The sequence below is a fragment of the Dermacentor variabilis genome, chromosome 4 (genome assembly GCF_050947875.1).
Source record: "Dermacentor variabilis isolate Ectoservices chromosome 4, ASM5094787v1, whole genome shotgun sequence".
Taxonomy (NCBI): Eukaryota; Metazoa; Arthropoda; class Arachnida; order Ixodida; family Ixodidae; genus Dermacentor; species Dermacentor variabilis.
The window spans coordinates 49398778-49523328 of record NC_134571.1 but is presented as its reverse complement, the minus strand read 5'-3'; the positions used below and the strand labels follow the sequence as shown (position 1 = coordinate 49523328).

General features: G+C 45.5%; 2 protein-coding genes and 1 pseudogene across 5 annotated transcripts; all 3 read right to left on the bottom strand.

Moving 5' to 3' along the window:
- Positions 1–4325: 4325 nt before the first annotated feature.
- On the bottom strand, positions 4326–51274 carry LOC142579100 (cytochrome P450 3A14-like). Of its 3 annotated transcripts, none has more exons than XM_075688968.1 (14): positions 51214–51274; positions 44027–44123; positions 41449–41501; positions 38021–38117; positions 35853–35978; positions 34635–34872; positions 31176–31306; positions 29176–29266; positions 28348–28417; positions 27088–27196; positions 26341–26432; positions 22830–22970; positions 7462–7624; positions 4326–4493 (listed from the first exon to the last, which is right to left on the bottom strand). In XM_075688968.1, exons 1-14 carry the CDS (start codon positions 51270–51272, stop codon positions 4395–4397), a joined length of 1566 nt encoding a protein of 521 aa, XP_075545083.1. In that variant the 5' UTR covers positions 51273–51274; the 3' UTR covers positions 4326–4394. The 3 variants fall into 3 exon arrangements, with proteins under 3 accessions (XP_075545083.1, XP_075545084.1, XP_075545085.1); XM_075688969.1 differs by having other exon boundaries at positions 22866–22970; XM_075688970.1 differs by lacking the exon at positions 22830–22970.
- A 20937-nt stretch (positions 51275–72211) lies between these two features.
- LOC142579098 (cytochrome P450 3A14-like) lies at positions 72212–117343 on the bottom strand. Of its 2 annotated transcripts, none has more exons than XM_075688967.1 (14): positions 117279–117343; positions 93172–93268; positions 92608–92660; positions 92369–92465; positions 91531–91656; positions 89793–90030; positions 89215–89345; positions 87958–88045; positions 82605–82674; positions 81127–81235; positions 78519–78610; positions 76822–76962; positions 74607–74769; positions 72212–72491 (listed from the first exon to the last, which is right to left on the bottom strand). In XM_075688967.1, the coding sequence occupies exons 1-14, from the start codon at positions 117335–117337 to the stop codon at positions 72393–72395; spliced, it is 1563 nt and encodes a 520-aa protein (XP_075545082.1). In that variant the 5' UTR covers positions 117338–117343; the 3' UTR covers positions 72212–72392. The 2 variants fall into 2 exon arrangements, with proteins under 2 accessions (XP_075545082.1, XP_075545081.1); XM_075688966.1 differs by lacking the exon at positions 117279–117343 and adding an exon at positions 99723–99798.
- On the bottom strand, positions 75916–76093 carry LOC142580599 (U2 spliceosomal RNA; annotated as a pseudogene).
- Positions 117344–124551: the final 7208 nt, after the last annotated feature.

Sequence of the window (124551 nt, the reverse complement as noted above, 5' to 3'; positions counted from 1 at the left end):
CGCATCCTTTTTCCTCATCGTCACCACTTTCTCTTTCTCTCCCCTTCAGCAGCCTGGAATATTTTGCCACAAGCCAACATCTTTTCTGTTTGTTCAATACATTTCCTCTCGCTCTCTCTCTTTCTTGACTTCTTTCATGGACTCTGAATGATAATTTATGGAATTTCGTTGCTTCATAAATACCACGAGTATATATGAAATGAATATTTCCTGATCTATTGAAAGCCTTTAACGAAGCAGCATATCGTAAAGTACTGATCAAGGTTGAATAAATTTTTAGGTCTCGAAGCACTTGATAAAAGCTAACCTTTCCTCTCAACACCAATTTTTTGAAATGGAACACCAACAATCCAACTGGATTGAGGTTTCATAGTGAGTACCACAAGAAACAGTCTTAGCAACAGTCACCTTTTCATAATACATATTATCCAGACATGGGGAGGGCAGGAGATAGAAATTCAAGACGATGAGCAAAACGAAAAGTAGGTGAAAGCAGGAGCCAACGTTTCCACAAGTGGACTTCTCTTCTTCAAGACGACATAGGCTTTCCTCGCCACAGTATACATACCATGATAGCCCACGACCACCAGCGAAACAGGTCATAGAGGGCTGCCGTCACGTCGTTGACACGCTGGCTGACACACGGCCGTTGACACGTGATTGACAGACGGTCATGTCACTGGCCTTGTGCACAGCACTCCTCTTTTCTCAATTCTACACCGTCGCCGCTAACACGCCTTCACTCGTTGCCGCACCCACCAGCCTTACGCCTTCTCCCCTTTAAAAGAATTCCACCTATATATACTGTGGCGAGGAAAGCATATGTCGCTTTGAAGAAGACAAGTCCACTTGTCGAAACGTCGGCTCCTGCTTTCACCTTGCTCTCCTTTTGCTCATCGTCTTATCCATACATGGCAGGTAATATAAAAACTATGTTACGCTTCTTTGCAGATTATTTCCTTAGATTGATAGGGACCCCTACTTACCTAATACACCGACGCCGCCTTCTTTTGCCGAAGTTTCCTGCCCTTCGAGCACCTGCGACAACGTTACATGAATCGATCGGCATGAGCTCGAGGCGGGGTACCCAGCTATCTTCGAAAACAGCTCCAACTAGCCTGCAGTCCCGATTTCCTTCATTCAAGCAGCCAGGAACGCAGCCAGTATTTATTTTACCATAGTCATCCGTTATACCATCGTCATCATTTTAAACTTTTCTTGTCGTTGTCATGCCGATGTCGTCATACCGCCGTTGCCATTCAACAGACGGCATTCAATCTTCGTTTTTTGGTTTTCGGCCCTTCGTCGTCGTCACACAGGCATTATCACACCTTCATGTTCATTGGCGACTTTGGCAAGAGAGTGCCAAACTTATGTGGGTTGATACCGGCGACAGTGTATATCGTATATAGGAAGCAAGGAAAGTCTCAGGATTCCCATTACAGATACTAAATAAACATGACTTCCCCAGCTTTGCGTGTCCGGTTGTCTGCATGACTTAATTGCTGCCAAATCCCGGAGACAGTTTACTGGAATATAGGCCGGTTTCAGAGACACTGTAATCAGGGAAGAAATAAAGTTGTTGCAATACTAGCAACAAAGTTGCAGCAATGTGTCGTTACGCTGCGTGATTGCTAATCGCATTACTATTGACAGTCTTCGTGACATAGGTTATGCAGTATCTTTTTCGCCTTCTAGATCTCTCACTTTCCTTTTAGTCTGGGGACATGTGCCTTTCTGAAATATTTTACGTAAAATTCAAAGGCGGGCTGCACAGGGTTAAAGTTACCCTTGGCAGCGTGCCTCGGTAGGACAAGTTGCAAGATCGGTGCACTGTTGATCGGTGCCAGGCGGTTTGCAAAGCGGCACTCGTAGGCACTCAGATCATCGATTTGGGGAATGAACTTGGCTCGCCTGCAGTACTCCCCCCCTGAACGGGTAGGAAAATGGACCCGACATTTCTGTTTGCCGACCGTGCACCCATGGCAATTCACTGTTGACTCGAACTTGGTCGTTTTGCGTGGCTTCAAAACGAAATTGCCTCGCTTCTATCGAGGGAGAAAGATACCGCGATAATGATGCTATGCACTCTTACCAGATAGCCGCGAAGACTTATGCGATCATATCGTTCAAGGGGTGCACGGTAGCGCGATTAAACGGCAGGACAAAACAAGACACAAAGGGTCAGAAACGGCGCTGTTTGTGTCCCTTTGTGTCTTCTTTTGTCCCGTCTTTTAATCGCGCTACCGTACACCCCTTGAAGATGAATTACCAACAAGTCCACATTCCGACCCTCGTGAACACCACATTGTTCAATTGTCTGCCTATGACAAAATGTTGGGGAAATTCTTTGATAGCAAGCGGATGCGTACCTCTTGCGGAAGAAAAATAAATGCATAACTGCTTGTATACTTGCGTTCCTCTTTCACTTGTGAAAATCCACCAGGAGATTCATTTCGGTGTGGCGGAGAATGGAGCATAGCGCCACCTTAAATACGCACGTGCAGGCAGTCTTTCGGCAGGGGTTCGCCAAAATGGGTTTCTACTCCGTGCGCTGGTAGCACCACCTTGGGTCCCGCATGCATACTTGATTTATTGCAATATCGTGTGCACTCGAGAGTAGTGTAATATTGGGCTTCCGTCTCGTTAAACGATCTATTTCCAACCAGGTTTTCGCAAGCCATCTTCCAGGAAACTTGAAATTGGTCGCCATGGGTCGCCCCGTATCGCCACATTCCTAATGGTATGGCTCTCACAGAGAGAACCTGTATCGTTCTCAGAAATTGAGAGCAACTGACTCGCGGATATCGGATCTATCTGCCCATACTTACGTGGCTGGTGAAACAGGCCACAAATGTTATTGGACGACTCTAAAGCAAACAACAAATTTCATTTCGTCCACGCTATTAATGGCATTTTTTTTATTTTTATTGTATAATGACATATTCTTGATTCACCAGTTCTTGAAACATCCCCTTCTTGATTTCCACGCGGAAACGTGTACGTCGGTACGGCTCAATTTATTTATTTATTTATTTATTTATTTATTTATTTATTTATTTATTTATTTATTTATTTATTTATTTATACTGCACGCCCTCGTGAGGTCCATGTAGCAGGTGCCATACTAGCATCAAGCAACACAAATGTAGATTCAAACTATTTTGTTCCATTCAGACCGTTATGGCGCCGAAAGACTTCTCAAACGTTGATTTGCTAGATGGAGTCTCTTTTACACAAATAGACACAAATATCCATGACGCTACTGTGGCCCAGCACTGTAGAGAGTTTTGAGTGGGAGACGCAAGCGGCCTGCGTACGCAAGTACTAGGTTCCACAGTATTGCCCATCCGCAGACGCAGGCGTAAGGTTCTGCGCATGCGCAGTACTGTGGCCCCTAGTACTTGCGCACGCAGGCTGCTTGCGTTCCCTAATCTAAAGCTCTCTGGTATACTTAAAGGGGTATTGCTACTCATATTTCGTTTCTGTGCCTATTTTCATCAAACCTCCTATCACGGCAAGAGCTTCACTGCAGCACAAAAATTTTGTGTCAGTAATAGTTCAATTGTCAAAGACTTAGTATGTAGCCTCGGCGGCCGCATTTCGATGGGGCCGAAATGCGAAAACACCCGTGTACTTAGATTTAGGTGCACGTTAAAGAACCCCAGGTGGTCGAAATTTGCGGAGCCCCCCACTACGGCTTGCCTCATAATCAGAAAGTGGTTTTGGCACGTAAAACCCCATAATTTAATTTAATTTAGTATTTAGCAGTAAATATGTTAGAATAGCAACTTGCGCTTGTGGGTTTTTCATCCTGGTGTTAACAGCGCAAAGCTTAGAATGGGCATGAGACGAAAGGATGACACCACAAGCGCCGACTTTCAACGACAAAGCTTGTGCCGCAGAATTCAGACGCTTTGAAGTGCTGAAACGACACAGTGGCCAGCTAGTTCGGGAGATTACTGAGGCAGGCGAGACTGCCAGACTTCGTGAGCAATGTGTTAACGCGCTGTCCTTATCGGTAGCCAAAAAAAGAACTTGAGCTTTTGCAAGTGCAATCATTTTCTTGAGTGCGAAAAAGTACATGTTTCACATATGATATGCAATGACATGCTTGTGACACTTGTGGGTAAATGTATAAGAAACTGTGTTTCTTTCGAACAAACTTTGTTAAAAGTCAACGTTTGTGGCATCGTCTTCTGGTCTCGTTATCCCTTCTACATTTTGCGCTGTTAACACCAGGCAGTATATCTAGAAGTACCATCCAGAAATTCCCAATGAAAGATCAGATCGACTACTTTTCGTTCGTGATATATTGTTGCATGATCATTCGACTCGCAAATAATTTTCTGTGCGAACTTTATTTTGGCTATTTACATGGTTCGCTTCGAAGTTTAGCTTGCGAGTTTCTCATTCGTCAAACTGTGCAGCAAGATCCAAGGACCATTAGCAGGTGTCGACACCATGGCGTACTGCCCAATCTCCATGGTTCCCTGTAGAATATTCAAAAGAAGGAACTTCGTTACTATCTTCCAGATCAGTAACCCAAATTACCACGTTGCCTACGGAAGGCTTTGTCTTAGCGTGACATCCTAATTCTGTTGTTTGGCGTCGGTTGACTCGCGCTCGTCCTCTCGATCGCCAGACGAAAACCCGTTAGTGACTTTACAATTGCTAGCAAGTACAGCGGTGCGGGGCATTTCCAGAGGCGCCAGACGTTTGTGCGCATGTGCGAGTAACAGTGCTTGCGAGAGAGAAAATATGGGGGCTTTTGGTCCTTGAATATCAGGCTCTGCCTAGGCACGGAGGAAAAGTTTCATTGCTCGTGTTGTATGCGTTTGTCCGTAGGCGCACCGACACTGCGTAGCGGGTTCGAGTTTGTTTACAATTGTGCGCTAGCTGCCGGCGTGGTGAAACAGGTGACGCAGTGGGCATTCACGCCCCATTTGGTGATCGCAGTGTCAGATTATCTCGCGCCTGCGGCACTTGTGCTGGGTTTTTCCGGTCAGATTATACCTTTCTCGCACCTTACGGCTCGCTACCTGCAGAATAACATCACTGATTTTCCCCTGGGAGGAGCAGTAGGGACCGCAGTAGTGGCCGTGCCGCATATATGGAAAGTCAAGAAGGCACAGCGCCTCAGCAACCCTGGTTGAACGCAACAAGCTGAAAGGCCGCCGGCGACGCTCGACGCCCTTGCAACCGTTGTAAGAGCACGCCGCGCCAACCTTGCGGCTTTTACGCTAACCTAACGTAACATAACGTAACCTCACCTAAACCTAAACTAACCTATCCTACGGAGAAGGAAGTATTTGAAGAATCTGGTAGGACGCGACAACGTGCTCGGGCGGCGCGTTAAGTCATGGTCGGGCGTGGGGAAAATGCAGTTTACGCCATAGCACGACAGATGATGCGTCCGGCGCGTTGCCATCGTTTACATGTTCTTCTATGGACGCGACGCACGAAAATCGCGATATCGTTTCATACATAGTAAATTTTCCCAGATTTCATTCTGTAACGTCAATGAATAGAAGTGATGAACATTTTACCAGCAGCTATTAATGAATACTGTCCTTATTACACGCCGTACTGCACTTGAAACAAGCTACTAGTAGTAATCACGGAGCAGACGACGTCTGCCGACGCCGCCACAGTTCGCACGCTCCCATGTCGTGTGAGCGCATGCGCAGGTGACCGTGGAAGGAAAAGCTCCCAGTTTAGACATGCAAGGTGTCATGTTCATTCGCGATCGCGGGCGGTACCTGCTTAACGGACTTTGCGCACGCTTTCCACGTTGCAACAAAGGCGACCGCTTTCTATCTGTGCTTTTTCTAGGATGGGGTGGAAATGTGTCGTGCCGAACTGCAGCAGCGGCTACACATCTGCAGGGAAAAGGTAATTACCTTCAAATTTCCTAGTGACCCGGTAAGATTGAAACAGTGCGCTCGTGCAATTCTTAGCATGGAACAAGGACTTCCTAATGGAATCTGTGAAGCAGTTGCCAACACGCGTAGCAATAGGTTGGTCGCGGAATGTTAGACTTCGACCGGCAGGGTAGTATGTGAGGAACGAGGACGCTCCGGACAAAATCGCTGCCTTCTCGCAGTGTATATAATTAGATAGCCGCAGAACAGAAAACGAATCATTATGCTTGAAAATTCACCCACATGATATAGAAGTAGGCATAGTACATTCCGCGCACTTTGCTTTTTTGCCAGCATCCTACGGATCGTCAAACACCTGAAGCCATTTTATCACAGGAGTTAGCGGTTCCAAGCGTTGTCACTAACGATGCTTTTAACGATCTAAGGCACGGCGGGGAAGTAGTTAGAAGAAGAATCTTAATATGAACTAATGCTATTGATGGTTAGTACTGTCATTTGCTGGAACAAATCATACCTAACTTGTCAATATTGCGTTTAAACAACATATATTATGGATTTGGCGTTTTAAACAAGTAAATCACGCAGGTAATTGCTGCGTAAGTGACGCATTGTTTTCGTTAATTTTTCAAGGCGTCCTAGAGGACCCTAATAAAGTTTTTTCATCCATCCATCCGTCCCTCTGGAGCCGGTGAAGCGGCGCAGGAAACACACCCAATTCATGCGTAAAGCGCTAGTGGAGAATTGGCACCGAACGGCTTTGAACCGGCGTGGGTACGCTCTCGGAAATCCAAGAGGGAAAAAAAGAGAGAGAGAAACAACTTTATTGGCCCATAGTGGATTGGAGCGCGTTAAGCGTCTCATGGAGTGGCTCCCTCTTCACGGGCTCCATATGCTTCCAGGGCCGCCTGGCCCCTGTGGATCAGTCGGAGCTGGTCTTGCAGGGTGGGGCTGAATAGCATGATCTCCCGTAGGGGGGTTAGTTATGGGTATAGGTGGGGGCTGGTGTTTGGAAAAACGGCACTCTCCTATAACGTGCCGAAAGGTGCCCATATATAGAGCATTGCAGTGAGGACATATGTTCTTGTGTATTTCTGGGTATTTCTTGTGTATTTCTGTATTTCTGGGCTCGGGGACGCTGAATGCCCCATCAAGCACGTACCGCATGCGCTCGCCGGCCTCGAGTCTTAAAGAAAGTAACCCTACAGATTTTCTTTTTCTTACAGGTGGTAACTTGGGCGTTCGAGGAGCAGTTCAGTCAGTAAATAGCTACTATAAGAGAATGATAATAGAAATAAATGTCATATGTTTCAAGGCACAGGAGCCTTGTAATCCCCAAATATAATGTAAACTCACCGATGAATGTACCATAACATAAGGCAAGATCATATAACGTTTTCTCACGGCCGTAATTAGCTGGAGATCACGTTGATAAGTAAGAAAAATATCTCGTACTCTATAGCCATGCACAGTGACAGCATATCATTTTGAAGACAGGAGTTGTAACGAATGAGTTGATGACTTCTAACTAGGGCCGTAGATTTTTGCCCGTAGATATGTTGCTTTATTTATTTCTTACCTTCTGAGAAGGGCCCAGTTCCAAGCGGTACTTCTGCAGTATCTTGCCCGCAACACATCGCATTTCCAGCAATGCCAGCCTTGTCCCCAAGCATTGCCGAGGCCCAACGCCGAAGGCTGTGTATGCCGTTTGCTTTAGGGCTGCTTCGTTATCCGATAGGTACCTGCGATGTCGTCGTCGCCATAAATCAAGCGCCGACGAAAAAACGATTCCTAGATTTGCAGAAACATTTAGCAAACTTATCAACTCAGACTGCGAACAGCGTCATCCTTTTTCATTTCTTGTATGGTGTCTTGACGTCGTTAAAGGGGCCATGGCATGGTCGTCTGACTATTCTCAGCTGATTATTCTATCCGAGAGTAGACGAGCCAATGTGTTTGTACAGAAGATAAAAAAACTGAGCTCTTATCACACATCTTAAGTCGAAATTTCAAATTGAAATTGTTACCTTTAATCCCTTCCACCGACAGTGATCACTGTTTTGACACGGATTGCGTGACGTCAGAAAATTCGGCGCCATCCTTGTTCCATTTGCTTTGAAGCAGTTCGAAAGTCGCAACCACATCGGACGCCTTTCTCCGCACGCTCTGTCCCTCAACGGCGCAGCGAAGTCGCCACTATTGTTTTGTGCCCAAAATTCTTTCACTCACGCAATGAAAGCTGCTGGAAACCAACCTCGCACTGACGACCATGACCGATACATGCGAAAAGAAAACAACGCATAGCGACCAAAACGTATTTCTGGCTCCTACAATAGCCTCCTATGCTTGCAGTACACAAAATAATGGCATTCGAGATTGGCTGCCGTTACTTCGAGGGAACCGTTGCTGGGCGTTCAATTTTGCTTTCTCATTACTAGTGTTAATTAATAGATAAAACTAAATACGCGACAGAGATAGATAGAGAGACAGAGAGAGAGAGAGAGAAAGCAGGAACAGAAAATACAAGGAGGTTAACCAGGTGAGCGTCCGGTTTGCCACCCTACAGTGGGCTTCTTCGATTTTCCACTTCTGGCTACCCGCGGGCTGCCAGAGCCAGCCAGAGCGCCTTCGGTTTTCTCGGGTTGCTCCGCCCACCGCGCTACGCACTTCCGCCTGGCGTTCGTTTTGCTCACGCTGGACGGTTCTGGCTACCTGCGGGCTGCCAGAACCTGCCAGGACGATTTTGGTCTGGCTGCTCTCTGGAAGTTCTCTGGCTAGCAGACGACTAAAAGAGGCGATGGGCGCTCGCCGCCATCTTTACGGGGACTTCACGGATTGCAACGCGGGTGCTTGAGGACTTAAATTTACCTCGCTCAGCCAACCGTCTACGGTCATCTTCGGATTTCCTTACTTCTAGCGTTTTTTAGGTGCTAACGCACCGTTCCGCATCGCGAAGCGGTGTGATACGAGCCGTGGTGAACCGTTTGAAGCTTTTGTGTGCGTGTCCCCAGCTGATTGCTTCTTCGCGGCGGTGAACAGCGCGCCGCGCTCTCATGCGTGCATGTTATCTGCATCGTGTTCCACGCAAGTTGTAGACGCTCACTCACACATTGCGGTACATTTTGGGTTCGTATTTCTCTGGTGGCGTTCCTTTTCACATATCTCGCGTATGTATATCTCCTTTCTCTGCAGTTAGCGAAGGCCTTGCAGCTAGCCCGTGTTTGCTCCGTCTCTCCGTCGTATGCTGTGGCAGCTCGAAACCGATATGTGCTCGAAGTGCAGGCCGTTGATCTAAGAATACACTGATTGCACTCGGTACATTTAGACACACGTACATTGGCTTATTGCTCTCATGATTGCGACCAATGTTGTTTTTCGTGTGAAACGTTTCGCTCGTCACAGGCGACGTGCATTTTCATGCGCCAGCTGCGTCCCCAGCTCCTTAAATGAGAAGCACCATCAGCCACAACAAACTTTACGAAATCGAAGCCCAAGCAGGTCGACGCGAAATTTTATGCGCATGAGCTAGACGTACCCGATAGCCTGCTTTTTCATGTCTTGTGATGACACAACGCCAACTCATCAAATGTCGCCGGTAGTCGACGTGATCGCTGCGAGCAGGGATCCTTCAGCTATCGCTTTCGAGTATACAATCACGATTTCGCATCTTCTCATCCGCCGCGTCGGAGGCCATCTGTTGCGCTGCGCAAGCGAGATTGGCTGAGTACGCGTCCTGCGCCGAGTCGCGCGAAATCGCGCGAAAGTGATCGTATCCCTGTATGCAACAATATATTTTCAAGCTGGCAACGCATAAATGGGCCGACTACGCCGAGCGCGCGCCGGCCTCGACGGGCGCTGCCATGCTGGTAGCATGTTTACATTTGGCCAGCTGTACCGGCGTTCGATTTTGCAAACTTCGGGCAGGTTCGGGTTGTCTTGGGGTCCCAGCTCATGTGACTTCCTGTCAGAACCGGAACTAACTGGCTGCTATCTAGCTGCCAGCGGGTTGCCAGAACTCCGAAAATCGAAGAGGCCCAGTGTGGGTGAAAGAAAGCAAGAATAGAAGGAGGAAGAGAGTGAGCACTGAGTGCACGTGAAAGCATGCCCAGGAGCGCTATAAGAGGTCCATCAAACCGGTGTACTTCAAGAACTGTACTAGTGCACGAATAAATTTTTGTGCTAACGACGGACGTGGGCACTGTCTGAGTATCTTAGGCCTAGAGTACGGTCTCGGGTTCAGTCGGTTTAAAGTGGCGGAGAGAGTGCCGTTGGACGTCGTAGCGAGGACAGACACACAGTGTAGGTACTCAGTGGTTACCTTACGCCTGCAGGAGTCGCACGTCGGGCTATCGGCCATTCCCATACGATAGGAGTAGGCATTCGTAAACGCCACTCCCAGCCACAAGCAGCAAAGCAAGGTTGCTTCACCGCAGGAAAGGCTAGTTGTTAGTATAAGTGGTATGGCCTATGCAGTCGGCAAAAGAAATGACTTGAACTTCGGAAAGCTTGTATCTTTTTGCGTGCAAGCAGAAGAAGTTCCCTGGCAGCGTCCGTCCTCGCCAAAGCTATTCAACGCGTCTGGGTGTCTTCCCGGGCAGACCGGGCAGCTCTGTCAGCAAAGTCGTTGCCGGCGATGCCACCGTGAGCGGGAGGAGGAGGAGGGCACACAGGGTGTGTGTGTGTGTGTGCGCGCACACACGCACACACACAACGCACGCACGCACAAACACACACACACGCACACACACGCACATGATATAGCATGATATTGTGTTGCAGTAGTAGCAACGTCATTTGCTTCAGAGCTGGAAACGGATGATTGGCGTTCTTGTAATTCCGGGAATAGAAATGTTCACTTGAAGTTGTCCCAGACACCACAAGGGAGATGGGGGCTTCTGCGTAGGTGTATAAGATGACGATATATGCGCGCTAATGACCCTTAAAAAGGTCGCTTGAGGTCTCTAGACTGGTAGGGAAGATAAGTGATAATCGGAATTCTTGACCGATGGTGAACATGCGCTCCCTAAGAGTCGACGACTACGTGTGTCTTGAACTTATTGTCTATCGCGATGACAACTTGCCTTCTTCACCGCGCGACGGCACATGCGCCCAGCCCTGGCGGATTAGTCGCGAAACGCTTTGGAAGGGACGCGCACGCGGCTGTGCGTTGTGATATCGGGGGAAGGTCCCCCAAAAAAGAAAGAGTGCACGGACGCCTACTGCAGCAAACACTCATGGTATTTAGTGCGTTGGGATTCCACTGGGGTATAGCTCTATGTCGGTGCGTTGCCAAAAACGTGCGTAGCGTAAGACTACAACTCCACTCTAAGCCAGAAAGCATCCAGAGTTTCAACAGGAATGCACCGGAAAACACGTAAAGCCGCCTTGCATTGATGGCTAGTAAATTTGTCGATAAACCTCTGCATTACACTTGGGCGACAATTCAACAACATCACATTTCTGACAAAGTCTTCTTGCAGTGTCGTCCCTCTCTTGCTGGTGGTGGCAGCGTGTTCCGGACCTCGCGCACTCGTTAAGGCGTGGTAATACTGTGTTCAAGCGAAACCGACAAGACGCCGGCGCCAACGATTGGCCGACTAAGCACAGTGTGTCGCTGAAGGTATTTTATCATAAGAGGCCGACAACGACGCAACTGACGGGCGCGAGTCATCGTACCGAGACGGGCTTTCTTGCCGACGGCACCGACAAATTGAGTGTGCCAACCATGATCGTTCGACCGAACCCCACGCGATCAGTTGTCGAGCCGACAAAGCAATAGCCGCTGCGCCTTCTATTATGTATAGAACTAATTGCGCTCGAAATAACTTGCAACATGCCTTCGAAGATGGAATGCACAAACTTCAGCCCTCTGAAGCCGTGCACATGAAGTCTGAGTCAATGTAGATCCTGTTTAGCGAAGGTTGGGTTAGGTTAGGGCTCGCTCCGTCGAGTTCATGCACCCGCTATTAATGGAGATGAAATTTAAGATAAGCAGTTACGACGTAGGAAACTTCTCTTATATTTTGGTTGTGGTCCTATAGTTATTTGATATCAAGTACTGTTTACTTCGCTCAGCGCGTACACAATACGCGGCATGCGGCGGCATAGCGCTGTGCCAACATCTGTACGTCACCGTTCCCGCAGGCTGCCAGTCGCATTCTCTACGTAAGTGGGTGGGTCTGTGCGTGTCGTTATGCTGACGCATCTTTTAATTCCCTACAAGCACTGTTTACCACTTCGTCCAACGGGAAACAAGAGACAGTGCATTCGGTACAGAAGCATAAACAACCACCTCATTCACCTATAGAACGGTGTCAGAGATGGCATCCGCGTTTCCGCGAGAGAACTACACAGCCTACAAGTGAGCGCTTATGCCAAGCACAGTTTTCTATAATAATACTTTATGGCACGCGCAAGCTGTAATTATGACGAAGTTAAAGAAAAGCAAGAATCAGTAAACACAGCCCGTAATATGTGTGCCGGGATCACATGTTGCGATTGTTCAAGTGTCTCGGCCGCTCATATTCACTTGTCTCGGGGCGAAACAACGCAGCTGATATGCACAGATGTGTATGTTTTGCTACATTTTGACATTATTTCATATCAACGATGAGCCAGTTTGACAATATTTGCAACTAACAACGATCAGTGGCTGTAGATGTCGATGTAAACCAATGCGCCACTTTGACAAATACGACGCGGAAGGCTGCGCTCAAAGACTTCCTGAATATGCAAAATGTCTAATGAATGTGTAAAAGGAACACAAAAAGGGAGGTGCAAGAGTAGACATCAGTGACGACAAACTCCAAGGCAGCCGCGTCGGTAGACAGATCTCAGTGTGCCTTTGCCGGCCGCACTGTTAGCGTAACAGCGCACTGAGGCCTGCTCACACAGTAATCGGTGAGGGCTACATGACTTCCAGGAACGGCATGCTGTCCCGGAGAAGGCATATTAATTAATCGGGATCCACGAAACACACAGTCGACGCACACTCAACATGGGCGCAGGTACACAAACCAAAAGGCGAAAGCGCTGGTACCCTTCCAGAACGTTTCCAGCGGCGTGCGGCAGTGGCGAGCACAGGAACATGAAAAAGGCGGATTGTTCCTAGTAGGGTGCACCGAGGCACCCCTGAATCCGTACATATGGCTTGACCTTGACTGCTCTCCAGAGCTCGAATATTGGTCTTGCATGTATTAGAGAGAACTGGTAGAGTGTATAACGCAAGACTCCCATCCCTCGTCCAGCTGAAGCATAGAATGGATTCGTGTACCCGAAGTTTTCCAGCAAAGAAATGTGAAAACCTTAGCAATGGCAGATAAATTCTACTTCAGATCGACGCAGTAAGGACTCCACGAGATGTTGCGGTCAACGATTACGCCCAGAAAGCGATCCGTCTTCGCATAGGGTACAGTTTGACCATTGATTGAAACGAGACATGCCATTTGCTTGCACGTAGACTAACGTGCACTTTCCGGTAGACACACAGAGGCCGTGTTCGCGGTGACAAGAAGCCGTCATGGTTGCCGCCCACTACAGCCTGGCCCACACCTGAGGGCGTGTCACCGCAGAGGCCTAGATGCAAATGTCGTTAGTATATATTCAGACATGAACTGTCTGCGATAAGTATTCAGCGAGTCCTACAAGGACGAGGTTGAACAATATCAGGCTCAACACCCCACCCCACAACACGCCACGACAGATGTAATGTTCCAATGTTGGGCCGTTTTCGCTCTGTAATTAAAAGCACCTTTGAATGAAATATTTCCAAATCCATAGATACATCTTGTCACTAACTTCCGCAGTCTCAAGTGAGTTTAGTATGGCCCCATGAGCGACGTTGTTGTACATTCCTTTGGCGTCGAAGAAGTACAATAGATAAGCGCTTGAGGTTTCTTTCTGTTTTGTTTTTGGACGCATGTAACGAGGTCAAAACGTTGTCTGTAAATGAGTGGCCTCGACGAAATCCCGCCATGACGCCCGAATATATGTAGAATCGCTTGTGGTACCATTCCAATCGGGCAAGAAGCATTATTTCAATCACTTTCCCGACGCAGCTCGAAAGTGCAGTCGGACGACATGATGACAAATCTAGTGGATACTTCCCAGGTTTCTGAACGTGGGTCAGCCGGCTCGATTTTCATTGTATAGGAACGACGTCATGGTGTCACGACTCAAGGTTGTACTTTAGCAGCTCACCACTTCCATCATGTCCAAGGTGGCATAGGGCAGCATACGGGGTGACATCTGGTCCCGCTGACCAAGAACATTTGCAGGTCACCAAGGCAGCGTCGAGCTCTTCGTATAAAAATGACACGCTAATTTCTGGTACACGTACCTCAGTACGTCACTCAGTGCTGTGTGCCTAGTTATGACCATGGACCTAGCAACCCGCGCACAGAACTCTTCAGCCACTTGAAGCTGCGAGCGGCGTTGGTAGAGGGCCAGAGCTGCGAAGGACTTCTTTTGATGCGGACAGTTGTTATCCATATGTGCGAAGGTGGTCTTCGTAGATCAAGTGACTGACAGGAAGGTTTTCATCGCTTGTCTTCCAATTGATCCAAACAATGCTGAACTTTCTTTTGTGTGCGTAGTGGAGCTCTCATCAGATCTCGAACGAACTTCGTGGGCCGATACGTTCTTTCCGCCTGTCAGCGTGCAGCACGCAGCCTCTCGAATTCTATATCGAAGTCTGTTCGTCTTACTGACCTTTTAAGCGAGCAGATGGAAGCGTTCATTGCTTCCGTAATTATATCTTCTATGCTGTGTGAAAGGCCTGCCCAACATGCGTCACCCATATGCTCCTTAAAACTTGACCACTCAACTGTACGAAAAATCGAGGATTGCTCAACTCCCCTTATCTTTATGTGTGTCGGAATATGGTTGATTTCGTGTGCCTCTATGTCCGTAAGCCATTGAAAGCTCGAGGAGAAGCGCCGCAACGCCAAAGTGAAGTCCAAGCAGCTACTATAGGGGATGCTCCGCAGATGTGTAGGGCTGCCATAATTCACAAAGCACATATCCTGGTCGTCTGCAAAGGAGGGAAGATTCCTGCCTTTGGAGCCAATGTGCTTCCCCTTAGTTGGTGATGCGCGTTGAATTCACCTGTCGTAACACAGGGGCCATTAGTCATTAGCAGAATTTCTTTAAGCCTCTTTGTCAAAGTGGCCCGCTGGGGACATGTAGGGTCCAATAAGTGTAACCGATAAAGCCTTCCCTTTCACATATTGATTGTCGTCATGAGGCTATACCACGTGGGCGACATATTGTCACTTGGTAGTGACTGTGAAGAAAGGAGCCAAACTGAGAAAGGCGAAACTAGCGGTTTATTGGGCGAACTTGTACCCTCAAAAACAGGCTACACTCAAAGAACGGTGACAGCGGCGAACACAGTCGGCGATCGTCGAAAATCTGATCAGCGGGTCAAGCGCGTCGGCTTTTATACATCAGTCGTCGAATGTTCCAGAGTAATCGCTGGGACCCGCGTGCCTTTCACGAAGTTTTACATTATTGGCGTCGGGCACACATGCAATGAGATTACACAAGGTTCGGTAAGAGACAGCGGATGGAACCATCGATAACATTCCAGAAACTTCCTATACATGCAGGCGCGTCCTGCGCTGCGTGATAACATTTGTTAAGCGGTGAAACGTGGTCACCCGAGAAAGGTAAACATGTACACGTGTCAATACCCCCCTCATAAAAAGCATCTACCCGATGCTGCAAACAAACCAAAGTAATAAAGAAAAGCACTTGTTGCAAAGAAGACAAAAAAATAAGGAAGGAAGTTCGTCAGCGTCCGTAAAAGGGTTTAAGACGCACCACATGGACCACTTCAGATCGTGCGCGGCGCCGCTGTGAATGCGAAATGCCGTCTTGCACGACCTCATAGTCCAGAGCGCCCATACGGAGGATTACCTTGTAGGGTCCGGAACAGCGTCGCAATAGCTTCTCACTCAGTCCTCGTCGGCGTATCGGGGTCCAAACCCAAACACGGTCGCCGGGCTGGTACTCGATGAAGCGTCGTCGGCGGTTGTAGTGTCTGCTGTCGGTACGCTGCTGGTTCTTGATCCGTAGGTGGACGAGCTGTCGCGCTTCTTCGGCACGCTGGAGATAGGTAGTGACGTCAAGATTCTCCTCGTCAGTGACGTGCGGCAACATGGCGTCGAGCGTCGTCTTCGGGTTCTTGCCGTAAACCAGCTTTAACGCCATGATCTGTGTTGTTTCTTGCACCGTCCTGTTGTAAGCGAATGTTACCTCCGGCAGGACGGCATCCCAGGTCTTGTGTTCGACGTCGACGTACATTGCTAGCATGCCGGCGAGGGTCTTATTCAGCCGCTCCGTAAGACCATTCGTCTGCGGGTGGTAGGCAGTTGTCCTCCTGTGCTTTGTCTGACTGTATTGCAGAATGGCTTGGGTGAGCTGCGCTGTAAAAGCCGTTCCTCTGTGAGTGATGAGGTCTTCTGGGGCGCCATGTCGCAGCAGGATGTGTTCGACAAAGAATTTCGCCACTTCAGCTGTGCTACCTTTTGGCAGTGCTTTAGTTTCAGCGAAACGGGTGAGGTAGTCCGTCGCCACGATGATCCACTTATGCCCCGGTTGTTGACGTCGGAAAGGGTCCCAACAAGTCCATTCCGATGTGCTGGAATGGTCGGCAAGGAGGCTCGATTGGCTGTAGTAATCCGGCTGGCTTTGTCGGTGGTGTCTTGCGTCGCTGACAGTCTCGGCATGTTCTGACATAACGGGTGACGTCGGCGGTCAGGTGCGGCCAATAATACCTTTTCCGTATCCTGAATAGTGTCCGAGAAAATCCAAGGTGTCCAGCCGTCGGATCATCTTGTAGGGCGTGCAATACTTCTGGACACAGTCCTGACGAGACAATAAGAAGGTAGTTGGGGCACACTGGTGAGAAGTTCTTTACGAGTAGGTTGTTTTGAAACGAGAGCGAAGACAACCCTCGCTTAAATGCCCTAGGGAGAACTTTGGTGTGTCCTTCCAAATACTCGACGAGGTTTTCCAAATCCGGGTATGCTCGCTGCTGTTCAGCGAAGTCTTCCGCGCTTAAAATGCCAAGGAAGGCGTCGTAATCTTCGTCATCTTGCGGCGGCGGTTCAGTGGGGACGTGTGATAGGCAATCGGCGTCTGAGTGTTTTCGTCCAGACTTTTATGATACACTGATGTCATATTCTTGTAGTCTGAGGCTCCACCATGCCAGCCGTCCTGAAGGGTCCTTTAAATGGGCTAGCCAACAGAAGGCGTGATGGTCGCTGACGACTTTGAATGGCCTGCCATAGGTAAGGGCGAAATTTGGCTGTAGCCCAAACGATGGGGAGGCATTCCTTCTCGATTGTAGAATAATTGCCTTCGACTTTTGACAACGACCGGCTAGCGTAAGCTATCACGTGTTCATATCCGTCTTTACTCTGGAATAGGACGGCACCGAGGCCTAGGCTACTGGCGTCAGTGTGGATTTCGGTATCGGCGTGCTCGTCGAAGTGCGCAAGTACGGGCGGCAACTGCATGCGTCGTTTGAGTTCTTGAAATGCGTCGGCTTGCGGCAGTTCCCACTTGAACTCGACGTCACATTTAGTTAGCTGTGTCAGCGGCTCAGCGATGCGTGAAAGGTCCTTGACAAATCGCCTGTAGTAGGCACACATGCCAAGGAATCTACGCACTGCCTTCTTGTCGACGGGCAGCGGGAACTTTGCAATGACAGCTGTCTTCTGCGGGTCGTGGCGGACTCCAGACTTGCTCATGACGTGGCCTAGGAACAGAAGCTCATCGTAAGCGAAGCGGCACTATTCTGGCTTTAGACTGAGCCCTGATGACTTCATGGCCTCTAGTACTGTCGCAAGCCGCCTAAGGATCGTCCAAATTTCCGGCGAAAACAACGACGTCATCCAAGTAAACAAGACACGTCTGCCACTTCACTCCTGCTAACACGGTGTCCATCACGCGCTGGAACGTTGCAGGCGCCGAGCACAGCCCGAATGGCATGACTTTGAACTCGTAGAGGCCTTCTGGCGTGATGGAGGCGGTTTTTTCGCGATCTCTCTCATCGACTTCGATTTGCCAGTAGCCGGACTTGAGGTCCATCGACGAGAAGTATTTAGCGTTGCAGAGCCGATGCAATGCGTCGTCTATCCGTGGTTGGGGACACATACTTCTTTACGATTTTGTACAGTCGACGGTAATCGACGCAGAAACGTAAGGTTCCGTCCTTTTTCTTCACCAAGACAACAGGGGATGCCCACAGGCTTTTCGACGGTTGGATGATGTCGTCTCGCAGCATTTCGTTGGCTTGTTCCCTTATAGCTTCACGTTCTCGCGGCGAAACTCGGTACGGGCTCTGGCGGAGTGGTCGAGCGCACTCCTCGGTGATCATGCGATGCTTGGTGACTGGTGTTTGTGGAATCCTCGATGACGTCGAAAAGCAGCCTTTGTATCGTCGCAGCAGACTTCTGAGCTGCTGTTGCTTAATCACGGGGAAACTTGTATTAATGTCGTAGTCTGTTTCGGGAACCATGGTCGTCGGGGTAGATGCGGCGGAATCTGAGAGGACAAACGCATTACTGGTTTCCAGAATTTCCTCGATGTACGTGATCGTCGTGCCCTTGTTGATGTGCTTGAACTCCTGGCTGAAGTTTGTCAGCAACACTTCAGTTTTCTCTTCATGCATTCGAGCGATCCCTCTTGCGACGCAAATTTCACGGTCTAGCAGTAGACGTTGGTCACCGTCGATGACGCCTTCCACCTCGGCAGGTGTTTTGGTGCCAACGGAAATGACAATGCTGGAGCGACGCGGGATGCTGACTTGAGTTTCGAGCACGCTTAAGGCATGGTGACTACGAGAGCACTCCGGCGGTATCGCTCCATCTTCCGACAGCGTTATCGATTTCGACTACAGGTCGATAGTTGCGCCGTGTTGGTTCAGGATGTCCATGCCGAGAATGACGTCTCGTGAACACTGTTGGAGGATAACGAAGGTGGCAGGGTAAGTCCGTTCATGAACGGTAATTCTTGCCGTGCAAATTGCAGTCGGCGTGATGAGGTGTCCTCCAGCGGTCCGAATTTGAGGGCCTTCCTATGCAGTTTTAACTTTATTCAACTGGGCGGCGATGTGTCCATCATTACGGAGTAATTGGCCCCTGTGTCCACTAAGGCGGTCACTGCGTGGCCGTCAAGAAACACGTCGAGGTGGGTGGTTCTTTGTCTGGCGTTACAGTTAGGTCTTGGCATCGGATTACGGCTGCGTCGTGTTGAACTGAAGCTGGAACGTCGCGTCGTCAAGTCGTCTTTCGTCGGGGTAATCCTGGCTTCCTGACTTCGTCGGGATGGCGGCGTGTCGTTATTATGTCGTTGAGATGGTCTCTTCGGCGTCTTCGTCGGCGGCGGAGGATCTTCGTCAGTTCGACGAACAGCAACCGCACCTCCATCGGTTGCTGCTTTTAGTTTTTCGGATATGGGCTCGCAGACCGGCCCCGGGCTGGGCCAGTGTATGGTAGGCGCTGCGGTGACAGGTAGCGGCCTGGTGACGGCGAATGGGACGGTCGTTGAGCGCTCCACTGAATGGCGGCGAGGTAGTCGGCGATATCGCGAGGTCGTTCTCCAGGCTGTGGTCGCGGCGCGTTAACGGCGAACCCTCGCAGTCCCATTTCCCGGTGTGGGCATCGGCGGTAGACGTGACCCGCTTCTCCGCAGTGGTAGCAGAGTGGGCGGTGGTCAGGAGCGCACCAAATGTCCGTCTTCCTCGCGTATCGGTGCTGGGCGACGGGCGGGCATGCTGGCGGCGGCGGTGGCGGACGACGGAATTGTGGCGTTAAAGGTCCCCGGTGAGGTCGTGCAGGGCAGCCTTGGCGGCGGGCGACGGCGGCGTAGGTCAACGCTTCCAGCTGGATCTGCGATGATTCTGGTTGCACCTCAGGATCTCCAAGGGATCACTCGAACTCATTTTTGACGACTTCGGCGATTGAGGCTACTTGAGGCTGCGACCTAGGGTACAACTTCTGCAGCTCTTCCCGTACGACTGCTCTGATAGTCTCGCCCAGATCGCCGGTGGCCAGCAATTGAATTCCTGTGTAGGTGGTAGAGTTCGTGCGGCGGTTGAATTGCCGGTTCCGAATTTGGAGTGTCTTCTCGATGCTGGTGGCCTCGCGAAGAAACTTTTCTACAGTCTTCGGTGGACTTCGTATCATTGCGCCAAAAAAGTGCGCAGGAAGCCGCTACGGAACAGGTTCCACGTTGTCATGGTTGACTCCCAGTTCTCAAACCATGTTCTGGCGGCGTCTTCTAAGGCGAAGTATACATGCCACAGCTTGTCATCGGAGTCCCAGTTGTTGAAAGTCGCGATTCGTTCGTAAGTCTCCAGCCAGGATTCCGGGTCTTCAGTAGCTGCACCGTGGAAGGTCGGTGGGTCCCGAGGTTGTTGCACGATAACGGGGGACGCTGGGCAGCCATTGGGCTTGTCTTGGCCACGATATTCTTTGTCATCTGAGGTAGAAGTTCGTGCTCAGGGGGCAGTCCTTGCAGTCTGCAGCTAGCACGCTGGTCTTGGGCGATGTCGGTTTTGTCCTCGGGCTTCGTGCTTGGATCGTGGCTTTGCGGGGGCGTTCAATACATGAACGCACAAGCACCTCCGCCATATGTGACGTGGTAGCGACTGGGAAGAAAGCAGCCAAACTGAGAAAGACGAAACTAGCGTTTTATTGGGCGAACTTGTGCCCTCAAAAACAGGCTACACTCAAAGAACGGTGACAGCGGCGAACACAGTCGGCGATCGTCGAAAATCTGATCAGCGGGTCAAGCGCGTCGGCTTTTATACATCAGTCGTCAGATGTTCCAGAGTAATCGCTGGTACCCGCGTGCCTTCCATGAAGTTCTACATTATTGGCGTCGCGCACACATGCAATCAGATCACACAAGGTTTGGTGACAGACAGCGGATGGAATCATCGATAACATTCCAGAAACTTCCTATACATGCAGGCGCGTCCTGCGCTGCGTGATAACATTTGTTAAGCGGTGAAACGTGGTCACCCGAGAAAGATAAACATGTACACGTGTCAATATGCAAAATACTTGCGAATATAGATAAATTCTTTGCTGCGCGCACCGCATGTGGACGAGACGAAATATTCGTAAGATGATTCGGGAGGTGATTGATCTCACGCCATCTTTTTCAGGATGGTCATTTCTTTATTTATATGTGGGCAGTTTGTCGATTAAATCGCATGAGACCCCCTGCAGTTTCGAGTAACATCAGTCTATTCGAGTACATCAGATATGACATCATTATTTGCTTGCTTAACAAGAATTCGGCAATTCGTTATTAAGGCTGGCCACGTCTACGTCGCAGATAACGCCAGTGACTGCATCAGGTCTCAGAGCGATGTAGGAGTGCACCTGAGTGCCATCAAGGTCTGTAACACTGCGTAGAGTGGTCAGAGCAGCCGCATGCTGGACACCAACCACCAGTATATTTTTTTCGGGTGTTCACTCGAATGTCCGATATTTCATTTGGCATCGGGGCTTCCAGTGACATCGACACAGATTGCCTGTTAAGTAACTTCATGTTGGCGGTAGGAAGCATGCAATGGGGACTGGCCCTAGTGTACGTGTCCTGCACTGTGTATGTTGTGCTTAATTCTTTGAGATCTGTAATCTTACTCTTTCTGTCCACTTTCCTCCCCATCTTCCTATCTTCGATTTCTATAATTCTGTCGCCTCCTTTTTCAAGAGTGGGCAGGCGTTGTGGCCCTTCCTGTGGCAGTTGCCAGCGTGCTCCTCGCTTTCCCTTCCCTGTGTAGCGGCAATATGTTCTAAAAAAATAATAACAATAATGTGGTGGTGTTGCCATCCGGCCTCTGTGCGTATTTTGCTATTCGTGCACAATTTTCCAGCGCACCGAGTGCGCTCAAATTTTCGTAGCTTGCTGTGGCACGCGTGCGGTTCGACATGTAATGTACATTCAAGGTAGAAAATACAGTATCATGGCTGATCTAAGTGGTTCATTACATGGTATTGCTAACGTTGTCCAACGACTTTCTGAACTTGTTGCTGGGTGATTAGGTTGGGATCTTATTTTCCTTTTTGGCGCAACAATGTATTCATTAGACTATCGGAACGTGAGTTGCAGGAAATGAATTCATACCATAAACATACAAGATAGGCCAAAACCTATGGCAAATGTAGTTCTAAGCGTTTCAATATTTGCCAATACAGAGGTAAATGAACCAAACAAATGATAGAAACATGGTAGTACGTACAGGAGTGGTACGCGTAGCTAAAGTCAAACTTCCAAGAATATACAACAGCCTAGGTGAATGTGACTAATAAAAAACTGCTCGTAGTCGTTTTGCGTTACTGATAATGTGTCTGTGGCGGCTTCAGTGATTTAGTTCTGCTTTCCAGGTGAAATTTCCATTACTCTTATTATAGAGCTTCAGTTTCAATATGGCAACGAAGGATAAATTAGTTCTTCATGATACAGTAGCTTTTACGTAAAAAGTTTTGAGCTTTAGCATCAGTTTCTTTCACCATGAATCGCACGTTATAAGGGATTTCATGGACATTCAAACACTGATAACCTAAACGAACGTGCCGCTTCGGTGAACAGCCACAATACCACCCATGTGACACTTCGAGTGTGTGCTGGGTGCATAGCGGCGAAAGTTGTTTGAGAAAATCTGAGTTGTTGTTCACCTCTTCATCTTCTCTTCTGCAATCAGTCGTGTGATTAAATCAAAATGTGCACGCTTGCCTTACAGCTCAAGAAATAAAATCGCGATACGTTTGTGCAAGATTACCGCAACAACGAACCTCAGCCCCGTACCCTTTTTTTTTTCATTTCACCTGCTTCCGTGCATGCTTTGGGCAGTTCCTTCAAACGCGCTGAGAACACGTGCATCCGCATAGCTGCTCGGATATTATGAGCAAGAACATTTCTCACCTTTCGGGTTTAAATTCCAATGGATTGGGCCAATACCGCGGGTCTCTCTGTACTTGGTACTGCGGCACCATGAAACACGTTCCCGCCTTAAACTGCATGCCGTTGTATACGTAATCTTCCTTGGCTTGCCGCGTAACAAACCTGAAAAATGGAAATTGTTCAGTCAAGATTCTGTATATGTAATGTCGTACATTATCCTCCAGTGATAACGGCAGCTTTCACAGCTCAACACCTTTAGGGTAATACAGCCCATAAAGTAAATGTATTTGATTTACCCAGTTACTAAGTTTCATGCACAGGCAATAAATACCGGTTATGAGAAATCATAGCTTACGCTGCCAAATTTTACAGGCGCCTCGTTGTATGGCTTTGATAATAGCAACAAATGAAGTTGACCACGTTCTAACAGACCTTTATTAGGAGGAAGCTTTAGCTCGAGCACAAACTCTGACGCGGCCTATATAAATACAAGTAAATTGCAAGAAAGTTTTTCTGAAATAGCCCCTGGACCGATTTTATTGAAATTTGTCGTATTTGAGAGAAAAAGCTGAATTATAGTGACGGTTGGCAGAGGAATTTCGATTTAGGGCTTGAATTTTGTTAAAAACTTCTTCCAAAATTCGCAAGTTTGAAAATAATAGAAACACGAAGTTTACAAATTAATAGCTCTGCATCAAGAACAAATATGGCGGTTCTGTAAACGGCAGCCATTAGATCGTTGAAAGCGAAAAAATTGATTGAGTAATTTTATATCTTACGTGAATTTGTTACGTCGTGTACAAGGGTTCTGCAAAAGCTGTTTTTCCATATTACTGATTTTTTGAGATTCCTGTGTGCCATATCCATTTTGTCCGCTTTAGATGTACTATGAAATTGTGAAATTGTGATATCGTTTTTAATTACCGAGTTACGGAGTTGCAAACTTGATAGATTCGTTCTGTGAAAATTTTCGATTATCGCCAATTTTTAATAAAGAAATGGGCGACATAAATCAAAAATTCGATACCAACAGTCACTAGATTTTCAGACTTCCTCTTAAACGCTACAAACCTCGTCAAATTTGGTGCAGTGGTTGCCGAGAAAAACTAATTCTCCTTTTACATGTATTTAGATAGGAGCACCCGAGCTAAAGCTTCCTCTTAATGCTTGATTTTATGCAACTGAAAAGAAAGAAGCCGTTTAAAATAAGAACTGGTTTGCTGTACGAAAGAGAGGCTTATTTAGTCGCGCATTTATGCCGTGGCTTGGACAAGGCTGCGCACGTTTGCACTGGAAATCGACCTCTAGCGTCTGTGCATGAGCCTTTCTTGCACTACTCAGTAAACTGCCTCCTGACCAGCAAACGAAGCTTCCAAAGTGGGGCTGTTGGAACAGCAAAATATTCGATTAAGAATCGAGAAGAAATGTTTCAACAAAGCAACGTTCGAATATCAAATATAATCATGAATGCTTTCAGTTTCTAAACAAAATTAAAATGTATGTAATGTTTGCGTATAGCTTATTTACTACACGTATTTTTAAGGCGCAAAAAACAAGGCACAGCACACAAGATAGGACAACGCGACAGAGCGCCACACCCTCAAACTGACCCTCGCGTTCTTGTGAGGCATAGTTTTTTGACGCGCGGATTTTGGCCAGAAGCAAAAAATGCGAAAGCTAAAGAATTAATGGAAGCGGTTTATATCAGTAAGGAATTAAGGTAGCTTGTGGGTTAGTAAAACGTCCTTATCATTGCATAAGTCAGAGAAAAATTTGTTGAAAGGGCCTTATCTTGCCGTACTTGATGCTTGAGTGTGTTTGTTGCGCAGACGCTGACTGAGGATATATATGTACGCGTCTTCTTAAGTAGTTGTGAGTGGCGCTCTGTCCGGTTGTCCTCTCTTGTATACTGTTTGTTGTCGCTTTTCTTGGCGCCTTAAAGATAGGTTTAATGAATCAATACCAAGTTGCTCAGCAAGAAGTTCTCTTAAGGCCCGACACTCATGGAGCGATTTTCTTGCGAAAAACTGGCGAACGGCGGCTGTTTGCTGTCGATCAAAGCGCGCTAGATATTTTCGCAGCTGGCCAACCACTCGCCGGAAGCGGCGAATGAAGGCTGTCAGCGCGTGGCCGCGTCCGACTTCCTGCCGCCGCATTTGACTCGGCTAGCCAACCAAGTAGCCTATAGATTGAACATGGCGACAAAAGCTGCGCACATCGGGTACAATGATCGACTGATCAGAGCCGTCCAGGCGCGACCAATATTATGGGATTGTAGCCACCCTAAATACAAGAACTCTCTGGAAAATACCTTCGTGTGACAGGAAATTGACGCGGAGATTGGTAGCGACCCTGAAGGTAAGCCAACAATAATCACTACTACTTGTTGACACGCGCTTTTAGCGCGACAGCGTTAAGGAGCTCGTGTCGCAGAAAAGCCGGTGTAGTCGGCGTCGGCCGTGAGCGAAAAATCCCGGAAGGCGATTCATAAATAAAAAACAACTTGCAAGATGGGCTGGGTGGGAATCGAACCAGGGTCTCCGGATTGTGAGAAGGATACGTTACCACTCGGCCACGAGTTTTTTCTTTCATGGCATTTATTACAGTAGCAACAACCCGATATTCACCAGTTGTGCGATAGTTCAAAGCCGGACAAAAGCGCCTCTAGTGAATGCGGTGTTGCCTTAGAACCGTGCCGTAGAAAGTTATACTGCGGTGTATATTGGTAATTATGAGCATGTAAATTACAGAATTCGCAGTTACACGAGTAACGAAGTACGTTCTGGCTACATTTCTTCTGCGCTCTGCACACGCGCAGAGCCATCTTGCGGCAAACACAGAAGACCCCCTCCTCGCAATGTACAGCGCTGCCCCGACACGTGGCGCGCCATTCGCCCCATGATCGCGTCCGTCTTCATGGCACGTCGCGGCCCCGCCTGTCCATGCCGATCACGACGTTTGGCTCGCGTAGATCATTTTGCGTGGGCGGTGCAAACGGGGTGCGATAACGCTATCACGTTCTACTCTTGAAGGCGAAGCTTAAGCATCCTCCAATTTATTTGTTTGTATCACCGCGGGCACTTCCGATTCATTGTTTCATTGGTTGTTCAAAACAAAAAGGCGCAAACAAGCGTTTTTATAATTTGTTTTCGTTTGCTTGAGGCTGTCTGTCTCTCTCCCCCCTGCAGAACTCACAACACTTACCGCAGCACCTCGTACAACACCGCGGATACCACGGTTGAACCCGGTCACGATCACGATTGCCACTGCACAGCGTGGCCAGCACCAACGAGCCCCGAAGCCAGGACGTGGCTCACGGCCAGTGCGTTGTTTTGGTATTTTAGACCCCGTGTACTAATATCGCGAATGCATCGTTATTTTGCGACCACCTTTGCCTTTTGCCTACAAGCATATTTGAGTTTTTATACGCTAGTGGAAATTTAAAACAGAGCTATTCCTCAGTTCTCGGGTGTACTTCTGATGAAAGACTGCTGTTAAGGAAACCTTGATGCTACCTTTTCAGCACACTTACGATAGTCCCGGTGGATACAGGCGCAGTGTTTCGTCCACCACTAACCCCGTGTACTTCAGCTTCTTCGTGATGGTCTCGTAGTCCAGCTCTCCCTGGTGAAAACATTGAAGTACATTTTGCTGTTGCAGAATGCACAAGTAGGGGGAAAACTCAGCGTGACAGGCTATATGGGGCTGCCGTCGAAATGTGGCTCGGTCACATTTATCTCAGACATATACCACATTGAGTGACTGCCAAGAAACGCTTCGATATTTGAAGGAACCCTCTCCGCGCCGAGATTTTTTTTCGTATACTTCAACTGCGTTATAGACAACACCAAGGTTCACCTCAATTTTACACTCAGCTCAGTTTCACTGGAACAAGGTAATGTATTTCGACGCTGTATCATTAGCTAGCAATGTGGTTTTCACTGAAACTGACATTTTACGATATTGTCCTTCAAAAGTATGCATATTTCTTTATACATAGGTAGAGGAATAAGCGCAATTGAAAATTTCAATACGCTGTTATCAGATTATATCGGGCACCGCCATTGCTTAGTAGTCCACGATGTAACGCGTGTTTCCAAAATGTTCCACTGATGTCATAAATGACGTCCATCTAATTCCGTTTGAGCCTAATAATTGGGCGCAGCACGCTATTGCATTAGTTCAAGTTCAAGTTTATTCATCAACGATGTCAGTTTTACAAAGAATTCTATGCAAAATTAGCACTACACAGGGACTTCGCGCCTTTTTCGTTACTTACGTTGGTGCCGACGGCGTCAATCACTTCCCTGCGAGCCTTTTCTTGTACATCCTGATGCTTTGCAAGGGCGTATATCATGAAACTCAGAGCTGTTGCCGTTGTTTCGAAACTGTATTCATGTCAGAGTGGTGGAATTAAATATTCACATACACATGCACAGATATAATAGTTGCAAACATTTTGCACACAGAACAAACCCTCCCAACAGCTTGTTTTTGCTGATCAATTTCAAACACGTGAGTATGAAAAGACGTTACAATTACTTTTATACTACATGTCAAATGATATTCAGTGTGCGATAACACATTCTGGTTGCAAATGGGAGGCGTGAAATTATCTCAAGTTGCAAAAATCATTAAATCCTTTGGCTAACGCATTCTGAAGTCTAACGCAACAGATAAAGTCTCTATAGAACTGATTCGAAAAATGGTCAGAGCTTTTATTCACATATCTTACATAAGTGCCGTTCCACAGCCGGCAGCTCGTCACCGCACCGGCCCCTGTCTTGATTGGCCGGCATCCGAACGCTGGCCAATCAGAAGCAGATCTTACGCAAAGGTTTTGTATGCAATGTTGTAGTGTTCGCGCCCCCTACATTAATAAAAAAACTCTTTTTTTTTGTTCCTCATTCGTTCCTGCAGTGTGTAAATTTCATGCAATTTCTCTATTTTCACTTGTCCACATAATTCAATTTATTGGACAAGTGAAAATTTATTATTTATTTCTCTTTTACTTAGTTTTGATCAATCTTGAAATAATTACTAAAGGCTGCTGTCAATGCTCGTGCAATTTGCCGTCATTTTGTTTAAGCATGACATATTTAAAGAAAATCACAACGGTTATAATTGAATATGTTATGGCCCTTCTCGCTAATCGAAGTGTTTTCTAAATTGGGGTTCGCAAGTCTTCTTCGAAGAGGTGGTTTGCAGGAGCGACACACACGAGAAAGGCCATGGTCAGCCAAGTCCCTTTGCATCAGCAGTGAGCTGCACAACAATTAACACCCTGAAAAGCTTGTCACGCCATAATATCGTTTGTATTACCACCTGGTCTTAAAGCAATACAATCCGCTGCTTTGCGCCTGCTTCAATTTACATGATAGAAAAATTTGGCTAGCGGCAAGATGCACTACTTTACGACGACATCCTAAGGTCCCATAGCTAAAAATCTCTACTCCCTGATTGGTACGTGTCCAGTATGTTGTATGTAGCATATTTGCTAAATAATTTGGCTTCACATAAAGATACCTCCAGTTCTTACCCAGCTATAAATAGTGATGAAGCAGTGATTAACACTTCCTCATTGGTCAGCGCCCTAGACTTGACGATACCTGTTGAAAAAACAAAAACAAAACGGGCTTCCAAATAGCTGTACACGTGGAATTCCGAGCGAGAAAGCGAATACTGAAGTAAACAAGTTGATTTGACTAGCAATAAATATGTACTACCATTCGTCGGTAACCTAAAGGGCATGTGCAATCAAAAGCCGACAAAGGCGTCCATTGACGGCGGACATCTCATGCAACAGCGCGTATGAGCGGATTGAGTTGCATGCGCTTAGTCTGCACAGTATACAGCGTGTCCATTACAGCATTTTTTGGCCACGTTTCACATTTTACTGCGATGAATCGTCTTTGGGTAGCGGGAGCGGCCGCAGTAGGGAAAGCTGTGCGTATCTGGAGCCAGTAGCCGCCATCCTATCCCGCGTCCACACCTATTCACCCTATATCATCACCGGCGTCACACGACCGCTTCCCCTGACGTCACCGCAGTTTTGATACGCGCATCACAGGATCGCAGACGTCATGAACAGTATGTCGATGGCTGCCATTGTCGCTCATTTTGCTTATTTATATGGCACTGTTATAGCGTAGGATCGTACAAACTGGCTTAGAGCGGCAGCGTCCTATTCAGCAGTAATATACCAAGACGCTCCATTCGCCGTCTCAGATGTCAGTTACTGAAAAGTTGACAATGATGTTTCTGATTTTCTTTGCTAGGCTATTGTGCGTACAACTGAGGTCGCGAAACCCGCGTCTCATTAGAGAATTTAAATGATATGTTAGGTCAAAGCTTGGATAGGCATTACCTTCGGCCTTTTTGTCCCCAGCGTCTTCATTTTCATTCTCTTCAACATACTCGACGTCAAGAAGGTTCTGCAAGATGTCGGGCCTACGAAGCTGTTGTGAAAGACATATAAAAAAAGCATCCATACTTTATTGTAAGAATAGGTTCAAAGTTATAATTTGCAGGGTGCAGACACATGGACGGGTCCTTACTGCAGTTAGGCGCTCGCTTTTGCTTTCTGTGCATCTGTGACTTCTTAATTTTGCTCTGGGCATGCGGTATCCTTAGTGTTACGGGTGCCTTAATATTTATTCACCCAGCTGTTATCCTTTAGCAAAAATTTAGTCGTGTTTGCATATGCTAGATATTAAATCAAATGAAACCCGCGCGCAAGCAAACGTCTCGTCATGGCTACGAAATTACGTCGACTTCGTAATAGACAGTTTCCTCTGGAACAATTTAGCTGTGAAAATATCCTCGATCACATCACTCGCCTACAAATAGCGCCGTTAAATATATCACATGCCTTGTTTTGTTTCAGTGAATATATCGCTACTCTATTGCGAATTGGTTAGGAGCCATTTAAGGCCCCTCACCAGTATTTTCCATTGAAAACGAACAAGCCCGACGCTTAGATCGCACGTTTACGATCGTGTCTGCAAGACAGTACACCTATGAACACCGCGAAAACAACTGAATATTCAAAAGAAAGTGCGCGCGGTATTAATCTATACAAGGCAGCCAGTTTCCCTGCAAACAATATTCTTGCTATGCGTCTGATCCACCGCGTCACAGGCTCTGGCTGTAACTTCAGAGAACGGCATGTGGTACAGCGTACAATAAGCCTGCAGCACTGGAAAACAGGGATTAACGCGAAACGCAACGCGCTTGCGGTAATTTTTGCCGTAAATGCTTCTTTGGCGGCTGTTTAATGCTCATTTCACAAAACAGAAATTTCCGGTGGAGCGGGATGAGCGTTCCGCTAGGACGATATCAGCAAATTGTCTTTCAGCGTTTTATTTCGAGATATCTATAGCCATGCAGAAAGCATACGGGATGACATTACAATCGACTGCTACGTGATCCCATTTGGGGCATTGGAGGAAATATTGACGTGAATTTTCGAGTCTTACTGGAAGACTAGCCCGGTTAAGCACGTAAACTTTTTCAGCTGCAGGATTGAATCAGTGCACGCGCAAGTTTCACTACTCACAATCAATGTTATCCCCATCATTACAAAAAAAAAAGGATTAACAAACTTTAAAAAGTCGGAGTTTCGCCCGCAAGGTGAAGTACCGATTGCGATAGCAAATTAGCAGACAGCTAATTTGCTATCGAAATAAGAATGATATGCAAAGTAAGGATAGGATAAATTTTTAAACATTCATTTACTAACTAAATTAGCAAGCATGGTATCAAGCACGCACAAGCAAACATGAACGCATCTCGCTCGATGACCGCGTAAATGCGCTGTCAAAACGCTAGCGTGAGGAAGCGCGGCAGCAGCAGCGAGCGAATTGACCTACGTGCTGCCTCTTGCTTCAACGTGAACTAAGCGGCAGAAACAAAGCGCACACGAAGCTATCAGCACTCGGCGAATTCTGTCCCCATCGCAGATCGCTTTCAAGAGAAGGCCCGCGCGGCCGCGCCATGCGCAACAGCCACCTCAGTAAAACGTCCCCCCGCCCTCCTTCTCTCTACCCGGTGTCTTGCGCGCGACGCAGAAGGGCGCGCTTCATCACTGCTTTCTAAACTTTTTTTCTCCGTTGTGCGCGCGAAATTAGGGCGCCATCGTCGGCTCACCCTCGCACGCTTTCACTTGCCCATAGAACATACGGCGTGCAGCGACGATGTTATCGCCCTTCGACTTCATACGGAACAGCACGGCGACGGCAGAAGTGCGCCCAGAGTTTCCATCTAATTGCCATCGCAATAAAACAAAGAAGAGCCCTTTTTCGGGTACACGGTTGCGTCTTTTGTTCGACCCGTGCCGAATGCAGAAGGCAGATAATTCAGACTTACTGAAGGATTATTCTTTCTCAAGTTGATCACCGCCATGGTCTGGGCATTGAGGGGATCGAACGAATAATCCCCGATAATCAAGGATAGCCAATATAGCGGTTTCATCACAGCTCCGAATCTTGTTGTACATTCTAGAAGGGAAAGAAAAGAGAAAAAGCAATTTAGTACGTGGAACAAGGCGCGCTGGCATTGGTGAAGCTCCCTGCATTTGTGACGCCTCCTTCGCATGCATGCAAGAAACGAGTTAGCTATTTCGCGACATCATCAGTCACTGTATAGTCAAGGTCTCGGCCTACAAAGGAAGCACAGTTTCGCTGATCCCACTACACACTTCATTTCTATACAGTTCACGCAATATTATTGTCACTCTTTCTCTCATTCTCACCATCCCAGGGAGAACAACACGTCTGCACATCGTCTAGAAATGCGTGGAAAACGTGGCCACCACTGCTTAATCGCATTTGCAGCAGAGATCGGAATTTGTAACGATGCTTGTCCTAGTGCCGGAGTGGACACCTAATTTCCAGGCTGTTACGTTTCTCGTTGTTACTACAACACCGCTTATCAGGCAGGCACCATCACCATCCTGAGATGGCAGTTCACTAGTGGCGCAGACGAGCATTCAAAATCGTATGTTTCTTTACGTTAGAATCACGTAACTGTTATGATAGTGCCCATATATGTTATTGTCTTATAGCTTAGACTTACGTAACATTATCCCCGAGCTTTATTTTTTTCCGGGGCATATTTGGTGGACGCATTTCTCGTAAGGCAATTAAGAGAACATTCTGTCCATGTTTGGTTTTCATAACCAATGGCACGGAAGAAAACATAACCTAAACTGTACAGAGTCACGTTTACGGTCATCCTGCTTATATTCATTGCAGGACGATGACCTCTCCTGACGCTTTACGTCTAGTACAGCTGTAGACCATCGGTTATCTGCTCCACGCATAATATATTCTGCCCGAAGTCCACTGCTTATCGTGGTAACGATTACATATACAGACACTCCAGGCGCGTGTGCACCATCGGCGCCACCGCCGCCGGGCTGTCCCGGTATCGATGGCGCACGTGCGGCCAGCGCATGGCGGTTAGAAGGTGTCCATGCCTGGTTTTTCTGGTCACGTAGACCGCCAGCAAGACGACGATACCGGTTACACAAAAACGGAAGCTCCGCACGTGTGAGCGCGTGGCTGTGGCTGTGCTGCCACAAAACTTTGTCGGGTATAGTATTCCTGCTGTAGAGCTGGGGGCACACCGCATCTAGGCGCATACAGTGACTCCCGCAAAAGCAATGGCGACGCTCCTGGTCTCCTCGTCGCGCCAGCGTTGTGAGACACCACTAGCTACCAGGTCGCTGTTTCTGCTGCCGAAGAGCAGCAGTTTCTTTGGGTGCCGTGTCGCGCCAGAATCTCGCCCTCGCGTATTCTCATAGAGCACCGTCTGAGGAGCTTCAGCGCAGTGCTTTGCCGCCTCTATTGAAGGAGCGTGCTGTGTAACTGTACCTGTAAATAAATGGGCACCTTCATCGGAGGGGCTTACTTCCGATAAAGGTTCCCGTTGCATTTTTTTTTTGTTCGTTTAATCTATTTCAGCTACAATTACAGCTACGTGCCTTCGCTGTCAGTCTTTACATTTTCTTTTTTTTCATGTAGATTTCTGCGCGCACAATCAACAGAGTCACAGATAGGAACGGGCACACGGTCAAAATGGCTGACTGGCTACTAATTCTTACTGACATGTTCCTCTCTATAAAAAAGCGCATTTGCAGGAAATTATTGGACAGCGTAAAAAATACTCAGCTTGATGTATGGCGACATTCGAGTGGCCGATTTCAAGCGCTCTAATGTGCTTTCGCGGTGTGATTTACATTCGGCTTTAGCACTCGATACACGTTTGCCTGGTTTACGTATTCATAGCGCCGCGCTCTATATCAGAGCGCTCGGAGGAGCTCCTATATCTTCAATCTGGGAGCGCAGCCAAGATGCAACATAAACTTGATCGTGTGGATACTCCGATTACCCTGGGAGGCGCTAGCACGTTCGCTTGCGGCACGCTTTCTCTGGGTCGAATCTCGAGAGGGCTCAGCATCACTGCAAATTGAGTTGCAGAACGATAGGAACCTGTCGAATGCATCTATAATGCATAGTTAATGATCAGCCTCCCTGCAATACATCCCGTTCTAAGTGCGAAAGAATGAGGCACAACGAGCTATCAACATATTGTACGTTTTTGATACCTTAACTCGGAAAAAAGAATAGAAACGGCAGCATTAACACTTGCCGGAAATGACGGCGCCACGCCTTGGCACGCCTTCGAGATTCGGCATGCCCGCACAAGATCAATATCTCGGAGGCCATGGCGTGGGATCTAGTTCGTAAACAGTAATCAAAAGGTGCGACGTCCTCAGCAAAGGTGCTATTCATGGGCTGTTAATAGAAAGATTCCGCAAATAGGAGCCCTGCGCTTTGCTGAGATAGCTTTGATAGTAGGTGCTATACCCGTTTATAATCAATTTAGTCAAGTGGAATGTTCACTTGATTTAGTTGATGATATTGGGTATGTTGGCAACTTTCGTGGCCGATATTTTTATAACGGCTGATTGTCCACTGAGCACACGGAAACGACCTCAATAGGTGAGCATCTAAGAATGAGACACACCAATAAACACAGTGAAGATGAGTTGCTATCGTTATCGCGCTTGAATTAATTAGCAATGTAGCGCGCACTCACAACCTTTCCACGCTTAAGGGTGTGAACAGCTTGTCGTCGTACGCATACACACTCTTACAAAAGTTTATACCCTGTAGGGCTTGTATTCTACTACTACAATAATATTGTTCCATCTTACGCGCATTTCCTTTCTTTAACACTGCGAGCCCAGAACTTCCAGGTAACGAACAGCACCGACGGTATCAGGGTGACATAGCGTTCTCGACAGAAAAGTAGCGAGCGCAGCATTTTCAGGAAAGGAAACGCAAGTAAGGCAGATGACGATTATTGTTGTGGGACAAAGCTAGGCCACAAAGAGTGCACAATTTTTAAGGCTTCACTTATGGTACCACGAAAACACCGAACAGGGGGAAGAGGGCTGCGGGCGCATCATTTTGTAAAGGTGCGCACGGTTTAAACACGGCGGGGCATTCTTTGCCCACCTAATACTACGCGTGCTGCCTCATACGCCATTATGTTTGGTTACACTATTGCGCCTCCACGAAAAGTGGGCAAGGGTACATTAATCTCGATCGCCTGTAGGGCAGTTCACGCGTAAATGTCATGGATCAGTCCCACATGACAGAAATACCTTGTTAAGTTGTTTTTTTCATAAAAGATCTTATGTGTCATAAGGGGTCAGCTGTGTGCATGTGCATTCATCACATAGCACTCGACAAGGCGTTTGTTCACGTTACCGCTCCACAGTCTAGCAGCGGAGCCAAGTATTGACGCATAACTTACGTCCGATATAGTAGAATGGACCTGTCATGATATTCCTGGCTACTGCCTTGGACGTGGTTATGAACGGGTGGTCAGGCTTTCCCACGAAGCGCTCGTTGATGCCGAACGTACCTCGTGCCGTCAAGTCCATGGAGAGTTCCTCAAACTTGTGAAGCATCTGCACCTCTTTACCCGTGTCGGCGTACTGCTTCATCGTTTGGACGAATGTGCCCACGTTCTCTTGGATGTGCGGCATCATCTGGGCACATCACAGCAACACGAATTACACGCGTTCGCGATTTATTTCGTCTCCAAATACTTTCTGGTAATAAATGTGTTCCTGTAGGAGACGTTGGCATTTTCAATCAGACATGCAAGAAGCAGAAAACATACGCCGGCTCTACGAATAATAAAATTAACAAGCTGAGACATTAAACATAAAATGTATATGTGACAATGGAAACATTATTCTAATTGTTAAGAGAAAGCTCGTACAATCAGTGTAAAAATTAGAATTTAACTACAATGAAGAAGGACTCCGCCCGTAGTGTCCTTATTTATTCTTACTTATTTATACACATACCTAAAAGAGAAGAAAGATTACAACGCGTTCAGCCGCAGTTCATGCATACACAGTTCAAGTGCGCACTGTACACATCTTGGTATGTACTATCTTCAGCAAAAGTTTGGATACCATGGCAACGACGTGAACTACTATTACTAAATGGAGTGGTAACACGGGCACACGGGTAAGCGGTCGATTTGAGTGCACTATCGCGGTGTGCATGCTTGTTGCTTTCTACAAATGAGAGTTGCGATCGCTGAGCACACACGTCGAATTAGGCGCACGTAGTAACAAACAAGCCTTATATAGCGTATAACACGGCAACATGGCCGCTCAGCGTCGGTTTGGCGTCTCTGAATAAAAAAAATAAGAAAAACGAGAGCATGCGATATTGCCAGGCACAAATATACAAACTGTCGGCATGCAACCCACATGAAACACTATTTCGAGTGCTCCATGCAGTTCATCCAGAGAGCCTGCTGAAGCAGCTGCAGACTTTGTGTGGCAGCTTCGTGCGCGCTCTAGCAGTGACAGTGCCGTTGTAATAATAAACGCGTACCGGCAATTGCTCTTTCTTTGTTTCTGTCGCTCTTTCTGTCTTTATATATAGATATATTCATTTCTTTCTTTTTTATATCAAGGTATGGGGTTTATGGGGGTAACTGCCTACTTACCATCTTCAGCTTTTTGGAAGTCAGACTGAGAGACGCAGACGCGCGAATATTCTTCCATTTGTAGCCGCCGACGTGCAGAATCGACTGTCCCATAATTGGATGCATTTGGTCTGTCATCATTGTGATCTAGAAAGGAGACACGGCGCTGATCAGCTCTTTGTGCAGTCGAAACAGTTACCGATGGTATGGGGTTTTTAAGCAACAGAGCTGTGTAGAAAACTGCTTTCTTCGTAATATTTTTTTTTCTCATCATCTTTTGAGCTCTTACCCCGGGCCCCCTTGAAGATTAGCCAACCGGAAAATATATCTGGTTAACCTCTGTGCCTTTCACAGCTTATTTACCCTCTCTGCCTCTCTCTATAGATTGCTACCAGACGCTGCAGGAGCGAACGATGATGAGAAGACGGAAGGATATATATATATATATATATATATATATATATATATATATATATATATATATATATATATATATATATATATATAGGGCTTTGTAAGGAACCCCGTTTAACACAGTGCACATAGTATGTAAAGACCTGCCTCTGCCTGCGGGGAAGGTATTGAGACTGAAATACTAGTGGATACTCACCAAAAGCTTGCCCAATACATACACTTTCTTGATAACGAAACTCCAGAGAAGAAAGTGGCGGAGCCCATCTAACTAAAGTGACTCTCGATGGTAATGCCTCCAGCATTGAATCACTATGACGACACAACATATTGCCACCGTCTAAAGGAGTTATGTATGAGGCATGTACTGCAGCGAGATTCCTTTTTCTCGCTTCTCTAAGAACGCTCTGCGCCATCTAGCGCCACCGCCGCAACGCCTGCGTGTGTAGAACGACAGAAAGCTGAGCAGGCTGGTAAGGATTCATTATGCCTCGAAAATTTTTGGGTGACCGTGCGTGACGCCCGGCGCATCGGTGCCTGAAAACGCTGGAAATCGTTCTCTCGTTTGCGGCGCACTCAGTGGCGGATACTCAGTGACCCACGTTGGTGAAAGGTTCGCTGAAGAGCGGCACATATTACCCATTGAATTCGTGGCCCAGTTCGCTAAAGTACTGGCGTGAAAGGCATTCATTTAAAAGCGCCACACACACCAAGTGCACTTGTGGCGCAGCCAGCTAATGCATCGGGTTGCTGTCGTTGAGGAACTCTTGTTACGTGGGCTCGATTCCGCCCAGTGTCGGAGAAACTTAAGGGATCTTTTCCGTCATTGCAGAGCGGCGCATTTCCAGGGACACATAGCCGGCTACCAAAGTTGCGTCAGATATACGCTCATTGAAATGCGCCACACACTAACTGGCACATACCCAGTGACCAAAGTTGGCATTGAACTGGTTCACTGAAGACCAGCGCAGACCGAGTGGCACATACCCATTCCTCCAAGTCGGCGCCAAAAAGTTTTTCGAACGGCTGTACTTTGCCCAGTACAGCATCTACAGTGACTCTACAATGATCCTTTTGTCATTAAAGGTTATCTCTCTCTCTCTCACGCTTTACGCATGAACTGCAGCGACAATATGCTAGCATGATTTCGTGGTTTTCGAAGTGAAGTCGCAAGTTTGGGCTGTTGAGGATAAGTTCTCAAAACGCACTTGTTTGAGTCCTCTGTTTTTGTTTTACGTCCCCTTAAACGAATGTTAATGTTTGCTTATTTATAAACAATTGTCTAGACGCGAGCATAATCCCTCCAGGTGTTCTGATGCCACGAAGAGTTAGCTGAACTTGAAGCCCTTCGTTCGTTTTCAACTCTTGTTATTTCCACGGCTTGGTCTACTCACGATAACACAGAAGTTTGTGCTATTCCAGAAGTCTAATATACCAGTCTAGCTCAACTTAACTTTCCTCTTTAATTAGCTATCTTTAAGCCACAAAGGATGGTTAGCCCCTTTTGGCTTTCTTGTGCTTTCTTTTTGTGAATGACTAAATATAGTTCTGTAATGTAACCGATGTAGGAATTCGCATTATTAAGCCTTTTAAATTTTAAATTGTTCGCAGACGCTTTCGTTCACGTAATAGACAGAATTGAATCCCTACAATTTTGTTCAGTCCTCGGCGAAGCTGTTCACAGCAATTTTACATCGCTTGTGAATCCGCAATATCTCCGTGTAAGCCGAAGGTGAACCCAAAGTTTCAACAAAACAGACAAATGAATCCTTCCTCACTCCTCGGTTCACGAAGTTCTGGAAGTTGCGCACGAACACGTCTTCTATAAAGTCGAGGTCTCTTATCACAACAAAGGGCACATCTCCATTGAAGAACCTGCGCAGTGAGGTTGTTAATACTTGTTAGTACTGTAACTAGAGAAACGCGCTCGTACAATGTCGAGTGCACAATAAAGACGGCAGACATGGGGCGATAAGCTAGTGCTAAATTAGTTCGGCGATCATAGCGGAAAATATTTACTGCCTTACTGTTAGCTACACATAAAAGTACAAATGAAATCATGTTTCAATAATTCTGTGACGAAGTCATGTGACCAGAAAGTGGAAGCCAGTTTCAGAGATCAGGCCAAGCTCCTGGCAGATTCTGGTTACCCGATGCGTGTGCTCACCTCTGTCGCGGATGGCTTAAGCAGGAAGCGTAAAAACGCATCGAATGGAAGCAGTGCCATTGCTAGAGCAAAGAAAGTTGCTGTGGTATCATACATTCATTGCATTTCACTTAATCTCAGAAGAATAGCGGCAAAATCGGGGGTGGACGTGGTTTTCTCTGCCCCTGAGCGTCTACAGAAGCTATGCAAACAGGTTAATACACAGAACAACAAAAGCCCCGGATGTCCTACTCAACATCGCAAACAATTTGTAACCTGCACTAATAACGTTGTCTATGCCCTTCCGCTTTCGTGCGGAAGAACGTATGTTGGTCAAACCGGCAGATGCAACAATGAGAGATTAAAGTAGCATCGATATAACTTCACTAGGGTAATCTCGGGTCATTTGGGTATTCATTGCCGAGATTGTTCCTGCAAACCCATGTTTGAAAGCACTTCCATTCTGTATAGGGCTCATACCGGGATGACAAGAGAGATTGGGGAGGTCTACGAAATTGCAAAATTAGAGGAAAGGTGCATGAGCAAGCCATCGGTGTCGCTATCTGAAAAGGAGATACGATTCCCCGGTTTATTTTTGTAATCATGCAGTATATGTTTTCACCATGCCTTGCACACGTGTACGGTTCATCGACATGCACCACGGTATGTTCTTTTTTGCTGTCACGTTTGTTTCCGCTCGTGCGGTATATATATACTGATGCGTGCGACAATAAAATTTATAGTTGAAAGTGAAAAAAAAGGAAGCGCTGTCTCTGTGTATCTGTTTCTTTCTATGTCCTCGTTCAGTCGCGCTTATACACTCTATCAAAGAGGAAAAATGTTTCACCATAATTCAGGTGTACTGCGAACTGCAACAGTACAGCGAACCAACGCTTATTATGCAATGAATATCGCTTGCATATGACACAGAGCTACCTGCAGATAAACATTTCTTATGTGTAAACTTACACATCCGTTGTATCATACAGTAATTTCTTTCCAATGCAAGTGGTTCAAATGTATTGAATGTATTACTGGATATGTGTTACCTTTACCGGCGTTCTCTATCGTGCACTTGCAAATATTTCTATAAAAATGGCGGTAAATTAGGAGAACGATGAATAAACGTATTATAGTAAAAACCAGTTTTTTGTGATGCAAGGCGTTCTTACGACGTAAGGCTCACTTCAGTCATGCCTTGTGAGCCAATAAACTGAGTTTAAGAGAGAGACACAACTTAATTAAATGTCCTTGCTGGGGTAAAAGGAGGCGGGGTCCAGGTGATTAGCACAAACGGAGCTCCTCTTCCTCAGGCGGTAGCCAGACCTTGAGTCTTGGTGTTGTCATCGGCGGGCCGGACTGCCCAGAGTTGGTCTTCTGGGCATACGTTGAGCAGCACAGCATGCCACTGCTCAGGCGTGGTGATTTTAAATGTAGGGTTGGTACTATGTTTAATGGTGTTTCTCGCTGCGGAACACGCCCAGGTAATGTGTGCGAGGCCGGCTCGAGCCGCCCCGCATGCTTTGCATGGTGGTGTGTAAACATCTGAATGGATGCAACTATACAGCGAGGGTGTGGGAATGTACGCGTCTGTAATAATCGCCATGTTGTTGACTGGCACTTATGGAGTGACTTGTCAGGAGCTGCATGGTTACTTCATTCTTGCCTTACGGGGATGCATGAGGATTGCGCCATACGTGACCATTCCGTCTTCTGCGTGGCTGCGCCAGGAGACGCAACCTCGTCTTCAGCCTACTGGGCTATGGGTCGCAGAGGGGGAGCGGAGGGGGGGGGCGCTGCTTCGATGACGGGGGACGCTCCCGGCAAGCGATTTCTCGGGCAGCATCGTGGGTGGCTTCGTCCTCGGCAAGGCTGGAATGGTACGGGGTGCAGATTGACTGAACGCTGCGGCGACGGGATTGGGATGGTCTTGATAGTATGCGGTTTGCTTGCGGTAAGATGAGTCCTCTGGTGAAGTTGCGGATAGCAGTCTTGGAGTCCCTAATGATGCAAGAGGCCGTAGTCGTTGCATAGGCTAAAGCGATTGAAGCTTCTTCGCCCTCATTGTTCCTTGTGCGGCGTAAAAAGCTGGTGGTGGTACTGGTATGGTCCGGCGCCGTGACCCCAGCTAGGGCCATGGTCGATAGTTGCGGGCACTCCGCTGCGTCGGCGTAAGCCATATGTGTGGTCTCCTCGTAATGTTTGTTAAGTTAAGGTCGGCGCGCCGCTCTGCATGGTAGGCAGCGTGCATATTGCGTGGTATTGGAGGGATGAGGAACGTGTCTCGGTTGTCCGGGGGCCTGAGGACCTTGGCTCCGGTCTGCCTAAGGTATTGGATGTCCATACGGTGAGTCGGATATGGCGCCCGGTCTTTGTTTGTGAGAGCGGCTTGTAGTGCGCACTGCATTGGGCCTAAATTAATTCATCAATGTTGTTATGTTAGCTTGTGATTCGCCGTCGACTGAGGAATGTGCAGGGCATGCTTGTATTCCCTCTTTATATTGATGTTAATCGTCAGTTTCTCGGCATTGGAGAAGCATAGGAAAAATGTTGCGTGCGCGGCGCGACTGATAATAAATGCTTGTGAAAGTCGCATCAAGTTGTCCTCTTTCATTTCTGTGTTTTCGGTGGCAATGCGAGAGATGGAGCCTTCCTATTTGAGTTGCTTGGTTTCTTGGACGTTGGATATTATGTGTTTTTTACGGTGTTCTTGTATACGCGCGCCTTGCGCCTGCAAATTTCCTAATTTTATCATCCCATCTAATTTTCTGTCATTCTCGACTGGGCCTTGTACTCACTTAAAGCCTGTGATTCCTAAAGTGAGTGTAAGGCCCAATCGAGAACGACGGACGATTATGTGGGATCACGAAATTAGGAAATTTGCAGGTGCAATCTGGAATCAGCTAGCGCAAAGCAAGGGTAATTGGAGATTGGTGAGTGAAGCCTTCGTCCTGCAGTGGACCTACAAATATGATGAGGATCATGATGATGATTATGAATGTGATGATGAGGATGATGGAGAAGGCCCACACTGATATCGGTCGCTGGAGGCAGCCTTACCCAAACACGTCGCCGTACTTGTCGAGCCACTTTCCTATAACCTTGTAAATTTCCTGCCAAAGATAAAAAGCGATAACAAATGTTCAGAGGGAATCGCGCTCTTGAGGCGAATTGAAATGGGCAGTGAAGAAATAATATAAGCAAATAAAAACACACTTTAAACTCCTATTACGCGAGCCACTTTATGGGATGTTGAAGAAGGTTAGTTGAAATAGTGCCGTTATTTTCTGTTCCTTAATCACTATCAGTTGTCTTTTAATTTATATTAGTTTCACTACACAAAGAAAAACACTATACGACAAATAAATACTGCCATACTCCGAGGAATATTTGATTCCCTTCACTCAATGATTGCGACTATCAATTATGAGATCACCTGGACCCCTAGATACGCTTAGGGAATTCCAGGTGATCTTGAGTATCCTTCATAGCCCCTGGAAGATTTTGAGCTTACTCTACTGTGGCAGGAAGAAAGCCCCTAAACTTACGAACAATGCTGACGAGCTCCCCCGCCGCAGTCTAAGTGAGACGAAGGCTGCCTGTCCGCAGCGCCATCCATTTGCAAGGTGGGACGGCTTGCACGAACATTTAATAAGAAAAGTAATAACAAATTTAAGAACACGTTCTTGTGCGGGCTAGGTGTTGTCTAGGAATAATTTAAGACCGTGTTCTTAAATTCGTTATTATTTTCGTTAATAAATGTTCGTTCAAGCCGCCCCAGGACACCAAGTACAACGTCCCGCTTAATGAGCTCTCTACAGGGTAACCTTTTCTGAGCTCAGCACTCTTATAGCTTCCTTTGTGTGTTTTTTTTCTTTTATGCATTCCCTTCACAAATCCGATAATCTAGCAGAAACGACTCTCAGCAGCGCAATATGAACTCCCTCCAATAGCGCTTCGTTCGAGCAAATGAAGAGCGTGGCGTCGACGTCATAGACACCGATTGTCGATTAACACCTCGCACCACCGGACTCTGGCATGGTTCTGGGTACAGAGCATTTGAGACAATAGAGGGAGGAGAAAATTTATTCGAGAAGGCCAGAGAAGCCTGGCTGAGGTACCCTCCTCTTTGGTCTTCGGACTGCAGTACGTATTGACTAAAATAAAAGAATAACTCGTCTAACCTGCTATTCTCAACCGGCATAAAGGGAAGGTTGTGGTGCTCGGCCCTGCATTGTTAAACGCTGCACTCATTAGCCTCTCTAGCGGGCTTCCTGGTACTCCACACAACATTGCGTACCAGAACATCTGTATCTGGGCTAGTGGTGCTACGCTTCCGAAATTGCGTGCAGGACTGTACAACGAACTGTGCATTTTAGTGCATGAGATGAGCCCATCGCAAGACCCTTGGTGCTTGTGGGCACGCAATTCAAGTATTATCTGTTCGCTTGCCTTAAAGCGGCTCTGGCGTAGAGGGATTAACTGAATAGCCTTAAAAAGTGAGAACGTTGGTCCGATCGCAGGTCAGATAACTTCGTTTACGGCCCACCGTGCAGCGTCTGAGTCAAGTAGTCACTAAGGAAGGAACTCAAATCGGCGCATTTCCTAGATTGTAACGGCTGTTCGCAATAAAGGGAAAGTTTTCGGGTCGACAGAACTACAGTTCATCAACAGTCGCATAGTTTGGAAGGTAAGGAAACGTCTATGAATTAATTAAACATCACTGTTACAATACAAACATGTTATCTTCATGATTCTGGTTCTTCTTAATGGTTATGGTCTCATTAATTTCGATTTGTTTTCTTGTCCGCGTGAAGAGCGTTATACTATGTACTTAAATAACAAGGCTTAAGTTTACTTATGTATACTTATTGCTGTTTCGTTTATTTTTTAGCGATTCCTTGGTGTACTTCTCTATGTTTCTAAAATTGTACAAGTTCCAGTACTGCATCTCTGCTGAACATTAGGTTTGTAGAGTCGTTCAGCTGCCCTGACGTAGCATTTTTCTGGAAGCCCTCCCTCTCTATTGTAGGACGCGAAAGTAAAATTGAATTGAGTTTACCCAAACCTACACATGCGCAAGCATCACGTATTCAGCACTGAAATGTATTACTTTATGAGAATCTTGCCAGGACGACAATCGACTATAGAATTAGTGCAAGTTGGCCGCGTCGCAATGAACTTACTGTAACTAATGCGCAAAGGGGACGAGGACACAGACAGAAAATTAGCGACAAGGACGCAGCGCTACATCATTGTCGTTATTTCTCTGCTTGTGTCCTCGTCTGCTGTCGAATTATTTACAATGAACAGTCGACTAATTTCCAGCCGAGGAATAGATCGGTGCCTTGTTTCATCGCAGATGCCGTAAATTAGGTTTGTGTTGTATTTGTAGGCTGTTTTTCGAGGTCGAAAAAAAATGAACTTAATACAGTGAGCAACGACAAGCAAAGTAACTCAGCAGTTCCTGAATAACTGTCAGATAACTATGAGTTAAAGTGTGCCATGAACACTCTCGACACAAGCGTACGTAGCAGCACCCTCAAACAGACGTATCCGTCTTTACAGACTTGATATTAAAGTCGACTGAAATATAAAACAAAAAATGATGACATATAAACGTGATCCCAGAACTTACCATGGAATGGTATTCTCTGATGTTTCCCCAGATCAAGTTTGGCTTCGGTCCCGGAATGCCCAACTCATTGAAGTAGTTAAAGTGCTGCCACCGCCAGCTTTAAGGAGAGAAGGTGAGCTCTGTTTATTCACAGGAGCGCTTTGTGATGCAATAAAAATGTGCCTTTAGTGCCTATAATCCCGAGCTTGAAGCTTCGAATCCAAGGATTTGTAGCTCAGCTCAGCACCCTGATTCTAGACGACAAAAGTTATTGTCTCTTCTGTATACATTTCATATTGTTATATTGATACGGCAGATGCGACAGTTTATTAGGCCAAGAAACAACGGTCGTAGAAACCAGCATAGAGTGTGACGTGTGTAGATGATGGGGGAGCAGTCTTGCTTATGTATGGTTCATATGCGTACACTTATATGTGCTAGTGAACTGCAACTAATGCACATATCAGCTACACTGATTTTGTAACACGCATGAACACGCAATGAAGATTGTAGTGTGTGTCACTGCGATATTCTTCACGGAGTGTTTGCAGTTACATAACATTACTTTTACAGGTCTGCCACCTGACAGGTTTGCTATCTCTCTCTCTCTCTCTCTCTCTCTCTCTCTCTCTCTATATATATATATATATATATATATATATATATATATATATATATATATATATATATATATATATATATATATATATATATATATATATATATACAGTTGAATGCCAGGGAGGTTAGCCAGAGGCTTTCTCCCGTTGGCTACTCTGCACTGGGGAAGGGGCAAAGTGTAATGAGAAATGAAAGGAGGATAGAGAAAAAAATTCGTGGAACGCGCAAGCGCGTGGTCGTCGTTCAATTAATCCCGAACGGTAACATATGGGCTATTGCATTTCAAGAAGTGCAGCAAAGATTTTGTAGCTTTGTGCATCCTAGGTGCACGAGACCACGCCAAAATATACTCCCGTGTGAAAGGTGCATTAGAATCCCCAAAGCGGAGCGTAGAACAGTCCTGCATAAATATTACGAAGGGTGTACTCGCAAACGAGGTGCTTCAAGTTTTTTTCTGAACCACATGTGTTGCACCTGAAAGAAACAAAGAAAAGGCAACACCTTTGCCCTGGCTACGCATTTAAGATTGGCTCACGTCGAGTAAGAACGGCTGAAGGTTGACATTTTATGTATGGCCGCATCGCGTGTACAGCCTCCCGCATTTTTAGCTATATCGCGCGAGCGTCCATCACGCGTCATTTTAGGGCCTTAAAACGGCGACGATCAGTGAGACCGGCAGAATAACACTCAGGCGCACTAAGAGCTCGCCTGTGCATGGGTAGTCTAATACGATATTCCCTTTAGGATGACGCACGAGAATATTGAAATGCTCTTGCGTCATATAGCTAAGAATGCGGAACCCTGTACATGCGCCGGTTTGTGAAATCTGTTTGCGCTCACTTTGACATGCGGACAGTGCGGACAGTGCAGGCGTCTAGGCGCAACGAGGGCCGACAGCTTCGTGTGCGCTATAGCAATCACACGATTGCGAGTCAACCGAGTTCATGAAGGGAAACGTCACTATAACTTTTTTGCGACAGTTAACAGCTGCTCAGGACAAGCGCCTCTGCCGCGCGGACTTTCGAATAAACAGGGTACCCGGTTCGCTCATCATGTTAGGCTGAGTCATACTATTGTTGCTCTTAAAGTTGAGAACGAGCATTCGCGGGCGCAGGGCCCCAAATCGTCTACATCCTGTCGTAGAAGAGGTCAACGCACTCATGGCTTGCGATCTTATGCTGAAAGGTCTCTGTACAGACCTGTCACGGCTATATTTATGCTACGTCGCCCCAGCTATATTTATCCAAGACTACAAAAAATATGGCGCTACACTGTACCAGACGCGACTAACGACTTGTAGGCCATTTATGGATAAAGTCACTATTATTGAAGCAAAGTTTGCTTCGCCTATCTCATCATGGTTTCGCTCCATTGGTTGGTCGGCCGGTCGGTTGGTGGGTCGGTCAGTCAATATCTTGAAGGGTATATTATACATATGATATTACACTTTCACGCGATAAAAGCACCAGCAAACCGGCTTATACAAGGTGTCCAACGTAACGTCAGCCAAGAATTTAAGAATGAAAGGCGCGTCAGAAGCGAACTGAACCGAACGCGTGCTATTCGCAATGGCCTATAGTAACTCTGACAATGTTTTGTTTTCCCCATAACTCACTAATTAATCAAGTTTATTTGCTCAACATTTCTATTATTGGATGAGGACCCCAAGTATGGTAGGTAAACTTGTAGAGCACCTTCAGAAACCACCGATCGAGTTGTTTCCTTTACGATGCGTCTCACGTGGTCCTTTTTTCCTGGCTGCAAAAGAAAGCCCGCGAAAAATGAAAAAAAAAATGCTACATGATGGAGCGCTTGCGCAGCGCTATCGTGCTGCTCTCAAACGTGTGTTCCGTGAACAAGGTCGGCTCCCGTCGAATGATGGCGCAAATGCGTGCTGCTGGCCGAGCGCTGCCGATGAGATACAGAACGCCCTGCCGCTTCCTCGTCGCCAATCACAATGGACTACTTGGACTATTCCATCGTAGGAAACCGACCATGGAGCAAGTTCACGACGCACATTTATATAATTGCAAGCTAACCAACTGATTTACTAACGAAACAAATAGGTCATTACTAAACTAATTACCCGACTAATAAATAACTTGCTCACTCGTCTAACAACTACGTTAAGTAACGTAACAAACTACAGTAACAAAAGCAAACCAACCAATCAACTAATTATATAATAATAAGTAAGTAACGCACCAATAAACTAGCTAAATTAATAAAGTAGCTAACTAAACTAATTAACTAATCAAAGTAAGAAAGCTAACCAACTGATTAACAAAGTTATCTAACTGCAATAACAAAATTATTCGCTATGAACATACCTAACTACAATAACTAAGCAAATATAGCTAACTTACTAACTAATTAACTAATAAATAACTAACACACTAAACTAGCTAACTAAATATATCCGACTTGTCTAACTAGGCAAAGCGAGAGACAACCAAACGAACCACTTTGTGCAAGGAAGGCTATTAGGGGGGTGAGGGGCGGCGTCAATCATAAAAGGGTGTCTTGTGTACCTTAAACAAAAATGCACCGCACATTAAATGATTTTTTTCAAGAGTCCCTGCTGCATGTTCAATCTGTAAACATGCTGAAATAAACGTGCGAGAGGCGCCTATCCTCGTGTAAGATTTGCATGATCGCGCACCGCGGCCATCTGGCGCGGCAGATTGCTCATCTTCTTCGCGCCGCTGTGCGCCGCTGGTGCCACGCCTGTCCCTATACAAAACTTTCGGAAACGTTTCATGACCATATGAAAGATATTGAATGACCCTGGTACTACGGCTGAGGAAGCGCCGCCCAAAGTTCCATCCAAACATGATCGTGGCGGTCGATACAAAGTCTGTATTGGCGAAGCGTCAGTTTATTGTCGTCAGTGGTTGGCTCATGTCCACTGGGGCGCGCGTAACATAACTTCGCGGTGCTGAACCAGTGGAATGGTCATCAGCGACGGAAGGAGTACCTGCCATATGTGCACTGCATGTGTATACGCCGCCAACCATGGACAAGAACCTCACTATAATCTGCAAATGCATATTTAACACTAAAACGAACTCGCCGTAACTATTACATAGTCATTATTAATTAGTCTGCGGAGGCTAGAGCGTCCGCTATACCTAAGCCCCTATCACCATGCTTCACGTTGAATTGCTTCGCTACCCTTTGCAGAAGCCCTATGTGTCGGTGAAGAATAGAAAAAGAGCATCTACTGCAGAAGGCAAGGAGGGCAATAATGAAATAATGCAGATGATTTTAAAGCAAAGTAAAAGAAACATTAGGTAGAACAAAAATGGTTGATTGAACACGCGATTCGAACAGATGACCTCCATGTCGCGACGGCAATGCTTTGGCATGGGGCCACAAGATACGAACGGAGAGCAAGCTTATTTTGAAGTATTTATTCGCGGTTAAATAGTCCAGGTAGGCTAGGGACAAACGGAGCCAAGCGTATTCTCCTTCATTGTGCTGTAGTATCCAGGAAAAGGCAAATTTCGACAAAGAAGGTCCCATGCAAATCTCTGTTCACGTAGCAGGGCATGCTCAGAAGGAACTACGTCACTCCAGCTTCTTCTGGTAGGCGGCGCTAACGGTCTCGGATGCGTATACCGCTCCAGCACTCTTACCAGCCATGACGCGGACTATACGTCTAATAACGTGAAAGCGTGTCATGTGGTTGCCACATTAGTTGAAGCCACGAAGCCGTGTCATCACGAAAGAACGCTAAAAAGCAAAGAATGCGGTAGCTTGGCGGAGTTGATAGCTGTTTACTTCTATAGTGTTCACAGCGCCTACATACCTGAAAGGAAATAAGGGACAGGCAATGAGCGAGAGTCCTGACTTAAACAAAATTGTGCCATCGACGACGATTGCCTATGTAAATAACGTTACATTACACGTTACGTACATTGCCAATGTATGTAAAGAACGAACGAACGAACGAACGAACGAACGAACGAACGAACGAACGAACGAAGAAACTCCCTGACGAGTGAGCAAGGTGAATGAACGAATAAACGAATGAACGGATGAGCTAGCCAACGAACAAGCAAGTGAAAGAACGAACGAACTAGCGAAAGCTTATGGCGCGATAACCCCCCTCCCTTCGCACCCATCTTTCGCCCTTAACCGCAACTTGGTTGCGCCAAAATTCGCGTCCTTCCTATCGGTGCCTGCGCATGGCAAGTCCGACCTCCGACCACTCCAGCAACCACGAAACCGGTCGTAAGAGGCAAAGAAAGCTATTCGCTTTAAGTATTCTTGAGTTTTACAGGTCAAAACCACTATCTGTTTATGAGGCACGCCATTGTGGGGGACTCCAAATACATTTTGACCTCCTAGGGATCTTTTACGTGAGCCTAAATCTAACTAGACGAGCCCCTTTTACTTCCTTTTTCCTTCATATTTCGGAGTGGGGGGGGGGGGGGGGGGGTCGGCGGGTGCTGTTTGTTTTTTAAATCATTTTGCAGCCATTAAATTAAGACCGCCGCGGCTGGGAATGAACCTGCGATCTCGAGCAAGAGCGCTGACTTTCATGTGATTTTATTAAGGCGAAAGCCTTTCTAGGCTCATGCTGAAGTTCGTGTCAGCAGACCTGACGGCTGGATCGTCCTCCGAAGCGTCATCACGCCATATGCAGACAGATGAAAGACAGATTAAAGAAAGAAAAATGAGCGCTAGTGACAGTTAGTGAATGGTAACGTTATTATAGAGATTGGTAGAGGTTAATAATGATTCATAATGACTAATAATGAATACTAATGACTCCGTAATGACCAATATGTCTAACGACGACTTTTAATGACCGCAGTTGATTAGAAATGACTAAAAATGTCTAGTAATGAGTAGTAATTACTAAAAGGACCACTAATGACTTGTAATAGCTACTAATTGCTACGAAATGACCAAGCAGTCTAACAAAAAATTGTAACGACTGCAAGTCATTAGAAATCACAAAAAATGCTTAGTAATGACCAGTAATGACTAATAATGACTGAATGACTTGTAATGACTACTCATGACTATGATATGACAACAAGTCTAGCGACGGCTCGTAATGACCACAATTGATTACAAATGACTAGATATGCTTAGTAGTGAGCAGTAATGATTATTAATGACTGAAATGATTCGTAATAACTAGTAATGACTACAAAATGAACAATATGTCTAACGAGAACTTGTAATGACTACAAATAATTAGAAATGACTAAAATGCTTAGTAATGACCAGTAATGTCTAATAATGACTGAAATGACTTGCAATGGCTACTAATGGCTAGGATTTGACCAACATGTCTAACGACGGCGTGTAATGACCACAATTGATTTCAAATGACTAAAAATGCTTAGTAGTGAGCAGTAATAATAAATAGCAGTGAGTAATAAATAAAAGAAAGAAGAGAAAGAGGAGAGGCAAACAGAAAGAGGCGAATGATAAGAGGAAAAAGAGTGGGCTTTCGCCGTTCACCTTTTAGGGGAGATATTAAGGGACCCTGTAAGTTTTTGCCGGAAGAGCTGAATTTATTGTCGTGTGATCAAGTGGGCATTAAAGTCCAACTCCGCGAGAGCATTTTTGTTTGCGACAGCGACGAGCGACGGCTTCGAGCGACGAAACCGGCCGACGCCCGAACAGATCGCTCGTTTTCGTTTCGCGATCGCTCGGCTTTAAAAATCTAGCATTCGTCGCTCGTTGCGCGAAAGTGCTATGCGTGACACACCAATCGCGCGAAGCCCGAGCAGAATGTATGTACATCAGTGATATACCACCGGCTCTCGCACGGAACGAGCGGACGACCGAATTTTGATGCGTGCAAGGGTAAAAAAACCTAGTGTAAGACAATCAGAAATACTTTATGCAGTTCTGTAGAGCAAAAGAAAGCTACTTAAATTATTATTAGCGGCCCTCATAAAGGCAACACCAGGGAAACGTCGCACAAAGTCGTCCTTCATGTGGGGTTCGACTTCTAGGCGACGACCGGACGCGACAGCCATCTCGATCGCGTCGCTTGTAGCAATCGCGCGCAACGTAGCTTGCATGGGGTTTATACTTGAATAGACACTGGTGGAAAGAAAAAAAAACAGAAAGAAAGTAGCCTAAGGTGCTCTCTTCCTCTCCGTTATTTCGTTAAGTCTATGTGCGCATTGAACATCAGCTACATCATAAACGCGGATGACTAACTCATTCTTTATGCAATGTCTCTGTATACATTACGCCCACAACGCGCTTTCATCTCTTTCGCCTGCCCCGCCGTTGTGGGTCATTGGCTATGGCGCCCTGCTTCTGAGTACAAAGTCGCAAGTTTTTCTGTGGACAGTGGCGACAGCATCTCGACGGGGTGGAAGAGCACAGAGTAGACGCGCACGCGTATCGTTCTTTCGGTACATATTAAAGAGGTCTATACAGATGGTATCACTCACTCACTCACTCACTCACTCACTCAGATGGTATCAATCAATCAATCAATCAATCAATCAATCAATCAATCAATCAATCAATCAATCAATCAATCAATCAATCAATCAATCAATTCTGCTTCCCTAGGTATTGTGCGCAACAGTCGACTGCGTACTCACATGAGCAGTGCTGTGAGCAACGAGGCGGCGCAAATCAGCAAGGGCACCGTGACAAACATTGCGAGCGCTTTACCATCTCGAGGCCCCGTGCACGGGCCTTTATATTACTCTCAAGGTGAGGAGGAAACGAGCACGTTTGTGCCATCGCGTCCGCCTCATTTTCCACCGTCAAGGTACGTGAATTTAGTGAGCCGACGTGACAGATGGCATAGCTCGTTTAGTTTTGTAGAGCAACGCACGGGTGGGTCGAAAACACCTGCAGCCTCTTCTGTATACACCGCACAGTAATGCAATGCTTACGGCAACAAGAGGCATATGAAATGTACGATGTAGGGCTCCAGCGGCCACCTGCTATGCTAGAGTGGCAACTAGTAATGAGCGAATGCGCAAACGAAACGTATTTCCTTAGGCAGATATTACAAGGTGTCCCAACTATCATGCACCAAGATTCAAATATATGCAAATGCCACGTAGCTGGACAAAACCACGGTAATGTTGTTTGCTGTCACTTGGAGATACTCATATTATTTGTTGCATCCCGCCTAATGACTTAATTAGTCTCAATTAAGTATTCTACTCCTCAAGTATTATAATTAGATGAAGATTTTCAATTAGAAAATTGTAGAGCAACATGAAACAACTCAGTGCCCTTCCACTCTGTGAAGAAGGATGACCAACAAAGCTGCGTATGTGGGCCCCGATATCGCTGGTCGGCCCGGTATCGCACTATCTTCGGGATTGGCCCACGTAAGGAGAGTGTTTAACACCTGCTTCACTTCCGCCGCGGGTCGGCCCGGCATTGGGGATTTTTTTTCTACATGGGGACACGATGATGTGGAAAGTAGCCCTTAACAGCTTCGCTGCAAAACCCCCAATACAGCTTTCTGTTGCTCAATATGTGCTACATAGATGCGTCTTTCCGAGCGTGAAAGAAGCCCGCAACTACACGCAAGGTGCCTAGAGCGGCCAGTCGCACGGTAATTTTGCGTTCACTTTAGGTGCACGCCCCTACTGCAGAGCGCCTCATAGCCAGGTCGTGGTTTCGGCACGTAAAACTCCATAAACGTTTTTTTTTTCTTTTTTTCCACCTTTTCGGTGGTTTGTACCATGTGAATCGTGCATGTCAAGAGGGGTCATGATGATGATGATGATGATGGTGGTGGTGGTGGTGGTGGTTTCTTGGCATTCCCTCTGAAACGCAGCGGCGAGTAATAGTCACCAAACCTTCTTGACCTTACTAGGTGATCTATAGCTGGGCGTTGCGTATATGTTTCGTTCAAGTGATTGGCGTTGAATAAGAAAAATAAAAGATCCTCTGCCTCTGCGCTCCGGTAATTATTTCTGCCGCGGCGATGATTTGGAAAATAATAGAAAGCGAGATATTCTCAATGCCGCTTCATACAAAGGCAAAGCGCAGCTGTGCAACAGAGCGCGAGTTATTTTTCTTGTGCTGTTATATGTACGGGCGGCGTTCAGGGTGCAGGCCTGCTCGTGGCCTTGGCGCGAGTATCGTTCCAACACATTCTAATTCTCGGGCCAACGATGATTGAAGTATTCAGTAAATCGTGCACAGGTGAACAAAGGTCAACGTTATTTGACAAAAACAGAACTACTTGCTGCTCAGCATATATATTTGCTGCAGGAGTTAGGGAAAGCTGTACGATCCAAAAAATAAATTTTAAAGAAAATTCTCACTATTTGCTCAAAATACCTTCGTCAAATGGACTATCTATATCTATCTATCTATCTATCTATCTATCTATCTATCTATCTATCTATCTATCTATCTATCTATCTATCTATCTATCTATCTATCTATCTATCTATCTATCTATCTATCTATCTGTATGTATGTATCTGCATGCATGTTCATACATACATACATACATACATACATACATACATACATACATACATACATACATACATACATACATACATACATACATACATACATACATACATACATACATACATACATACATCCATCCTTACTGAAGGATGTACTGAAGGGACTTAAATCCCTTCAGTACGTCACTGAGACGGTTCGATGTTGCTGCTACCTCGGGTGCAAGAATGCGCAGTCACTCGCTATTTTTCATTATTCATGGGCTTTCACTATACTTGCCGGTAAAAGTAAATACGCGTTGTGTCCCCTTGCTCGAAACACCCTATTTTGACGCGCCTTACGTTTCTGTGCAATCGCCTAATTGACATCTTGACAATTAGAACAACAATAAAAAATTTGGGTGATTACTTCTAATTAAAAAATTGGATTTAAGGGACTGAACGATTTCTGGCGTTTTCCCAACAACACTCTCAACGACATTCACTTGGTCTGATTCGTGTATAGAGGGTCGCGTTCCGTTCATTTTTTTTTTTTAGCTCGGTGCATGATATCTGGGACAACCTGTATACACATACACCAAGGTGTGGTATGGACATAGTGGCCCAATAGGATTGCGGCAGTGTGCAGGCACAACACTCATACCAGCCGCGAGATACAGAACGCTTTCCTGGCTTCGTTGCAGAGAGGATTGATCGTAGCTAACTGTGCATTCAGCTAGCTTCTGCTTTCTTTCTTTCTTTTCTATTTTTGCTGACAAACGCACAGCGCGTCTCCGGAGTCATTCTAACCTTCCACGCACTGTTTGCGCATGCGCCGCCAATACCGTGAAAACACAACGGCGGCGACACTAACGGCGTGAACGCGCCGCGAGTGTTCGTGTAACTGCTGTCGCAATATTATAAAATCTGGAAATTTTCTTGACCATGATAACACATAACACGGTTAGTTTCCGAGCGCTCCTAAAGCTCGGCAAATAATTGTGTAAGACCCTAACGGACCTTAAGAGTACGCATGAGAGCACTGTGGTGGCGATAAGAAAGCCCGATTATTACTACCGGAACCACCTATTCTCGCAATGCAGTTTTAAAGCTTTCTTTCAAAAGTTTCTTTAGTGCGGCCATATCACTCTGGAATAAGTGGAATGTCCTGTCCGTACTCATTTCGCTGTGTCATCAGAAGTCATAAATAGACATGCAAAAGGCTTTAAGTAGGCACCACCTCATGGAAAGGAACTTGAATTTCAGCCCTTTGTATTCATTTTTACAAATCCTTGTTTCAGTTTATTTCGAGCAGCGGAGTGTATCCCCACAGAAAAGAAAAATAAGGGCCATAACTTTCATATTAATCAAGGCGATGAGCAAAACGTGAACAAGGTGAAAGCCGGAGCCAACGTTTCGGCAAGTGGACTTGTCTTTTTCAAGGTCACATATCAAATGAAATATGTGGCCTTGAAAAATACAAGTACATTTGTCGAAACGTTGATATCGGCTTTCACCTTGTTCCCCTTTTGCTCATCGTCTTGAATTTCCCTCTCCCGCCTTCCCCGTGTTTCCCCCCTATTGATCAAAGCATATATGTAGAAGCATGATGCAGTTTTCCCATATTGGTGGAGCCTAAGCTGCTCTACTTGCTACAAACAGTACGGTGCGTCATTTGTATGGCGACGTGACCTGTACAAAAAGAAATTATGCTATGGGGTTTTACATGCCAGAGCCACGATCTAAATCTAAGTACACGCTGCTTTCGCATTTCGCCCCCGCCGAAATGCGGCCGCCATGGCTGGGATTCGATCCAGCGATCTCGTGCTTAACAGCCCAACACCATAGCTACAAAGCAACAACGGTGGGTTGACCTGTATAACGATGGATAGTGAAGGTTTCTAGCATTTCATTACATTATCTTTTCGCTGTGTGCGCATTTAGTGTGTACTTATTTGTCCAGAGCAAGTGAGTGGTTAAACAACAATTGGCAATTTACCGTTTGCGACTTTCGAGTCGCTGAAGTTGCTATTTTCTTCAAGGACGACCTACTCGGCATCCAGGAGATCTTGTAAGACGTCGGGTTTTCGCAGCTATTTAGGATATTAAATGAAACGTAAAAAAAATGGAACGAAGTTTGTTTCTGGCGAAGCAACATAGACAAAATGTATGTGCATGTGGATTCAACCACTTAATTCAGACGCTCTTAGAAATTGAAAAAAAAGAAAGGCAGGACCTTTTTAGCGCTAGATTATTGCAGAATATCAATGGGCTCAGTGCTTAACGTTAAAGCTGGGTTCCTCCTACCAGTTCCCTTGAGGAGCAATTTTTGCCAGATCTGTAGGCGGGAGAAAAAAATCGGTGCTCGCAGGTACATGACTTTGTGAGACATGCATTTATTCTTCATTAATGACTGATTACTACTGGCCAGTAATGTGGCATGACATACAGAGTTTCCTGTTTGGGATGTGGCACTCTGGAGGGTCCTCACTCCCTCTTGCTGCAGCACATTTATATTTTCCGATTTCCTAACAAAAGGTATTTTATTTGAACGTTCAGTGTCATGTCACTTTGTATTTTTCAGAGTATTGCTTCTATTGCGATCATTGTTTTGAGCGGAGTTATCGTGTGAAAGAAGACGAGTGGCAGGGGCTACCTACAGATGCCAACACTTCCCTAAATACAGTTAATAACTAAAGTGGTACGCTCGAACTTTAATGCGAGGATGCCGCATTCAGTGTTATTCACATCCTCGATTACGGAATGCTTTGATTAACTAATCTTATGCATAATTTAAATGCGTATCAGTATTTTCTGCTTTGGCACCATTGTTTTCAGCAGCACACCAAAACTTAAACTTACCACAGGGTTCTTTTCCTCGGCTGAATCAGTTTGGCCGCCTTTTTATTCAGGCTTGCGAATGTTTATTCTCCGAAAATTAGGGAGAGCCAGAACAGCGGATTCATTAGTCGCCCAAAGCTGCGTGTGGATTTTAAGGTGAAAAACAAAGCATTCAGGTTGATACTGCATTAATCTTCAAACGTGGCAATTGGACATACAAGCCATCTTAATCCGAAAAACCGATCAGTAATGGCTCCATTAATGCCAAATTACTGTTCTCTTATTACAAAGTCAGTCATCGAAACATGGCAGCCGCATTTAGATGGAGAAGGGGCGGATACAAAAACGTCCGGGTACTACACGGTAAACACAATGCACACGGTATTATGTGCGCGTTAAATAACCCCAGGTGGCCAAAAGTAATCCAGAGCCCCTTACTATGGCGTTCTTCATAATCACATCGTGGTTTCGGCACGTAAAACCGCAGCATTTTCCTCAAAAATCCAACCAATCCCTATTTTAGTAACACAAAACGTAATGCGCAATTTGCAGCGAACACGTTCAAATGATACGGCTCCCTTTTTCATTCACAATACATGCTCGCAAAAAAAAAAACTGCTCGTCAGCGGTCACTCATTACTTATAAATATGATTGCACCCAAACCTGCGTAGATCGCAAAGAGGCGCATCTTGTAAAACGCTGTCGCATTTGCGCACAAAAAGTAATACTAAATGGCAATATTACGTAAATTTGGACTGCTCAATTCAATTCCAAAACTCAATCTGTATTCATTTTGGGAAAAAAGGTCGATTGCTGGTGATTCAAATGAACGCAAAACCTGCCTTCCTTCAATTTCGTGCCTCAACCTCAGAGCCGAAATGCCAGGTTTCGTCACTGCGGTCAGAGTATTTTGTAGTATTTGAACCGTTTTGACTCAGGAAAAATGCTGTCAAAACCTATGACGTCGTGTAGAGTTGATGCGTGAGCTTGAAGCCAGCGTCACCACCGATATTTCTTATTGTGTTGGTTGTTGTTGGTTACCGAGAGAAAAAGAGAGAGGCAAAATTATAAAAAAGAAAAGGAGGTTAGCCAATGCAGTTGGCTACCCTGCAAAATAGAAGTGAGGCGTGCAGACAGGACACAAGAGTAGAGAAGTGGACAACACGAACTTCTATTTTGCATAATAAATCCTTACCAACTAGCTCAGCTTTCTGTCATTCTGGCTACCCTGTACTGGCGAAGGGTAAAGGAGAACCGATGACGAGGGGAAAAGAAGGGAAGAATGAATATAAAACTGTCTCTGTGGGCATTGTCACACCTCCTCTGAAGGCGACACAGAGTCTCAATGTCCCACTGAGGCATATACTACAACGTCACATACGCACTGCACGGGGCCGCACAGTCAAAATTTGTCGCCTTACCAATGCTCCACTCGCTGCCAAGCGTTATTTACCTATGGTTCAGCCTAACGTTACTTTTTACTGTCCTACCAAATTTCGTTCGAGTGAAGCTTTATTTTATGGAGCTTTCATAAATGTAGCAGTGACTCACGTGCAATGATTTGAAAAGACCCGTCACTGTGCCCCTGAGACTAGCCATGGCAACAGCAGTGAGGGGGTGGTTACATTTCCCTGGAAACGCTCGTCAATGCCGGTCGAGCCTCGCGCCACACAATTTATGGAGAGGTGCTTGAACTTGTGAAGCCCGTGTACCTATTTTCCGTGTCCGCGTACTCTTTGAGAGGCTTCACAAAGGCGTTTGCACTTTCTTCGAGGTGAGGCACCATCTGGAACGTAAACGATGTCACTGTTCAAGAGCCCTCTATAATCTAGCTGGCAAAGCATACTTGTTCGTCTTTCAAGACTCTTGTTTGTATGCCTTTTATTCTATTACTTATTACCACTGCTTACTTGCTACTAAATTCAAGTACCACCAAGGTTAAGTACTTGAATACTGAGCTGAAATACTACAACAGTATGATACCTGCTTTGTGTTTTTCATAACCGCCTGACGCGATCAAACATGAAAAAAATTAACGCAACCACTTGCAAACGCTAGTATTTCTGTTCTGCCTCTTCGTCAACTGATGACCAGCCCGTGAGAGAGCCCCGTTTAAGGCCAGAAACGTTGCTGCGGGTTATCGAAAAAGCTTTAAAGCTATAATACCACTTGCCGAGTAGTACCGGGTCTATATACTTTCAAAAAGTCATCCTAGCCACAATACTACATCCGTAAGTTGCCGTATCTCACGAGAAACCTTAAGGAGTGAGGGCCGGGGTCTTGCCGTAAAATTTGTGGTGGTTCTTGTGATACACAATGCGCATGCCGTAATCGGTCGCCTTTATTATGCCGTCTATTTAACGACGTAATCAGTGGACACCCAGAGAGAACACGGCAAACATAAGCTCCACGGCGAACTGTTTAATGAAAGAAAGGCGTCAGAAGAACGAATATTATTTGTGGCTGCGCAATACATCGACAGTTCAAATATCGCGCGGTGCTTTTTTCTTTTCCTTCCTTTTCTTCTTCTTTTTAAGCCCATTATTCGCACGCGTAAAAAACTGTCTCTGTAGTATACAATAAAACCGTGTCGTTACACCTCGCAGTTTCTTCTTTTTCTTTTTTACATGTCTCCTACAGCTCTGGCGCTATTTGCTTCGCGTTTCTGCGCAGAATCCTGGCGAGCAAAAAGCAAGGCTCACAAGAGCCGTTCATTGTAACGGGCGCAAAAAAGGAGCGAGGATACAAGAAACGAACGACAAGGACGCTGTGAACCGTCCTTGTCGTTGTTTGCTTGTGCCCTCGCTCCGTTTGCGCGCCATTTATAACGAATTCCTTAACGAAGAACAAAAGACGAAAAAAAAAACATTAAAAACAAACCAAACCGTGCGATTGCGACGAGTCGTGTGCCGGCTTTCGCCTCATACAGAAAGCAACCGTGCGCAGTTACTCAAACGGAAGATCTCAACGTGCGCAGCTATGTTAGAGCGTCGGTATGTCCTTGGGGGATATACTATGATGACGCGTTGTAAGTGCCTTGCAGCTACTATGGAAACCGCATACGGTTTCGAAAAAGGCGTGTTACGAAGCGGTAGCATGGCCCCTTGGAGGGTTTAAAGAATTAAGTTGCAAACAATACATCTTAAATGCGTGTATACGTGTAACGTCGTTTATTGCTTTATCTTTTTTCATTCAGTTTGATTTGCGTCAATTTTTGTGGCCGAAAGCTGCATGCAGCACAGGATGATGCGGACGTTTAAATATTTTTAAAAACTGCAGTTGTCTGATTTTTTGTATCTGGTAAATGAATAAGCTGATAACAGCTACGCAGGTAACTCAGGATTGTGCAAGAGGATGCGCTGCCTATAGGAATAAAGAAAAAATGTAAGAGCCCCTCGTCATATTTTTAACATGCGTGTTTTTTCTTACTGCCTCCACTAGCCGAGGCTCCTCACTCTCTGCAGGCCTCTGCATTACAACTAAGGCCAGATAGTATTTGACAATCCGTGTCGTCACCCGGAAATGCAAAATGTTGACGGGCTGATCAAACTGGGAAAGTAGGCCATTCCTCGCTGTGAAAGTCCTAAGCTCGCTTGGACGCGGACGCTGAATCCAACATGTGTTTGGTCTTCCCATTTCATGGTATTCCCAGAGATTTTCCCATATTATTGCTATAGGAGTTATATGGACACTCCAGGCTCATTTCTTCCGTCGTCAATGCCGTCGGTGTCGTCGTGACCTTCCGTATAAAGTCTAAGGGCGATAACAACGTGGCTGCGCGTCAGATGATGTATGTACGAGGGAAAGCGTGTGAGGGTGAGCCGACGATGGGGGCTTAATCTTGCGCGCAGATGGGAGGAAAGCAGGAAGAGAGCGCGCCGTCTTCCGTCGTGCGCCAGACACCGGGGATTGGGGAAGGGGTGGGTGAGGGGTTATACTCCAGCGGCGGCCGCGCAGGCCCTATTTTGAAGGCGATCTACGATGGGGACGGAGTGTGCCGAATGCTGATATCTTCTTGTGCGCTGAGTTCTTGCCACTTCGCGCTGAAGCGAGAGGCAGCACGAAGGTCACTTCGCTCACTGCTGCTGCCGCGCTTCCTCACTCCAGTGTTTTGACAACGAGTATGGGCGGCCATCGAGTGAGTTGTGTTCATGTTTGCTTGAGCGTGCGTGACAACATGCTTGTTAATTTAATTAATAAGTGAATGTTTGCAAGCTTATACGGCCGAAAAACCTACTTTCCTTACTTCGTATGTCTGTTTACTAATTTCCTATTGCAATCGATGCTTCGATCGCTTTTCGGCGTTTGCCCAGGAATGCCACTCCTCTGAAGATAAGCGAACTGTCGCCGAGGCTATCTAAAACAAACCAACAAAATTTTACTGTTTCTTATGCTAACAGTATGACTAGGAACGTCAGCCGTACAATACGAAAGGAGACCTTTTTAAGCCCTGAGTGAATGATGCTTTGATTTAAACTCAGTTCATCATTCATGCACATCCAACAGCATGCAGACGCAATCCAGGACAACCTTAATTTAGGAAGGTCACCTACCAAATGTCGCACATCAACTGAGCCTTCATATACCTTGTCTGGGAACTCTGACATTGACCCTCTGCGACGCTTCGGGGGCGCTGTAAATGTGCATTTCACTGTGTTTGCTATTGGAATTATGTATCTCTGAGTACTTGCAAGAAAGGAGCGTCACGCTTCAGGAACAAGCGTAGCTTGCAGCGGCGAACGGTCTGGAATACAAAGTGCTCGGTGCGCATGGTATACACGTGCAACAACAATGCGCATGTTCATATTTTATTTATTTAATTATTTACAAATATTGCTACCTCATCTTAGAGATGAACTAGGGTGGTTTGGGCTAGTTGGTAATTCATGATAAAAATGACGAGCAGTGTGAAGGATAAAGACTGCGAGAAACGACACACACATAGCAGAGGTGGGTTACATAACTTATGAACACCAAATGTCAACTAACATGGTTAGGCGGTTCTTTCCGAAATTGATTAGTCGGATATGAACGACCATCTAAGTTATTCCATAATTCAACAGTGTGTCGAAAAAGAATGAGAACCTAAAACAATTTTTTATTAGAACGGATGAATCTATGTTTGATAGGTGAGTAGGTCGGGTTACTCGCGCAGTAGTTGTGACTAGGGAGGTAGGCGCTTCAATGTGAGACGATCCATGTACGATTTTGTGCAGCAGGATTAGACGGTCGCACGTGCGACGAAACTTCAAAGGGTTCAGTGAAAAAGCGTGTGCGTGGAATGGCGGTGAAAACATACGGTCGTAATGGCCATAGATAAATCTAACAGCTTTTTCTTTTAATGGATTCTAATTTGGAAATATTCTTTATGTGATGAGGCGACCGCACTACAGAAGCATACTCTAAAACAGATCTAATTAGTGATTTATAGGCCGTAAGCTTGCACTCTTTACTGCCTTGTTTTAAAGTTCGCTTTAGGGACCCTAATTTTCGCAGCGCTTTAGAGCAGATTATATTGATAAGATTATGCCAACTAAGGTTAGTTCTGACAGTAACTCCAAGGTGTTTGAACTCGTTAACTTCGTTAATGTGAGCAAGGAAAGCCTTCGAGGAGCTTCCAGAGCTGCTTGAACGTGATGAAAACACCTCATAGACAGTGATACCACGCCTTCTTGTGCACTGTTCATGCCAAAAATTGTGCAGTCATTGCCAAAGTTACTGATGCCCTTGAGCGAGCAAAAAAAAAAAAAAAGGAAATGCGGTAGGTGTCCTCTGGTCGAGATCCGGCTACACTTCTGGAGCTTGCAAGCTCTCAACACAAAGAACTGCCCCCTCCTATACAACCACTGCCTTAGCAGAACACGTTTCAGAAAAGCTAATCAGATGAGGCACTCCGGTGACAGCTTTTCTTGCTGTAGAGGCGATTATCGTCTTAGTCGGTCGCCCTTCGTATTTGGTGAGTTACTTTGTGGGTTCCTCGTGGCACGAGCCCTCAAGAAAAAAAAAGAAAAAGAAACTTTCTTTTGCCTTTGCCTTCGACCTGCTAGGTTTTCCGTGTTTCGCTCGCCAAGTCACGCGTTCTTATAGCGGACCAATAATTTTGGTCCCTATAGTCGCACGTGTCTTCCTTATGAACTCTTAATAAAAATGGTACATTCTCCATATGCATGCATACATGCAACAAAGTTCGTCCCTTGCAATGCCAGCTCGTTTACAAGCCTCGGTGGTGAAACTGCCTGCACTGACGGAATGGGCGAACACGTGATAACTTTCTTTCCCTGCGCTAAGCCGTTTTCAGCAAGGTCTCGTGACATGACCGTAACATCACTGCCCCTTGTAACATCCCGACCTTTTGTAACCATAACGCTCGCGATCTCGGAAACGAAATAATTTGTGAAAACTATTCCCAAAGTTATGTGCTTTCTAACCACGAAACCTATGGCAATGAAACTGGTGCTCTAGTATACTGTACAACCCCGTTGTATATCCTGCGAAAAAAAAAAAAAGAACGCGCTATAAGCTTAGTCGTGGAGTTCGCAAAATAATCTAAACTAAAGATAGCATCTGAATATGTAACATTCTTTCTTTCGCGGTTATAATTAGGCCTTAAATGTACCCAAGGGCCAACTGATGAAATAACGCACCTCCTATAGTTGTCTTCTTCTCTTTATAAAAAAAAAAGATTTCTTGATAATCTTACCAAGCTCTAAAAAATGCTTTAACCTGAGCACACTAAACGTAGCATGCTAATAATAAATTTCTTTTTCTTATACTTCCATTAGACCTTAAGTGTACAGAAGGGCAGAGCAAACCATAAACAGCATGCCCCCCCCCCCCCTTGTCCTCTTCTCCTGTCCAGTCACCACTGCACAAAGCTCACATAACTGCAGGTCAGCAAGGCATGATAGCAAAGTCGCAACATACATGAAACCGCTTAAAGTCGCTCATGGCGTGATGCGCTACGCTATCGAGTGGAGAGTGTGGACGAGTATGAGAAGACTTCATGGTTTCTGAGATTTAGGGCACGGTGCGCTGGGTCACGTAGGTGCTTGTCTCCGAGATCTCACATGTACTGAAGCGCGTGCAAACCGTGTTCCGTTGTTCAAACGGATGTCCCTGCACAAAAATACGTGGCCGTGACAATCCCGCATGTATTTTTCTTGGTCGAGTTGCCGCACTTTTGGAGGAAATGTTCTTAACTATTGCATCTGATGGGCCGGAGAAATACAAATTTCACCATGTCGCCGACGAACCTACTTATACGTTAAATTTGACTATTCGCAGGGGAGTGGCAACAGATATTGAGCAGTGCACGGTGGTATTCAATTGAAGACCACTTGTGAGCGTTCTTTATGTAAACATTGGCCCAGTTCAATGTGCTTGCATCATGACTGAGAGCTGGCCTAGTTCTTGCGGTTCCGTAATGTGAAATACAGCGCAAAAATATGGACAAGTCGAACACAATGAACACCACAGACAGAGTTTGTCGTCTTCTCATTCTTTTTCTCGTTTATTGCGCTGCTTGTTCAAGTCATGGAAGACATGTGCTTGCTAGGTCATGCGGAAGGGTACTTTGCAGGGAAGCCACTTAGCGCAGCCCTTGACTCGGAGCCCCTGAGTCTCTCTTTCGCTCTCTACGTCTTTTGTCTATACTTTTCATACCAAGGTGCCGATTACCGCCCCGAGGCATGCAAAACGTGCGAAGACAATGCAGAACCTTCTCACCGTACAGAGAAACCCATTTGAGTGCTATGCAAGCGTACTTCGTCTGAGGAAATTGGCAGGGCGTAGGATGTTAGCAAATTCGTCGGGTGGCCATTAACTCACATTATAAGCACCGTCAGGAAGGAAGCTGAGAGGATTAGGAGTGCGCTCGTGATCAACGTAGCCGAGTACTCGGGCTCGAAAAGCTGCGGCGCCGAAAGGTCAGCGTTTTATGGCCTTCGAAGGAGAGTGGAAAAGCCGGCCTACCAACACTTCCTCCGCTTGCCACAGCGTCTTGAAAACATGCTTGACGCAATGCGCTCGAAGACTCGAACGTGTTCAGAGCGTAACTTTAGAGAGTCAAACTGAATTTTCAAAAATATATACGCCATAATGATGTCATAGTATACTAGCAAGAGTATCATAGTACGATTTCTTTTTCTTTCAAGGAAGTAAGTCAAGAACCATAGTTCGGTGACTCTACTTTTGTATGTGACCGATCGATTCGCTGCGATAATTCGGTCAATGCTGTTGGTTAAGAGAACATGTTCACGGGAAAAAAATGGCCGCTTGGCGGGGAATCGCCTGGTTGTCGGTTGAGCGACGGCACAAAGCAAACGAAAAGGCGGAAATAAATTATTTCCAGAAACTCCGCGAAGACTCAGTCATTATTAAAATTTTGCAAACCCTCACCACAATGGTGACTATGTTTCATTTCATCTAGGCTTATACCCCCAACTCCTCGAGCACACTACTAAAAGGTCTTCCCTTTTTACTGTTCTCGTTACGATCGTTTTTGTCATTTTGCTTCTATTCACTGCTTGCATACACTAACACCTAAAGGAGGGGCTATCTTACGAAGAACTGTTGGCCTTTAACTCGTTTGTAAAAGCACAGCTTGAATATGCGAGTGTTTTTTGTGACCCCTTCAGAAACACATTGCACAACAAAAAAGATGTACTTAAAGAAAATCTGTTCTCCTTATTCATTGTGCTTTGACAAGCATCTACGCTTCAATTTCGCGACTCCTGACATCTAAGATTATTTCCGCTTGGTGCATGTGTTTACGTATCTCTCACAAGCCTTATATTCCCCCTGAGCCGTAGCTGCCGCTGTGACTTAGCGGCTACCACGCTCTCCTGATGGGCTTGAGGTCGTAGGTTCGAGTCTCTGCCATGACAGCCGAATTTCAGTGGAGGCGAAGTCCAAAAAAAAAAGCTTACCGGTAAGCACTTCGTCTTGCTTATGCTGATCGCGCCTATTACTTTCATCTCTTTTGTAACGCTTCGGCTTGCGCTTTGAACTGTAACATGGGCTAAATAAAATAAAACAAATACAGCTATGTTTTTTTATTACATACGTGAATGTAGTCACGTTTCGGCATCTTTAATTTGCACTGGCTACTTCTTTTTGTTCAGAAGGTAGCACTTAGATTCACGTTAAAAAGCAGTGATTACAAATATAGCAGCGCCAACATTGCAAGTATTCTTTTCCGCATCTCTGACCAGGCAGGCCCGTATAACACTAAGAGCATTTCCTGACGAGCACATGGAACTGTAAGTTTTTCCTATGGGAACCATGGACAGTTTGAAATTAAGTAGTAGCCGCGCATTCTGCTCACGTTTATGCAATAGACAGAATTGATTGACTCAAGGTTTCACACCGTGAGACGTAATGATAGTCTCAGGCGATACAACTGTCGGTCCAGCCTGCCAGACTACTGTCGCTTGCACCACCGCCACCATCACCACACACCACACCACATAACACAGGATATGATACACAACAATATGTGCAAAGAAACGAGACCCGGAATTTAAACGTTTTAGGTAAGTTTATCTTTGGTACAGTAGCGGAAACTTCATATTCCTTCGAGATTCAGGGAGTCTGAAGTTCGCCTTTGTAATTCGCATTTTGTAGACAGAAGCTTATTGACGTGAAATGTTATACAGTAGCACTACCTGAACAAGTCAAGTCAAATGAAGCCTTATTTCAAATCTAAGATCATGGAAGCGCGGACAATATAATTTCAATGGCTTGGTAGAGCTTGCGCCGCCTATGTCGTGCAGGTTAACACTTGACATGTTATAAATAAATACACTGCATCAAATATAAAGAAAGCGTGTGATAAAAATACTTACACGAGTAAAATTAATAACTGCCTAAGAACATCAGCAACCAAAGTGAGTGGTATGGACGCGGCAAACTATTGTCGGTATACACAGACGCCGTGCAGCCTTGTTTTATTCATTCATTTCAGTTTTTCTTTGTTGATTCATTTCGGCATTTTGGTACATTTGAAGCACAAATTGCGGGGGGCACAGACTAAAAGCCACAAAAGACTTGACGGGGTCTGTAATCCATAATTGCACTTTGACAGAAGCAAAACCAAATGTTCGTCTCCAAGAAACATACATTCACAAAACTATGCATGTGAAATATAATACTAAATGTGTAGAAACTAACACAAAAAATAAATACTTTTCTGCTCGACAACGAAATTCATTAAATCTTGGAGAAAGAAAAAGCAATAGCAGTGCTACGGAAAACGATGTTAGTGGCTTGAAAAGACTAGGCGATGTATATGCGATGATTTCATGGTCACAGTACGAGGCCATCGTGAAAACTAAAAACTGTTTCCGCACGTGTCATAGACATTCATCCTTGCTGTCAAATTAGTAAGTTTCTTCAAGTATAGGTTGTCTGTCTGAGTGCCTTCTTTATACCATGTTATTATTATATAATCGTACATATCAACAACAGGTGATAAGTTTAGGATTTTAACAGCTAGGTCTTGTGTGTGCATTGTACGAGCATTGACAATCAAACGGGTAGTCCTTGTATGCGATCAAAGAAGCCTTAGACTGTTGGAACTCGTTGTGGTACCCCAGACAAGATACAGGTTGCACAGTTTTAAGAAGCAAAGTGAATCATATAACAGTTTTACATTCTCATATCATATCATATGATATCATTATCATACATTCTCATATCATATCAACCGTGCGAGAAAGGCTGTGAATACCAGGACACGTTTCCATTAAAAAAGTATACCAAGACATTTCACAGCAGCAACCACTCAATATTTGATGGGGCAAGGAGCGCGAAATCAAGGCGGCCTTCCTTGTTTTTAGCTCTAAAGAAGGTATCTGTAGTTAGCGAGGTGCTCAGTATTCAGCTAATCAGTTTCACGAGTACCTTACTTGCTAGGGTTTCAGCTTAAAATAAATCTGTTCATAAAGAACAAGAAAAGCACTCGTGTCGTCAGCATCAGATATAAATTGGATATTTTCATTTATTTTTGTTATAACATTAATGCATACATGAAATGTCGAGGTCTTAGGATGCTTCGCTGTGGTATTCCACTATTTATGGATTGATAGATTGATTTGTAGTCAATTAATTCTACCTGCTGCTGGCAATAGCTCAGGTAAATTTGCATCAGTTTAACTCTTTCCGTACCGCGCCCATTGGACATAGTTAGCCCGCTAACGATAGTTTGAAACGCCGCTACACCGCTCACGGACACACTGCGCCATTGGACGTGAAGGAGGAGAACAATATTTTTTGTTTTCTAAGCAGTTAGATGTTTTTTTCACGCCAGCCTGTACTTATTGAATGCGCTCCGAAGTTCCGCGTTCGTCAAAGTAGAAAGCAAAGATGGCCGCCTCCGGTAGCAGCGCTTCGAAAGATCGCAGGTGTAGTGGTTTCCGTGCTTCTACGGCAGATTTTATCGATGGATCGAGCAGCAGTGAGTCTCCGTATGCTGTCTAATTGTCGGACTTTGAGAGCGACGACGACGCGAACCAGCCCGTAACATCCGCGACCGCAGCCCTGCACGCTTTATTGTAGTGCTTCCAGTAAAATTTTTGCAGTGGAATACCTTCTGAATGAAAAATTGGGATTTTTTTTAGATAGTGTACCTAGTAGACGAGATAATACATTTGGTATATCTCATAATTCTTGTTGCACATTTTTCTTTGATACAAGCATGCGTTTGCAAACTTCGTTCAATTTTATCCTACAATCTTGATTCTGGGAATTTGTCTTTTTTATGACATACATCTCGTTATTAAAACCTTTCTGCGTGAAAAGTGCATCATTCTGCTTTTTGTTTACGTATTACATGAAACATTTAGTGCAGTATTTCCTTCAGAAAAAAATGTGGCGTAGCCTACAAAAACACACCTATTTTCCCCTTGGTAGGGAAAGAGTTAAAGAATGCTCCACGGAATTTGTAGTGCTTTACGTTTATTTAAAATGATGATACGAATAATCCGACTGAAAGCGTTTGAATAGTCGATACATCTTCCAGTTACGTAAGGTTGACGCTTAAAGCAGTCGAATATAATTTCTTTTGGAATAAGTTGCCCGGACTTGATAGATTTTTTTTTACTAACACTGTGATATAATGGTGATTCAAAAAGCGATTAAATCTGATGAGTATCAGCATTTCAATGCGTTGAGAAAAAAATGTGCCGTATCGAAAGGGTTCTAGTTCGAGGCGTTATTTTTGTTCCACCTTTGGAGATAATGGTATACCTTTAGAAACTCGTAGATGGTTCTGGAAATCGCGAGAAATAAAGATTATATTGATCACATGTGTTAGAGATGGAGCAATAATATCAAGCACGTACTTGATGCATCGAATTTTTAGATCATCAATATCGGTGCGGTTGGTATCTTTGAGGAATAAAAACAGATACGCCGATTGACAGATTCATGAAGACATAAATGTCATGCAGGCAGTATTATGCACACTGTTTGTGACTGACGCAATAAAATCGTTAAGAAGGCCAGTTGGCTTAAGGCTAGCAAAGGTAACGCTTTCTGTTTTAATGTCAGTGAGACCAGTGTTTTACTAGCCTTTTAGGGAAGAATTTAACTTCTTCCAGATAAGTTCCGGCTTTCTAGATACTTCATGATCAAGCAGGTTGTCAAATCAGCGTTTTTCTTGTCTGCGCAAAAGGCTATTCGTTTATTTCCGTGCTTCCTAAATGCTTGTAAATTGGAGTCACCTTTTGCGCCAAGAAAACTTCCAAACAGCACATTTTTATTGGAGATAGCTTTCAAGCATTCTAAAGTAAGTCGCGGCTTTCTGACATCGCGGGGAAAGGTCCTTACGGGAAAGGGAAAGGAAAACTTACGGTGAAGTTTGTTTAATTTCGTCTGTTAGCAGCACATACGTGCGTGTAGCATTATCACTGCCGTAGATAGAATGCTGTCGCTAATAAAAATGAACCAAAATGCTACAATATCGCCTGGTTTAGGGTACGGTAAACAACGGGACTCTTATTCTACTGTTTTTCTTAATTTTCGCGCTTGGTTAGCTAAAGTCCTACATCATGTATACGGGCAAATGGTCACTAATACGTGATCCGGAACCTCTCGAATCGAATGCCCGGTTTACACAATTTGTTATAGAAGTGTCAATACATGTCGACGCGCCCTATAGGCGTGTTTGTGGCTCTATCCCATTTACCAACGCATTTACTTCAAGTGTTTCCCCAGGCTGGGCCTGTGGCACTGAGTTTCTCAATATATCATCGTTAAGATCTCCTTCCAAGATCAGTTTGTGATTATTGTCGTTTATCCACGCAAAAAATCTGAAAAGATAAAAATGAAAGTAGAGACCCTCCAAGCGGGCGACCCGTCACTGATAAGATACCGTAATAGTACTTGAACGGAAGTATATCATAATCTGTAATTCGACAGTGGTTTGCTCTGAAAACTATCTTAAGCCACTAATGTAAAACCACCACGTTTTTCTACCGCGACGGTTTAAAATGTAACCTGTATAACCTGTCAATTCCAGCACCTAAAGTTCACTTGAATACCGCATTTCGGTCATCATAACGACATAAGAAAATATAAAACGATCTATAAAAGCTGTGATGACGCCTTCGTTGATCCCGGCCAAATATAGGCCTTGAAATATGAAGAGAAGAAAGATGGCCGCCAGCAGAGGCAGGCATACTTAAATCCGTTGGCAATTTAAAATTCGGATCCATCATTCAAAAGTGGAATTCAAGCAAAAAATAAGTACGAAAGAGAGCTAAGCGTGTGCCTGCAGTAGGTGTTCATCAATCTTCACTAGGTCAGCGACACATGTTATTTGAAAAGTGTTCGAAGGCTCAGTCGTTCTGATGAATATTTTGCCACCTAAATGGTCTACACAAACCGCCAGTTCTCTTTTCTCTTTTTTTTTTTTGATGGCCATGACAAGCAACTTTGCCAGCTATGGAAAGATGCTCAAAAGCAAAGGTTGCGGCGCCAACCAGACAAGGACGAAGTGAGAGAAACGACATATACGGGCTCCAATTTACGTTATATATATATATATATATATATATATATATATATATATTATACTGCAGAAAAAATGGAGGGGGCACATTTACGAAAATGGCATTCTTAATGTCTTCACATTTCGGCCGTGCCACGGCCGAAACGTGCAAACATTAAAAATGCAATTTGCGTAAGTGTGCACCTTCGTTTCTTCAACTATGCCTATGCAGCGGACCTACAGAACCTCTGCTTGAATTATATATATATATATATATATATATATATATATATATATATATATATATATATATATATACATGCTGTCTTAGTCTGCCTAGCGCCGTACCATTTCTTTTTAGGTCATGAGCCAACTAGCTCAGCAACCAATTTTGTCAAACAAGCTCGTTTATGCATATGAGATAATTTCCAAAACAGCTGACATCAACCACGCAAGGATGCATCTTTTGAGCCTTGCAAATAACAGTCGCATTTGCACCACTTGTGGACCACGGCATTCACACTTTAGTGGCATTGTTTTTACAGTGAAGCTGTTAGCCTGTACTTTGTCGCGATTTCTCGCGGTGCGTCCTCGCGGAAGAAATACCTTCAGCTATTGAAGCGAGAAGTGCATGCATTCTTTGGCGTCCCGCATACAACATAGATTGTAGCTTTCGTTTGAATAAATAACAACCACAAAACAAGCATTCAAGTGACATCATTGATGACAAGGTGGTCATAACAACAATGGGAAGCCCTTAACGCTCCCCGCACACGTTTCCCGATGAAGATTACTGTTGCGCAAGCTGCCGCGGCGACGGAAGCTTGAGACGTGAACAGTTACGTAACTAGCCTTTCATATATGAAAGAACCAGCCGAGCAACAACTGCTTTCATTGTTGCTGCAGCACCACTGTGGGTAGGCAACGCATAGTTGGGACTCCGGAGGAGCAGCGTGATTACGAGAAGTGGCACAGGAAAAAAAAATGTACAGCAATACGACCAATGGTGGCGTGCTGCCAAAAGTACCATTACTATGATTACTCTAAAGAAATAAAGCATTGAATACCCCCCCCCCCCTCCCAGCAGGTGTAGTGGTGGTTTTCAACAGCTTCGCTGCACATTCCCTTTCGCAGGGCCGGGAAGGCGTGTTAATTTTCTTTTGTCCAACACACGCCACGTGTATCTCAAATAGCAGGAGTCTGAACGGTAGCATTTAGAGTTTAGACATCACTATACAATAACATGTATTTGAACTTTACACGTATTAGCAAAAATACATTGAACATAAAAACACGCTAGTAAATGCACTGCTGATTTAGCAGATGCTGCATTGAGTATTACTTTGGCGCCTAGGAGCTGAGTGTCTGTGTTTCTTTTAGTTAGATGGAATGTTGTGTTATAATGGCTGTAATCTGTAGCTGGTGAGGAGGCCAGATATGAACCGAGGGCCGTTTCTCCGAGTGCTGTCGGTGGTACCGTGTGATGGGTCGAATTAACGTGAACGGCGACATACAGCTAGGCTTGATAAAACTGAGCGTATGAGATATTACGACGAGCTACGATGGATTTATGCGCAATATGGGTAAGCCTTCTTTGTAAGAATTCCTTGCTCAATATTGACAACACTGGTTGATCTTACGTGTAAAATGACCGAAAGCACTAAATGTGAGATCTAGGATAAGAGCCAGCGCTTTTCGTTCCTTACTCTGATAAACCCTAAAATGTAACCTTTTTTTGCCTGTTGGTTCCAGTGCAAGTGAATGGTATCCAGCACGTTCACCAGAAATTTTATGAACACTAACGGTGACCACTACAAGAATAAATCTCACAGAAAGTCAGGGTGCAAGCAGACGCTATCATTTTTATTTTAGCGGCTTTAAATCAAGACCGATAATTGACCCCGCCGGCATCACCCCCTTCTCTTCTCAATACGGTTTCCTGTACTCCACTTGTGCAGCAGCGGCAAAGGCCAAAGCCATCGTGCAGCCGGTTAAAGTGATTGCGACTGTGGCCGGAATCGCTTGACAGCAGTTCCTTCTTGATAATTTATAGGTGCTTGCAGCACATCCGACGAGAAGCCAGCGATGGAGTGGTTGTCGACACGTCGTGACACTTCGGGCACTTGTGACCATAACTACACGGGGCCTTCAGTGTGACAGCTCGTCCAACTCGAGGCACGTGAGCTAAACTACACTTGGTAGGTGAAACCTAGATGCTTTAGTGTACATTGAGACTTCCTGAGGCTTTTCCTAATGTCATGAGCGCTCCGCTCCGTCTGACATCAGCCGCAAAAAAAGAGAAAAATATATGAAGTTGAAAATTTAGCGTCAGTACATCATTAAGGTGTAGAAAGGCCGTTTACTAGCGTAATTTGTGCGCAACATACACAACAAGGACATGCGTACAACAAATATTCAAGGGTGGTGGTGTAATCTGCCACGTAATGGTGCACGTAATGGCGGCGAATGACAGAAAGGAACGACTTAACGCAGGGGCTATTTACAGTGGAGCTTCGCGAATCAGCTTCCGGAGCGTTCATTTGGCAAAGTGCGCAGAACTATCCATGGTCCATTCGAAGGCGTTGATACCATCCCATATTGGCCAAGTTCCATGGCTCCCTGGGAGAAAAAAAAATGCAAGGAAAATAACGTTTACATCCAATGTTTTTGTTTACCAGAAGCGGTCGTTCCTAAGGCGAGGTTAAAACAATTTGCTTAGGTAATTAGTCGTCAGCAGGCATACGTTGCGTCCCCTGCATGAATAAATAAGTGGTAAACTGTAATTTATCAAAGCCGCTTAGCATGGCTTCCTTATTTAGAATCTTGCCATTTCGTGTATACCTATTTAATTGTGCTTGTTACTGCTATTTTTGGAGATTCTCAGAGGTACAAAGATCCTGTGAAGCAATATTTGTCACCCTGCGTGGTGGCTCAAAAAATATAGCGTTATTGTATACCTTACGACCGACCAAATGACTGACCTATTTTGAGTTACTGAGCCACGTTCTGGTGTCTATTCATGAGCGACATGACTGATTGACTTGGACGTCTTAAGGCAACACGTTGGCCGGGCACCACACTTCTAAAAAAATGTTAATGAAGCTTGTTGGAGAGCCTGACACCATATAATGACCCGAGCTACTCCTTCGCGTATAGCCAAACAATACATATCGAAGTTAGGCCGGCAGAAATAAATATACAAACAAAACAGAACGCTTATGACAATCGAAGAAAACGCCAGCGTTTTTGGATTCCGCACTCTGGAATGGTGCCGCCACCCCAGTGACTCATACCGGTGACGTCATCGTCATTAGGAGCTTTCTTCAGGAGTGTGCAATCAGATTAAGTAATGTCGTAGAATTATGCTCACACGCACTTTCCCTTAAGACAGCACGAGGAGCAGCAACCGATTGCTTCAAGAGGCGCCGAGCGGTTAGACGAAGCAGCACTGCTAAAGCACATTCCCTTGCCGGAGATACCTCGATGTTCCAGATTTAGGCTACGTAAATTACATTACTTACTGCGGTATAAGATCGTCGTAATGACGGAATTTGTGGAGTCCCTATTTATCTGCACATGCACAACAAACCAATTAGTGTATGCCTAAACAAATCCAGTTGGCAGATTCCAACTCCGAAGTCGGTTTCATGTGTCTGCTGCGTCTCCCTTCTGCGTCAACCTTGCTCAGTGACACAGTAAAGCGCACACTCAGCCGTACAGTGTATCGAAGAGGTCCAAACGAAGTTTTGCTAAACCGTCGGTCAAGAAGTGCAAAGGCACAGTTTCACGTGACGCCTGCACTGGCCAAACATGCGTAACATATTAAGCAGCGAGGTTAATTGAACCATTTTACAGCGACGTTGTTTACCTGACGGACTTGTATGAATGAGACCTATGCGTGGTCCCGTAGAGAGGTATCTGGGCTGCCTAACGTCCGTAAAGTGAACAAAAATGTTAACGAACGATAGTACGGCGCAGAAGAAAGAAAGGAAACGGGATTTCACTGCGCGCCGCCCCTGCGCAAAGGAGGGGGGAGGGGGGGGAGTGCACCTGCGCTGGCCGCCATTGCTTCCGGCTGCGTCTGCTGTCGTGTGCCCTCCATATAACGATGCGGCTGTTGTAGCGGGAAAACACGGGGATGTGCACCGCGGTAGCCACCGCGGTGGCCGCCGCGGTGTGCAAGAACCGGATTGTGCATTGCAGGGGTAGACCATTAGAACAGAGGCAACTACAAAAAAAATGGGAAAAGTGGGAAGACCACGCATTGTGCATGCGGCCCAAGAACAAACTCAGTACGAGGAGTGACGTCGGCAGCAGAGACGTGACTATAACCAACGACAATTATTTGCCCGTGCAAAAGCGCACACAGCCACTCAGTAGAACGCTACCGGGAACACGAATGCGGCCAGTTATTTGCCTCCGAAGACCACTTTAGCGAGAGCAGATGGGAGCGTCTAATCGTCGGCGTCGAGCGCAAGCTACCGATAAAGAACATGCACTGGAGGCCGCTCGTAAGCGTGAAGCTAGGTCGTTCAAGTCTGCATCCAAGGGGTAGAAGCGTGAGTTTCCACCTCCTTCGAGTTTTACCGGGTCGAATTCCAAATTCAAGGGAATGTATCTGGACGCGCATGCCACAGTTGCTAGGTCTGCGATTGACAGGTTCGCTGGCTAATCCGCCACCATGTGAATGGTTCGGCCGGAAATATTCCTGTCGTTCAATTAAATATTTCTCACCTTCTGCGAGGGGCCCAATTCTACCTGGTACTTCTGGACCATCCTGGCCACAGTGTACCTCAATTTCAGCAATGCCAGCTTCATTCCAACACAGTTGCGAGGCCCCACTCCGAATGGGATGTGTGCTGCTTTTGTGAATGAGGCCTCATTTCCTGGGGAAGACCTGTATGGCAGAAACAAAGACATAGTGAAGCAGCAAGGAAAATTACGAAGGTTGGCCATGATTCAGCAACATCTTTTTTGCTGTTTTTGTAAACTATGGATGAATGTTTGTAGGACATGTTGGCATATGGGTGAGACGGGTTACTAGTTTCTGTTTGCACAAAGACTGCTTACGAAACATGAGTCATCCTTTAAATGATGATGCACATAAACGTAAATTATATATATATATATATATATATATATATATATATATATATATATATATACTGTTATAAATATAGTAGTAAATATAAAGTTTAAGTTAATGCTGGAATGCAGTTCCACACAGCTTGGATTAAAGTGTAATGTATAGTGCATTGCAAAGCAGAACTTACTTTCACGAGAATAAAAAAAAAGCAAAAGGTTTGCTAAATACGTGAAATAAACACTTACTGACATTTCTTATAAGGTTTAAGTACACGCACCCGTACGTCACTGTCAGATTATGTACACGCTACACCCAGAGCTATAACAAGTTTAAGTGCAAGAACAACCTTATGGCTGAACCAACATTACACCCTTATCAACGAGCCCTATTTATTAGTGTAATGATGATATATTACTTTTTGATCGGCAGGACTAAAATTCACTTTTGCAAAAAGATGATTAGCCTTACAAAATAGCAGGTATACCTTTTGGTTTGTGCCTCAATAGGGACTACGAAAACAAGAATAAGAACGTCGTACGACCACACCTTCATTCACGTATTTGCCAGAACTTAGCGCAAAATCACTACAGCACCACTAATTTTTGCCAATACATGTAATACGGTAACAGGGCCTGTTGTATTCACTACAAGAAAAATTACAACAAAGGATTTACCTACGAAGGATATAGCTACAGTAGCAATTAGAAAAATCCGTAGTTTAACATACCGACTTACATGGGTTTAAAACACTTTCACCGTTAACCTTCAGACAAGTCAAATGAACTGTATCACTTGTGGCACCTTGAAGTGGCTCATCGTACCATGTGCTTATGTAGAATTAAGCAATGAAGCAATAGGCTCTCCTTTGTGCGTTTCATTTTACAGCGAAGCTGCGTATGGCTAGGTTCTGGGGAAAATTGCGTGCGCTATCGAGCCGTGTAGATCGAGAATTTCTCCCATACGTTGGCCGATCCCGAAGATATGACAATACCGGGCCGACTCGCGGCGGAGTTGAGCACGCTTTAAGCACTCCGCCAACTTGCAAAAATAAGTTTAATATCTTAGGGCCTAGTACAACCCGCATCAGAAATGAGCTGATAGGAACAGATACTACACATTTATCCGCGTAGGACATGTCTACGTTCGCATCCCCATCTCTTGGTCGGCGTTCCAGGCGCTTGTCTGTCTTTTTTCCTTTCCTTTCCGCTCTCCCGTGGTGGCGGCCCCGTAAGCGTGCTGACCGCCAGGACCGCGAGCCGGGAAGAAATGCTGACCATCCGTGTGGCCCCGATACCGCAAACTTGGAACGTTTCACCGGAGCAATGGCCAGCTTTCAGAGGGAGTTTGTGGGGAACCAATTTTGTGTGGCCGGTGATATGTGTGACCGCTTGGGGTTTTCAAGTGACCTCACAACCATTATTGCACTGCGGCACGTCGACCAACGAAGGATCGCCTTGGCTAAGGTTAACCAGCGTGTGCCCTCAGAGTGCGGTGAGGTGCGTTGTCTGTTCTACGTGCCGGGATACGTTAGTAAAAGGTGTCGTGCGGCGTTTTGCGAGAATACATGGGTACGTATACGTCCCGGTGCTTCATCATCTTCCGAGGCTCAGCATCGTGGAGGAGCGACTAGCCGCGCCTCGCCTTCCGTTGATGTGCATGTGGCGTTTGACGCGTGGCAATGGAACGTGCGCCATTAATGGACCCATGCATACAGCTTCGCTGATCGTCCACCTTCACAGAGTGGAAATGCACTAAATTTTTTTTTAAATTTAGTAATCCTTACTAGCATATTTGCTTTCACAACGACAAGGACTTAACCAGCCAATAGGCTGTTGAGAAAGCGTTAGAATATTTGCGCCTCACCTGTCGGGATTAAACTCCATAGGGTTCGAAAAATATCGTGGGTCCGTTAGTATCTGGTACTGCGGTACAATAAAGCTTGTGCCGGCCTTGAATTTGATGCCGTTGTATTCGAAGTCTTCTTTGGCCTGCCGCGTCACAAACCTGCAAGCGAAGATTAGGAAGATCAGAGGCAGAGATGCATGACCACGTGCCCTTTTCCAGCAATCATGCATCAGTGATTGGCTAGAGCTATGACTGAGTTTATTTCAAACGAATGCACATTGTGCTAAATTGCATTGGGAAAGCGAAGAAAAAGCTGGTACTTGAGCAGCCTAAATTGCATGGCCTCCGCCACCACTCAGTAGCAGGCAACAGAACAGTCCAAAATTGCGTTGAAAAAGCACTGCAGAAATAGATATTCACTACGCACTGTAAGCAATAAATAAGATATCAATTAAACCATTTTCGCTTAATTATCGTAACCATTACCGATAACTAAGTTTCTCGTGAAGTATTGTCTAACAGTGGGACTGGGTTGTTCAATAAAGACCGACGGAATCTCCAACATCTTTATTTCTGAAAATTATTCATCGACACCTTTATCCCTTTCTAATGCTCCCAGTAAGTCAAATGCATGCGTCTCACCTTTTCTGCCAGGCTTAGATAACACGAGTGAAGCCATCTATTGCCAGTTGTTCCATGTCAAAGCAATGTCTTTTTTTACGGTTCCCCGAAGCATCGCAACGATAACCTTACCCTTACGTTAGTCCTGTTGTGACACACTCCGATTATCTTACGTCCCTCACAGTAAGGGAGATTGCTTTGATCTGGAACAAGGTGTACTTAAGACGTTGGAGGCTGTTTTTAGGCAGGTGTCAGAAAATGATCTAGGCTTGGTTGAAATGGTGGGTCGCGGGTACTTCACTTACTGGGGATAATATAAAAAGGTAAATGTTCCATAGAATAATCTTCAGAAATAAAGATTTCAGGGCATGGGTCACAGCTTTCATTGAAGAAACATCGTGTAATCACAACGCTCTTTATATAACCAGAATTCCCTCTACATCATTGTTTTGCTATTGCTTTTTAATTGCTCCTCTTTCGTGTTATATAGGCCTGAGGGCTAATAAATAAATGAATAAATAAATAAATAAATTGCACGAAACTTGAAAAATAGGAAAATAAAACACTAATAATAGCAAGCTTCTTCTGAGTCATCTTCTTCGTAAATAGTCCGATACACTCGACCCCTTTATTCAATGAGCCTAGGGCAGTATCCCTGAGGTCTTTCCATCGAAATGATGACTTTATTGCAATCACATACTGGCTGTTACTCTCACAAGGTTTAATCACAAGTGGCCTAGCAATTAGCGTATAAATTACAATCACACAGATAAATTTTTTTGCACGATTGGTTTCCCTTGGCTGGATAATTGAAACCAAAGCTACTGTTCTACATTGGTAATTCAACGCTCATTCGTAACACTCATTCCGCTGGGAGCAGCTGCCCACGACTCTATAGCAGAACGCAAAACCACGACCTTTCATGTGAGATTTTACGGCGAAGTGCTTTTAAAACAAGCTCTAGGCAGCCATCTTCACGTTAATTAGATAAAGCTCTCTTACGACCCTGCTAAGCAACAATAAATGCGCCGTTTTGTATCAAGCCCAGCACGTCGTTGGTTGTTCTGGTAGTGTGTAACAGAAAGTGCACTCACGATAGCCCTGGAGGATAAAGACGTAGTGATTCGTCCACTACTTTTTCCAAGTATTTCAGCTTCTTCATGACTGTTTCATAGTCCAAGGAACCCTAAGGAAATAAAAGTATAAGTCATTTGGTTAAGCATTCCACTATTCACAGGAGACACCCAAATTTTTCGTTAATGATGATACAGTGTTTTACCTAAATGTTAAATAGTCTGATCATCATCAGCAGTAGCAGCAACTTATTTTATGTACACTGCAGGGCTAAGGCCTCAGAAGAACTTCACTTTGGCCTAGTTGGTATTTACTGCATATCATACTGACCGCAAAAAAGACGTTCTCTCCCTCTGTGCCCGTCCTTTTTTGCGGTCAATATGATATGTGCTAAGGCCTCTCCCTGTGATCTTCAATTACTCCTGTCCTGCGCCAAACGAATCCGGCTAGTGGCTGCGAATTTCTTAATTTCATCACCTCACCTAGTCTTCGGCCGTCCTCGACTGCGCTTCCCTTCTCTCGGTACCCATTCTGTAACCCTAATGGTCCACCGGTTATCTAGCATACGCATTACGTGACCTGCCCAGCTCTATTTCTTTCTCTTATTGTCAATTAGAATATCGGCTATCCCTGTTTGCTCTCTGACCCACAGCGCTCCCTTCCTGTCTCTTAAAGCTTTGCCTAACATTCTTCATTCCATTGTTCCTTGCGCGGTCTTCAACTTGTTTTCGAGCTGCTTTGTCCGTCTCCAAGTTTCTGCCCCATATGTCAGTGCCGGTACAATACATTGATTGGACATCCTTCTTTTTAGTGATAATGGCAAGCTTCCAGTCAGGATCTAAAATATCTGCCGAATGCGCTCCAACCCATGTTTATGTTTCTCTAAATTTTCTTCTCATAATCAGGGTCCCCTGTGAGTCATTGACCTAGGTAAACGTACTCCGTGACAGACTCTAGAGGCTAACTGGTGATCCTGAACTCTTGTTCCCTTGCCCAGCTATTGACCATTATCGTCTGCCTATTAAGCTTCCAAGCCCACTCTTATACTCTCTCTGTTAAGGTCCTCAATCATTTGTTGTGACTCGTAACATGGGGCTATTTAGAGATACTCAATGCTCAAATAAAGTGTTGCATTGAATGGACACCACAATTTCTTTGCTTGTGTAGGAAACAGAAAGATCAACTGCATTTTTAAAGGGAAGATTTCTTTACCTACCCCTAAATTTTGCGCTGAAAGTGTTTTAAGAACGTGTTTTAAGTGCCAAAGTTTGACGAGTACGTATGTTCCCGGCATCAGCGAAGCTTTGTCACGTGTCGCGTATGTTACCAACCGCAAGTTACGTCACGAGTTTGTCAACGCTAAAGACAAAGAAAATAAAGGTTCTCTGGCGTTGTATATAAGATACCATGTCCGAACTGCAATCATATCTACATTGGTGAAAGTGGCAATTTTGAGCGTCGCCTGAAGGAGCACATGAGCGATTTGAGAAAGAAAAAAGTCACTTCCAGTACACTCGCAGAACACACAGAAACCCAGCAACACAATTACAACTGGAGCCAAGCTTCAGTCATTGTCCAAGAAAAGTAATGGACAAAACAGCAGTGTCTGGAATATCTTACTATCTAAACAACCACACACACGCTTAATTCAAACGATGACAACCTCTCAGGAACATATGCAAGACGCCTGAAGTGATTATTGACGAAGATTTAAGCTGGAGGTTTTATGCCTCTCAGCTCAGTGAACACGGCTTCAGTGTGGAAGCCGAAGCGTTTATTAATTTTAATACACTATTTTGGTCGGCGTTCTGTTTTACTTCCTATTCTGCCGTTACTTCCCGACCAGACGAGACTTCGTCAAACGCTTCATTTCATCACCTAAGCATTCTCAAAAGCTTCTAGCTATGAAGCGTTCAAGCCATTCCCCAGATGAGCAGGAGAGGTCATGCACACCTGGGGAAGAATACAGTATATTTTGCTTTATAACTTCATTCTGTGCATTTCGTAATTATGAAAGTGATCTACCCCATTCAACGAGACAAAGAAAGGTTATGACTGAGCTCACTTGTTCTTCAGGTGCTCTATAACTTGAGAAATTCAAGATAGTTACCTGTGCAGTACGACACCAAGAAAAATATGCTGGTTTATTATGTCCAAAAGTTCTCCCTCAAGACACAGCTAAAAGTCCCTACGTTTCAACGCATGGTCCTGCGCATTCATTAAATTTTATCATGCCAAGATGAGGGCAAAATTTAGCATCGAAATATGCTGCGTGCAAAATTTGGCACGAACCACTGGGCAGGTGGCGCATCAGAAGCCTTCATTACTCATGTGACGTAAAGATCATTATCTTTCCTCAACTTGCTAGCATAGAGCAATAACTCTTCATGAATAGCGAAAGTGTGTACATGTGTGTTTTTCCTCTGTATGCGTGGGCGTGTGTGTTTTAGAACGTAACGTTAATTTTTCACCCTTTATACCTGTCCAGGCTCAGATATCATCATTGTCTGTTTTGATCCAATAAAAACACAATATTTTCTATCTATATCTATATGATGGAATATCATTTGAGGATTAAACAGATCCCAATCGCTGTCTGCTTCCCTTCCTAGTACAAGTGTTACTTACATTGGTACCAACCGCATCGAAGACTTCTCGCCGAAGCTTTCCTTGTACTTCCGGATGCTTAGCGAGGGCATACATTATGTAGCTTAGGGCTGTTGCTGTAGTTTCAAACCTGCGTTTTTTCAAGTGACGTACGTTAGTGACACATCTTGTACCGGCGTTCAAATCCAAACAACAAAGAGATACACCGGAATATGGCTAGGGCGGGATCAACACTGGTTGAACAAGAGATGTATCGTGCACCACTGTTTTGACAAGAGCACATGGCTTCATCATGTCATTACTAAAAGTTCATTAAAAAATTTAGGTCTGGGATTTCACGTGCCGAAACCGCGACTTGATTATGAGGCACGCCGTAGTGACGAACTCTGGATTAATTTTGACCACCTGGAGTTCTTCAGTCATGTCAGTTGATTGCTTTCTTTGAAAATTGCGTCTTTTGACAGCGTTTACATAGCTCACTCTCATCCACTACCACAATTAGGGGGTTCGTAAAGTAATGTAAGCGAAGTCGATTTGTTAAAAAAAGCTAGAAGGCGGTTAGCTGTAACAGCAAGGGGGCCGAAATAGGGATTATTGTGCCATTTGTTCCAAGAAGTAGAAGTTGATTAGAAAGGAAAACGATCTTCAGGTACAGCATGTAACTTCGCGAACTTTATGTACACTTCAGACAAATTTTGATAGAAATGATTTCTGTTTAACGAAAGTGACATCAACACACGTGACATCAACCTATTCTTTCCCTTTCCCCTTACCAAGGGCAGGGATACCCAACCAGGTTCAGTTCTGGTTAACGTCCCTGCCTTTAAGTTATTCTTCTCTTTCACTGTTTAACCGCCCCTCCTTTCTATTTTATTTCTTTATTTTCGTGTGGTCGCTCGCTTTACAACTCTCCAAATGCTCTCTCATCGTTCGTCAATTTTTCGGTGCCAACTAAGCCCACCGGATTGAAAGCGTCCCTTTGTAATTAAAGATGCTTTTCTGTTTGTTTTTTCGCCCCTACTTCATGAATGATCCGGCAGTAGCCCCCCCCTCGCCCCCCCCCCCCCAGCTACTGCGACTTCACTATAGCACCTTTTCGCTATTTTTTTTTTAACATCTAGACTTCCCTAACCCTACTAAACGCAAACTTTGTTCTATTCCCCTTCTGGGAGTGGGCGAGAGGGAGCTATATGAAAGCTGTCAAGGAATGCGTTTGTTGTCCTGACGAAGACAAAATACTCTTGTCGAAACAATTTCACCTCCGACATTCCTTGTTCGACCAGTCTATAGTTACCGGCGTTGAACAGATGCCCATTCGAATCCGGCTCAAGCATCCGTCGTGGCATTTCGTGGTATATATATAAATTTAAGGTTCAGCTGTGCCCTAAGATACCATACTTCAACTATATTTTCCAGTTGGCAAATCATAGAAGGCAGTCAAAAGATCTAGTTTCAGGAACCGTTAATTGTGCGGTAATTAACGTGATTTTGGTTCTTACCCGGCGATGAAAAGTACTGTAGCTGTGGTTATGATTTCTTCAGTGGTTAGAGCTCTGCTTCTAATACTTCCTGGAAGAGAGCAAAAATTTTTAACATATATAATTTTGAAACCTTAAATACGTAAGCAAAAGAAGCGACAAGTACTTTTGTTAGTTACTGTTACAGGAAGAAAGGAGACAACGAAACCAGGCAAAGTGCAGAGGAAATGATGTGTTGTGTTTAAAGGAAATGTAAAAATCAGAGAAAAGGAAAACTCAAATAGGCGAAGCATCAGTGAGTCGTAGGTGGAACCCGTACCTACATCCTTGGCATTGTGCTTGCGGTGCATTATTAATTAAGCTACCGCGGCGGCCATTCCTCGGTCCACTTTCGTTGTTGTGCGTGTACCATTTTAGTTCTGGGAGCGTTAGCCAACGTCGCTCGTGGCCATGGCAGCTGACGTGTAACGTTCTTTTAACCACAGAAGTCGCGCTGTAGGTAAGCTCAGGAGCAGGCCACTTGTGAATAAACCAAAGTAATGTGTTTTATTGACCAAACAAAACAGCGTAATTCTCCAAGCCAAACAAGTTATTTCTTGCACATTCATGAAACTGTTTCTCGGAATCATTAGGAATAGTGGCCTCGATGTGCGGGATTGTGCAGTGTCGCCCCAGTCCACTCCATCAATGTCGGCACCGCGCCGCCGTAGCACATCCACTGTAGTAATTGTTAATAAACAGCATGGCCAAAAAAATAAAAATAGCTGTCCTGAACGCTGCGTTCGCGCCAAAAACGTGGCACAAGGAAGCTGGCAGCGAACGTCTCAAGTCTGGTATGTCCAATGTCCAGTTTTTTTTGTGAGGGAATCATTTTACAGCAGTATCGGTAGGGCTCTTTCTTTACGTCTGAGTGCGCCTGTATGTATTTGCGAGTATTTTAATGTGGCCTGGTCGAATAGCTTAGGAATGCGAACTTACTTCAAATCACTGCTCAAATACCAATGAAAAGCTCGATGTGTTAGCCGCGAATGATATCGCACCCAGCCACTTTTATGCGCTCCGAGGTCCGAGCTAGTCACTGACACCAATTATACAGGCACAAAAGGTGTCGAACAATTTATTTGCTTGTGCAAAAGCGACACACAGCCAAGTTACCTAATCCTATGAGGAATCAGAAAGCCTTTGTAAGTGTCACTCCAAACCAGAGGCGACACAACAATAACGCATCAGACGGGGCACTACTGACAGCACTTTTAGCGTTAAGGCAGGATAAAATGTATGTAGATGACAGTTCGAGAGGATCATGGCTGGGCACGTTGCTGGCGCATAAAGCAACGAGAGTATTACTACAGCACCTCAATCCGACAGATGTCGGAGACTGTTTATATAGACACACCTTCAAATGTACGCACAACTAATGTTTCGTTTCCCCGCACGCTCTCTCTTTTTGTCCCTACATCCCTTTCCTTCCGTGCAAGGTAGCAAACCGGACATGTGTCTGGTTAAACTCTCTCTTTCCTTCGAAGTGTTAGCATGGCTGATCACCTGGCATGCTAGTCCAAGTGCGCTTAAAGGTGTTGGGTGATAAATATGATACACTCAACGATCCCACAAACACACAAAGATTTCGAACCACTGGACCCAGCATCCAGCAAAGGGCTATGCAGCTATGGTTGTTTGGTGGCTGGGTCGGAGTCTTCCCAGATACATCCAGAAAGGCGTAGCTATTCCTGCAACCAGTCATGTGAAGCATTATTTTTCGCTGTATCCGAAAGCTTTCTTGAGTCTGGACGAAGCGGTAGCTGAGCCAGCAGAAGTTAATTTTACAGTGATGCTGTTTCAAGGTGACAGAGAGAGAGAGAGAGAGATAAACAGACTTATTAAATTTCGGCCTCCTGTTCGAGGCTACTGGATGGTGGTGGTATGGTGACAGGTGGCGGGAAATTGTGGTTAAGGCGCGACGTTGCTAGTGCCGACTCTTGATTGGGCTTGGCGCCCTTCTGGTACGGTGAGCCCAAGGGCTTTTTTAATGCGAGCACACCCGCTGGTGTTGTGTTAGTCAGCCACTCAGAGAGTGTGGGTCTCTCAGTTCCTAAGTACATAGTAAAGTGTGCGTTAAGTGTCCAGGCAATCCCAGAGTGCACAGGATGCATGGGGATATCCCCAGCATTATGAGCACATGGGCGAGCAGTGCTTTCCAGTTATGTACTGTGGAGGGTTCTTTGTGTTGGTAGACGATGTGAATGTGTTTTGGCTTGGCGCCTAGTGACTGAGGCTTTGCATTTTGTGCAGTGTGGTGGAGCTGGCTGAGTGATGTCTTGTTTACGCCAGTCCTGTAGCTTGAGGGTTTGGCCGATTTGAGGCTCTTTGTTTTAATGCTACTAGAGTAAGGGCGTCTGTCAGCTGGGGAGGATGTCTCATGATGTTTGCGTTAGATAAAGCGTGTTTCTGTTGGTTTCCTTTCCACGCCAGAGTCGCTATATGTACCCAGTGAAGAACGACGCGGGGTGGAAGATTACTTGTACACAGATGCACTTTCTTTGTGAGCGATTAATTTTTCTCGATTAGTTGCTTTGGGAAAGCGCCATACACGTATGATTGTCCCCGGAACATAGTAACTTCTCTAGGAATAAAGTGTGCAGCTCTCGAAATAGGCGCTTACCCACCGTAGTGACGTGACTTTGGTGTTGGGCTGCTAAGCCCGAGGGCACGGGATCGAATCCCAGTCGTGGCGGCCGCATTTCGATGGCGGGTAAATGCATGAACCCCCGTGTACCGTTCACGTTAAAGAACCTCACGTGGCGAAAATTAATAGAAAGTTCCCCTTTACGGCGTGCATGCCTCGCTATATTGATGTGGTTCTGAATTCAGAATTTTATTTAATTTTTGAAATATATTTAATTCATTTTAGGCAATAATAGGAAATAAAATAGGAAATAAAACAAATTATGCAATAAATATAGAAAAATAAATTTTCAAAACTTCATTTTCTGAAATTTCAGGAACACTGAGAGCATAGTGCCACTGGATTTTGTCATACGTTCCTAACATCAGTCAAATTTTATGGTGGTTTCTGTATGAAAGCGAACGAATATTTCTCCCTGAAACTTTCTCCACATGAGCAGGCGACTACACACGCTTACAATAAATTGTTTGGAAGTGTATTTCTGTGTGTATCATTGGCAATTATAGAGCATCAGGCAGTTGCGCGTTTAACTGCGGTTGCGCAGTAGTTGTGCCACGGCGCACAGAGGACGTTAAGGAGTGTGCAGCACGAGCGCGGCAAAAACGTTGCACAGGAAAAGAAAAGGTCCTCTTCGCAGGAAAATGCTTTGAGACTATATAAGGGGCTGGCGTCGAGCCCTTTAATATCTCGAAAAATGCGTTGCTAGTGTATGCGTTGTGATTTGGAAATCTGTCGGCTTGTTTTCTAAATTTCTTTCTGTAGCAAAGTTTCCGGTGGACTAAAGGGGTATGTTTTATTTTTTGTAACTGTAAACTTGCGCTTCTCGTTAATGGCACACATATTATTGCTCCTTTTCTGAAACGAACTATTACTAAAATTATACGTAATGTAATGGTTCTCGTACATGCTGGGTACTCTTCAGTGCGAAATATTAGCAGTCACACTATAAATTTTGCTTTGGCGAGTGAACAAGTGCATTTATTTCCACCATAGTCGTCTGCAATTACGTGTTCCAGTAATGGCATTCGGAGAATCGCAAATGTCGGGCCGACTTTTCATGTTCGGCTAGCATTCACGCTGAGCAGTTGTGGGATATTGTATTATCCGCCACTTACAAACAGCCTCTTTGTTTGCGACTTCTAACCTAAATTAATTAAGATATGGGGTTTTACTTGCCAAAACCAAGATCTGATTGTGAGGCATGCCGTAGTGGAAGACTCCGGAAATTTCGACCACCTGGGCTTCCTTTTCATCATCATCAACCTGGTTACGTCCACTGCAGGGCAAAGGCCTCTCCCATACTTCTCCAACTACCCCGGTCATGTGTTAATTGTGGCCATATTGCCCTGCAAATTTCTTAATCTCATCTGCCCACCTAACTTTCTGCCGCCCCCTGCTACGCTTCCCTTCGCTTGGAATCCAGTCGGTAACCCTTAATGACCATCGGTTATCTTCCCTCTTGATTACATGTTCTGCCCATGCCCCATTTCTTTTTCTTGATTTCAACTAAGAGGTCATTAACTGGCGTTTGTTCCCTCACCCAATCTGTTCTTTTCTTATTCCTTAACGTTACACCCATCATTCTTCTTTCCATAGCTCCTTGCGCCGTCCTCAATTGATGTAGAACCTTTTTCGTAAGCCTCCAGGTTTCTGCCCCGTGGCTGAGTACTGGTAAGACACATCAGCTAAACACTTCTCTTTTGAGGGATAATGGCAACCTGCTGTTCATGATCTGAGAATGCCTGCCAAACGCTCCCCAGTTCATTCTTATTCTTCTGATTATTTCAGTCTCATGATCCGGATCCGTGGTCACTGCCTGCCCTAAGTAGATGTATTCCCTTACCACTTCCAGTGCCTCGCTACCTACCGTAAACTGCTGTTCTCTTCTGAGACTGTTAAAGATTACTTTAGTTTTCTGCAGGTTAATGTTTTAGACCCACCCATCTGCTTTGCCTATCCAGGTCAGTGAGCATGCACTGCAATTGGTCCCCTGAGTTCCTAAGCAAGGCAATATCATCAGAGAATCGCAAGTTACTAAGGTATTTTCCATTAACATTTATCCCCAATTCTTCCCAATCCAGGTCTCTGAATACCTCCTGTAAACACGCAGTGAATAGCATAGGAGAGATCGTATCTCCCTACCTGACGCCTTTCTTTATTGGGATGGGGTTCTTTAACGTGCAACTAAGTCTAAGTACACGGGTGTTTTACCGTTACGCCCCCATCGAAATCCGGCCGCCGTGGCCGGGATTCGATCCCGCCACCTCGTGTTTAGCAGCCCAACACCACAGCCACTAAGCAACCCCAGCGGGTGACTTCCGACTGGAAGCAAACGTTTTCCTCTATTTGTATGGCATTAAATTATTTTACTGTCATAGTCGCATTCTTGGCACATTCACTCGTTAGATTTCTATACTTTGCTGGGCACGTGCCTCATAAACGCTGGGCAATCATGCGCAAACATGTTCCGCGCATGTGTCCGCGTGCCGCAGGCGGGGAAGAGGACCGGCAACGAATGGCAGCCCTCTTCCTCCTACGGCGAACGTGACTAGAGTGCCACACACCGCCCGGCATGTACGAGGCACATGTCCTCGCATGCTTGTGTTGTGTTTGTGTGGCACGTTCCCTGCAGCTGCAAAAAAAAAAAGGTAGAGCAACTGTCAGAACGAAACGAATCTGGAAAGTTACCGGTTGAAACTTTGTTATCGCCACGCTCCTCTTCAGCCTCAGTGTACTCCGCGTCGAGGAGATTTTGCAATATGTCAGCTTTCCGCGCCTACAGCAGGATACAAAAATAAAAGATAGGGCACTTCCCCACAAGGCAACACACACACACACACACACACACACACACATACACACACACGCACACGCACACACACGCACGCACGCACGCACGCACGCACACACGCACACACACACGCACACACACACGCACACACACACACACGCACACACACACACACGCACACACACACACACACACACACACACACACACACACACACACACACACACACACACACACACACACACACACACACACACACACACACACACACACACACACGCACGCGCACATTGATATTAGACGAAAGCTGTCAATTCGAACATTGCAGAGCATCATGAAAACCTCCCTATACAGCTTTCTGTTGCTCCATACGTGCTGCATGAAAGTTTTTTTCCGAGCGTGAAAAACGCCAGCAAATGCACACAAAATGGCCGCGCGATTGGCCGCTCGAGGCACTTTTCGTGTATTCGCGGGCTTTTTTGACGCTCGGAAAAACACTTTTATGTAACAGTTATTGAGAAAAGAAAGCTGCACCGTGAGTTTTTCATGTTGCTCTACAATTTTATCATTCACACTTTTCATCTAATTATATTTGAGAGCGTGGTAAATAATTAGGACTAATTATGTAATTAGGTACGATGAAAGGTAATCTAAGGATCGCCAAGCGACGGCAAATATTGTGTTGGTTCTGTCCAGCTACGAGGATATATATATATATATATATATATATATATATATATATATATAATGTCTGTGTGTAGTAAGCCTTTCCTTAACATTAACGTTGCAGAGTTCTCACGTGCCGTCGTTTTATGTAGTAATGGGCGCAAAGAATCCGATAAATCACCAGTCATAGATCATCATGCTCGAACTTTTCATTGAAGTTCGTGGTTTATTTGTGTTAATAGATGATAAGAGCATTATTTCGAATTCACAGCATTAGAGCATTAGAGCACCGAGCATTATTCTTGAATTCAAAAACAAACGAACACGCTACATTGGCCATATCGTACACTAACGTTAAATCGCGCCACGTTTCCAATCGTGTATCCATCAATCGTATGCAGTAGTGTGCAACAGTACGTATATGCAGCGTTATTATTTCGACATTCAGTGCGCATTTTCATTTCACGGATGCAAAAAACTGCACTCACCGTGGGGTCACTTTTTCTCAGCTGAATGACCTTGGCTGTTTGTTCGTTAAAGTTCTCAAACGTATATTCACCAAGGAGAAGCGAAACCCAGTAGAACGGCTTCATGAGTAGACCGAACGTCGTCGTGCATTCTAAAGGGGAGAAAAAGGGTTGAAGGAAACTGCTTGTCAAGAGAATCGTCTCGCGGATTCAAGTCCCTCAGTGGGAAATATCTACTGTGCGATATAGATATCGTGCATCGCGTCTACGTCGATCCGCAATCAATGAAATTTTTTGCTTGCATCTTGCCAGAACATGATACGCCTCGATAGTCGACTATGCCTGTCGGGAGATATGATGGCTTCTTCCTATTCATTCATGGGAACGATGACACTCATTACAGTTACAGTGCCCAAAGAATGATGCTTTTTTTTGGGAAACCCCCCGGATGGCTTTTAGTTTTGGACTTCCTACAGCACATTCTTTCTTTGCTAGACATCATTTATGGCTTTGGTCGCTAAAATTCATTTTGACCAGGGTAGGAAACACTAAATTGAAGAACAGTTAATACTTGCGAAAAAAAATTATAAGTTACTCACGCGCAATCATGTGAAAAGGACCCTTCATGGTACCCCTTAGGGTAGCCTTGGCGATGGCCATAAGCGGATGATCAGGCTTTCCTTGAAAGCGTTCGTCGATGCCGAACGATCCTCGGGCTACGTAGTCCATGGACAGTTCCTCAAACTTGCGAAGCATGTGCACCTCTTCCCCGTTGTCCGCGTGCCTTTGTAGAGACTTAATGAAGATATCCGCGTCTTCTTGGAGGTGTGGCACCATCTAAAGGGTTTTGAAGGTGGGAATACGCGATGCATTCACTGATATCGAGTATGGCATACTCGTGTTCCATAATGCTTCAAATGGCTTCGCGTTGCAAAATTTAACACAACGCACATCTCGGTTACAGTACTTTGTCTTGCCTCGATAAAAGGAGGTGAACTGCAAGCGGCAACTTACAGATCTTTACTTGGCTAGCCGTATATAACGCGCTTCCCTAACCACCAACACGCTTTGATTTCTTTATATGTTGTTGCTTCAATTAAAACGTCGCCTTGCATTTTATTTTTTACAAATTTCAATCACCACCCAAGCATTTCACTGAATGTGCATTCGCAACGTACTACTCTGATCAAGCGCACTCAAACCATACGTCATCAGCGAAGTACAGCCCCCTGTTTCGATAAGGGCCGCAATGATCCACCTAAGGCACTTCTTATGATCCCGAGCGACCTTCTTGTTTGTTAAGGACTATTTTACGAGTATGTTAGCCTTCTGCTGAAACTTCATCGTCTAAACATTGTATTATTCGCTCCTTTTCAGCTTAAATAGAACATTCGCCATCTAAGCCGTAATTAACCTGCTGTGAATGGCCACCAAATCTATTCCTCTCATCTTGAGACTACGCCATGGATGGCCTGAGAAAAAAAATGTCTCGAATAGGTGCGCATGACCCAGAAGCCTATCGAACGTACTTTCAGTTGCCGATCCACATGGCCGACAATATTCGGCTCACTAACGAGCTGATGAATAAATTTCCTGAATTCTATAACAATTCTCTTTCTTGTTGAACTATAGTCGTCATACCGTGGGCCATATAAAAGGCCTCACTTCTGGCAGAGTCGGTCCGCTATGCTAAGAATATAGCTGTTCTTTATTTGTTGATAGATGCACTACCGCCAGTCAGTATAGCTCCTAATTCACTATGAAAGACTGGCTGTCATGCATCCTGAGAGCTCGAAAGTAGAGAGATGATCAACAACAGCGCTCTCAGCTTGCACATTAGCCTTTCTAGTTACTTTTTCTCTAGTGATTGCCAGCGTCCCACGGTGCTACACCGTCAAATTTTCGAGTAATTTCCCCATACAAGTTCATGATGCACAAAACACAGCATCGTGTTTTTTTTTTCTTTCATACAACAAGTCGCTTAAAACCTGCTGTCCGCCCCATTTATTGCTTGATAATAATTTTCTCTCTCTTCTTTCATTTTTATTGCTCGGTAGCAAAGTGAATGTGGCTGTAATCGTCACTCTTTCTGTTATCTCTGTGGCCGCGAAAAACAATGGATAACTTCCTTGTCTCTCTCTCTTTTAATCGATCTGTCTACCATCTAAGGTCTCTATCTAATAGCAGCATCCACAAGGGAATTTTAGAACATGTTTGTTTGCTTGCGATTTAATAGTCATGACGTCGTAGATAGTGCAGACGTAGCTAAGGCTGCTGCGAATGCTGTTTTGAAACAAACAATAAAAGAGAAGGGCTCAACAGCAGTTGGATTTTCACCTGTTTCAGCTTGCTGGTACTTAGACCGTAGGCCACAGACGTCCGAATACTTTTCCATGGAAACCCTCCGACGTGCATGATGGACTTCTTCAACTGGGGGTGCATTTGGTCAGTCATCATAGTAAGCTGAAAAAGATGAAAGAGAAAACTCGTGGCGGTACTCTAAGCGTCCAAGCAATCCTGCTATCAAACCCCTTCAGTCTAGTATGTACGAAAACCATGGTCTTCTCTTCCGTTCGGCTGCTTAGATATTTTCGGCTTGGGAGATAACACTCAGTAAGCACTCGTCAATGGATTAATAGCCTTCCAACCAACACCACTATAAGAAACACATTCCCAATCCTAGTGCTGCATTTAAATTTAAAGGCAACAGGCTATGTATTGGAGTTGGAAGAATGATGAGGGTGGCTATAGGTGCAGTAGTTTACATTCTTGTTTTAAAGCGAGAACTTTAGGCGGTTTACCCATATCATTGGCATTGCCTAAGGCGCGATTTAAGTTCGAAGTAGTTTACATGGTATTGCGATACATCTGCAGTAATGTCCGTAAATCATGCGTTTATGATTGTGTAGCTGCAAGTGACGCCAACAGCGCACATGTACTATAAAAGTAACGTTGTTGCGGGGCAAATACAGGAGCGATACAGTGTCAACAATCAGGCGCAGAGCCAAAGGTAATCTGTCACAGGATTTGATATGTAGAACAAGGCATCACATTAAAGCACTTCCAAACTATACATCAAAGCTGCAGCACAAAATATGAATATTTAGTGACAGGCCACGTGGACAAAAGGGCAACTGCATCTGGAAAGTGCAAAACCACCTTGGCAAATACTCACGCCTCGATCAACGAAGTTCTGAAAGTTGCGCACAAAGATGTACTCTATGAAGTTTATGTCTCTCGTCACGACAAAAGGGGCGTCACCGTTGTAGAACCTGCACAGTGAAATTGCATTGGCTTCCGTAAAATTGCATGCACGAACTGCTTTGGCATTCTGCCATTTGCCTAAGCATAGAAAAGCTGCCTCCCGTACAGCGCAAAATCCACTGTTCGATAATAACTTCCTCAGAAACTTACCCAAAAATATCCCCGTATTGGTCAAGCCATTTGCCCATAACTTTGTAGATCTCCTGTTGAAATATAAGTGCAGTAATGAATTAGGAACAGCTACTGGGAAGAAAAGAAAACGAATAAGTTCTGAAAACAAGTGAAGGACGGCATATCCTTAATGCGGATTTATTTGGTCGCTCCATATTTTTTGCTAGTTCCGAAAGTGCTCTTAGGCCTTCATTCAGTACTATCTTCTTCGTCGTCCGTTGACATGTGTTTGTGCACGTGTGCACGCATGTGCGATGGAATATGCGATGGAGGAGGGAAAGAAAGTTTCGTTGCGGTCGACTGCATTGGTCACTCCCTGCAATAGAACATTTCTCTGCAGGCAATGTCGTGCTGTAGCCACAGAGCGTGAAACTAAAGTGATCCCTCTTTTATCTGTTTTGAAACACTTTTTATTTCTTTGATATTTAAGTGTAAATGTACTGCACTCTCGCTAAACTTCTTAATTTGAACTCGCCATCTGATAGGATGGATCAAATTTATAAGTTCGTCGCACTAATGAACTTTCAGGAAAAGACATGTTACCATTGAGTGGTATTCCTTGAGATTTCCCCAAATTATGTTGGGCTTGGGCCCGGGAATTCCGATCCTCTGGAAATACGAGAAGTGCCACCGACGCCATCTGAGAAGAAAACAAATGCAACATGCATTGTAGAATGGTTCTAAACTGAGTTCGTTCATACATTTTTCCGGGAATTCTTCGAGACAATGCGAAAAAAGAGACGACGACCAGACGAAAGAACGCAGTGTTGTCTGGTCTTGTCCAGTTTTCAGCTCTGTCCCCAAGTACCCACGTTCACATATTTTCTTCTTGAACCCAATGACAATTACAAGCGAATGTCAACGGGGAAAACCAGTGTACTACTCGTGGATTGTCTATAGCTTTGCGCTGACCAACTGTTCGATTCTGTAATTAATGAAAAGCCGTGGAGAGACTGAGGCTGTAAATGCCCTGGCTTATTTACGTATCTCTGTTCTACAAAAAAAAATAGAAAACAATATAAAGTCACAATCAAGATAAGCTATCACGATGGAGGGATCAATGTACGTTTAAGTGGTGTTCGAAGACATGAAGCGCTTCACCATCTTCGTCATTTCACGCAGAAGTCATCTGTGTACTAACATTTTGGGAACGTCTGAACGAACAGTTAAGAAAAACACAGAGCGTAAGAAGCACGACTACGATCTCATACATTGTTATACATCGCAATTTACCACAAAGACATACTGAACACTGCGCCCGTTAAGAATACTTCCGAGTTCACACTTTGCTGCAACCGAAGCGTCAACCGCTGTTCACTATCTTGTGTGAGGGGGAGCTTGTTTACTGTTCCGAGTGTACTCGCTCAAATCGGTTGAAGCAGCACAGGTGACCTTTTTTATTACCTATCCGCTTCCCTTAGAGAGAAAAAGAGAAACATTCTTTAACGAACACTGGAAACGCTTGAGAGACCAAGCGCTCAACGTGCTACTCCGGATGTCGAAGTTAGCATATGAAATCACACATTCGTACATAGTACGCATTCACAAACCTACACATGCACGCGCGGAAACAAGTGATGGTATAGCGCCAACGTCTCTGAAAAAAAGAAAAGGAAAGCTGAAAGCGCCTTGGCAGCACGGAAAGCACTACCAACATTGCTCCAGATTCCGAGTACATGGTGTAGCTCTAAGTTGTTGCCATGTAAATGTAGACGAGATTTTATGTTTCCTTTGAGGTCGCAAAGCACGCGCAGGTGTGTCAAACTTGAATCAAGTCATCGCACACTTTGTACTCGTTGCACTTTGGTAAACACGTCAGGGGCAGATTGTGCAATATGTATTTCGCGTAGGCGACGTTTATAAGAATGCTGTGCAAACCCGTATGCTGCCAGGCCTTGCAAGTCGTGCATTCAATCACTGGAAACTCATCCCGCAGCTTGTGATCCGCTGGCGGGCAGAGAGCAATCTCATATCCGCAAATACTTAAAGCGCAGTTTCGGTATTGCAGATTTCGCGGGTCATTGCTATAGAATTAGCGAAGGAACGTAAGAATATGAACGCAAGCACGCTAACTGGCTGTTCGGTACGCCATGGAAAGGAAAATGCGGAATTGAAAAGAAGTAGTGGCTTCTATTGAACTATACGATACATTAAAGATCTGTGGCGCCAAAACGAAAACAATAAACATTCGCGTCTACCTTTTCCGTCCTGTCATCTTTACGTTATTCTGTTTGGGCGTCACATTACCTTAATATCAACATGCAAGACCAACAAATCGGATTCACTCTTCCAGTAGCGAAAGTTTTATGTCGAAACTAATATCTAACTAAACTAATTCTACACGTTATATCCCAGAAGCAGCAAGTTGGAGCACTATACAAACTATATGGGGTCTAGTCCTGTAGTTGAGATTTCTTCTACGACAGCCATGTGGGCCTGATATCGATTTGAAGCTCAATCTTGCGGAAGCAAGCAACCAAGAAGAGACGTTCGGGACAAACTAAGCTGTTGGAACTCACTCAACGGCACAGAGTGACGGCTTTTGACAAGAAAAAAAAATTAATGACACGGACATCAAGACGACTTCCAGTTTACGGGTAAGTTTGTTATCGCAGCATTAATTTATCACTGAAACAACCTTTCATTTTTAATCATACAAAGGCCAATAAAAACAAAAGTTGATCTCTGCATAACTTGAAGCATCGGTGGACAGGCGACAGCTGTCCGGAGAAAGATATTCCTTATGTGGGTCGAGCGTTGCGGTTACGGTCAAGGCATGCTCTTGTAGCAAAGTGTACCAACATAAAGAAAAAGATAGACGACATCCAAACCGGTGTCTGGACTCATGGTATTGCACTCTTGTTTCACTTAAGGTAGTCAAACTCTGCGACTTTCCTCAATGTGAAGCAGTATTTGCCTCATCCCAGGCACCTTGCGGGAGGTCGGTGGATAGCTAAGCCAGGTTGCTATTTCCGGTCTCGCCATATTTTGGACCTCAGGTAATAACGAGAAATTCACTACCGAAACTGGAACCGAACCGCTGCCTGCAAGCAAAATAGCCCGTTAATCTAACCCCAAGGCCGCGATCGCACTTTTTCTTGTCTTTATTGAGGCCAAGATCTAATGCATACGCCTTTCGTGCCAGAGATGACCAGCTATTTCATGCCTTTGGCGCGTACTTCACGCACCAGCTTCTCATGTTCGGTCCTCGTGACAGCTAACTCTTTGAGATGTTTCAGACTACATCGCCTCCGGGATCGGCCAACATTGCCCAGTGCTTTCCACATAGCGGCTAACGCTACGCAAAACTGTGCGATGCTGTACCGCCTTTATGGCCGACCCAGGTAGAGCTGGCACTAACGTGTCCTCACCGGAGTGGAAATGCCGTCGACGTTTTGAGACATGGACATAGATATGCAGGACTGTATAACACGTAGTCGTGCATGACGTCACAATCACTGTGTACGCTTACGCTCACCCAGTACCAGTGCATGTAAAACCCAACAAATAGGCGTGTCCTAAGCTCGCGTTGAGTGACTGGAGTAGCAATCATGGCGTCCGTCAACTTGCCGCTGGCGTCACATGCACGCGTATTAGAGCAAGCACATAGTTTCTTGCATAATCACGTTGGACGACGGGATAGGGCTTTGCGTAATCGCAAACGGTGCTGGGCACCAAGCAAACAGCAGAATGCTTCACGTCTTTTCTTCTTTCATTTTTTTTCATGAAGAGCCTTTCGAGAGGCGCCGTTGAAATTCTCATCCTATCTATACACTCGCATAATCACCACGTTTAGGTGCTTCACAGCTTCAGTCTTGTTCGCCAGCCCATCCAAGAAAACGCCCTCGGAAAAATTTTTCCACGTTACCTCATACGTAGTTCCCGTAGGTTTGCTTTTCTCCCCTCTTCTTTCGCGAATATATTCTTGGTTGCAACAAGAGCTACACTGAAGCCGCACTCACGCCATTTCTTTCACAAGATGTACAAAGATCCGGTTCTTGTGCAAGCTGCACGTGAGCCTTCATGAGAGGGACAGCGTGTGCGCGAGCAACAGGTATGTCGAGTGTATATACGCCACAGCTGTGCGAAGCGATGTTACTCTGCATAAGTATTGATTAGGTTAGCGAATGCAGCGTCGATGCTGTTTCGGACTTTTCGATGCTTAGTCCTTGGAAATTGTGCCTCATGACTGTGCCACTAGTTGTGACCGTGAAATAATACAAGCATGTGCGTTGGGCGAGGCATTTACTGCATGGTGTCTTTCGTGAAAGACTCTTGCTTGGATGTAAGAGTAGTCATGCGAAATGAGTGATATAAGAGAAAATGGCGCAGCATGAGGAACTTAAGAGGAAGCTTTAGCTCGGGCCCATCTCCGACGCGGCCTATTCAAATATACGTAAAACGCAAAAACACTTTTCTGAAGTAACCCCTGATCCGGTTTTAATGAAATTTGTTGTATTTGAGAGAGAACGTTGAATTATAGTGACTGTTTACACCGGAATTTCGATTTAGGACCTGAATTTTATTAAAAGAATTTTCAAAAATTTGAAAGTTTGAGAAATATAGACGCGTAAAATATATGAATTATAAATTATATAGCTCTGCATCAAAAACACATACCGGGTTCTGTAAACGGCATCCATTAGATCATTCAAAGCGGACAAATCTTATATGTCAGTTTATATCTTACGAAAATGTGTTACGTTGTGTACAAGGGCTCCGCAAAAGCTGTATTTCCATATTACTAAATTCTTTGACAGTCATGTGTAAAATATCAATTTTGTCCGCTTTAGATGTACTATAGATGCAATTCACTGAGTTGGGTTATTGTTTTTCATTGCAGAGTTACAGAGTTGTATACTTGCTGGTTTTGTTTTCTGAAAATTTTATATTTTTGCCAATTTTTAATAAAGCATTAACAATTTAAATCAAAAATTTGAAAGCAACAGTCACTACATTTTAAGTTTTCCTTTTCAATACAGTAAACTTCGTCTACTTTAGTGCAATGCCTTGCTGAGAAAAACGAATTCTCCTTTTACATGCATCTTGTAGTAGCATCCGAGCTAAAGCTTCCTCTTAAGAAATTTTTCATAAAGTTTTCTATAAATTTTTTTCGGCTAAACTCTGGCGTTAGTGTCGGCAATATCTGCAAATGCGTCCGTTAGGCCTGGGCGAGAGTGATGACGTCTACGGTTTGTTGTTGTTGCTGTTGTTTGCAGAAACTTTGTGAGTGCGCAAATTTACCATGTTCGATAAAAAATTATGTTATCAACGCAAACATTCTTACTGATTTTGCTTTTATGGCATTCATAAAAATATTACTGTTGCAAATTTAGAAGGACTAAGCCTTGTAAGTACCACCCCAAGAACGTCTGAAGCCATGAGAACGAAGATCAGACAAGTTCATGTATTACGCATGATTCTTATGGTTACACCGCAATCGCTGCACTAAAATAAGCTCTAATAATTTTACTAGACAGCACCACGGGAGTGTGCCTTACAGTTCCCCGTGTACGCGTGTGTTATAACAGGGTTATAGCTCCGCGAGCTGACGGGCCAGGGGGCGAGCTGAGACGCCACTCCGAAGGTGTTGTACGCTGGGGCGGACAGCGCTTTCATGAAGCGGGCCACTCGCTTGCTAGTGGTATGCTCTCCGCGGCGTAGCGCACGCAGCGGGCCAGCGTTTTTGCGACACAAGCATGGCGACCAACCGCACAAACAGTGTCACGTCATCGGCGTTGTCTTCAAACGCGGCGCCGGCTCCCCCCCCCCCCCTGGCGAAAATTGCTCAAAGGTGTTTTGCCACTGAAGAGAACCTCTGTATCATGCGAGAGGTTTCAGCAACGATGCCGTTTGGCGACGATTTGAAGCGGGTGACCGCGATCGAGATCCTGAAGCGAGCGTACCGATCTTTTTCACATTTACTCCAACCTTATCCGACAAGTGCCGCAGCAAAGCGCCCCGCTTATTACTATGCTGGACCGAGCGAGGGACCTAAAAACTTCCTTTGGTGCGGCTCTCCGCGGCCGTCCCCGCTTGCCAGCTGGCGCCCGCTGGCCGGTAAACCCGCACAGCTATATCTCTCTATTGTCTGTCCGTAGGATAAAGTGGCAGGTGGCGCAACTTCAGTTAATGAAGGCGCACTGTGTTATCGCGTCTCCCGCTTTGGGGTCGCACATATACTTTATCTGTTTCATCATGTGCCTCGAGTGCTGCGCCATTCTGCAGAACCACCGTGACGTTACACGATAAAAGCGGTACCTAGAGATACGGCAACAGATGATGACTTATGCGCAGAAGCTGTGCCATTGTAATCACTCTGAGTTTTCGTTGTGTGGCTTTGAATTACGACACCGTTATATAGCGGATATAGCGCAATCAAACATCGAATTCAAGCTATTTCAAGCCCTACTTTATGCTTAGCCTCAACACAGACAGTGAAACGGTACGTCTCCATCCGCCAATGCGTCCATCACTCATTCTTTTATTCTTCCACCCATTGTTTGTGTGGCACCCACAACACTCTCCGAAATCGTGAAGGTGTCTTTTTATCTGGAACGACGAGAAAGAGTAAACAGCCCCAACGTGCTAACAACAGGCAAGGGCAAACTGTGCTACGTGGGATTGTGTCCGTGCAATGAACGCAAGCTTCGACAGCAATCCCTTACACCTTTGCTAAAGAAATTCATACCACCGGCCTCGAAAAACAGATGCTATTTTGAACACCAGAAGAGGCGTGCGTTACCATTTCGGAGGTGTACACGAGCATATTTCGTCTGTGAAGTCGAGCAGTAATTCGTTTCCAGGGGCTGGGACGAGTACGGCAATCGAAACGGCTACGGGACTCAAATGTATGTGCTACATGAAACGCTAATACAGCTATGCAGCTACCGAAAACGGCGTGAACGAGTTTATTTATTTGTTTGTTTTTTCACCGTACCACGCAGCTAAACTTCTCTCGTAATCTGGCTGTGCGTACACGTGTTATTGTTTTGGATGACAACACTCCAAGCGCCTACCTTAGTTCTCGCCTATGCGACCTGCATGCGCCGCTGCCGCAGTGCCCCGCCCCCCTCAGGGTGACCTTGACTCACATGAGAAGCGCTGCCAGCAGCAAGGCCAAGAGGATCAACAGAATGGCCGTGGCTGTCATGGTCGAATCCAAGTGAACGAAAAGCAGGCGCGCCGCGACTACCGCGTTTTTATTGCTTCTGGTGGCGAGAGGGAAAACCGAGCGGAGAAGACTCTTCCCCGCGTCGGCCAATATGCCTCCTCTACCAAAGTGACGTGCCTCCGTGAGGTGAATTCGGCAGACGCGTATAGTTCAACGCCTGAATAATGCTGCACCGTCTGTTGCGATACAGCATGGAAATAGGGCAACGTGAACGTACAATGTACGCTAAGCGCACACGGCCTTCACGAGTGCGTCGTGCTTTGGCGTGGCAGTGGTGGTGGCGGTGGTACACATTGCATGACACATAAGTGCTGGATACGGCAGCAGACCAACAAAAAAATATTAGAAGGAAAAACAACATTGTCATCAACAAATTAACCCAAAAGGACAGCTTACATCGATGCAGTACACAAGTGTGTTTTAAAACCCAAAAGTGTGTTTTAAAGCAAAAGAAAACAAAAACACAGTACACACGTAAACACAGAAATACAGGTACTACATAACTTGGAACGGGTATTTCACAAAAGAACATTTCGCAAAAGTCAGCGGAAATCGGGTACACTGTGGAACACATGAAGTATGGCAGCTGCGCACAGATAACAGCGTCGAATCTTACGATGAAATGACTTAACCCGGGTCAAAGCGGAATGGAACAATTCATTTGATAAGATAGACGTAATAGCAGCCTGCAAACGGTTCCATTCGCGAATGGTTTTCAGGAAAAAAAAAAGAAAGAAAGAGTTGCGGTATGCTGCCGTCCTGCATAACCATATCGTAACCATATCGTAACCATAACCATATACGTAATATGGTTTGAAGGCATATGTTTCGCGTGGAATGCCAATGTACGAATAGCGTATATTATGGAAAAGGTTGAGCCTTAGCTTGGTTCTGTGGTGGTCCAATGAAGACCAAGCTGTAATTTTCGTAGCTATTGTTGCACTCAAGTTAGGATGTGTAAATGATTTCCCATGTGCGTATCGAGTCACCAAAGTCTGAACTTTATGAAGTTCTTTTCTTTATCAATTGCGGTTGCCTGATCCTACACCGTACTAGCACACTCCAGTACTGACCGTACACAAGTTTTGTAAAGGAGCTCGCGGGTGGCTTGCGGAAAGGAACGCGTATTACGATCGAAGAATCCTAAGGATTTGCAGGCCTTCCCAATTGTATAATCTACATGGCGAGACCAGCTGGGCGAAGACGTGAAATAGACACCTAAATACTTATATTGTGGCGCTATTTACAGACAAGTATTATTAATTGTGTATGTGGATACCATCTTTGTATGCTTCCTTGAAAACGCCATGCACGCAGTTTTATCCAAGTTAAATTCCATTTGCCATTTTGCGCACCACTCATGGATAGTGTCAAGGTCATTTTGGAGCACATCACGGCCAGTATTAAATGTTGTATTTTTATACAGGATACAATCATCTGCGAGAATTTTCATGTGGGACACTATATTTTCATTGATACCAGTCATGTAGAGGACCTAGGAGCGAACCCTTGAGGGACGCCTGACGTCACATCAATGACGCTGGATTGAGCTCCATGCACAATTACAAATTGGCGTCTCTAATGCAGATGCTCCGCAACCCAGACAATTATGCGATAATCAATGCTATAAAGGTACTGTTGTGTGTAAGTAAATCAATCACGGAAGCCGGTATCGAAAGCCTTACGAAAATAGAAAAATGTGCAGTCGACAGTAGTGCTGTTAGCTATGGCGGCGGCAGTGTCATGGGCGAATTATACCATTTGAGTGACTCAAGACAACCCCTTTCGCAATCCGTGCTGGTAGGGCTTTAACAATCCGTGAGCATCAAGATATCTTATAATATATAAATACATGTTCGACAAGTGTGCAGCAAACTGAGGTAAGTGAAACAGGAGGGTAATTTGACACTTTGTTTGGAGGGCCGGACTGATATATTAGAACTACTGATGCGACTTTCCAATAATCAGTAGGATAACTATTTGCCAGCGATTTTGAAATATTATTTTCAACAACGGAGGTATTAAACGTGAGCGTTCCCGAAGAAGATAATTTGGTAGACCATCAAGGCCGCAAGCCTTAGAAACGTTCAACTCTCCAGTATCATCGCTACGTCTTTCAAGTAAAAAAAAAAAGGTATTTTTTGACTCATGGGCAAGAGCATCAAACAGGTCTTGGGCAATTCACAAAGAGCAAGTACAGCAAAGGTTGACCAGCTAGGCATGCACAACAACATCGACGAAGTGATCGAGGCTCAGATTATGGCGCACATACTCCGCCTATCCTCGTCCAAAGCCGGTAGACTAATCCTAAATGAAGCTAATGTCTCCCTATCTCGAGCACGCGGTTATCCTACCGATCGAAATTAGAGAAAACTACAAAGTCTCACCGTTTCCCAGAGACGTCCACTCACAACACAACATGGGTAGGCGCTGGGCCCGCGCCCGCGCGATTCTCGACCGCACCGACACGGATCGTGAAGCATTTGTGGACGCGGCCCAGTACGGCCACACGTCCACTTTCGCGATAGCAGCCGTGGACGGGAACGGAATCTTACGATCATCCACATCGGTTAAAACGACCCGCAGCGCTAACGCAGAACAGATAGCCGTAGCCATCGCCATGGCAGACCCCACATATACGCATGTCCTCACGGACTCGCGTGCCGCAATTCGGGCCTATGAAAGCGGCAACGCATGAAACGACGCAGCGCATATACTACTAGCGAGCTCAAAAGAGAGCAAACTGCGCCTCTCCTTGTTCCCCGCTCACATGGGAAAGACATTCACCCGCGAAAACCAAACCTCAATGAAACGGCCCACGACCGTGCGCGAGAACTTGCCCGCCGCGACGGTCCTCACGGCCTCCGAGAGTCTGGACGTTCAGTTTAATGACCCGCTACTCACTTGTAAGGAAATCACCGCACACTATCGGGAAGGCAGAATGAAATACCCGCTCCCGCACGCCAAACTCGAACGCGCGCAGGCGGCCTCGTTTCTAGTGCTACAAATGGACTCGTATCCGTCACGAGGCCTACTAAGCCACTATAACTCAGACTGCCCAGAACTCTATTGCTCACTCTCGCACATGCTATGGCAATGTACCGCGTTACCAAAGGGCCCTCTCTCGAGTGAGCCCGAATGGGAAGAAGCCCTCAAAAGCCTGGACCTCAAACTCCAACTCAAGGCCGTCGAAAGTGCCCAAGAACTCGTGGAGCGCCGCCACGTTCCCGTCCCGACTTGGGCGTCGCCTACGGTTTCGGCCCGAGGAGCTCCCCGCGTGGTATCTCCAACGGCCTAAAACTCCTCAGGAGCTCAATAAAGTTCTTGACTGACTGACTGAGTGTGAAGCTGCAATCGCCGAAGGCTTGGCTGCACTGCTTGTGGTTTCTGTGCCTCTAGGGATGTGCAGCTGGGCATGTTTCTGAATAAACAGCTTGAACAACTGAGTATGTGCAACTGTGAATGTGCGACAGAGTATGTGCCTGAATAGACAGCTTCGTTCATTAGGTACGTGAAACCGGGAATCAGCCATAAGGTTAAATTCTGAGGAAAAACATACATTGCAAAGTATGCAAATATACTCCTCTTTACCTGCACCGTCACTGACCTCAGTTCCAGATTCCAGAAAAGGTGGAATAGATATGTTCTCTTTTGTATTCCTTTTTATATACTTCCACGGTTCTTTTGTATTCTGGCTGTTATTCTGAAATTACTGAAAAAGCGCTTTCTTCGTCTGTTTCTGTTTCGATTTTACCTTGTTTGTCAGTACTTTCATCACCATCAGTCTTACCACTCTATAAGCTGTCTGATTTCGTTTTAACAATCTTTTTATAGACACATTAAAGCATGGTTGGCTTTTTTTTTTTCGTTGGTAATATCCAAGGTAGAATAAAGCGGCCACGAAGCTCGAAAACTTCTTCGTTAAAGCACTACCCAGAGCTCCGTAACGCCGCAAGTTTCTGCGACTGTTTCAAACAAAACACAGTAACTACGTTGTTCTGAATTAATTTCTCTCATGTCCGCTCTTTCGTAATTGTACATAGATGATTTAAAGAATATTACTTCACATTTTCTAAATTTAGCTCACGTAACACAGCCTCATGGTCGCTGATTCTACTACCAGTGCTTACTGAACTATTTCAGGTCCGTTTGCGAATAATATACCTTAGAAATGCTCCCTCGGGCACGTTAAAGAACATTTTGGATTTTTCGTCTGGTCTCCTGCGGTCGAGATTGATCGAGTGAGAAGGTAAGCAAGGGAAGGTTAACCTTGTTCGCAACCGGCTGGCTGCCTGAGTCGGGAATGGGGGCAAATATAAGAAAGGAGACAAAGTCGAAGTGCGTACGTACCTGCGTTCGTGTGTGTTCAGTTAGCTCACTTACGTTTTCTTACAAAAAAGTCACACTGCTGCGCTGAGAAAGATTCAGCCAACAAAGTAATGCAGGGGAAGCTCTGCGCGGACAGATTTGCGCATTTGGGAGTACTCAGGCTTGGCGGCCGAGTGGTGAAGTGACGAACTCGCTGCATTGATACAGGCAAACTGACAGGATAAGGTCCGCCATATCTTCAGGGCTGAATTCGGTCCTGTACTAACGCAACAATCAAATGGACACGCACGATATGATTAGCACAGCTTCAGGACGCGGCAACCGTGGCCATTTTATGTTCGCAGGCAACTTAGTTTGATTGTCCGCATGCGCTTGCTGCTGTCGGATGGTTAGTCGACTGCATAGGGGCAGCGGAAGGGTCTACTGAGCCTTTCAGGCATATTGCGAATGTTTATCAACTTCGTTATGTATTCCTGTGGCTCCCACCCCTCACAGTGAAGACCACTGTAGCTTCTATATACATCAGTTGAGAGCATGTCACCACAGGTTTTCGTTTTTGATCCAGCTAGGAGAGATCAACGCAGTGTAGCTAGCCCAACCGCTAAGCCAGACCAAACAAAAAAGTGACTGTTTACAGCATTCTGCAACGCGGACTGGTAGTTCCAGCGGATGGGCCTCTTGGCCCTTTTTCTTATCATTTCCTTTTACCTACGCTTAGCTATAAGTCTAAGCGCTCATCGTAAACACGGTCATTAGCTCGAAGAGACGTGTAGCACGCAGCACCTAATTATATCCAGAAAACTTTGTGACTCATTATCTTTGATGCGTGCACTTTACGTAAAGGTGCCTTGCCGACAGACAGTGATGGCTCTGCAGGGGGCGCTATCCTTCATATCGATGCTGTACAGTGCAGGCCAAGGCCAGCACGTATTTCTGCAGATAGAGAGAACTCTGGTTTCGCCAGGAATGTGAACGTTTTTGTTTTTTTAGACACAATCATTCACTGCAGTGCGCAGCGACTAAGAAAAAGAGCGCTGTCAATGTAGTCGTCCGCTCGGTTTGCCCGTACTATATATCGCTGTTTCTCTTTAATGATTATTCAAATCAAAATCAAAGACATCTAGTCACCCTGTAATTGTAGTGACTACATCTTTTCACCTAAAAGTAATAACGAGAAAACTATAGTGTGATAACAAGGCACGGCACAAATTCGGAAAAGCTCTAGTGCAGTTATCCAGACCGAGTACCCGGAGTCCTCACATAGTCCTACACACGCTGGAACCACCTACATAGACAAAAACGGAGGAAAAGGTGCACCAAGCACTTTGCCGAGTTCCAGAACGTATACGCGCATATTGAGCAGCGAACACGTATCCACGAGGCCGAGATGCGGTCCAATATGAACAGGCGTGCAGATATTCGATAGTATTCGAAAGCGGGCTTGATCCCGCTCAAGCGGTGACCGGCGTTTCAAACAGGCTTCAAACGACCGCGGCGTATGCACGAATGCTTGCCTCGAACGCTTCTCAAGAAGAAAAAGAAACTGTCGTCCGCTCCTTTTTATGATCGAGGTTTTCAGCCTCGCAGCTCGGTGTGCGCCTCATTATATAGTGCACCACTCATGGCATCTTCGACTGGTCACCTCCCTCCCCTGACGCAGAGGTTCCACGAAACGCAGAGGTTCCACGAACTCAGAGTTAGAGGACAAGCGCGCAAGCCGAACGCATGACTCGCTATCGGAGGAAGAAATGGCAGATGCATAATCACGGGACTACTGCCAACGTCCGATGTTTCGTCTATGCAAAGCTCCCGGCGCTGGCAGGAAAACCGGCGGACGCGCCTATGGGACGAGCATCCGTCGAGATGCCAGCCCAGGTTGCCTACGTTACGATGGGCCGTCGCGAGTAGCGGCGACGCTGGGCTGTGATGACGTTGCGGGAAACGCTCTCAACCTCGACGACTGTTCCGACGACGGCTCGGAGCCCCTCAGAGCGCGCGAAGATGGATGAGAGCGATCGAAAAGGGCCAGCCGAACGCAAGGCACGCACCCTCTTTCAACCAGCCAAAAACAACGCCGCGTCTAGAGCGCTTCGAAACGGCCAGTCGTAGATGCCATCAGGTGTTCGTAGTATTTTTGCGCAGTACAGAGCTTCGACGAGACTGACACTACAGTCGAGCGCAGCTGGAACGAAATGACGTGTCCAACGTCCCAATTTAAAGGCGTCCGACTGCAGAGCGTTTGTGGAAGCGCATTTCACATGTGTGTTTCCAAATGTGTGGGTGTGTGTGCTTTTTTCTCTAATTTCTTCATTCCTCGTGTTCTGACCTGCAGTAGCATGCCTGTCATGTTTCCCATGTCTCCCATATATATATATATATATATGGAACAACGATGCATTTTGCTATATGAGCCGAGGATATATGTGCTGTAATACTCAGGTATTTGGTGTGCGTGGGGAACTCGGGACTTCTTGAAAGGCGTGAATGTGGGTTTCTATATTTACAGTAAATAACAGGGTCCGTATTCACAAAAGGTCTTGGGTTAGCATTGTTCGCAAGACCAAATTGTCGCCAATCCATATGATGGACACATTGTTAGCGATGGCGGCTAGCAGCCAATGGCAAAAATCACTTACAAACGAAAAGCTTTGTGAATTCAACCCTAGTTCTCTCCTGCATAGTATATCTTCAGTGGCGATGCTTTTGAACTGTTTTAAGGGATAAAAGAATATCACATAAACATCAAGCGCGAAGAACGCGCGCAATGTTCCTAGTACAAAAACGCAAACAGCTCAGCCTCCAAACGTACAACATTGCTTTGCGAGGTCGTAATTTTTTATGTGACTTTTGTGACTTTATGCTTTGTGCATAATGAACACACCGAAACGCCATTTTGTAACGTTCCATATCAGCTTGTTATGCTGTTAAACAATTTTTATTTGATACAAGTTTGTCCTGGGCCGGCCAGCTCATTATCGTGACTAAGTCGCCGACAGCTTTTATCGCATGGAAGAGAGTGTAAAGGCATAGAAAATCAGGTTTTGTTTGTTTATTTCTTTCTTTCATTGTTTACAAGTTCACCACTTCTATGCTTTATCGTGCAAACTTTATATGGCATGCCAAGTAATATATGACCCATGTGGCCAATATTCACATCGCGAACTATGTTGAAATTCCAGATTTGCGTGTGGAGTATAAATTGCGCATTTATTTACAAAAAAAAGCGCAGTCTATTTGTAGTTATTCATCAGACAATTGCATTTGGAGTTTTGCTTTGTGTCTATTAAATCTTTTTTGCGGATGTTACAGATTGAGGGCTATATGGAAAGAAAACACAGTCGAGGGTGCCTCGAGAACAGAGAGAGCGATAAGTGTTTTTTTTTAATCACGCAGAAACTCGTCTGGGAGTTGTCTCAATATGCGTAAGTAGTGGTGCCACTTGCTCATCTCCACGCAGCCCTGTGTCATTATCAATGTTATGAAACTTGATCCGACCAGTATAAACGAACGCAATGCGGCGACACGCTGCTGCGGACGGCGGCGTAAGGTGAATTTATGACGCAAGTCAACTACTGCAGGTGGCACCGCCAGGTGCGCTGATGACGTTCGGAGAGTTTGCACTCCGGCGTGCGAAACCTCGGCGTGCAGTATATGCGAGTAAGTTTGCACACAAGCGCACATTCACAGGATCTCAAGAAGAAAAGAAAATTGCCTCTCGCTCACATGATGCTTGGCGTGCAGGTGTTTTCTCAACCTTGTGGATAAATCCCCGTCAAAAACCATTAGTAACATGGGATTTGTCTCTGTCTGAAGGTAAACAACACCGCTAGATTCAGCCTTGTAATAGCAATAAATCTTGTCTCGTGCTACACCTGTCAAGTACCTGTCCTGGTTGCTTAGATGACGATGGCTGAGCGTGCTCATTTATGTTTGTTTATTTTTATTCCTTGTTGCCATTACCAGAGCGACACGCGGACACGCCAGAGAACATTGCGCGCAAAAACGAGGAAATGGATGTCGTAATGACAGTCGCCAGTAGTTTGCCCCGCAGGGCAGGTACGTCGGACACGCTTTTCGTCGTGGCGCCAATGGCCCAATTCTCGCCGCCAAGCCAGCCTAGAAGTTATGCAGTCGGAAAAAAAAAGTTAACGACACTGGAAGGGCCATGCTGCTGGCAGCGCAAGTATAGTGGCGCAGCCGATGAAGTGGTTGCGCAATTAATGTACGCGACTTTCCTTCTGCTCGCGGATTGCATAGCGAAGCACTCCACGGCGGCATCCTTGCGGCCTTGACGTAGCGTACGAGTGTTTATTGGCCAGTTTCTTGCTCCTAGCTTCCAGTACTACGTGACGCAGGTGGCTGACATGCGAGATATTCTGTATCGAAGACTTTCCATCTCAGCCGCCTTCCTCGTGAGTGGCGCTGGCTCTCACTCCCATGGCTAGGTGTAGCATTATATTAAGCATTATTATTATTATAAGCATTATTAAGCATTACTTCAATATCCCAGAAAGTGAAGCAGGTGGCAGCCGCTGCCATGCATCGAGTGGCCCGTGCACGCGTCTTGAACAGGTTGCGCGTTCGGCAACCTCTTGAAGTTGTGCACGCCCATTGCCTAAGCACATTTCCAGAAAAAAAAAAGTGAAGCATCAGCTGGGAACCAAGGAGTATTTATTTTTTGTTTGCTACCGACAATGATGCCCGCAGATAGATTAACCCGGGAAAGCGCAAGGAAATTTACATGGTTACTTTATAAAAATGTATAGTTCATGAGAGCAAAAAAAAAACGAACTAAAAGAAAAGACAACTTGCCGCTGCCGAAAGCCGAACGCGGAATCTCTTCAAGAAGCGGGCGACGAACAATTGATGTACTGCACCCGATATCACCTGGTTTACTTTCTTGGGTACTGCAGAAGACGGAAAGCGATATTTGCAAGCTTCTGCGCGGTTGTCTAGAGGTTTTGAGCCAGAGGTTTCGACCGCGGCGCATATAATCATGAACACGCGATGAGCCACACTAAAACCCGCAGCTGTTGCTTTTGTCCTTTAGTACAGCACTTAACTATAGTTTGCTTTGGACAAGGCTGACACGTTTTGAACGAGTGATGGCTGCCAAGTATTCATTCGCCACCTGACAAGAAAAAAAATACTGCAGTTTCACTCATAACGCTAACCAGCGACGTGATAGCTGGCACAGCAATATTATACGCATGAAGTATTCCACTATTTTGTCCTGTATCGGCTCGAGTAAACGTTCGCGGATGCGCGCAAGTAATCATTTTTTAAAGCGAATCTTTTTTTTCCCTCTTCTTTCGACTTTTCCACTGCTGCTGCTACCTTGCACGCCGCGTCCGGGGGTGGTGGAGAACGCGTATTGTACATGGCAGTGGCGCGGGAGAAGGCTCTAATAACGAATACCTTCAACGAGAGCTCCTTAGACGTGACCGCAACGCCCTCTGGACGGCTGTAGTTACGCGTGAGACCGCGGCGAAAGCATAGCAGAAGCTTCAGCTCTTATCTTTGTTGTAGACATGGCAATAGTTGCAGACAAATTGGGAAATTTTAATTCAAGGCACGGTTCGGCATGTTTCTGTTATTTCAAAAAAATATAGACCATGTAAGTTTGTCCGCCCAGCCAACTGACGCAGGTCATGCGGATGCAAAGTCGTCTTGAAGCGCCGCAGCGTGAAGACAGCAATACGCAAGTGGCCGCCTAGGAAATCAACACTTCAGCTCCGATGCGAGGCGCTGTGGAAGTCAATGAAGGGCTAAACTTCTGGTTGGCTACGAACAATGGCACGCAAGAACGCGTCGAGCAAAAACGTCTCTCTATGATTTCTTTGTACTAGGTACACAAACAGAAGTGGGTCACACAAGCACTTAACATAACCCCTGTCATATGACATCACTGTCATATGACGTCAGTCATATGACAGTGATGTCATATGACAGGGGTGATGTTAACATCACTGTCATGACGTCAGCATCACCGACAAGTATTGTTAATTAATGCAAATACCACAGAAAGCGTCGTCGCTTAAATCAGTTCCCACAGGCAATGGGATCTTCATACCCTTTTTTGTTAATCCCATAGGTTCATACACGACATACTCTGCTTTCGAGGATTCTTCATTTATAAAGGTGGATTAGTTGTTTCTCAGGGAAATTGTGCAACCAACTCTGGAAGACCGCCAATAAATATGGCTGTACAAAGATTAACATCTTCTTTAACCAGGAAGTTCAATTGATACGAAATTAGTAACATTGTGATTGTGAAGTAAAACGCTAACACTTGCACACATGAAGGCTATAGTAACTGAATATTACAGTGAACAAATATGTGAGCATAACAAAAAGACAAAGAAATTTCGCCATTCTTCTAGTTTTGTATCGCGTTGAAAATTTCAGAGAGTGTCGAAAACATTCGCGCGGATAAAACTCAGTTCAGTCGCACCTAAGCAAAAAGCCACCGGAATAGTCAAATCCAAGCCAAGCTTTTGGAAAAGTTCTTCTAAAAAATATTCTCCTTTAGACAGTGAACCGGCGACATGCTAAAAATAAATATTCTAGAGACATACTCTCATTGCAAAAAAGAAAAGAAAGAAAATCACACAGAGCTGATAAAGCCAGCGCAGACGTGTGAAGGTAAACGTTCAGTGTAGTCTCTCGACCAACGTTATCTTGTAATCGATACCTCAGACTTTCAAGTGAAGCACCGTCTATTGCTCCAAGAAAAATTTCGATACGCAAAATCAGAAGGGGACAATAAATATTTCGGGCAGCTTAGTGGCGCTGAGGGGGAGAGACGAGTATTCCTCTGCCTTTTCTATTCGACCTGTCGCTTGTTGTTTTAGAGCGCAGCTCTTTGGCGTCCGTTCCTGGGTTTCGCGTCGTCGTCGGCGTTGTCGTCGGCCTCGTAACCAGCTCCGCCCCCCTTTCATCCCCACAGCGCTAGCAGCGACCGACTGATACCGCTGGATGCCGCTGACGCCGCTAGAGAGTCAAGATAACGTGACTGCATAGAACACCGTCGCCGCCATGCAGAAAGAGGGGGAAAGGGTCCCCCCCCCCTGTTCTTGTGTGGCGGATAGGGTGCTCTTCAGTTGCCGACGCGCCGGTTATTTCACGTAGGCCCCGGCACGTCGACGAATACGTGACCACCTTCCCACGGCTAGACCTGATTCTTAGCGCTGCGGAAGCGAGGGTATCATATTGTTTGTGTCGGCATCGGCGGCGTTGTCCCTGAAACCAACTCCGCAGCTGGGGTTGACTCACTATCGGCGTCAGCGGCATCAGTCAGTCGCTGCTATCTCTTCCCTCCTCCCTTTATCGTGTTGTCCGCTTGCTGCGCGCGCTTCTGCCCCCATCGTTTGCCGCTGGGTGTACACGCCGCCCCCCTCCCCCCTCTTCCTGCGAGTCTCCGGTTGTCAAAGCGCCGGCTCGAACTTAATTCCTTTCTTCGCTCCTCCTCCAATGCAACCCCTGTGCGGTGGCAATCAGAGAGCCAGATCGGTGGCGGCGGATCTGTATATGTGCACCGCCCGAGCCGAAATTGCCGCTGCCGTTCGCCCTGTGCGGTGGCAATCAGAGAGCCAGATCGGTGGCGGCTTGACATAAAGACAAACAGCAATTTCCTAACACTTATGCGGGAGAACATCCCGTTCCTCTCGCTCGTAACGCGTCCCACGGCTGTGACAACCTCGCGAGGCACTTGTATAGGTCTCGTCTTTGAGAATCAAGCATTGGTGTACCAAGTCGAACATATATCAGTCTATTTCTCCGACCACAAAGCTTCCTTCATGACTGTCAAGAACTGTTAGTGGAGTCTTTGTTAAAGGAATACGTGTGAAAAATAAAAAAAAAATTCTGTGATAGCGCATACATGTGTTGCTCGATTTCTTTGCCTCAATCTATCGAAAAGGTGAAACAGCTTATTTGCTGCGCTCAAATTTCGCATTAGGAAGTAACGTAATCGTCGGTAATTTTCTTGTTGTTGTTGTTGTTGTCGTTGTTGTTGTTGTTGTTGTTGTCGTTGTCGTCGTCGTCGTCGCTTCTTACCGCTGGCTTCGTTTAACTTCTTTGGTTCGGTGCCAGTTAGAGATCGCTTCTTCGTGGGCGCCGCCATCTTCCGTAGGCAGCCGCACCATGTATGCGCAGACGGCATGCTGGCTTGTGTGAACGCTCCGTGATGCGTGCCATGCTATACACTCGGCGGCGGTGTTTCGTAGCTGTCCTCGCACTCGCGTGGTCAATTTATGCATGACATCTCGATGGCGTATTCTACGGGGGAAACGGTTCTGTGATACGTACTGAAGTTATCATCAAGTTGCCATGGCCGGAGTTTCCCCTGGCGTTGAGGCGGACGGATCACCCAGACCGATCGATGTGTGCGCGCGTGTTTGAGCCTGCAATCGGCCTCGGAGATCAGTTGTAAATTTTCGAAAATTCGTTTTAAGACTGTGATCTTGCTCCAGCATTCTCACTGTAGTTCCAAAGTGTGGTTGAAATTATGGGGTTTTACGTGCCAAAACCACTTTCGGATTATGAGGCACGCCGCAGTGGGGGACTCCGGAAATTTCGACCACCTGGGGTTCTTTAACGTGCACCTAAATCTAAGTACACAGGTGTTTTCGCATTTCGCCCCCATCGAAATGCGGCCGCCGTGGCCGGGATTCGATCCCGCGACCTCGTGCTCAGCAGCCCAACACCATAGCCACTGAGCAACCACGGCGGGTCAAAGTGTGGTTTAGCAGCAAATTAGTAGTTACGAAACATATGACGATTCTATTCTAACAGCGTGGGTACCGTTCTACTGCGGAATAAGTTGTGCTGTTTACTTTGACGAGCTTTGTTATCTGTAGATAGATTGCGTGACTACCTCGCTTGCTGGACGAGTTTTCTCCCCACGAATAAAATTGTTTTGGCTAGTAATGACCGCATACTGTACGGTGTGAGTAGCACTTGTCGAGCGACTGTCTGCACACTGCGAGAGCATCCGGGGCAGTGTTAGATGCTGGGTTACATATCTATTCCATACAGAGCATGGCCCAAGCACGCGGCATGACCATGCGAGTTCTTACTCAAGCGTTATCGAGTGATTTATTTTTTCGTTGCAGAAGCGGGCTAAAACCGATTTTGTTTACTATACTACCTTTTTTTTTCAGACTTATTCGTCCCATCGTCTACAACGCACTCACCCGTACTTCCGAAATTGTGTTCTCACAAACAGCCGTCGGATTCTTTTTATGAGATCCCCTTTAGATATTACTCCCCTACCGAGGAAAAAAGGAAATGCCGAATAACAAAGAAAGTATGCTATCATGCTGGTTTACCGAACGAAGGGATCGCTGTGTTGAACAAGGCCGTTGGCCTTGTTCAACACAGCCATCATACAGGCGGCTAATGCAGACCTGGCGTAATGATTCCAAGTCTACTAAGCTTGCAATGCGTCAGAACGATACGAATGGCAGAGGCGAATATTTTACAACGATTGGCCGTTGTTGTTTCGGGGCTGCATTGGGTTGGCCGTACACGAACACTCGTATACTTCAGTTGTATTTCAGTTGTATTGTATATTTCGGTTGTATTTCACTTCTCACTATACCAAGCGACGGGATAGTGAGAAGATTTTCCAGTTCACGCTGGCAATACACAGGCGCCAGTTCTTTTCGCCTAGTGAAAACCGGTACAGCCGAAATAGTTCACAAAACACACCCACCGCGGCTGATGATGCCCGTTCATGGCACGTTTACACAACAGCAACCGTAATTTCCGCAAACTGTAGTTACCGCTGTAGCTAAAGGCTACGCAGTAGTTGTTCCTCGTACCTAGTGTCAATCGACGTTGTGAAAATTTCACGAAAGATGAGTTAACAACTTGGAGGACGCTTAACCTTCGTCATTAAGATTGGAACACGATAGCATTCAGAGATCCCTGACTGCTTCTCACGCTTCCCGGCAACTGCAGCTCATGTAACCATAATGTTTACTGGGAAACGCTGGCAGCGACCACTATGCACGAAGGCTAGTTTTCTGATATAAACGTGGCCTCTATCGTGGGCCGATCCCTGGGGTAGTGCACAGCCGCACCTAAAAATTTTATAATTTCCGGGTTTCTGTTATTGTTTCGAACTTTTAATCTTTAACTCTGAGAACATTTCACGTAAACGGCATGCTCTGTCGGTGTTACGTTTCGTGAAATTTGTATGTGAGCTGGCATTCTCAAAATTCCGAGAAATAACTTTGCCAAGAATCAAAGACAAGGTATGAGTAACTTTAGCGATAGAGTGGTGGATGTGACAATAGTACCCTCATATGCCTCATGTCATATACCAAGGAGTGGTGTAAACATATATATATAAATATATACGGCAATTTTCGCTCACTGGTGCCGACACCGACACCAGATTTTCTGAGACATGGGCCGCTTAGCGCTATCGCGTAAAAAACATATGCAAATGTTCGCAGCACACACCGGCAACTCATTCAAACATCGCCATGCCACCTCGCACAAGGCATAGAGGAGTAAAGGCTCGCCGCGCGCCCTTTCCTCATGGCCGAATAAAAAGGCCTATAAATCGTACGTAGATACACGGGAACTCTTTCGCCTTGCATCGGTTAAAGCAAAGATACGCAAATGCGCACGCAGCGATCTCCGGTCGAAACGACGACAGCTTCACCCATTGCCGCAAGGTCGCGTTCCCAAGGTCTCATTGAGCAAATAAGAAGCGCCTTCATTGACGATGATGAAGTCATGATCTCCTTTGACGTAAAATCAATGTTTACATGCGTGCCTATTGACTATGCGTTCGAGTGCTGCAGGAAGCTTCTCGAGGCTGGCTCTTCTTTGCCCAAACGCACGCCATTCGAATCGCACAACCCGCCTTCTAAAAATTTGCCCTGAAAATACGTACTTCGTCTTTAACAAAGAGTATTACAACCAACTATTCGGCACAGCAATGGGAGCCTCTGTGTTCTTCGTTTGTGCCAACATTGCTCTAGAGGATCTGGAAAGTGCCGCCTTATTTTCATTCGGGACGCGACCAAAGCTATTTCTAAGATACATGGACGACTGCTTCTGCATTATCCCTCGCCGGCAGGCAACATATTTCCTCGAGCACCTAAATTCCTTCAAGCCGAGTATACAGTTCACGGCTGAAAAAGAAAACAATGGGCGAATTCCTTTCCTGGATGGCCTCGTAGAAAGGACTTCAAGCGGCTTGAGCACTAGCGCGTACAGAAAGCCAACGCACACGGGAAAGTACCTGAGTTGCGACTCGGCGCACCCAATTGGGCAAAAGCGATCCGTCGCAGCAGCACTCTTTTCCCGGGCATTGCGCATCTGCTCCAGCCCCACGAAACGTAGGCAGGAGCTATAGGTTGTCAAAAGGGACCTTATGAACAATGGTTACCCTCTACAACTGCTCAGAACGCAGGAGCGCAAATCAGCGAAGCCTCGCCGTGAAACGTCGAAAGAAACAGTGAATCACGTGGTGGTACCTTACACAGTGGGAACAAGTGAAGCCCTTGCACGAATATTTAAGGGCTAAGGTGTTCCAATCGCCCACGTGCCTTCCCGAAAACTTGGCCACCAGCTGGTTCACGCAAAAGACCCTTTGAAACACGCGGACTACCCGGGAGTGATATACAAGATACCATGCAAGAAATGTGACGTGTCGTACGTCGGCGAGAGCGGAAATTTTAAACGGCGCTTGAAACAACAGATGGATGACGTCGCCAAAGGTCACACAGCCGCGAACGCCCTGGTGGAACATCACGAACTAACCGGACACATCATTGTCTGGGACTCGGCAGCCATCATCGCAAAAGAGAAACACTTATCTGCCGTTTTCTTTTAGAATCATTTTAGATACAGTCAACTAGACACACGATAAACAGGACGCCGGGTAATTTTCCCCATATATACACCCGAACGCTGCGCCACCTCACCCATAAATAGCCGCGCGCCCATGCTTACATCTTGGTTGTGATTAAGGGGCCTGTACGGGGCCCGAAACGTCTGTTCTTTATTTTTCTTTTATTCTTGGCGAGTGCACGTTTTTTGGCACAATATGTTTCCTAGTCAGACGAGTTTTCCTCGAAGACTTGACTCTATTTCTCCACTGCAGCATCGACAGACGTTTTAACCGCTAAAAACCTTCGACTAACACACCGCGGGAATGGAGTTCAACTCTAATTGGGGTAGTGTTCATTTATTTCTTTACAAACTTATTTGAAAGCGCATTGTAATTTCTGCGACAAACGTTGGGGGACATCACAATGACTTAGGGAGTAAGCACATAGCACCGATCGCTATAAAGAAGGAAATAATAACTATGACTGACTAATCATGTTGTCAAATGAGAGGCCCTAACGAGGACAAGCGAGTCCTCATATACTACGATGCATGACCTTCATTAATTATTTTTTTGTGGCTACGAAGCTGCAAAATTGCATTATTAAATTGCTACTAACATGGCCAGTCACAATTTTTTTTCATCAGAGCATTAATACCCACGTCTGATGTTATGGCAAAAGCTTATTGTTTACATCTTCTAAAACTGTTTAGGTTTACTGTAAATCGGAGTCGCGTGATGAGACTGGGATAAGAAATACATGAAAATAAATACAACAGGGCTAGCATCATCATAATAATCATCATCCGACTTTGAGTCCACTGCAGGACGAAGGCCTCTCCCTGCGATCTCCAATTACCCTTGTCCTGCGCCAACCGATCCCCACTAGCGCTCACTGCCAACTGAACTTTATTCGAAGAAGCACCAGCCCATTATAATCTGTCGAAAAAAAAAGCAAGAATCATCTGCATTGATAGGCATATGCAAAGGGCGCACTGCTTCAGCTTACATTGAAGGTGAGCCAACTCTCCGAAATCATGCAATTGCTTAGCTCGTTCTCACTTTTGTGCTATAACTCTTCTCTAATGCCGCAATGCCGTCTGGGAGCCCCTCGTTCAGCGAGATACCGTGTTGCACTCGTACTCAGAGCGCGATAGTGCTGCATACTTACATGCGCTGTTTCGCTTAACAATAAGAAACTCTGAATACGACGTTTAAATTTTAATTCTAGCCCGCGTGACATCCAACCGTTCCTGCTAGGCAATCGCACCCACCAGCTCTCACTCAACTCACATGAGAAGCGCTGCCAATAGCACAGCCGAGAGGAACAGCAGTGCTCCCGTGACGAACATAGTGAAGCACGCGAGCGAAAAACCCAGGAACCGCTGTCAGCGCCTTTTTATTGCCTCCGGTGGAGAGAGGAACACCTGAGCGAGGAGGTCTCTTTTTCCAACTCTGCAGTGCGCCGTCTCTCCTTCACTGACACGTCGCGGCGATGAACAATATTCGATATGTGCGCACTGCAGCGAAGGTAACGTTGCTGTGCGGCTGTTACTAGGGTGCCTGGATGCTACTCTTCTCCTCACAGGGCGGTGACACGTCTGTTTGCGTCGCTATATATTGTAGGCATACATAAAGCCACGCTATGATGGACAGCGGGAATTCAGGTTCTGCGCTTGCTGACAGTGTAAAAATTTCGCATTTTCACCGTTTGTACCATTGCATGCATTGCATTTATTTACATCTCACCTTAAAAACAGAGGCTTAACGCTTAATGTAAAGTAATACTGGAATGAGCTTCGAGCCAATATCATAACCAATATTTTCTGCCGTGGTTTCGCTAGCGCTAACTTGTTTTTTTAAAGCCGATGTTTGCACATATGGTGTACACTGAAGGTTTCAGAGGTTCTTCTTCAAAAAGACAGGCGAAACTTTTGATTTAAATGTTTTAATGGCGGCATGCGATGAATTTCCTGGATTTTTTTTAAAAAATAACCTGTTGCAGATAACGTAAATCAAATCGTTGAGATGGATTACTCACATAGGCGGACATTGCTTGCACTAGAATCATAACACATGTTCAACTAATAAAACAATGGGCTTATTAACTTTTTAGTTACCTTAAAGACAGATATAACGATTTATGAATTGTAGCTGGTAAGTTTACAAGGCGTTATCCTTAACAATACCGGAAAACTTAGAAATGGTCACCCCGCATAACTGTCACGTTAGCAAAACCAGAGAAGGACAACCCGAAAACCGAAATGTAGTTTAAGAGGGAGAGAGAGAGAGAAAGGCAATTGAAAGACAGGGAGCTGAGTTAACCAGAGATTATCTCCGGTTGGCTATCCTTTACTGGGGGAGGGGCAAGAGGATGCGATAGGTGAGAGAAAGAAGGATAAAAAAAGAAAAAAAATCCCTAAACGCACACACGCACGTACACATGAACTGTTTCCGTGGGCACTGTCGGGCAGCCTGCAAAGGTGTTCTTAGTATTACACAGTGTCACCATACAATCCTACGTCACACTGTGTACAGTCACAATTTGTCAGAAAGTCCCGTGTCTTTTAAGTATCGCTGCAGCAGGGCAGCTCACCAACACGTTCAGACTGCCTAAGCCACAGAAAGCACACAAACGCGAGAGCATTTACAGAGCAACGCTCAAGCTTATACGCTTTTCATAAACATCAGAACAAGTCAGTTCAAGTTTACACCTGTGGCAGTTTTACTTCCATATTCCTTCTGCCTCATTACGTCTGGCTGGTACGATCAGCGCAAGTATAAATTCTGAGCTGCAACAAGAACTCCTCGAGAACATTTTCCTAACGTTTGCATGCTTAGTGCGTAGGATTTATAGGAATCACACATTAAGATTTGGCAGGCTTCTAATCAACATGATTAAATAATTTAGACAGCAAAAGCCTAGTGCATCAGAAAACTTTCGCCAGGCCGTTTCACAAGAAAACACAAATTTAGGTATCGTGTCTTAGATGGACAAGGTTCATGTCGACTTTTTTGCTGCGTTCTTGGTCGCGGTGGAATATGACATAGGTGTCGCTTTTCGGTTGATTGGTGCACGAAGGTGCGCAGCAAACGGGCATGATTGTATTTTTAGCCATAAAATCGTCAAGCACTTCTCATCTCACGTCTAGAGCCCGAAAATTCAATTTAGTTGAAATCAGCATTGTTAAAACAAACACCAGGCAAACATGACAGTGCCACACTGAATAATGCACGCACATGTGTGGCCGTTTTAACAACTCCGACAATATATCGCGGAGGTGCGGCGCGGGCCTGGTCAAAAGATGTCACCAGGCTGAACGGCGAGGGCGGCGCTGATATCGAGGGGCCCTAGCTGGCACTGCATAGTATGGAAGTATGCGGTATCTATTGCAGCTGGCCGTAAATGACGTAGTTCTTGCGGTCTCGATCCGCGCTAGAGTAAATACGTGTTTTCTCTTGAGGCGACACACGCACGCACAAATATACTCACACACACCTATGCACACACACAAAAAAGCACCGGCTTTTTAACCCATTGCACAAGACTCGTCCATATCTTGTCATTAACGCCATTATATCGTTTAGCGTTCAAACACTTGTGAGGCTCGCGTACTGGGGCTAATGTGGCGTAGCGTTCTGTTGTCATTGCGCATACCGGTGACCGAAGAGCTGCCGCCACGACAAAGAACAAGTTGGAGGGAGAGAGAAACATTTTTTTAAAATTAGTCAAGTAAATAAAGGCCGCCCCTGTGGCGGTCGCTGTGAGTTGCCTAGATTAAATTTATTCTTCCGCTTTACAACAAGTATAGCAGCAAGGTGCCACATGGCTTTCCGATGGGCACGAGTACTTCTTAGAAACATCCACTCGTTAAACTTAATAGCTGAGAAGCTGCGGCACTAATGTCTTACTAGATTTTGCTTGATAATGCCAAAGTTTGGGCTAATTGATTCTGCAATATTTATTTGTTAAACAGCGCAATTTCTCGATATTATTATTATTATTATTATTATTATTATTATTATTATTATTATTATTATTATTATTATTATTATTATTATTATTATTATTATTATTATTATTATTATTATTATTATTATTATTATCATTATTATCATTATTATTATTATTTTTGAACACATATATACAATTAACAGGAAAAAGGGAAAGCGCGGAGCAGGCTGATAACTGCCACCGGCAGGAGCAGAACGCCTGCCTACCCTTCAGAAGTTTGGTGACAGCATCAAAGAAATGGAAGATAGGAAGGAGGGGGGGAAAGCGAAAAGGAAGAGCAATAGGACAAATTTAAAGAATAAAGTAGAACACAATACAGATCACACACAGTAGGGCTGGTCACTGAAGGTGGCGCTACTAGATAATGTTGAATAGAATAGTTTCGACGCTACAAACATGAACCTAAGTTAGTTGACTCTAGAAAAGTAAGTAGAGCGCGATGAGCTGGATCACGTTCAGACGCACAACCACTGGGGTACAAACATTCGTTGAATGCCGTACACCGCAGGCCAAGAAAGTGATGGTCCCTCACTAGCGACATGCGCTGCGCACTGAAAGCCGGACACTCAAATATAAGGTGCTGAAGTGTCTCGCATCAGCCACAAGACGTACACAGTGGCAGGCCACACGTCCTTGTCTGTATAAACTTTCGCGCACGTTCACGCAGCCAACCCTCAGCTTTGGTAGTTGTGCTCTAACGCGATGAGGCAAGCCTCGGCCGGAGCGGGAACGAGGCGGGGCGAACACGGGGCGGGAACGTTCTATTTGCGACGCGCTGGTTTAGATGCTTCCTGAGGAAGTGGCAGCGAATTAGCAGACGAGCGTCATCAAGCTTGCACAAGATTTCTGGGCAGTCACAGCTATTATAAGCGCAAGTTGAAGCGAGTCGATCAGCCTCTTCATTTCCGGCGATTCCTACGTGTGAAGGTATCCATTTAGCAAAGAGAGATACCTCACGTGATCAAATTTTGCTTGCAGAGTCAATAATGTTGCGCACAACTGGGCAATCAATCTCACTCGGTTGTAACCTGCTAAGGACGGCGCAGGAGTCTGTAAAGATGGCAATCTTCGATGTAGTTAACTCCTCTTGCACGTATTTGTGTGCAACATTAATCGCTGCTAGCTCAGCATTTCTCGACAAGGAGGAACAGTGAAATTTAATGACAGAGACCAAACTGAAGCAAAGAGGAGGACAGCGCTTGCCCTTGTTTGTTCTTGAGCTTTTTCGACAAGGAGGAAACTCAAGAGCAAACCAAGACAAGCGCTGTCCTCCTATTTTCATCAGTTTGGTCTCCGTCATGAAATTGCGCTGTTTTACTTTGTGTTCCGGCGAGAAGAAAAAGCTCACTTTATAACAAAACAGGAGAAAAAACGCCCACGCCTTTAATGGAAGAGGGGAGACAAGTTACGCTGTAGCTCGGCACGTTAGTTACATTCCAAAATACCTCGGCACGCGTGCAACCACGGCGTCAATTGTTTCCCTATCTCAACCTAGATAACCACGCAAGGCTTGTCTCTTTAGAGCCACGAGGCAACGTTCTCAAAGTCAATCGCGTAGGTCTATTGACAACAAGAAAATCTCGAGTGGCGTACATATTCTATTGTGCGAGGAGTTCTCTACCGAACATTGACCTAGAACGTTTTGTTCTGATAGGGCAAGGTTGCCAATCAACCAAACACTTCGCTCATCACTTACCTATCGGCACTAGAGCGTCGACAGCCACCGAGGAGGTATCTGATAGTCTCGGCATGGGGGGGGGGGGGCACATATGTGTATCAGGTGAAGCTGTCGGTCATTTCATTGCGGTAGGCATGAGACTTGGTGAAAGAAACGCAGGGCCACAAGCATTATAACATGGTGTGTTTGGCAGTAAACGCAGTAAACGATTATAACTCAGAGGACAACTAAAGCAGACTAGATAGCTTCAGAGAGTTCGAATATCAGAGAGTGTTTTCGTGTAGGAGGAGGAAAAAAAGAGGGAAAGTATAAGGGTGAATTAGAAATGTTTTGCCTCTAAGTTTCTTTTAGCCAAATTAAAGCCGTAAATACGAAGTCAACATGTACATTCCTAGTGGTGGACCTTTCTTGCATCGAGCCGGCCTTATCTGCCGTTAGCTCCACGGTACAGCGCAGGTGTCAGTTGTGGAAATTGGCGGTTGTGCTTAAAGACAATGCGAGGCTACATGTGGCAATCAGAACCACCGATAAGCTCCGGTCATTTCATAGCGAATGTCTGCGCAACCCACCGTACAGTCCGGACCTCGTACCTAGTGATTTCCTCGTTTTCTGTCCGGTGAAGAGGTGTCTGGCAGGACAGCGATTCACGTGCAAAGATGAAGCTGAGACAGCAGTCCGACGGTGGTTCCGCAGTAAGCTCGACGAATTCTACCACAGGTGCATCTGAAATTTCGCGCTGCGATGGGGCAAATGTCTGAACTAGTGCGGGGACCATGTGGGAAAATAGTGCCTTATTTTGGCTGATAAAGAATAAATGAAAACACTTTTTGATTCGCCTTCATATAAAACAGACTAGCTACCGCGCAGATGAGTCAGGGGTATCGGAGTGTAAGGACAGGGAAAAAAAGGAAGAGAGAAAAACAAATGACAAATTGTTCACACGACTCGATACAACACGTGAACACTCAATGTATCTCACAATGTACGCAGATACTCAGGATCTGGAGAAATACGCTTAAGTCCTTCGGTGCTGATGTCCATCTGAAACAATCTCTCAGTACTATCTCCTCCGATAATCAGCCATTGTCAAGTCTATCTAGCGTAGTGGAGATTAGATTTGTTTATTCACTGTAGCGAAGGCAGTCGTTCTCTCGCTTGTTGTTCTGGTAAATGTGCAGTCGTTACTCAGGCGAAAGCGTTAGGCGCCTCGTGGGACGAAAAATTCGATGCCCGGCATTACGCTATCCGGCATTATGGCGCTGAAGTTCATAAGGAGTCGAACCCTTGACCTTTGGTGGGAGTAGAACCCACTGCTTGTGTTGTTAATTAGGGCGAAATTGATTAAGCCCCATGTCTATTGGCGGGAGTCCAGCACACGACCTTTGGTGTCAGGGCAAATTAGTCTATCAATTTCTTTATAAAAAAGCGTGAAGCCAAGGCGAAGAAAACAACGTCGGCATGACCTGTGGTTTTAATTGAGGGATAGTTATTTAAGGGCACTCGAATCTACTACCTTCATTGGAAGTCGACTGCACTTGGAGATATGGGCGCACCGGTCATATCTCCAAGTTCGATTCCAATTGCCATCCCGAACTTGGATGGATGGATAGATGGATGGATGGATAGATGGATGGATGGATAGATGGATAAATGGATGGATGGCTGGATGGATGGCTGGATGGATGGCTGGATGGATGTCTGGATGAATGGCTGGCTGGCTGGCTGGCTGGCTGGCTGGATGGCTGGATGGCTGGCTGGATGGATGGATGGATGGATGGATGGATGGATGGATGGATGGATGGATGGATGGATGGACGGACGGACGGACGGACGGACGGACGGACGGACGGACGGACGGACGGACGGACGGATGGATGGATGGATGGATGGATGGATGGATGGATGGATGGGTGGATGGATGTTATGAGTGTCACCTTTGGAACCGGGCGGTGGGTTGCCCCACCGAGCTCTTGCTAATACACTGCCTAATGTCCTGCCTAGGTTAAAATTCGTGGGTTCGACTTTGAGAGTAGAACCCATGCCCTTTGGTGGAAGTCGAACGCACGACTTTTAATGTTAATTAAGGCGAAGGGAGTTAAGGCACAGTTAAGTAAGATAAAGTTAATTGAAGAGCTCTAACTCACCACCTTTATTAGGAATCGAACCCAATTGGACATATGAGCGAACCGGTGATATCTCCAAGTTCCATTCCAATAGACATCGTGACCGTCGAGAGTCCAACCCACGACCTTTGCTGGGAGTCGAACGCACTACATTTTGTGGTAATACGGGCTAAGTAAGAATGCGCGGTTAATTAAGGTAACAAAAATTAAGGCACTCGAACCCGCGCCCTTTAGTCGGAGCCAAACCCGCAACCTTTGGGGTTAATCAGGTTCAAGAGGGGGGAACATTGGGTCAGTTGGTCCGACATGTTTAAAGAGGAAAAGAACCGCCACTTCAGACGGGGCGTGATGAACGAGTGGACAGGGTGAGCGGTAACTAGCAACTGAGGTTTATTACCAACAAACACATAGCAGCAAGATGTCGCATCTGCGCGCCGCGTGCCTTGACTGTCGTATGTTTAACGTATGCTAAAGTCCCTGTCGACGTTTTAGATATATGTTGGCTATATGTTGGTATACGTAACATACACGGCCATGCCATGTATATTACATGCGCTATAGGCGGATTATATCATCTTATATTGCCACACCACTCTATCACTAAAGTTGCTCCTACCAGGTCTTACATTCTTCACAACACTTTTATACTTCCACTTGTGAACGCAGGTTTTCATTCACGTAACTTCTTGCCTCGGATCACGAAAGGGTATCAAAAATGATCTATTTGCCAGGGCTCAGTGACCATTCAAT

Bases quoted from the DNA above. Each gene is read 5' to 3' on its own strand.
- LOC142579098 (XM_075688967.1), bottom strand. From the start codon at position 117,337: ATGTTCGTCACGGGAGCACTGCTGTTCCTCTCGGCTGTGCTATTGGCA. The intron at 92,466-92,607 runs GTAAGTTTCTGA...TTCACTGTGCAG, and splicing joins CAATACGGGGATATTTTTGG to GTTCTACAACGGTGACGCCC. The intron at 89,346-89,792 runs GTGAGTAACTTA...TCTCCCCTTTAG, and splicing joins TCCTTTTCACATGATTGCGC to AATGCACGACGACGTTCGGT.
- LOC142579100 (XM_075688968.1), bottom strand. From the start codon at position 51,272: ATGTTTGTCACGGTGCCCTTGCTGATTTGCGCCGCCTCGTTGCTCACA. The intron at 28,418-29,175 runs GTAATGCCTATC...TTTTTTCAACAG, and splicing joins TGGGGACAAAAAGGCCGAAG to GTATCGTCAAGTCTAGGGCG. The intron at 22,971-26,340 runs GTAAGTGTGCTG...TCCATTTTTCAG, and splicing joins CTGTATCCACCGGGACTATC to GTTTGTTACGCGGCAAGCCA.